Raw genomic sequence first — 143,857 nt, 5'->3', positions numbered from 1 at the left:
AACCAGAAATGTATCCAACTTGATACAAGCAAGAAATGGACAGAGGAAGCTAAATCCCATTCAATCACAGAGGTCATCCAGGCCAACACTTCCAGAGAAGTCACCTGCACAGGGTCACAGAGTAGATTAGAAGCTAAAAAGACCAGAACCCAGGGCTCCTACGACCTAGGTTGGCTCTCCTGCAGCTCTCTGAACCTCAGAAAAATAAGACTTACCTCCTAGTTTCCCTTTTCAGCTTCAGAGCCTTCATAATAATACCTAGGAATTACTTGGGGGAACTAGATGTTGAGTATTGAGTGTTTCTTTTTAAGTACAGATACAGTTTAATAACAAGGAGATACTAAGCCCTGTGAAAAAGTTGTGTACTGTGGGAGAGGAAGGTTGGCTCTGGCTGGCTAGTCAAAAACACAGAACCTAGACACAGAATTCAACCACTCTGAGAACTAGGCAACACCTCCCCCTAGTGCCAAAACAAGGTTATCATCAGCTAACGTCACACCCCAAACACAAACCACAGAACTCCAACTTTCCTTCTGTCAGACAGCGTAAGTCGATAAAGAATTAAAGCTAAAAATGAGAGAAAATGGAAGCCAGAAGGTAAAACTGTATCTAGGACCAAACAGGTATTGGAGGCATTGTAGAGTCATAACACCCTGATTGATCATAACCTGCTTACCCTTCTGAAACCAGTTAAAAGCTGAGAACTTATCTCCAGTACAAGGCTGAGCTGCAGGAAGGAAGCAAGGGAGAGGGGAAAGAAAAAATCGCAAAGGAGCCTTGTTTTCAACTGTTGCTTTTCAAAGCTCCCTATTTTGACCAAAACCAGAGTGAATGCCATATGGTTTCGTCTGAACCTGGAATTATAAAAAGTCAGTGAAAAGATTAGCGCTAAACACTTGAACAGTGAATTCACCTGCCACTCAAATAATAGACATCATATTCTATTCCTGATAATAGATTAAACTAATTATAAGTGCTTAGTGTATTTGGAAAATGTATAGGAATAACTTAAAAACTCATATGAGCTTTCTTGTATCATAAAAGTAACTTGATGATATAAAATCTATAAGAATATAGTTAAATCACTTTTTAAAAAATATTTTATTTATGTATTTGAGAGAGAGACAGAGCATGAAGGAGGGAAGGTTAGAAGAAGAAGCAGACTCCCTGTTGAGCAGGGAGCCCAATGTGGGACTTGATCCCGGGACTCCAGGATCATGACCTGAGCCAAAGGCGGTTGCTTAGCCAACTGAGCCACCCAGGCGTCCCCATAAATCACTTTTTTAATGTGAGACAATTTAAAGTGCAGCACAGAAGTTCAGAAGAAGTTTTCAAGAAACGCGTATCTAATATCAAATTGAACTATATATATACCATTAGAAGAACAGAAAATGGCATCAGAAAAAAGAAACATGCTCAAAAAAAAAAAAAAGAAAAGAAAAAAGAAACATGCTCAAAGTCTGCCTTTTCTTTTTCAAAGTAAACCTGTAATATTGTAACCAAATGAATTTAATCTTGCTTTCAAAGTTTTGCTGATTATTTAGCTATGAAATCGGGTACATGTAAAATTTCCAAGCACTGGGAGCTATTTTTCTTATATGCCTACCCCAGCAATATTCTATCATGTTTACAAACCATAAAACATCACAATAACATGAGAAGGAGTCCATCCATCTTGCTATAAAACAACTGCTACGCTGCCCCTGGTGGCTCAGTGGGTTAAGCCTCTGCCTTCGGCCTAGGTCATGATCTCAGGTTCTTGGGATCAAGCCCCGAATCGGGCTCTCTGCTCAGCAGGGCGCCTGCTTCTCTCTCTTTCTCTCTCTCTGCCTGCCTCTCTGCCTACTTTTGATCTCTCTGTCAAATAAATAAATAAAATCTTAAAGAAAAAACTGCTTCCCAATCATTTTATGCTGTATGTAGAAAAGCTATTATTTGTAAGATCCATAAGTAGAGAAGGCTGCTGGTGACTAGTGAGTCAAGATCCCAGTCATCACAGGCCTGCTTGATACTCCAAGGGCTGAGGGAGCAACTTCTTGATATAGGTAAATCCACAGCACACCAACAGGGAAACAAGGATATACGTGGCTCATGCCCATTCCATCCTGAGCCTTTTGAATTTTTTTTTTTTTTTTTTAAGATTTTACTTATTTTTTGACAGAGAGAGAGCGCGAGAGAGAAAACAAGCAGGGGGGGGGGTGGGTGGGAGAGAGCGCAGCAGCTGGGCAGGGAGCCTGATGTGGTTCTTGATGTGGAGTTTGATGTGGAACTTGATCTCAGGACCCTGGGATCATGACCTGAGCTGAAGGCAGGCGCTTAATGATTGAGCCACCCAGGTGCCCCTCCTTTTTTTGACACTTTTAAACAGTCTCCTATATTTGACAATATATCATTAAAACCTACAAGTTGTGCAAAGTATAACCCAGATAAAGGAGGCTTGCTTACCTTCCACAGAAAAGCAAGAGAGACTAAAATTTAAGAGGGCACAGGAAGGTAGCTATGGCCAGTGTAGGTGCTACGAACTCAGCTCTGTCCATTATAAAACCCTCCCTACTTGGGGCTTAGTGTTTTGGCTATATTCCTTTATGTTTATGTCACACACTCAGTGCCTTACTCTCACTTTTTCAAATAGAAGTGGAATTTGACATACTTAAAAAGAAATACAGATGACCCTTGAAAAACAGGCTGAAATGCATGGGTCCACTTGTATGCAAATTTTTCCAGTAGATACAGTACAGTACTGCAGATGTATTTTCTCTTCCCTATGATTGTCTTAGTAACATTTAATCCAGTTTACTTTATTGTAAGAGTATAGTATATAATGCATATAACATGTACAATGTGTGTGAATCAACTGCTTGTTTTATTGGTAAGGCTTCTGGTCAACAGTTGGCTATTAGCAGCTAAGTTTTGGGGGGGTCAAAAGTTACTTGCAGATTTTTGACTGTGTCAGGTTCAGCACACCTGAGCCCTATGTTGTTCAAGGGTCAATTGTATTTAAAAAGGAAACAATACATTGGATGAACATTCTGGGCTAACAATGACAACCACAAAAAGAAATCTGACAGGCAATTCAGTAATCTAGAATACTTACCAATCTTTTTGGGATATGTTCTTATTATAAATATGCCCAGAATTATCTTTATAGGGCGGACAGATACATTTACATCGGACATCCTCGAAATTCTGCAACAAAAATGGAAACTTAGTATAGCTTGTTAACAGGTTAGCAACAATATTTTAAAAAACTGCACCATATATATTTTGCTAAGCATCCCCTGTCAAATATTCTAAAACAATTCATTTTGACAGACAGAAGTTTATAAAAGCCACAGTTTCTTCTTGGTAATGCTAATGAATCTGCATATACATTACATAAAATTATTTTGAAATAATACCTGTATGTGATCTGTGATTTATTAATGACATTTGTAGGTCACGTGACAGTCCAACTGTGCTAATGTTATCACCAGCTACCTGCCAGTAAAAAGACACAGTAGACAAATAACTGTGCCTGCATAAGAATCCGATTACAAAAGGATGAGGAATAATCAAACTACAAATTACTCTCAAAACAAGTCACAATTCTAATCACAATCCTTTCACCCTTCAGTAGAATGGCACTAATATGGACAAAGGGGGTCCTACCAGAACTCTACAGAAGGGTGAAATTGTAGAGGCATTCAGCTATATTTAGAAAGGAAGTACACAAGGGAAGTAGCTGGAGTCTAACTGAGATCAGTTTGGTGTACTCTTCCCAGGAAACTTTGCTTCTAATCCCTGGTGGACAGAGAGGATAAGTACTGATAAAGCAAGTTTCAAGACGTGGAGAAAGAGGTGACTAAATATATGAGTACAGGGACTAGGAGAAGTTTCATCGGCAAAGGGGAATTTATCTGAGAAGGCAAATGGCTCATTAGTCCCCAGAGGACAAGGCCTACTGTTCCTATATATGGTGCTATGTCTGGCAGAGCTGTTGACAACGCGTTCATTCAGCCACCACTTAGTGAGCATTTGTTCAGTGCTGGACCCTGTGCTCAATGAAGTGGATTCAGATAAGTGTAAGGCATGGTCTCTGCCAGTAATGAGGACACACCCTAGTAATGGAGACTGTCAGATAAATACATCATTACGATACACTATTAAAGTGATGACAGGAGATGTGCAGAGGACGCCAGTAATGTTTTGAAAGACAGGATACTTGCTGTTGTCCCTATTGCTGGTGGGAGGCAGGAAAGATTTCTAAAAGAAATCCTGATCAAACCACCCCCCCCATCTGTCCCCATTTAACCTGTCTTTCCCAGCCCCTGTATTTAAAGATATTCTCGATTAAAGCTCCTATTTTTAAAAGATGCAAATTTCATCATTTTCCCACCATATTAATGTGAATTCCTTCTGTTTTCCCCTGTAAAGAACTAAGTTATCAAGAAGGAAGCACAAGTGTGTACAGGGCAGAGCAGGTCTGGAGGGTAGGAGCATGAAGCGGACTAAAAGAGTAGCATGAAGAGGCATGAGAAGGGCCCAGAAGTGGAGCAGGGGGAAAGGCTACAACCTTACCTGCCTTGCAGTTTGGACCCTTCCTTCTCCACTAAAATACCAGAAGAAAGAAGGCAAAAAGGGGGCCAAGAGATCCTGGAGGGAGTTAGGTCAGAATATCAGGCTGGTGAGACTTTGGGTAGGTCCTACTGGCAAGGAAGGCTGCCAGGAGAGGCAAGTTCCTACATTGGGAAGGGAACTGGTTCAGGGATGAGTTGAAATGAGTTAGTTCCTAACCGGGAAGATCTCCGTGAGTTGGGGGTTTCTTGTAATTTTGATTTAGGGAACAGGGGGCGGGGCAGGAAGAGGGCTGTCTCTGAGGCAGGTGGAGGACGGTGGTAGACTTAAGGAGCTTAAGGGTGGAAAGTTAAAGGCTCTCAGAGTTGGAAAGGTAAAGTTTGAGGTGGGTGCTGTCGGGGCTGGGAAGGGAAATGGCTAGGAGGTGGAGGACTTGGGTCCCAGCCGTGGGCACGGTGAAGACTGGGTGGAGCTGGAAACGGGGGCGGGGTATCCGGCGGGAAAGAGGGGGAGTAGTGTCAGGGCTACGGGTGGCAGTGGGGGCAGTGACTGTCACAACGTCAGGCTGGAGGGCTAGAGCGCTAGCAGGCAGTTTGGTGCTATCAGGCAGTATGGGGGTGTTGCAAGGGCTGTGAAGCCAGGGGTCGGGCCATCAGGGTTGGGAGAGGAATGGGTAGGGAGCAGGTTGACAGACTCAGTTTCCGCAGGGCCGGAGGAGGGGAGGAGCTCCGGTCTGGAGCGAAGGCTGGGCGGACTCACCTTGGCGGCGTCTGACAGCTGCACCAGCAGCAGCACTGAGAGCGCCAGGCAGGACAGGCTGAGCAAGGAGCCAAGCCGAAGGAAGCCTCCCCACAGGGTCGCCATCGCTGCCAGGCCCAGCGGTTCCCACAGCCCGGAGCCCCCGAGACCTGCTCCCGGCTGGGGCTCCGGCTCGGGCTCCGGCTCGGGCTCGGGCTTCTCCGCCCGCACTTCCGTCTGGGCCTTGGCGTCACCGACCGCGCCGGGTCAGCTACAAAAAGCATCCGCCCCGGAAACGGTTCCGGGTGCGCAGGGCCCGGAGGCTGCGCTGTGCCCGCGCCTCTCCGGCGTGCTGCGGCGAGGAAATCGAAGGGGGCGCTTCTAGCCGGGCAGCCTCGGCCCAACAGAGCTTTGGGGCGCGAGGCTGTCTTTCTTGGGCGCAGAAGCAGCGGGGGCTGTGGCCCGCCAGTGCCCTGGGAAGTCCTCTCGCCCAGGGAGACCCCCAGCAAACACGAGATCTCAGACGCGAGCCTCCCAACGACCCCTGGGAGGCCGGAGCGGTTCGTCGCCAGACCCCCTGAGGCCGGAGGGAGCCCAAGCCCCAGGGATCGCTGGAGAGTGCGGCATATCCTACAGGCGCAGCGGGGGCGGGTGGTAGGCGTGGAGACGCTCCTATGAGACCGACTGGCCGAGCCATCTCTTCCAGCAAGCCAACCCCAACCGGAGGGTCGGGTCCTTTCGGGCACTTTGGGTTCTAACCCGCCGCCCGCATGCACGCGCTTCCCGGACGCAGGTTTCTAACAATCTCTGCTTTCGCGGCCCTAGCATCTGTCTAGGTCTCCGCGCTTGCGTCGCGGTGAGTGCTGACGGTTTAAGCCCAGCCTTCTGCAGGAACTGGGCTGCAGCGTCGCGACTGGGCTGGGCCGGGCCGGGTCTGGCCAGGCTCCGGAAGGTGTGGAGTTGGCAAACAGCCCTGCCCCCCCCCCCCCCCCGCCCCAGTAGCCTCATCCGCCCGGGAATCCAGAAGGTGGGGAATTGCGGCGCTACCATCCTATTCTGGGCGGCTGACCTCTAAGTCAGAGTTGGGGGGAGCGCTGACCGGTCTTCCTAGTGTGGGTCATCCTCTGCAGGTAATTGAAGAGAACCCTGGAGATGGCACAGTGTCTCCAAATAAAATATTTTTCAGTGAGTGGAGATAGTGTGGAGCGGGATAGTGGAAAGGATACAGAGCTCATCACCACCGCTACAGATTTGCTGGATGACCTTGGGCAAAACACTTAACTTTTCTGGGCCTCTGGTTCTTGGTTCACTATGAGGAGATTGAACTCATCTATGGATTTCAAATTCTCGCATGGAATATCCGTGTTTCTTTATTTAAACAATAGCAGTTAAAGGTAGTTCTTTTCCTAGTTTGTGGAAATGGTTTTTTTTTTTTTTTTTTAAAGATTTTATTTATTTATTTGACAGAGAGAGATTACAAGTAGTCAGAGAGGCAGGCAGAGAGAGAGAGAGGAGGAAGCAGGCTCCCTGCGGAGCAGAGAGCCCGATGTGGGACTCGATCCCAGGACCCTGAGATCATGACCTGAGCCGAAGGCAGCGGCTTAACCCACTGAGCCACCCAGGCGCCCCAAGGAAATGTTTTAATTAGAAAAATTTTTGATATTTTTATCCCGTATGACTCTTTCTCCTTTACTTAAAAAAAAAAATTATTTTACGTAGGCTCCATATCTAGCATACGGAACTCAAGGGCTGGAACTCAGGATCCCGAGATCTAGAGTCATGTGCTCTAGGACAGAGCCAGTCAGGTGCTCCTCCCATGTGATTATTGTTGATACCAGAATCTAACACAGTATGTTTGATACTGTGCCAAATTTATTTAGCCCCTTTGAATCCCTAGTCCCTGTTGGAACAGACAGGTAGGACTGGATGCCCTTGCATCATAGCCCCTCCAAGCTGCTCTGTGAAGGTACTGTCCCATTAGTGAAATGTTAAGTCTTTGTTGTGGGTGTTCTGCTGGCCAAGGAACAACCTTGGAGACACTTGGGGTTAAATATGTCTATGAGGCACTGTGGATCTGTGATTGCTAATCCCAATCTGTGATTGGGATCAATTTAGGGCTGTCTACGTCTGACAGTTAAATGGAATGCTCACTCTAGCTAAAACCTTACAGGCCTTTTCTTCAAAATTGTTCTCTCAGGGACTTGATTGGTGTACAGAGGCTTAAAGTAAATACATGGTAATGCCTCTGTCTGATGGGCCTTAACTGTTTAGTGAAGAATTACCAAGAACACTCGTGGAAGCAGAATTTTAGTTGAACTGTTCAGTACAATAGCCACTAGCCACATGTGGTAATTGAGCACTTGAGATGTGGCTTGTAAGTGTAAAATGGCTGAGTAAGTGTAAAATATACACTGGATTTCAAAAACTTAGTAAAAAACAAACAAAAAATATCTCAGTATTTTGAAGGTGGAAATATTTCAAATATATTGGATTAAAAATTTTATTAAAATAGTTTCATTTGTGGGTGCCTGGGTGGCTCAGTGGGTTAAAGCCTCTGCCTTCCACTCAGATCATGGTCTCAGGGTCCTGGGATTGAGCCCCGCATCAGGCTCTCTGCTGAGAGAGATTCCCTTCCTCTTTCTCTGCCTACTTGTGATGTCTCTCTGTCAAATAAATAAATAAAATATTTTTTAAAAAGTTTGTTTCTTTTCACTTCTTAAATGTGGCTACTAGAGAATGTAATATTTATGTTAGCCATCACTGTCCTAGAATATAGACTATGGCTACCATGAGTGGAGTGTGCCTGTCTGGAGACTGAAAGAAAACTCAGGCTTTGGTAAAGAGAAGGGTGACTGGGAGAAACTGGCACAGCCAGAGCCAAGGGTTTGGGGGAGGTATATATACACCAAGAAAATGAAAGTAATTTTAGGTGATGGAATAGAAATAAAGAGGGTCCAAAAAAAGAAAAAAAAAAAAAAGGAAGAGGTTAGTTCCTCTTGTTCTGCCCTGCTCACACCTAAACAACTTTCCCCTAAGGTCAGTGGTCTTTTAAGCTAGAAAGACTAACCTGACTTAAGTGCAATATAAACTATGTCTTTATATCTGCCTCTATATTCCCAGCCTCCACCCAAATATGGTGAGCTTTTTCAGGGCAGGAGCCTTGCCTTTTACCTTTGTACCTGGAAACTGGGATATTGTAAAAACTGATCAATATTTGTAGGGACCCAGAAAAGAGAAAAGGTGAATGGGAGGGGCTTACAGGGTCTTGTCAAAGAACCAGGTTCCTACATGGTTCATTTTCTGGCCATGAGAAGGTAATGCTGAGCCCAAAGAACTATGGATGGGCTCTGACATACCAGAGTAGGCAGGAGAGGAGAGAGTTCTGACCTAGAGTCTTCCTAGATCTTTAGGCCACATCAGAGTTCTTTTTACAGGCAAGGTGGACTTAGCACCCAATCTTCCCTTAGTACCCACTCTTCCCCTCCCTTTTCCTTGCTTCCCTGTGTCTAAGTTTTTCTATTTCATTCTTTTTTAAGGAGTGACACAGGTCCAGGGGCACCCTCCCACCCGGACTGGGCCCTCTCACTTCTTTGTGAGGCTTGAAAAATTCCCTGGTGAGGGATTTAAGTGTGGAAGTCAGAAGGTTAGGAAGCAGAAGGGACCAGTTTTATGTAAGCGGGACCATGGTTTTGCCAGGTCTGTCTGCACCTCCTCACCCTCTTTCCCCTCCAGTGATCAAACAGCTTTCTGGATGTTCCCTTCTTATTTTTCCACCTTACCTGATCTGCTCAACACTTTCCCAGGCCATGCCAGTCCAGAACAAACGGAGTCATGCACAGCATCAGTGATGATGGTTTCCTTAGATTGTGCCTCTAGTGGTTATGGCAGGACACGAGACACACACACACGCACAACCAGTTTCTATCAGTTATTTCTGAACATACCCAGGACACCACACACACACACACACACACACACACACACACACACACACACACGCAACCAGTTTCTATCAGTTATTTCTGAACATACCCAGAATGTCTTCTATGAGCCATCTCCATTACCATGTGCCTGGCCAGGATGCTTCCTCCTACCTGACCTCCTTCCAGGAGATTTTCTGTCCTTCACTTCCTGTAAAGCCATGTATATGTGCTATGCCACATCACACATCACTTGCTGGTCCCCACCTTGATAACAATAATGTATAGGGCCAGAATACTGTCTGTTCCTAGGGATGGTCCCCCTATTGCTGATAAGTTACTGAAATCCCTAGAATACCAAAGTAACACAAGGTTTAGTCCCAAAGCAGGGAGAATTTTAAAACCTTCTTTCAGAGGAATGCTAAATGAGTATTGTTGGTTTCCCAGTGTCCTAACGTAACACTTGAGGAAAACAGTCCCTCCTCTCTAAACACTAAGATTTTCAAACATGAAATACATTATATTTATTTTTACCAATATTGTATATTTAAAAAAATTGAACCACCTTTTTCTTACCTTTTAGCTATCTCTTCTGGGATATATCTCCATAATAATACGCTTATAACTAGTTCTTGATTTTTCAGTTTGGTCTATTATTCTACTTCTTCTTACAAGAAACAGACTATGCAGGGGCGCCTGGGTGGCTCAGTGGGTTAAGCCTCTGCCTTCGGCTCAGGTCATGATCTCAGGGTCCTGGGATCAAGCCCCACATCAGGCTCTCTGCTCAGTGGGGAGCCTGCTTCCTCCTCTCTCTCTGCCTGCCTCTCTGCCTACTTGTGATCTCTGTCAAATAAATAAAATCTTAAAAAAAAAAAGAAAGAAATAGACCATGCATATATACTCTAATGCCCTCTTGTAAACATATATATTATTTCTCGATCCTTCAGTGTATCTCTATCACCTTAGGTAAATAACCTCAATATATTATTATGACTTTATGTATTATTCATAGTTGGTTCCATTAGCATAATATTACATTTTGGTTTTTTGACTGAAATTAGCCAGTGCCTCTTTTTCCATGCTTTAAGTGGCTAGCACTTAAGTATCTATAATTCATTTACCTAAAACTCTCAATACATTCAAACACATCAGGTAGCCTATCAGTTTATTTTTCAAACTGGAGACAACCCTCTAGGAGTCTATCATTATCCTTCATTCTGGATTAGTTGTTCTCTAAGCCTGCTGTACAGTTTTTGTCCTAGGATAATTTATCATTTCTTCTCTTTTCTACTTCTTTTATTCTGAAAGATTTCCATATTCCAAGTCTTCTTTTAAATTTTTACATTTAAATTATCCTGTCTTACATTTACTAGAGTACCTTCTTGCCCACTCTTCCGTCACCCTTTATTATTATTTTTTTCCCCTCACCCTTTAAATAGCATTCTGTTCCATCGGGGTATGCAATATTTTATTTCTCTGAGAATATTTCTAATGTTGTATTTCTTGAATTGTCCGTGTTGAGTTTTTCAGTCCTTGTTTCTGTCTTTTGTGTTAGAAACTTTTCTTAAATGTCTGGAGATCCTTGACTATCCATTCATATGTAAGAGTGTGTTTAAGAACGAGAGCTGATTGGAAGCCCTACTTACATGACAAGGTTTGTTCTTAGGACACCCTGAAGTATTTTTTGAAATTCTGGTTGCAAACCTATTAGTGAACTGTGAAATTAGTCACTTACAACCAACCTTCTTCCCACCTGTCCCAAATGACAGAATAGAATGGAAAATATTATATAACATATAAAAATTATTTTGTGAGGGGTCCCTGAGTGGCTCAGTGGGTTAAGGCCTCTGCCTTTGGCTTGGGTCATGATCCCAGAGTCCTGGGATTGAGCCCCGCGTCGGGATCTCTGCTCGGTGGGGAGCCTGCTTCCTCCTCTCTCTCTGCCTGCCTCTCTGCCTACTTGTGATCTCTGTCAAATGAATAAATAAAATCTTTAAAAAATTATTTTGTGAAACTTTGGTTTTATGCATGTACACATCATATATGCATATTAAATACTGAGTCAATCCCATAAAATGGGGATTTGTTATTGTGGGTGTTTTTTCAAAGAGTTTGTAAAATTACCATTTAATGTGCTCAAGGAGATCTCCAAGTACCAAAATAGGTGAGTTTTTCTCTTGGAAGGAGAGGTATGTTTCTCTGGAGAAAAATTCCTCCAAACTTCTGCTTGCTAGTCTGGTAGCCAGTGTTCATTCATTCAAGCATTTGCTGAATGTTTAGCATGCTAAACACTGCTCTCAGTACTGGGTATACATCAGTATATAAAAAGACAAAACTCCCTACCTTCTTGGAGCTAAGATTCTAGAGGGGAAGACAGACAATAAACAAACATGTTAGGTTACACAATGGTAAGGTACTGTACTACAGTAACACAAGGGAAAGCTGCATATATACATACAGATTCCAATAAAGGGGTAGATATAGTGGGGGTGGTGATTGTTACAATTATTTCATGAATGAAATTGAAAGCAAAGTAATCATCTAAGAGTGAGAATGGGGAAAGGAGTGTTAGAAATTTGAGAAGTAAAGAAGGTATGAAATAACCTAGGACATAGCCCAGCAAACTTACAGCTGGGGGCCAAATCCTGTTTTTATATCACCTGCAAGCTAAGGATAATTTTTATACTTTTAAATGGTTGGGGGAAAAATAAAGATGATACTATATTATGACAACACAAAGATTACATAAAATTCAAATTCAACTCATTTACATTTTGCCTATGTACTTCCTGCTACAAAGGCAGAGTAGATTAGTTGTGAAAAAGACTGCATGAAATGCAAAGCCTAAAATACTTATTATCTGGCTCTTTACAGAAAAAGTTAGTGGAGCTCTGATCTTGGATAATGGGAAGAATGACTAGGAAGATACAATGTTGGGCAGCAATAAGAGCCTAAGAGATACGGACATGAATTTAAGGTAAGACCAATCACATTAATTTTCAACAAAGGAGGCAGGAATATGCAATGGGAAAAAGACAATTTCTTCAACAAATAGTGCTGGCAAGCAAAAGAATGAAACTAGACCATTTTCTTATACCATACACAAAAATAAAATCGATTAAGGATATAAATGTGAGACTTAAACCATAAAAATCTTAGAAGAGAGTAGAGGCAGTGATTTCTCTGACGTCAGCAATATCATCATTTTTCTAGACATGTCTCCTGAAGCAAGGGAAACAAAAGCAAAACTGAACTATTGGGACTACATCAAAATTAAAAGCTTCTGCACAGCAAAGGAAACAATTGACAAAACTATAAGACAACCTACCAAATGGGAGAAGATAATTGCAAATAACATATCCAATAAAGGGTTACTATCCAAAATATATAAAGGATTTATGCAAATCAGCACCAGTAAAACAATCCCATTAAAAATGGGCAGAAGACATGAATAGACATCTCTCCAAAGAAGACATACAGATGGTCAACAGACACATAAAAAGCTGCTCAACATCACCCATCATCAATGAAATGCAAATCAAAACCACAATGAGATATTGCTCCGTATCTGTCAGAATTGCTAAAAGAACTCAAGAAACAAGTGTCGGCAAGGATGTGGAGAAAAAAACTCCTGTGCTCTGTTGGTGGGAATGCAAACTGGCACAGCTAATGTGGAAAACAGTATGCAGGTTCCTCAAAAAATTCAAAATAGAACTATCCTATGATCCAGTAATTGTACTACTGGGTATTTACTCAAAGAATTAAAAAACAAATTTGAAGGATATATGCATTCTTCTGTTTACTGCAGGATTATTTACCATATCCAAAGTATGGAAGCAGTCCCAGTGTCCCATTGACTGATGAATGGGTAAAGATGGAGTATGTACACACACACACACACACACACACACACAGGAATATTATTCAGTCATAAAAAAAAAGAACAACACCTTGCCATTTGTGACAACATGGATGGATCTAGAGAGTATAAATGCTAAGCAAAATAAGACACTCAGAAAAAACAAAAACCATGTGATTTCACTCATGAGGAATTTAATAAACAAAACAAATGAACAAAGGGGAAAAAAAGATAGACAAACCAAAAACACACTTTTAACTGTAGAGAACAGATGGTTACCAGAAGGGTGATAGGAGGGGGCTTGGGTGAAATAGGTGAAGAGGATTTAAGAACACACTTATCTTGATGAGCATTGAGTAATATATGGAACTGTTAAATCACTATATTGTACACCTGAAACTAATATAACACTGTATGTTAGTTATACTTAAAATAAAAAAGGATAAAATAGGGACGCCTGGGTGGCTCAGTTGGTTGAGCAGCTGCCTTCAGCTCAGGTCATGATCCCAGCGTCCTGGGATCGAGTCCCACATCGGGCTCCTTGCTCCGCAGGGAGCCTGCTTCTCCCTCTGACTCTGCCTTCCACTCTGTCTGCCTGTGCTCGCTCTCACTCTCTCTCTCTTACAAATAAATAAATAAAATCTTAAAAAAAAAAAGGATAAAATACATTTAAAAAAATAAAGTGAGACCAATCAGCATGGTTACTGTACAGGTTTAGGCAAAAAGCTGGCTTTAACCAATATTGTGGTTTTGCAAAATGACAAAAAGAGAGGGTAAATGGAGTTAAAAGTATATGCAAGTGAATCATTATACTGACTGATCCTGGGATCTAAACTGGTTATGAAGTGAGGAGAGGACCTCAGGAAGGGTATGGACAATGAAAGGTGGTAGTCAAAAGAGTGCTGAAATCAAGTTACTAGGAGATGGCTGGAAGATAAAAGGTGGTGGTGGGGGGGGTGGTGAGACAGTGAGCTACATCAGCCTGACATTATGGAGGGGTTAGTTTTGGGAACTAAGAAAATCAAAGGTATGACCATGGGAATGAATGCAGGAAATGGGAGAGGATAATATCAGCGGAACACTGTTATTCAAGGAATATGTCAGGGTGTTGAAAGGATTATCCACGTACGTAATTTAATCACCGAGAATTAAATCAGGAGTAGTGTTGTAGGGAGTGAAATGAGCCAAGAGCTAAACTTTTTGAGAAATGAGAGTGAATGACCCAGAGATTTTTATGGATGACAGCAATAACGAAGGGAAATAAGTGATACAATTTGATGGCATGAGACTCAAAGCTGGGGAATTTAAAAGGAATACAAAGGGAGAAATGTCTGGAAACAGTGATAAGGTACAAGAAGAACATCTACTTCCAACTCTTGAGGAGTAATAGGACTGTGGGAGGAAAAAAACCACCTGAGAGGGCTGCAGTGAAAGCACTGACCTAAGAAAAGAGCCAGGGACAGAAGTGCCTGATGCTTCAGAATGCTCAACTTTAAATTCCCATTTTCAGTGAGATGCCTCCTCCCAGCTCCCAGCTGTTCTTGGTGACTGGGAAGCATCCTGGAAAGAGTGAGCCAGTCAGACATGTCTGACCCCTTAACAAAAGTCTTACTGGCAACACCTTAGTAAAAATGTGGACTGAAACTACAGTTTCCTCCTGAAACACCACTAAAATGACAGCAAAGCAATATTAAATGATATAAATCAAGGAGGACAAAGAACATGGGAGAAAAGATAATAGCACTCAAACACTGTCAACAAAATCTTTGAATCTGGAAGGTAAAAGACAAGCAACAACTGTTGGAGCAGTTCAAAGAAAGCAGAAACCTAATGGGGGTGGGGGCTGAGGGCAAGGGGACAATAATAATAATAAGCAAGCAAATGTATACCACAGAACCCCAGAAAAGACTGAGTGAGGAGTCTAATTCAGTTTCTCCAGAGGACAAAAGAATGAACAAATGAAAGAGTAAGAGGAGAGGATTTCAGGTCTAATTTACTTTACAGTCTTTCAGGTAATCTTTGTGTTTTTAGCCCTCTACACTTACCCCTTGCTATTCAGATAACTGATGTCTCCAACTCCTCACTCAGTCTTTTCTGGTTCAGACAGATCAGAATCACAGTGGTGGAATCAACTTAGGCGGAAGCTGGGATTCCCGCTTTGTTTTTGTTTCCCTTTAATCATCACTCTTTTCATTGCTGCCCTTCCCCTTACTCCTAACTCCTTACTATTTCTGAAATTCTACTCTCCATGGAGCATGCCCAGCTGTTCATCCTCTCTAGCTATCCTTCCTCAGAGCTTAGCACTGGCCCCCTTCAGACACCCCTGTGGTCTAATTGGTCTTCATGAGACCTGTTCACTTTAATATACTCCCCACTGGTTTGAATCCGTCAAAGAGAAACTATTATGAACTCAGACATGTGGGGGAACAGTTTCTGTAGAACTTTCAAAATAGAGTAATTGCTTCTTCATATGATCAGACCCAGCGCACTGGTCAAATTCTCATGTCCTTACCCATTTTCAAAATAAGTAAGATGGGAAATCACGATAGCAGCTCCCCAAGTACAAGGTCATCCAGTATATCCATGGAGCCCAGCAGTTCATAACAGAATCCCAAGACATTCCACCTTAGTTTGTCACATGATGAAAGCAAAGTTAAATTCCTATTACTTAAGCTCATAATACAAAGATTTCATTTCCCCCGTCCTTTACCCTCCAAGTCTCTCCTCTGGCACAAACACAAGTATCTCCACTAGGTCAGCCATACTCTGTTTTCCCAACCTGTTTCTCCTGTTTCAGGAAACTGGCATGGTTTGAGTAAGTCAACATCAAAGTACGTGATTTCCCTAGAGAGTTAACTTTTCTGTATTAATACAAATTTGGAGGCTACCCTGGCTCTAGTAAAAGCAATGCTAAGGGAGTACCTGGATGGCTCAGTCATTAATTGTCTGCCTTTGGCTCAGGTCATAATCCCAGGGTCCTGGGATCAAGCTCCACATCAGGCTCCCTGCTCAACTAGAGAGACTGCTTCTCCCTCTCCCACTCCCCTGCTTGTTTTCCCTCTCTCACTGTACCTTTCTCTGTCAAATAAATAAATAAAATCTTAAAAAAGGAAGCTAAAAAAAAAAAAGCAACACTAAGATTAAATTACCCTTTCTGATTTTGGTGGCAGTGATTTGCTGGTTAGAGTCACAGGTCTAGGAAAGAGCGTGAAAGAATGGGCTGAAAAGAAAGAACAAAGTTTGTAGTCATCAGGCTACTTGAACGTTTGGACTGATCACTACTAAAAAAAATCAGATAAAGACTCATTTTTCTCCATTTTGGCCAGATATCTGGCAGCCCCAGTCTTCCAGAACATACCACGACCCATGAATAAAAGTGCCTTTAAGAAAACAGTTATCACAGTGTCCATATGCTTGACACAATGTGAGAAACAGCTGCCAGTAGGTCACTGGCCAGACAAATAAGACAGTAGCATAGTATAACTCAGGATAAACTAATAATGGAAGGAAGAGGTGGCAGCCGACAGAGGAGTGCAAGCTATAATAAAAACAAGTTTGTCTCTGCTTTCTGATTCCATGAGAACAGTAACCTTCAACCCTTCCAATCTGGGTAAAGAAGATCATAACTCAAAGCCAAATTAATGAGTTTTGTTTGTAGTGATGGCAGTGAGTCAACAAGAGACTACATTTGGTTTACAATGCCATTTAATAAGATGTCCTAGAGAATCAAAGAATTTTGACATTAGAAATTACTTTGGAGGGACACCTGGGTGGCTCAGTTGGTTAAGCCACTGCCTTTGGCTCAGGTCATGATCCTGGAGTCCCACCAAGCTCCTTGCTTGGTGGGGAGCCTGCTTCTATCTCTGCCTCTGCCTGCCATTCTGCCTGCTTGTGCTCTCTCTATTTTGGATGTTGTGAAATGTGTAAGCCTGATGATTCACAGACCTGTACCCTGGGGGCAAATAATATATGTTAATAAAAATTTTAAAAAATAAAATTATGTATTATTGAAAATCCTTTAAAAAAAAAAGAAATTACTTTGGGGCTCTCTTTATTCCACCTTCTATCCAATGCCAAAATCTTTTACAATATTGTTAGGAAATGATCATCCCACCTTTCACTTCCAGTGAAAGAAAATATAGAGATAATTCATTTAATTCATTTTGCTAAATAGTTGTACCTTGATACCACTCTGAGCCTTAGCTTTTCCTTCTGAAAAACTATGAACAATACTACCTTCTTTGCAGGTATTCTCATAGGCCTTGGTTTACAATAGATGCTTCCCTCCAATTGAGCCAGGATATGTATGCCTCTCTGCAACCTCCACCTACTGGAAATGCTTGCCTTCTGGTGCCAGAAAGAACATTTTCCATGACAGCTCTGAAGACAAGAATCATGTTATCATTGTCCTTTTCTAGATGCTCCACAAATTGTATACATGTCTCTATCTTACAATGACAACTACATACAGAGTCCTTAATACTTTTTTTTAACACCACACAAGCTTTATTTGTACAATCTGTAAGATTTCTAAATCTCTCAGACCGTAATACTTTTAACTAAAGTGTTTTAACTAAACACCATCATCTTCACATAAACTTTTGTTAATCCAAGCTCTCCCCCACTGTACAAGAGCAATAGATTTTTAAAAAATAAAAGTCAAGATGTATTTTTTAACTCTTTTAAAACTTAATTTTCTTCATTTTATTTTATGAAGATGATCATGAATCTTGATTCAGTCCCTCATTATTTAAGGTTGGGTAAGTCTTTTTAATTTTTTATGTATTTTTAAATTTTAAATATTTTTAAAAAGAGTTTATTTGAGAGAAAGAGATCATACGTGCATACAAGTTGGGGAGGGGCAGAGGGAGAAGAAGACTCCTCACTGAGCATGGAGCTTGATGCAGGGCTGGATCCCAGAACCCTGAGATCATGACCTGAGCCAAAGTCAGATGCTTACTGAGCCACCCAGGCACCCCTAATTTTTTAGATTTAGAATAAATGGACAAAACAAGACAAAATCTTTTGAGGTGGAATGGTAGTACCATCTAAGTAGTAGTGGAATTATAATTCTAAATTGTGATAAACATTGTCATAGCTAAAGAATGTTTCCTGTTGGCTCTTTAATCTTACTATTTCAATATTAAAATATTAATACTTAAAAGTTTCTATCATCTGTAAAATTTATTTATTTGAAATGTCATTTAGGCAATGGCTTTAACTACATATTAAGGCTCATTCAATAATTCTTCCCCTTCTGAAACCTGTCTTATTTGTTTGAACTAAATAAATATGTCCCTTTCTAGAAAAATATTCTCTTAGGCACTGCTGACCTACCATAAAAGATTGTTCTCATGTACTGTTAAATCTTTAAATAACTACCACATGCCAACCACTTCACACAATTGATACTGTGTAGCAAGTACTATCATCACATGTTTTTTGAAAAACCAAGCTCAGAGAGGTTCACTAATATGACCAAAGACATATACCCAATAAGAGACAGCTGAAGAGGGGCACCTGGGTGGCTCAGTGGGTTAAAGCCTCTGCCTTCGGCTCAGGTCATGATCCCAGGGTCCTGGGAACGAGTCCTGCATTGGGCTCTCTGCTGAGCAGGGAGCCTGCTTTCCCTTCTTGCTCTCTATGCCTACTTGTGATCTCTGTCTGTCAAATAAATAAATAAAATCTTTTCTTTTCTTTTCTTTTTTTTTTTTTAAAGAGAGATTGCTGAAGGACTAGTAGCAATGGAAGAAATGAGGACTTCAAAGCCTTGTGTTCAGAGGACTCTATGAGAGAAACATTGATGCAATTAGGCTGTGCCTTGGCTCCCTAACCTTCCAGGGGCCCTGACACAGAGACTTTGTCAGACAAGCACACAGAGGGGAAGATTTCACTTTATTGTTACATCAATCTCACAAATAAACCCAACACAGCCAGAAACACTGAGCAGGTAGAAGTGCCAATGTAGAGGACTGGCAACAGAAGGAGGAAAGAATCCAGTTCATCTCCTCCATGTTTTCAGCCTGGAAAGATATTTCTATTACACAAAAGTCAGGGCAGCTGACACAATAAGTGATCCGTTCTACAGACACTTTAGCTAAGGAATAGAAAATCTTACCAGGTGGGGTCTGTGCAAGGCAAGGAAATAGAAAAGTCAGAAAACATTTTTTCCTCATATAACTCTGGCACAGATATACCAAATAACAAAAACAATATTTTTCAAACTTCCTGTATTTGTGATGGATATCTAATAAGGAATGAGAGGGGTACTAGTTCTATAGGCTTACTTCCTGCTACTGGCCGTCTTCAGAACACAGTGTGGCTAGACACTTTCTTCCCCAATCCTGAGTCAGAGATGCCAGAGATAATTTTCTAGGATTCTGGGAAGAACTAACCTTACCTTTTCACCTTGCCAGCCCCTGAAAGGTAGATCAGGTACTCCCTCATGAATATCAAGGAGATATGGACTATCAGAACAATCAACTTGGCAGCATTTAAAGATTAATGAAGCTCAAGATTTCCCATAGCTGTCTTTAGACATTTTTAGGTACCTCTGTCAAGCCTGGGGTTTAAAGTACAATTATTTGTCTAGTGAATTCAAATGATCTGACTTCTGAGAGTGAGATTATGATACCATAAGCTCAGATCACCCCAACTGTTTCTATTCCAAAATTGGAAATTCAGTGACGGATTCTCAGAAGCCAAAAAGATCACTAAAGTTCATCTAATCATTCCTATGATGCCACAGAATCCTGAATTCAAAGGGCAGAATTAGTCACATCTTTCCAACACCTAAGAATTCCTGGCTGTACCTCATCTACATGGAATCCAAATAAGGATAAGCCAGACCCAGGAACTTCCAACATGCCTTACTTGTGGCCAAGAGTCAAGGCTTGGAGTAGAATTTTCAACCTCAGGAGGAAGGGGTGAAGTATTTCAACTCAGCCTTAGGATAAGGAGCCAAATTGGTGCCATGATAGGTAAAGTAGGAGAGTGGAGAGGCCTCAGTGGAAAGGCATAGACCCCCCCCCCCACTGCCCTGCTCAGGGTGAATTTGGAGGGGGCATTGAAGACTGATAAGGTGCGATCACCCCTGCTAAAGTTTAGATATGACCTTCCCTGCTGTGGCTGTGCTTAGTTTTCCATCTTGCTTCCTCTATAAAGACTGATAAGAGGGTTTGGGGGTGACACAGGCTGCAGTATGGCTGCCTAGTTGTTCAAATGGGAGTCATTAAGTTTCTAGCCTTTAGGGAGCTTCTATAAGTCTAAAAACATTCAGAGTTCCAAAGAGTTGTTTGATAGAGGTGGGAGCTGAACACTTGACAAGATTGTTGGTGGGATCTGGCAATTCAAAATTCAAAGTGGGATCCATTAAATGCTCGGAAACTACTGCTATGAACCAAGCGCAGGCTTGGAAATCTCATAAGAAGATATTCACAGCTGATTATTTTTCTGACTTCTCCATGTACTTCTATTACCAAATTGAAGGGGAGATTTCATTACAGGTATCTGTGTGCCTAAACTGACACCCCCCCCAAAAAGCTTTGAGACACTCCTGTGATCTCCAACATTTTGAGAAGGGTCGAAAGACATTGCACAGCAGGAAAAAGTTGTCCTTAACACTGTCAGCTCTTGCCCTGCCTCTTTTCTTGAAGCAGAACAAGGCAGAAGAGTTTCCAACCTTCAGCTCCCTGTCTGGAAATTTCATTCCTGACCTCCAGCCCGGAAAGCTTTCCATAGGTAGGACTTCCCACCAACTGATTCTACTCAGTACTTCCTTCTATTCTGGATCTGCTTGGATTTTTTTCATCTCCTTTCCCTATTCCTGATCTTAGCTACTTGAGTCTGTGGCAGACAAATAACAGACTGGGCAGAAATACTGACCAGATCTTGGGGGTAAAAATGTTTAATAATGATCCCCAGATTATTTACCAAAGCCTTCAATTCCATCTCATAAAGTGATTAATGTTCTTCTGGCTGTGGTTCCTTCTCCTCCCGTCCAAGAAGTTCAGGTAAGAGGTCATCCCACTCATTTTTGCACCCTCAGGTTTTAGGCACCAAAATAAGGTCCTAAATGCGACAATTTGGGGCAGAGAATTTTAGCAGACTTAGCACATGGGAGGAAGGGCTACCCAAAACCTCCTGGCATCCATCTCCAAAGCAGATCCTTCCCCTACCTTGCCTTTTTAAAATCTTACCTCTTCATCCTCCTTCAAGGCCTGAACACAAAAGAAGCAGCATGGGAGAATGAACATAGCCTTGGCTTGTCAAGTCTGAGTTCTATGTTCCTCTGCCATTGACTTAGTATAACAGTTTACTTAATTCATTTGCCTCTCTGGACCTATAAATGAAAAATTGGACTAGATGATCTCTCTGGGCTCTTTCAGATAAACTTATTCTTGAGAAATCACGAATGAATTAGAAGAAATTCTAATTCTGAGACATAGGTATCCTGCACCTCTTTGAAACAGCTGGAGATAAAGGTCAGGTTCCTGTTTATTATACATTTTAACTATAGGAAAAGAAGCAAGTGTATCTATGGAGAAAGAGAACCTGGCAGCTCCTATACTAATAAAAGCAAATTCCTGAAAGAAGCAGAGATGTAGGCCACAAGTGAGACCTGGCAGTGTCAAAAGGTCTATAAATTAAGTGACCAGAGGAGTAAAAAACAATGGCTATAACCAGATAAGATCTCTAAGCACGGACTACAATCTAAAGAAGTCTGGGTGGGAAGGAGCCCCTGGAGCTTCTATTAGAGGAAAGGACTTGGTCCACAGCAAGTTGCTACTGCATTTGGTTCAAACCCAATTTTCTCAATCTGTCAACCTGGTATGTGTGCACACGTGCAGACATGCTGCAGTCTGTAGTTATGCTTCTGAAGTGCTGAAATGAGAAAGAAATAGAAGAAATGATACCAAATTCAAAGAAGTTAGGTTGAAGGCAAGTACACTTTTAGTTTAAAAGCTACTTATTTTCCCCACCACTCTGTGCAGTACCATCACTACTTATTCTGGAATGTGGGCTAGAGAGTTATTTAGGATGGTGAACTCTAGGGGTTGGGGATGGGTGTACTTGTGATAATATTGAAGGACAAAGGCAAGACACAATCCAATATCCTGTGTGAGAGCCCCTCCACTTAATGATAAATGGATTTTACTTGACCTGACCCATTTGGGCACTTACTTGTCTTCATTCAAGGAAACGGTCTCCACAAAAGGGATTTCTTCCTTGTCTGTCTTCCCCATGATCAGCCGGTGCTTATCCAAATTTATGATGCACTAAAAACAAGGGAGAATCACTGGTAACTGTCAGTGATCCCAAGGCCAATGGTCCATGTAAGAGGACCCCTGCTTCAGAAAGTAAGATTCAAAGGGAAAGTAGAATCAATCCTACCTTAAGGGATCGGAGAGTCTGAAGACCAAGGGACAAGTTTTTCTCACTGTCCTCTAAAAAAAAAATTAAGATCCAACTATTGCTATGCTGGGTTAGAAGTCAGCCTTATCACCGTTGGATTCCATCTCATCTTCCTTCCTTCTTTCCACTCATCCATCCATCCATCCATCCATCCATCCAATAAACACCTGTTAAGCATCTATTATATTAAGTAATTTTCCTAGATCATTATAGTTAAAAGGTAATAGAGCCAAGATTCAAACCTAGGTCTTTTAAACTCTAAAGGACAAAGGCCTTTAGATAAAATTCAGGAATCTTAAGTAGTCTGAAGTAGAGTACATAAGGGTAGTCAACAAGTTAAGGCGAAGGAGTAAGGGGATCTAGCCCTCTACCTCCAACTAGGTCAGAGAAAGCTCTCAGGAGCCACTTTCACTGGCACACAAAAACATTTCTTGCTCCTTACATTTTTTTTTTATCCTGAATTACACACTCTTTTTTCTTAGTGATTCCAAACATTTTTAGAAGAAGTTAATATTTACAAGCATGAGATTTTAATGAGGATTTGGTGGAAGTAGGAAGGGCGTTTACAATAGGAGTCCATAGGTCCAGTTCTCAATTCTACTCACCAACCACAGCTGCTGCACAGTCCAGACGGAGGGAGCCCAGTGTGATCACCAGGTGCTCAATCTGGCCCACTACTTTCAGATGTCGGGGTAGAGAAAGCTTCTCTCCTTCATGCTTGTGAGATCTGACATGCTCCTTGAGTCTGCACCAGAGAGGGAGATATCGGAATCCCCTTGGCAGAGGTTTCTGATGGAATTGGACAATGTATACAATACCACCCCACCCACACTGTTGGACTTTTCCAGGGATTTCCTGGGATTAATTTACCAAAAAGTGTGCTAGGCAGCCTATACTTCTTGCTTCAGAACTTTGTCCTACATATGCCAGGGGATACAAAAAACAAAAGATTCAGCTCCTATTCTCAAAAAGCTATGTCACTATCTGTACTGGTGAAAAACGACAGTTGATACACTCAGAAAATCCTATTCTGAATCTTAACATCCCCACCTATATGCAAGGCAATTTAGTTAACATGTCCTGTTACCCACTGCGGGTAAAAGATGTCAGAAAGGGCAGGAGTTTGTCCTAATTTTAGAAGATGCTTTTTGTTCAGCATCTAATTTTCTCTTTGCCTTCTCTATTTCAGTTTATCCTCCTCAGTTAGTCCTCAGATATAAAATTAGTGGAAGCTGGTACTTATCTGGTAAGTGCACTGATATTGATATTGATACCAGCAAGGAGTATCATGGGGAAGGTCTTGATTAACTTAACTTGTCTCTGCAGGGGAGGAAGGAAAGGAACAGCACCCAGGTTTCACACAGTTATATAAGCAGATTGGAACAGCAAGCACCCAAGATATCATGGGTTGGTGGATAAAAACTTAATTATGGACTTTCTGTGCCAATACTTCTGCTTTACTCCATTTCCTCTCTTTTGGTGTTATAGCTCATCCAAAAGAAAAATAATTGCAGTTTTACAGATGGTTATTAATTCCTCTGGAACCATGGCAGACTGCTGCCTAATTATGCACCAGGACATTATTAGTCTTCCTGGAACCATCATGTTGCACTATATCTCATCTCTTCACCACATAAAAAAGCTCAGGATTCTTCCCACAAGAGCACTTGTGTCCTGGACTTCTCCTGCAAGCCTAAATAGCAATGTACAAAACCCACAGAGCCAGCCTCAAAGAGTCACAGTGGTGGTGAGGGGTGAGGACAGGGTAGAAACAAAAGGGAACAGATCAGGTAACAGAGGTCACTAATTATAAAAATCCAGCTTTGTTCAAGTCCTACCTAAGAGTAGTATGAGCATCTTGAAAGCAGCTTAGAATGAACCATTATATCTATTATAGAGATTGTTTCAATACAGAGATTAAGCTAGGGAATGATCTGTTGTTCTTAGGGCTAGAAAAGTGGAAAAGGACATTGGGTTGATCTTTACAATTCTGGGCTAGACCTTAGGGTCCAGCTAGTACTTAGGAGGGAAGAGAAGGAAGAAGACATAAAAGAACCAATTGACTGAAAGGGAGGAAAGATATAAAATGGCTTTCTCTGACTAAAAGAGGAAGAACCCAATTCTAGCTGTTACAGAACCAAAGACATTCAATATATGAGGTATCTGCCTCAAAGGCAATCCCCAGCAGGGACAGCAGTAAGACTTGCTTTTACATGTTCTTTACAGAGAGGAAAGGTTCTAAGAAACTATTAATCACACCTACGATGGTTTAGGCCCAGCAGCAATAGCAGTCCTATTCTAAGATCTGAATGACGCTTCCTCTGACAGGCAGTGTGACCTCCAGAAGAACCCTGAGTAAGCTAAGACCAACCACATCCCTGCTTTTACTCATCTGGGTTATACCAACAGGACTGCTCCTTCTAATCTGTAGTCTTTGCAGGGCATATATCAGGACCAAGGCATGGCTAACAATGAGCCAAGGATCTCACAGAGCCCAAAGGTCTTTGCTCAGAAATTAATAGGTGGGAGTTAATGGAAAATCTGATGCTTTCCTGGCTTGCTGATTTCTCCCAGGTGCCTGAGAATCCAGCTTATATCTGAACTCTGCATAGTTTTCTTGGAACCTTGGTAGAGATCCTCACTATCTCTAACTTCAAAATAGATTCAGGCAAAGAGTGCATTAGCACCTGACTCCCACCCAGCACAAGTGGTTACTTACCCCAGTCTATCTACACAGGCTGAAGAGATGAGATTATATTGACAACCTGTGTCAACCAAGGCTTTCACATCTTTTCCAGCACACTGTGAAAAAGGAACATACTGCTCAGCAGGAGCCAGAGAAGCAAAAGGGAAGGGTGTAAGCTGCAGATGTCACATGAAAGCAGGGCTGGAGGGCATCTCACAATTACCCGTTGGTAATGTCTCAGCTTTAACCACTGCTGAGTCTCCTTTTAGGAGCCTTTTCCCACTGAACCTAGAGCTGACAGAGGATCCCAAAGGACTTTCTGTATTTAATTCTATATACCAAGCAGCTCTTAATCGTGTGTGTACACGTGCATGTGTGTGTCACACATCCTTTGCAAATCTAAAGAAAGTTTGGTCCTTTTTCCCATAAAGATGCACACACATAAAAATATTCCATACACTTCCTGTAAAACTCACTCATGAATTCTGTATACTTTGGAGGAGGGGGTACCACTATGGGAATCACAATGGGCCCACAACCTACTCTCCAGAAAACACTGGAAAAACTATTCTCAGAACATTACCTGGCAAGAAACCAAAATCATGTCATCATCGTCAGACTTCTTTAGTCCCTCAGACTTCGTCTGATTCAGTTTGTTGGTCTTGGAGGCCCAAGGGACACGACTACTTCGAAGTTTAGACAGGTTGGTTTCCATGAGGCGCCTCTGCAGAATGTTATGAGGTTGCTTGAGGAATAGAAAGCAGAATATTCTTAGTGACAAGTCATTTCCCCATTTTCCCATTGTCCTCCAGGTGCCACAGAAATAATAAAGAAGCCTCACATAACTGAGCTCTACCTTTGCTTCTTATTTATTTTTCCTTCAAGCAGAGACTTCATTGGTAGTTTCAGTGCAGGTACTATAAATCAGTTTGTAATAGGCCACCTTGAATGAATCAAAGAGTAAGGTGGAACACTGGAAAATGTGGCTAGAGCCAATGAATATTCTATGGTTAAAGAGAATTGAGGGACCCCTGGGATTTGGATTACCGAAGCCTGCTGTATTTCCTCCTCTTGCAAGGGCATTTCAGGAGAAAACTGAATATGTGGAATAAATGTATCCTCCCAGGTAACTTATAGAAGAGGCAGTTCACTCTCACAGGCCAAAGAAACCTACCCAGTACTGGCTGTCAGAAGCTCTGCCTACTTCCATCTCAAGACTTACTTGAAGACTTGCAGTCTCTTCTTTTGGACCTAGTCTTCATATTACTTGGTGGCCTGACTCTCCTGTGGGCTGAGTAACCCATGAGGTGGTTGGGGTGGGAAGATAGGAATTCATATCCGCTGAGCAATCCTCCCAGGAGACACACTTTGGAACTTGGCAGAACCCACAGGAATAATCCTTACTAACATCTTCTGGACCTCAAGAAGTATAATGAAACTGTTGCCATATTCTTGATATCCATTCTCTCTCTGTACAATGGGTCAAAAAGTGGGAGTCTAAAAGGGGCAGATACCAAGAAACAGGAGACTTAATTAGACTTTATATCTATGTCAAGATACATAATAAGATGCAGAATGAGGAATGTGAATTCAAGTCTGCTCTCTGACAGAACTAAGAGAATTCACAGAGCAGCTATATGCATGTTCTGCTCTTTCTACCCAAAGTGGCCTCTAGAAAATATAAGTTACTTCATGATAAGGACTTATTTGACCTGAGGAATATCTATACACAAGCATCTGATTCTCAGTTTGCAATAATATTTAAAATCTCTCAAAGGAAAGATTCCAAATTTCTATGTAACACATACCAGATGCCTCTCAATTTTAGGGGGAAGAAAATCACTCTTAGAAGCTCAGAGCCTAGAATTTTCCCAGGAAAGGGGGCAGAACTGGATAAGGTCTCCATTATCTACCACCTTACAATTTCTGAGGAAGAATGGAGTCAGAGCCATGACTCACTGTAACCCTGGTGAGGCGAAGAAATGGATTCCCAAAATACACAGATTCTTGGCAAAGCAGATTCTAAATTAGTATCCTTGGGAAAAGGAGAGAGAGAGGCACTTAAGAGAAAATGAGAGCTTCTTAACTTGATAAGGAGCTAGAAGAAGTGCTAACTCTGTCAGATTTCTTTGGAGAATGATTTGCTCCTCAAAAGAAACAAATTCTTCATTCTTATCTCTCTCACTAATAAGGCTGGATTCCTAGCTCAAGTCATATTAAAGCAGGGTGTTTGCTTCTGTCAAGTCCACGCTCAGCAGAAACAACTGAATTTGTACAACCGTAAGCTGAACTTGTAGAACTGAAGATTAGAAAGGACTTCAAAGGCCAATAAATGAAAGCCCTCACTGAAAATTTGGGGCTTCCCTTCCACATCAGTCTTGCTGAACACAGCTTTACTTCTCTACTCCTAATCTTCCAAAGGAGTCTAATCATCATTGGACAGATGAGGCAAATGAGGAAAAATCTGAAATTATTTTCCTTGAAGTCATCTGTCTTCTAAATTTTCCTCCTTCCTCCTCAGGTTATAAAAGATACTCAAAGTTCTCATATACTGGGGAGAAAACACATAACCTCAGACTCTGCCTCCTCAGCTCCTCTAATTACACCCTTGTCTTAAATGGTCATCTTTTAAAGAAGCCAAACATTTCCTGATATCCTTCACTGAAATTACTTCTGATCCTACAACATCAATAAAAATCTCCTAATTTCCAGATCTGGTAGATATTTTTCAGTCTTCATTTTCCTTAACTTCTCTAAGGCATTTGACCCTGATGACAACTCCTGCATTTGTTCTTTTCTTTAGTAATAAAAAAAAGTATCAAAAATAATATGTTCAGCGAAAAAAATTCAAGATTCACTGAAGTATATAAAATCAAAAGGGAAGGCCTCCCAACCTCTCAACCTTTTCTCGGTCCCACTCCCTACAAATAACCACCCTTAAATTTAGAAGTATGGGGCACCTGTCTGCCTTCAGCACAGATCATGATCTCTGGGTACTGGGATTGAGGCCTGTGGGTTCACTGCTCAGTTGGGACCCTGTTTCTCCCTCTCACATTCCTCCTGCTTGTGTTCCCTCTCTCCCTGTCTGTCTCTCTCTCTCTGTCAAATAAATACATTAAGTAAATAAATGAATAAATAAATAAAAATTTAGAAGTATATCCTTCCAAAACTTTTTGTACATTTACAAATATATACAAAATAGGATTATACTATAACACTGTTCTAAAATTTTCTATTTTAGTTTAATATATGAAAGACATTTTTTCTATGTCAGTACATATAATTCTCCTTGTTCATTTTCATAACTAAAAGTATTGATAGTTCAGGAGTTGAAAATTCACAGCTGATAAACCCATATGAAAATCAGGAATATTTTTCTGTGGTCATTTTATTATGCTGACATGTGTAACTGCACATTTACCTCTGCCCCCAACCAAAATTTCACTAAAATCAAAATCAAGGAGTAAGAAAGGCCTAAACATACAAGAGCAAAAAGAAAAAAAAGAAAGAAAACAAAAACAAAAAGGAGAAACAAAAACAGACAAAATTTTGGAATCTGAGAAGCAAAAAGGAAAGTGAAAACTGATCTAAGAGTAAAGAAAGGTAAGCGCTTCACACCATTCTACTTCACACAATGCTAGAGTGGCGAAGATTGCCAATTGTTTGCCAAAATCTGTGTTCTCCTATTCTTACTGTATAAATACCTAAATTTTGTTTTCCAGCCTTCTTTGCAGTTAGGCATGGCCAGAAGACTGAGTTCTAGCAAAGAGAATGTGAGGCGAAGTGACATATACCACTTCTAGACTTGACCCATAAAAGTGTTCTGTGAACACTCCTCCATTCTTTTCCTCTTCTGACTGGTTAGAATGAGATGACCCTAGGGGTAACCTCCTTGGAGGTCACATGTTGGAGACAGAAGAGCCACTGTCAGCCTAGGTTCCTAAGTGACTACATGGAAAAGGGCTCTCTTGCTGACCTATTAGTACTGTTACTTAAGAAAAATGAACTATCATGTTTGAGCTATTATATATTTTGGGGTTTAGCTGTAAAAGCGGTTTTCCTATTCAAACTAAAACTCTGAAAAGGCTGAGGAGTTAGGGTTATTAGAACTTCTACTGTTAGAGGGTGGGAAATAGATCAGTATAAAGTCTGCATAAAATTCCTACTTGACCCAGACAACCAGGAAGTATGCCAAAAGTTTATTCTTTTTGAAATAGTAACTCAGAAAACTCTAGTTGGTTAATAGTTTGTCTAAGCTTAGCAATTATGTACTGTCAGATTTCTAGAACGCTAAGGGTGAGGATAGAGTGCTATACTAAGCTAGAGCTGAAGGATATGGGTTTAAGGATTGAAAAAATCCTTCATATAATCCTTTCATATAATGAAAGAAAAAAGATCCACAATAATATCTCACATCACTATGAATTTTTGAAATATTATGAGTGACACAGATTCCAAAAGATTCTAAGGAAAAAAAGATGATCCAAATACAAAATATTAGGAAACAGAGTGGCATAGGACAATTCAACGGTATTAATGAAATCTAGAAGACAATGGAATACTACTTTTTAAAAAATCTGACAGAACATAATTTCTTAACCTAGCCAAACTATAGATCAAGACTCAGGAAAATTAATTCCCAATCATTCTCAAGAAGCTACTGAAAGAAATGAGGGGAACCAATGAACAAAGAAAAAATCATAGGGTTCAAGAATAAAGGACCCAACAGAAAAGAGAAGCACAGGACATTCTGAGAATGGCCCTGAAGGAAAAATCTAGGATATAGGATGTGTAGCAGGCCTTGAGAGCAACCAATACGAAATGAAAATTGGAGGATGGAGGGCTCAAGGAAGGATGTCTCCAAGAAAAAAGAGACGGATCTGCTACATCATCTACAGTTTTAAGGTTCCTGGAGATTTAAATTTTACATAGAAAATAACTAGGCAATTATTAATTTTTAGAAAAAGAAATACTTGCATGGGAAAGGAAATATATAGTACATCATTTGAGCCAGCTGTGAATAATATGAATATAGTCATAATAACATAAGCAGTAAATGCTGATTGGACCCCAAACAGCTATTTAACAGAATATCGGTATAATAGAAGAGAGGACATGATAAAGAGGTTAAGAGAATTAAACCCTTACCTATTATAATAGAAAATCAATAGATAATGGTAAAATGAATAGGTCAAGAAATAGTAGTACCACCATTTACCTAGATGTATGGAGATACCTAGCACAAGGAACAGTCAAAATTTTTTTAAAGTTTTAAATTATAGACATACTTTTTAAAAAAAAAAGATTTTATTTATTTATTTGACAGACAGAGATCACAAGTAGGCAGAGAGGCAGGCAGAGAGAGAGAGAGAGGAGGAAGCAGCCTCCCCACCGAGCAAAGAGCCCCATGCGGGGCTCAATTCCAAGACCCTGGGACCATGACCTGAGCTGAAGGCAGAGGCCTTAACCCACTGAGCCACCCACACACCCCTAGACATACATTTTTTATAAAAATAACTATTAAGTGAAAAAATACATCCCACATCTTAGGAAAGTGTTCAGTCACAAGAAAAACGAACTTACAATGACTTAAATGGAGGTGTATTTTTTCTCACATAACAAGAAGTCTGGAGGTAGGCAAATGTTAGCAATAATTCAGCAGTTTAACAGTTTCAGGGCTACTGTCTCTGTACTCTTGGATATCCCCTCATGATCATATGACGGGTGCCCCAGCTCCAGGTATTACATCCACATGTAGGAGGAAGGAGGAAGGGACTACATGCCATCTATCCCTTTTATCAAGAGAGCAAAAGCTTTCTCAGAAATCCCCTCAATATTTTCCCTAAATCTTTCTTGGTCAGAATTCTCATGGCCAGTCTTAACTAAAAGGGGGTTGGGAGAGAATCCAGCTTTTCTAATCTCTATAGAGGAATCAGGCAGATAGAAAAGGTCTGAGAATGGGCTATGATTTAGCTATCCCAGTTATCAGCCAAATCATGCAAAGACCAAAGTGTGTGTGTGTGTGTGTGTGTGTGTGTGTGTGTGTACATACAATGTAACTTAGGCAGATATAATGCCAGCTCACCCTTATAACCACCTTGGCACATATTTTCTTTCATCTGCCTTACTTTGTGCATTTTATTTTATTTTCAAGTATTTATCTTCTAGTTACTTAACACATACAGTAAAATTGGTTTCAGGTGTAGAATTTCATGATTCATCACTCACATATAAAACACCCAGTGTTCATTGCAATATGTATCTTCCTTAATACCCATCACCAATTCAGCCCACTACTTTCTGCATTTTAAGACAGCACATTATTGGGCCATCTGGGTGGCTCAGTGGGTTAAGCCTCTGCCTTCGGTTCAGGTCATGATCTCAGGGTGCTGGGATTGAGCCCCGCATCAGGCTCTCTGCTCAGCAGGGAGCCTGCTTCCACCTCTCTCTCTGCCTACTTGTGATCTCTGTCTGTCAAATAAATAAATAAAATCTTTTAAAAAATACAGCACATTCTTTGCAGACATTTGAGTTTGTGGTACAAATACACCTCAATTTAATTACTTAAATATTTTTTTTAAGATTTATTTATTTGACAGACAGAGATCACAAGCAGGCAGAGAGGCAGGAAGAGAGAGAGAGGAGGAAACAGGCTCCCTGCTAAGCAGAAAGCCCGATGCGGGGCTCGATCCCAGGACCCTGGGATAATGACCTGGCCCGAAGGGAGAGGCTTTAACCCACTGAGCCACCCAGACGCCCCTAATTACTCAACTATTAATGGACATTTAGATTGTTTCCACATGTCTATCACTAGAAACAATACTATAGTAAAACTCAACATTCCATTTTATTGACACTCTCCTCACTGGCTTCTAAAAATCACCTTTCTGTCTATTCTCCATCTCTTTTACCAGTTCCTCTGCCTCTGCTCATTTCTTAAATCATCACTCTGTCTCTGGTCCTTTTCTCATTGTACATATCCTTTCAAGGCAACCTTACCTACTTTCATTGCATATGAAATGATGATTTTATGATGATGATTATCTCATGCCCAGACCTCACTTTTGAGTTTCAGATGCACAGATCGAACTGCCACTTTGAATTTTCCACTTAGACATTCCATGTACTTTCAAACTTAACTTGTCCCACTGATCTTTGCCACAAAACCTGCACTTTCTCCCTTATTCCCAATCTTGGTGAATGAAACTCTGCCTCTTTAACACCTTTTATTTCTCTATCCATTTCTACCATTACTGCTAATTCAAGCAATCTTCTAAAAAATTACTTTTATGGTCTCCTTACCCTACAGTTGTTCTCTTGTCAGCTATATTGAACACAAAATCTTCAATTTAACATTTAAGATCTTCCACTAACTTGCCACTCATCTTCCTTCCCAACTTACCTCTATTTCTCCATGAAATCTTTCTACTTTTTTTTTTTTTTTTTTTTTTTTTAGGATTTTATTTATTTGACAGGGAGAGGGCGAGCACAAGCAGGGTGAAAGGCAGAGGCAGAACCAGGCTCCCTGGTGAGCAGGGAGCCTGAAGACTTTCTACTTTCAGAAAAATGACCAGTTGTCACATACTACCCTGGGCAAATCGCTAATCTTGCTAGGCATTACTTTTCTCAGGCCTTGCTTTCTTCATCAGTAATAAAATAAGTTTGAACTCCAAAGTCCTGTTCACTTCTAACACTCTGGATTATTCCCTTTCCACCAACTTGTAAAATGGCACCACCATACACCCAACCATTCTTTTCTTTTCTTTTTTTAAAATTAAGATCCTATTTGTCAGAGAGAGAGAGCAAGCACAAGCAGGGGGAGCAGCATCCCAGGGAGAGGATTGGCATCTCAACACCCATCCATTCTTGATTCTTTTCTTTCCCTAACACTCCCTCCCAAAGTACTATTGTTGCTTCCTCTAAAACATATCTAGAATTGATCTACTTCTCCCCATCTTTACCTCAAGTCTGATAAAAGCCACCATCATCTTTTTTCTTGCATACTTACAGAAAAGTTTCAAAGTTTGTTAGATCTTAAAAATGCAATGTATGGATACCTGGGCGGCACAGTTGGTTAAGTGTCTGTCTTCTGCTCAGGTCATGAACCCAGGGTCCCAGGATTGTGCCCCGCAGGTCAAGGAGCTTGTTTCTCCCTTTCCTGCCCCCTACTTGTGCTCTCTCTCAAATAAATGAGTAAAATCTTTTAAAAAAATGCAATGTAACTTTAGTTGTCCTCATCCTCTAAGTTTTATTTTAAATAATGCAATTTAAAAAAAAAATTTGAGGTACTGGGGCGCCTGGGTGGTTCAGTGTCTAAAAGCCTCTGCCTTCGGCTCAGGTCATGATCCCAGGGTCCTGGGATTGAGCTTCGCATCAGGCTCTCTGCTCTACAGGGAGCCTGCTTCCCCCCCCTCTCTCTGCCTGCCTCTCTGCCTACTTGTGATCTCTGTCTGTCAAATAAATAAACAAAATCTTAAAAAATTGTTTGAGGTGTAATTACATTATACATATATTATATTAGTTACAGGTATATGACATAATGATTTCATGTTTATATATACTGTAAAATGTTTACCACAATAAGTCTAGTTAATATCCATAACCACATATAGTTACAATCTTTTTCTTTTCTTATAATGAGGACTTTTAGATCTACCCTCCTACCAAATTTCAAATATGCTGTACACTATAACTACAGTCATCATGCTGTGCATGATAGCCCCATGGCTTATCTTTTTTATAACTAGAAGTTTTTACAATTTGACCACCTTCATCCATTTCACCCACATGCCCTCCAGCAACCACCAATCTATTCTCTGTATCTATGAGCTTGGTTGTTGTTTTGTTTTTCAGATTCCACATATAAATGAGATCATACAGTATTTGTCTTTCTCTGTCTGACCTATTTCACTTAGCATAATGTCCTCATGGGCATCCATGTTGTCAAAAGTGGCAAGATTTGATTTTTTTTTTTAAAGATTTTATTTATTTGACAGAGAGAGAGAGGGCAGTAGGCTCCCTGCTGAGCAGAGAGCCTGATGCGGGGCTCGATTCCAGGATCCTGAGATCACGACCCAAGCCGAAGGCATCAGCTTAACCCACTGAGCCACCCAGACACCCCAAGATTTGATTCATGGCTAAATATTTTATACAACACACACAGACACAGACACACACACACACACACCCCACATTTTCTTTGTCCATTCATCCACAGATGGATACCTAGGTTGCCTCCATATATATATATTTCTTGACTCATCATTTCTTATCTGAACTGCAAAAAACTCCTAACTCGTTTTCTTCTTCTTTTCACTCTTCTTCCAACTCATTCTCTACATAGCAACCAGGGTGAGTTTTTAAAAATATAAGTTAGAGGGGCGCCTGGGTGGCTCAGTGGGTTAAGCCGCTGCCTTTGGCTCAGGTCATGATCTCAGGGTCCTGGAATCGAGTCCCGCATCGGGCTCTGTGCTCAGCAGGGAGCCTGCTTCCTCCTCTCTCTCTCTCTGCCTGCTTCTCTGCCTACTTGTGATCTCTCTCTGTCGAATAAATAAATAAAATCTTTAAAAATATATATATATATATGTTAGATAATACATTCCCTTACTCAAAACTCCTCAATGGCCACTTACTGTTCTTTGAACAAAATTCAAACTTCTTACCATGGTCCATATGGTTCTGCATCATCTGATCCCTGTCCATTTCTCCAGCCTCTATCTATATACCATATACTTGCCACACTCCCTTTGTTCATCCACACCTCCTTGCTCAAAAACTTTCTCATTCCAGTGCTTTTGCACTTGCTATTCCCTCTGAAATGTTCTCCCACTAACACTTCAAATAGTTAGCTTGCTCTCATCAGCTCAAATGTCACTTCATCAAAGATATCCTTCTTGCCTATACTATTTAAAGTGGGTACCCCACCACTTTAGTTATTAACATATCCCACTGTTTCTTTTGTAACGATTATAAATTATTTTGCTTATTTACCTGTTTACTATTTTACTCCCCCACTAGATTGTTAATTCCACAAGGGCAGGGACCTTAACTGTCTTGATCACATCTGTATCCTTAGCTCTTGATACAGTACCGAACAAACAAATCTCTACTCTTTACTTCTTCAAAAATCCTTTATTGATTAACATCATCTAGTTCTTTCTTTCAGAATCCCTATACTTACTCATTATACAATTTGTACTACCTACTTTCCCACACCTTGACTATTGCTTTGTAAATTTACTTAAGTAGTTTATGTTTATTGAAATATCAGCTTTCTAAGAACTGTCTTCTATTTTCCTCATGTCCTTCAAAATACACATTAGTAATTAGCTAGAAGGGTACTATAGGTATTCTGGTAACCTTTTGGACATAATTCGCAAGTCATCCTCCTGACATGGATCTTGCTTTATGCTTTACCTCAACAAGGTAACTACTAACCCAAGCAGTTCCTGGTTCTCTACTGTTCCTGAAATGTGGCTGCTAAACTTTAACCAGGGCTTAGGCATCTAAACTTTAGCAGTAAGCACAAATGTGCCGCCTTCATTATCATCAGGAGTTTCTGAAGGAAATGGGCTCTGTGGGCAGTACTGTATTCTGGGTAGAAAGAGCTGAGGTTCCTCAATCTGGCACCCAATATGCTTAAATATCTCTACTAATCAGGCTGTAGCGTGGGAAGAAAAGTGAGGTGAGAGGAAGTAGATTATACTGCAAGAATGCCACAAAATCATGATTTGAGCAAGAACTTCTAAGGCCGCTTTCTCAATCCCTTTACCTATTTGCACTGAACCCAGACAGAATCAAACAAATGGAGTTTTGTGATCCACAGAATAGACCAGACTGGAAAACAGGGGAAATGACACAAGTCTACCTTCTTTGTAGCATTTACTCCCAGAGGAGAAACCCAACCTTTCTACCCACCAATAGAACCACAGCTAGAACTACTTAGAACTAGGGGTTAGCAAATATGGTCCACAAGCCAAAGCCAGCTTGATGCCCATTTTTATAAATAAAGGTTTACTGAAGAAAAACCAACCCCACTCATTTACTGTCTATGGCTGCTATTGCACTATGATAGCAGAGCTGAGTAGTTGAAACAGAGACAGTTTGCACTGAAAAGCTGAAAATAGTCACTCTCTGGTCCTTTACAGAAAAAGTTTGCCAACCCTTGCTTAGAGTAGTGTTTAAAATATGTGCTTTACAGAATTAGACCTATAAATACAGAGAACAAATTGATGGTTGCCAGAGGGGATGGGGTGGGAGGGGTGAGCAAAATGGGTGAAGAAGTGAGAGATATGGCCTTCCAGTTGTGGAATGAATTATGTCATGGGAAGAAAAGGCAAAAAAAAAATGATATTGTAATAGCGTTGTATAGTGAGAGATGGTAGCTACACTTGTGGTGAGCAAAGCATAACCTATAGAGAAGCTGAATCACTATGTTGTACATCTGATACCAATGTAAAAATAGTGTCATCTATTTTCAAATAAAAAATTAAAATTAAATCAAAAAAAATAAAAAATAAACTGTTGAGAGAAAACTCCACCAACCTCAAAATCTATACCTGCTAAATTATCCTTCAAAAGTGAAGAAATAAAGGCTGTCTCAGAAAAACAAAAATTGAAGAAATTTGTTGCTAGTGATTTGCCTTCCAAGAAATATTAGAGAAGAAAATGATATAAGTCAGAAAACTGAATCTCAATAAAGACAGCAAGACCACTGTAAAATCAATAAGTGAAGCTAAAATAAAACCTTCCTTCTTATTATTCTTTTTTTTTTTAAGATTTTATTTATTTATTTTACAGAGAGAAATCACAGTAGGAGAGAGGAAGGGAAGAGATCACAGAGAGAGGAAGGGAAGCAGGCCCCCTGCTGAGCAGAGAGCCCGATGTGGGACTCGATCCCAGGACCCTGAGATCATGACCTGAGCCGAAGGCAGCGGCTTAACCCACTGAGCCACCCAGGCGCCCCCCTTCTTATTATTCTTAATTAATGTAACAGATAACAGTGTTTTCAAAATATTAACAGCAATAATATATTTGATTACATATGGATCTACTCATCTTAGTGATGCTCAAGACAAGCTTCATATGTAAGTTCCCTTTGCTTATTAAACTTGTCAACTATCAATAAATTGAAATAAATTAAGAAAAGTAACAAAATAAAATACATGCTTTAGAGTCAGACAAAGTTGAGTTCAAGTCAGTAAAAACTTTGTAGGGTATCTATAAGGATTAAATGAGATATCCATATGGAGTACTTAACACTGTGTCAGGTACACAGTAAGCACTCAAATGTTGCTAAGTATATGTCTCTGTGTGTGTGTGTGTATTTAAAACTCTCACAGTCACCCTAAAATTGAAACTGATTACCATTCACCTTTTTTTTTTCTTAAAAGGACATGAAATCATCCTATTCCATTTTAGTCCTTATTTAAAGTTTGTAGATAAACATGTATTCCTAGCTGACTCTCATTTCAAGTCTAATATATATGTCTATCAGGTCTTAGAAATCTAAAAGAGGCACAGTATCTGTGCCTTCTCTTCTTCTCTCATACAACATGTGACCCATTCTACCCCCTGGAAACACAGACAGGTTTTCTCTGGGTTTACAGTTGCTCAAAAACACGTGAGGCTGTATCTAAAGCAGGCTGTCATACTGCGCTAGACCTTCTGTGTGACCCACAGATATGTTATTTCAAAGAGAAGGGCCTTATTCCTGATTGTTTTCTGCTTTGTGGATTGGTCTGAGACAGTGGTTTCTCAGGTGCCCATGGTGGACTGCATTTTTGTTAGGAAGTGTTCACACATAGGCAGGGATTGAACCAGATAAACTGTTAAGTTCTTACTCTGAGGTTCTACAGGGCACACTCTTGCAATAGCCTCCTCTCTGTAACATCTCATAGTTGGCTGACTCACCATGAAATGATGAACCTGTAATCAAATGCTGATCTCCATCACTATTGTACCATTGGGTTAGAGTAATCACTTATTTCTCTGAGCTCCTCTAATGCTTATTGACTGTAAGACCTGGCAACTAGCATAAACTTCCTGGTGGTATTATCTATTTTCTTGTGGACCAGTCTACTCAACAGCTACACTGGCTTAAGAGATACTCCAAACTCAACTCATTCAAAAATCAAATTCCTGATTCTTATTCCTTATCCCTAATCTGCTCTTCCTGTAGTCTTACCCATTTCAGTAAATGGCAACTTTATTGTTCCAATTGTTAGATCAAAAACCTTAAGGTCATTTCTGATTACTCTTTCTTTTTTTTTTTTTTTTAAGATTTTATTTGACAGACAGAGACAAGTAGACAGAGAGGCAGGCAGAGAGAGAGGGAAGCAGGCTCCCTGCTGAGCAGAGAGCCCGATGCAGGGCTCGATCCCAGGACCCTGGGATCATGACCCGAGTCGAAGGCAGAGACTCAACCCACTGAGCCACCCAGGTACCCCCTGATTACTCTTTCTTTCAGATCCTTAATCTAATCTGTCAACTAAACTTATCAGCCTACCTTCAAAATATATCCAGGGCTTTTCCCATCCCTTTCACCACCGTCATACTGCTCTGAGCCACCTTCACCTGTCAACTGGATTACCATATAACAGCCTCCTAACCAGTCTCCTTGCTTCTACTCTTGCCCCTCTTCAGCCTAATCCACACAGTAGTCTGAATAATCTTTTTATAAAATAGGTCATGTCATGTTACCCCTCTGCACAAAGTCTTCTATTGGTTTCCCAAAATGGATTAAAAGCCAATATCTATATAATGACCTATAAAGCCCTGAGTGGTCTGGCCTCCCACTACTCCTCTGATATTATCTCTTATCACCCTCCATTTGCTCACTCTGCCCTGGCCACAGTGACCTTACAGTTTTTCAATCACATCAGTTCACTGACACTTCAGGCCCCTGCGCTTTCTGTTCCTTCTGTCTAAAACATTCTTTCCCAAGATATTTTGCTCTCTGACTTCCTTCAGTATCTCCTAAAATGTAATCTTATCAGAGAAGCCTTCCCTGACTACATTTATGAAGTAAGTTTGCACTCCACCTTACTCTGGCATTGTACTCTCTATTCTCCTTATCCTGGTTCATCTTCTCCACAGCACTTATTGCTACTTGTTATATTACATATTTACTTGTTTTTATTTTCTGCCTTCTCCTCTCACAACAATACAAGTTCCATTAGGACAGAAACTCCACTTTGGTTCGCTATTGTATCTTTTTTCTTTTTTAGGATTTTATTTATTTATTTGACAGAGAGAGAGAGAACACAAGTAGGCAGAGTGGCAGGGAGAGGGAGAAGCAGCCTCTCCGTCGAGCAGTGAGTCCGACAGAGGGCTCGATCCCAGGACCCCAGGATCATGACCTGAGCAGAAGACAGATGCTTAACTGACTGAACCATCCAGGTGCCCCATGTTCACGATCATATCTTTAATGCTTAGAGTACTGACCAACATGTAATAAGCATTCAATAAATATTTGTGAAATAAATGAATGAATCTATCCTGTCCTTCCCCCTAATCTATATAAACTTCTCATAGAAAGAAACTTTACTATCTTCTTTGTGGTCTGAGCACCTAGCACTGTATCCTGAACACAGTTAAGTGTTCAAATAATGTTTCCTATAATTAGGACACAATCATGGCTCTGGAAATCTTCAGTTTGCACCAGATCCTGGTATTATATTGGTATTTCATGCTTCTCTTCTAAAGCTCCAAAGTTCTCTGATTCAAAACCTGTGGTATTATAGATGACTTGTGGCATTCTGATCAGGTAGATCAGATACTCAGAGTACAGAGCTAGTTATTTCATGGTCAGTTTGCTTTGCTGTGTTCCATAATCCTTGCTCTAGCATCCATTCCTAATTCTAGTGAGTATTCTAAAGCATTTGGCGATAAGCACAATCAATCATAGATAGGAAAGAAAAATGCTCTCTCTATTCCTGGACAACTAAGGATGTGGCCTGATGGTCAGTAATATTATCATACAGGGAAAACATCATGAGAGGACTGGTTTGTTTTTTGTTTTGCTTTTTGTTTTTGGGGGGACAGGACTATTTTTTTTGCATTTTTTTTACACATACAAATATTTATTATTATGAGCTTATTTTAAAAGTATCGTCTGCTACTATTGAGAGATACAACTACAATAAAAAAACAAAACAAAAAACCCCACTATATTTTTCAGCAAAAATATTCTGGACTTGGTTCATTCTCAAAAAGTCTAAAATAACTTAGTCTCATAGTGAAGTAATGTTATGTTATTTGTGTATAAGTACTATTTACTTTTTTTTTAATTTTTAAAAATTTTTTATAAACATACAATGTATTATTATCTCCAGGGGTATAGGTCTATGAATCACCAGGTTTACACACTTCACAGCACTCACCATAGCACATGCCCTCCCCAATGTCCATAACCCCACCCCCCTCTCCGGAGTCCCCTCCCAGCAGCAACCCTCAGTTTGTTTTGTGAGATTAAGAGTCACTTATGTTTTGTCTTCCTCCGATTCCATCTTGTTTCATTAATTCTTTTCCTACCCCCCAAACCCCCCATGTTGCATCTCCACTTCCTCATATCAGGGAGATCATAGGATAGTTGTCTTTCTCGATTAACTTATTTCACTAAGCATAATACCCTCTAGTACCACAGGACTATTTTTTTTAATATCAAAAATACCATTTTTCATTTTCGTAAAACTTTTTCAGTAATACTGTTTGATATTTATTAGGTAGAGCTGAAACCAAGAAGTGAGGCTCTCATGTTGCTGGTGGAATATAAATTGACCAATTCTATAGGAAAGCAGTTTGGCAATGTTTCCAAAGTGATGAGACTGTTTTTAAAAATCAAAATCCCGGGTGCCTGGGTGGCTCAGTGGGTTAAGCCGCTGCCTTCGGCTCAGGTCATGATCTCAGGGTCCTGGGATGGAGTCCCGCATCGGGCTTTCTGCTCAGCGGGGAGCCTGCTTCCTCCTCTCTCTCTCTGCCTACTTGTAATCTCTCTCTGTCAAATAAATAAATAAATAAAATCTAAAAAAAAAAAAAAATCAAAATCCCTACCTCAATAAAAAGAACATTTATGAAACTGATAGCTAAGACAAAAGAAATTACAAGAACCAAAACTCCAAGAGGGGAGATTTTTTCCCCCAGCTTCATCAACTTTTAAAAACAATAATAAATCACATAAAATATTACTCATATCTCTGAATTTGGTTCTTAATCTAATACAGAAAAAAAGCCATCACAAAATGGAAGGATAAGCAAAGTAAGATCAGACATAAGAAATCAGACATAAGAAATAGGATTAATATCCACACTAGACTTTGTAGTAGCCAACTACACACAAACAGGAATAGGACAAATGTACTCCCCTGGGGCCAACAGAAGACCACATCTGATTGCCTATGGGTGCTTTCTGCTAATCCAAACAAAAAGTTGGAGGCTGGTATCAAATAGTGAATGTTACAGAAACAGCATGGTAAAGGTAGATAATTCATAAAACCCAGGAGTATAATTCTAATATAGGTCACTAGTGTGAGGAAAACAACCCAGTCTTCTCCACTGGCACAAACCCCAGAGTCAATTAAAACTAATTTGTCCTCTATTTCTGTACCATCAGCAACAATGAATACCTAATTTGTCCTTTCACCCTATCTCCCTCTGGTGCCATCCGTTCCTTTTTCCCTCTTCTGTTAGTTTGCACTACAGACGTATTCGATCAGTTTTGGCACCCTCAGAATTTCACTTCGGTAAGAGGAAATTGAGTCAACATTGGTCTGTATTACCAGATGTATCCATGAAGTAAAGCGACCTGGTCCTTATAAGGTTATTTCTTAGATTGTACTGAGGCAGCAACATCAGTTCTAAGAGAGCTTAATCATGTCACCACACCTCAGTACTCACACCTTTCCTTTCCCTACCTCAATCTGCCTTGGTTTCTGTGACCTGTTCTAGCTCTTCTGTGCAATAATTTGCACATTAAGGGTGTGAGAACAGTGAGAAAGGGATATCAAGTCCATGGCAATGGTGGGGATGGAGGTGGGGAGGGAAAGTGTGAACCCCAATTCAGCGTCTCACAGTAAACCGCTGTGCGTCAGACCTATGGCAATAACTTGCTTAAGGATGCTTCCTCATTCCAGCCTACTGCCTGTTTTATATTATCAGCTCCTGTGTGGCTCAACTGACACAGACTGGAGTCAGAAGAGCAGATGGAACTCTTCCTACACAGGATGAAGTAATATAAGGAATGCTAAGCAGAAGGATAGAGTGGTAATTCCTCAGGGCCAGGGAACTCTGAAAGCCCAAGACAACCAAACGTCAACCATTTCTTAAATCCAGTCTATGGGGAAGAAAAACGTTCCACACTTTACTTCTTTTCCTAAATACTCCCTCTTTATTCATTCCCAAGGCTTCTAGGAACTAGATTATTTTGGTCTGAAGATAGGAAGACTTAGATCTGGTTTGCTAAATGAAACGAGACTACTTTAAATTGAAAGAAGGGAAAAAAGAGAGTTCTCTTTTCTAGGAATGTATTTCAGTCACTCACCACTCTGAGTTAGCATAAATTAGATTGACTATCCTGTGGCTTTAGCAGGAAAACTACCTCTGGGGGGAGCGGGGGAAGTGGGAACAGAGCAAAATAACTGGGTAGCCAACCCCTGCCCAAAAATAACTAAAATTGGGTGCCTGGGTGGCTCAATAGATTAAGTAGCTGCTTTGGGCTCGGGTCAGGATCCCAGGGTCCTCAGATTGAGTCCTGCATCTGTCTCCTTGCTCAGTAGGGAGCCTGCTTCTCTCTCTCCCTCTGCCTGCTGCTCCCCCTGCTTGTGCTCTCTCTCTCTTTCTTAAATAAATAAATAAAATCTTATAAAAACTAAACAAAACAAAAATAACTAAAATTATTTTTTTATCAAAATGGGGGAGGGCAAATCTAATATTAGTATCTGTCATTAGAGATATTTTTTAAAAAAGGAAGTAGATTCAGAAGTTCTTCATCGTCATCTGGGGTTTTAAATGGCAATTTCAGTGAACCAGGTGACACCATTCCTCCTTCCCTGCCAAATTAAATATTCCAAAATCTCAAAAAATACTGAAAAAATTGTACAGAGCACCTACCTCATTTGAACGACATTTAACTAATGCTTCACAAGTTATTGCCCAGATGCAAAAAGTGACTGTGAAATTCAAGAAAACTACAAGACTCCAGATAGGGGCACCTGGGTGGCTCAGGTGGTTAATCAGCTGTCTCTTAATTTCAGCTCAGGTCATGATCTCGGGGTCCTGGAATGGAGCCTGTGTTGGGCTCCATAATTAGCAGGGAATCCTCTCTTTCTGTCTCTCTCTGTCCTTCCTCCCTGCTCTTGTGAGCTCTCTTTCTCTCATATAAATAAATCTTTAAAAAAGGAAAAGAGGGGTGCCTGGGTGGCTCAGTGGGTTAAAGCCTCTGCCATCAGCTCAGGTCATGATCCCAGGTCCTAGGATCAAGCCCAGCTCAGGTCATGATCCCAGGTCATAGGATCAAGCCCCGAGTCAGGCTCTCTGCTCAGCGGGGAGCCTGCCTCTCTGCCTACTTGTGATCTCTGTCAGTTAATAAATAAAATCTTAAAAAAAAAAAAAAGGAAAAGAAAAGAAAACTTCTGATAAAACCACAAAACTAAACATATATTTGCCCCAGTACCACTACGGTGACTAAAGGATGAGTCAAATATGGTTCTTCAGTGACCCTGGACCACCCACCCTCCCCTGTAGAGGACAACATGGTCTTTGAACCCAGACCTCCAGTCCTAGAGTTCCTCCTTCTTAGGGCAAAGAAAGACCCTGCCAGAAAAAAAGCTTGCACCAGCTCCAGCTCCAGACGTTAACTGGTCAGTGAGATGGAGCAGCTGGTTTCCTTTATTCACTCTTTGTGGGTAGGGGAAGAGATGAGATTGCCGAAGAGATGTTTGGGGTTCAAGAAACCTCCTTCACATTCGACCCCTTTTCCCCCCACTCCCACCCCAGGATGGAAGTTTAAGGCAGATAAGCCCAAAATCAAACGGAAAAATTGATTTTGCATAGGGAGAAAAGGATTTAACAAAATCATCTGGGTATGGTGACTGCCAAGAGACCACCCCCTCTCCCCATTCCCACTTCTATCTCTCCTTCCCAAACCCATTAGGAATCACCTCTGTCTGGGTCACTGGACCAAGCAGCCCGGCCAAGCGAGGCTCAATCAGGAAATCAGATTCGGTACTACAAGTAAAAATAACGGGAAAGAAAGGCGACTACAGGGCCAGACGGCAGGGCAGGGTCTCCTACTCGAGAGGAGAGAAGCACGAAGGGAAGAGGCAGAGCGGAAGGCAGCGCAAGCTGGTAAAGCTACGACGGAATCCCGAGGGAAAGCGAAGCAGGGAGATGCTGGATGGAGAGGAATTCGGAACAGCAATAGCAACAGAGAGGACAGCGCCAGGAGGGGGCGGGAGCGGGGGCCTGGCCGGTGACTCAGTGAAAGCGGCCAAGGGCGGGCCCCGGGAGAGGCACAGCGCGAAGGTGACCGGCCGCCGCGCGCGGGCATCCCGAGGCGGGCACGGCCGCGGGGGCTCACCGTGTCCTTGGACGAGCCCAGCTTCTTGAGACCGTCCAAGGGCAGCAGGTCGGCGGAGTCCTTATGAATGAACTGCACGGCCTGTTTCATCCGGCGCTGCTGCCGCAGCGACGCCGCCTCCCGCTTGTCCGTCTCCTTGCGGCCGCCCTCGCTGAGGAGCCCTGAGTAAAACATCGCTGAGGCGCCCGCGGCCCAGCGTCCCCGGTTGCTCCGCGCTCACCCGCTACCCTCAGCCTTGAGCTCCTCCAGCGCCGCGAGAGCCGCGCGCCGAGCATTTTATAGCCGAGCGTGACGTCACGGGGAGCAGCCAGTGCGCGCGCGGAGGGGCGGAGCCAGCACGGTGCCCCACCTAGCGCGCAGCTCCCGGGCCTCCCCACCCGCGCTGTGGGTCTCCGCGCCGCCTCGGTGAAGGGAAGGACCCGCGGGGAAGGGTGACGCGGGCTGGACTGGCTCAGAGCGCCGAGGGTCTACCAGGACCGCTTTACCCAACCTCCTCTCCCGTTGTGGGTGCCCTGCATCCCCTGCACCGGGATAGGGTGTGGTGGCCCCACGGAGGAGCAGCCTCTCCCACCCCAGTCGCCGCCGCTGCCCGCGACTCAAGCTCACCTGGCCACGACGTGGCCGACCCCGGGATCACCGCCAGCTGCGCCATGCTCTAAATCTCTCCCCTCGCGCAGTTGCCCCGCGGTGCAAATTCCCACCTCCGCGCCCCTCCGGGAGCCCCAGCGTCCACAACGCACTTCAGAGTTGGGAAGGCTCAGGATTTCTGCAACTTCAGGTCGGTCCCCACCCACCAGGCCACGTGACTGGGGAGGGGGCAGCCCCTGCGGGCGGACGGGAGCCGGCTTTCCGGGGACCCCACTCCAGTGCCCTGGCTCTTGGCACCCTCTTTCCGCACTTGCGAACCAGTGGCGGCTGGAAACCTGCGGGGTCAGCCTAGGGCTGAGGAGTGGCGATGGTCCCCGCCTCCGTGCAACTACAGAGGAGTGCGTGGCCCACACCTGCTCTTAGGAACACCGGCTAGAAGAGCACTTTTATCTCAGCCAGGGATTCAGGGTTACCGTTAGGGAGGGTCTTTCAATCTACTCTCCAGCATGTTTCCAGGAGAATTAAGAACCCAGTATTCTTTTGAGTCCTTCCTACTCACTCTCAACCCATTCTTAAAAAACAACCACCCCCCACAAAACTAATAGACTTTAAAATTTTTTAATTTAAATTCAATTAAAAATTTTTTTAAAGGTTTTATTTATTTATTTATTTATTTATTTATTTGAGAAAGAGAGGGAGACCATAGAGGGAAAGTGAGAGGGAGAAGCACACTCCAAACTGAGCAGGGAGCCAGATGTGGGGTTTGAGGCCAGAACCCTGAGATCCTGACCTGAGCACAAGACAGCCGCTTAACTGACTGAGCCATCCAGCCACCCTATTTAAATTCCATTTAGTTAACATATAGTGTAGTATTTAGTTTCAGGGGTAGAATTTAGTGATTCATCAGTTGTATATAATACCCAATGCTCAGTACCTCAAGTGCTCTCCTTAATGCCCATCACACAGTTACCCCCATCCCCCCCACCCAGTTCCCCTCTAGCAACCCCATTTGTTTCCTGTAGTTAAGAGTATCTAACGGTTTGCCTCCTCTGTTTTCATCTTATTTTATTTTTCCTCCCCTTCCTCTATGTTCATCTGTTTTGATTCTTAAATTCTACGTGAGTAAAATCATATGGTATTAGTCTTTCTCTAACTTATTTCATTTGGCATAATACTCTCTAGTTCCAGCCATGTGGTTGCAAATGGTGAGATTTCATTCTTTCCAATGGCTGAATGATATTTCATTATACACCATAGCTTCTTCATTCATCGTCTGTGGATGGACATCTGGGTTCTTTCCATGTTTTGACTATTATGGACATTGCTGCTATAAACATTGGGGTACATGTGCCCCTTCAAATTGTTATTTTTGTATTCTTTGGATAAATACCTAGTAGTGCAGCTGCTGGGTCTAGGTAATTCCATTTTTAACTTTTTGGGGAACCTCTGTACTGTTTTCCAGAGTGACTGTACCTGTTTGCATTTAAGCCATTCTAGTAGGTTCTTCAGGCTTCCTGGCTGTTGGCTTCTGTGTTGTGACTTAATACAAATCACATTTCCATGACCCCTTCCCCTCTCCCACCCTGTCTCACAGGAGGAAACAGAAAGCAGAAAGATCTGCGCTCTGAAGAGAACCAACAAAACTAACAATAACGACATTTATTGAGCCTTTACTGTGCATCACATACTGGCATAAGCACTTAAAATGCCATATTTCATTGAGTCCTGGCAATAGCTTATGAGATAGTATTATCCAATATCCCCATTTTACCCGCAAATAACTGAGACCTCCTAACTGGTCTCCTGAATGTTCCTTGGTTCCCTTCCAATCCATTGTTCTTTGCTGCCAGAGTAACCTTTTCAAACTACAAGCATGATCATCTCACCTCTCAGTTTAGAGCATCACAAAAAATTTCATATTTCTCTTAAGATTCACATTCCCTTTTAAAAAGAATTATTTACTTACTTTAAAGAGAGAGACACAATAAGAGAGGGAACACAAGCAGAAGGAGTGGGAAAGGGAGAAGCAGGCTTCCCACTGAGCAGGGAGCCAGATCCAGGGCTTGACCCCAGAACCCCAGGATCATGACCTGAGCCAAAGGCAGACACTTAATGGCTGAGCCACCTTAGTGCCCCAAAGATTCACATTCTTGTGTGGTCTCTCCCCATGTGTCTCTCCAGTCTGTACTTCAGCCACATGAGTCTTCTTCCAGTTCCTTGGAGGAACCATTCTTGCCGTATGGCATACCTTGAATATCCTGTTCTCTGTGCATGGAATGTCCCTTCTACCCTATTCAGTAAACAGACCTCAGCTCCATTATCATTTATTTAGGAAAGCCTTCTCTAACCTCCCAGAGTGGGTGAATTTTCCTTAAATATAAGCTCTGCAACTCTCCTGGACGTTTTACTTTTCTCGGTGGTAATGGTGGGGGTGTTATGGGTTGTTTGATTCATATTTATCTCCTTCCCTAACTATAAGCTCTAACAAGGCAACTGAATCTTGTTTTTTTTTTTGTTTGTTTGTTTTTTTTTTTTGCTTACCATTAAATCCTTAGCACAGCACATAGAAGGTGGTCAATAAATACTAGTGTAAGCATAGCAAGAAGTTAAGATCTGGCCCAGGGAAGGCTTGTGGTACAGGTGGAATTTTAAACCCAGACTGTCTTCCCCCAGAACCTGTGCTGGACTTCCCAGACCTGGAAGGACTGGGTTGCACTTCATGAACCTGCTCCTTGTCCTCCATTCCTATCTTCAATGCCTGCCCTAGATTCACAGCTCACAGACTGCTTGTGGGAAAATAAATCCAGAAGGCTGCTCACCTGGCTTCAAGAAAGCCCGCACCCCCCAGCCCCATTCATGGAGGGCAGGATCTCTTGGGAGAGACAGGCAAGAAGGAGGTGGGATTGTAGTTACCCTCCAGTCCCTTGGCATGCTTCCAGCCGTGAACAACAGTGGCTGCCCTGGCCCCTTCTGTCCTGTGCCTGGCTTTCTGCCTGGTCACTCCTCCAGGCAAGACTCGCCCAGGGAACAGTGAAAACCAGCCTTGCCTTGTCTCTCTAGGACAGGTACCTCTGAGCTCAGTGGCAACGCATCAAGGCGGGCCCAACAGCTCCAGCCCCTGGGACTTACCCTGGGACAGCTACTTTCCTCTGGGAGGAAGCCAGGCAGGCAGATTCCAGCTCCCCTCTCTTCAGGCAATTCAACTCAGTCTTACAGCTTTTTTCCTGAGGATGACCCAATGGAAGAAAGGGGCTCTTTTTATAGCAAAATTCCCCCCTCCCTCTGGGAACACCAGAAAGCTGAATGTCTCTGAATGAACTGAATTTGTCCATATCAAGTGTTGCTGAAAAGTAAACAGGGCTTTGACTGGAGGTAGGGATCTTTGTGAATGCAGAGCCCTTTGCTGTAGTGGGATTTGTGTTCTGCAATTGGATCTGTGGCCAAATCACAATTGGTCCTCTTATCTCTTGGAGATCTTTGTTAGCTAGACTGATATCATCAGCACGGGTCCATGTGGTACATACAAGTTTCTGCAGACTCCAGCCTGGCCGCTCCATTTGAGGATCCTCACCTCTGCTCAGTTTATCCCGTTTGCGCAAAGAATATGAGAGAGTCACTTCCTGCCTCTACGTCTCAGCTTCCATATCTATAAAATGGATGCCATGAGATTGCATATAAAATTGGGCTTTGTGAACTCTGGAGGGCTTTGCCATCAGAAAAGATCATTATTATGATCTATTATTAATTCTCCATAAAGCCAACCTTCCCTGCCTTATTGACCTATCTTGGAAGAAGTATCATATAATTGTTAAAAGCACAAGTTTTGTTGGAGTTTGACACACTAGGCTTGAGTCCCTGCTCTGCCACTTACCAGCTATGTGACTAGTAAGTTTACATCACCGCTGTGTTTTCGTTCCTCATCTAGAAAATAATGCCAGTAACATATTTACTTCTTAGGGCTGCTGTGAGGATTAAATAAAATAATACACATAACATACGGTGGTGCATAGTAAGGGCTCAGCAGAAGGTAGCTACCATTGTCAATGCTTGAGACAGACTCAGGAGAACCTGTAGGCTGCTGAGTCTTGGAGTAGGCCCTCTCCTATGCCTGCTACAATGCTTTCTACGAAACGCCAGGCAATGCGAGTGAGACCTGAATGCCTTATCCCATCTCTGGAGCCAAGGCCTCCCAAGGCAGGGGCTGGCCAGCCTCTGGATTCTGGATTTTCCATGTCATGTGGTTTCTATACTAAAGTTCTCTCCATCCTGCCTTGGCCGTGGTAGATGATCAGTCCTTGAAATTGTTCTAGTCAAGCCAATTCTGTTTCAATCAGGATTTTATTTGTGATGTTCATATGATAAGTGACAGAAGCTCTGTTGAAATTTTCTTAAGCAGAAGTGTAAACTTTTTGGTTCCATGATCTAAAAGTGCAGGGATTTCAGGCATGGCTGGACCCAAGGTCTCAAATGACATATCCAGTATAGGCACCGAGGTGATGCCACCGTAGGCAAGCTCTTCCTGTCTCTTGACTGTCAGCAGCTCCCAGATTATAATCTATTCTCCCAACACCCCTCCTTTGGGTCTTCAGCTAACAAGGAGACCTCTGAGAATGGATACACAGTGAGTGCTAGGGCCAGGAGGCCAGAATAGAAGAGAAGAACAGAGGGGAAGAGAGATTGTCAAGGAGTTCTTATCCCTCTCCTCTCCTTCCCACCCACACAAATTTTGCTCTGACTTTGCCCTTGGGCACCCTTGGAAGTAATGATCCTGCCCAGATCCCCCTTTGCTCCCCACCCCCATCCTTATAGCTACAGAGTCTGCTTTCTTCTCTGGTGCCCTCCCCCCCACCCCATCTCCCTCTGTCAGGAAGATTGTTCAAACAGCTGTGCACTGCAGGTACCATATGTGTGCCAGGATCTCTGGCTACACAGAGCCCATGACTTGGCACCCAGCTCCGAAGATTGTGTCTTCTTTGGCAGGTTAAAGCAAAGACGAGATATTTCTGTCTTCTTCCTTCGGAGTGATTCCCAGCATCACCAAAGCCTCATAAAACAGGGCTGATGGCAGCCCTGCTGGTGTTTTCCAAAGTTGGCTGAGTCTTTTGGATTCATTCCTGTTAGCAATGATTTTGTTTCATTTCTTGGGATAAGGACAGGCTGTGACCTCAAATCAGACAGCAAAGAGGAGAGAAAGAAGGGGGGAAAATCCTGTATCTGAAGCAAGAGAACCTGGGGGAAAGAGGGGAGACTAGGCTTGGCTTTGAATCTGGCTCTGCCTCTTGCTCAGTGTGGGACCTTGGCCAGATTACTGCAGTTCTTGGAGCCTCAGTTTACCCATCTGGCAGGGCTCTGTGTGGTTTCATAAAATAACATGTAAAGCACAGGGCTGGGCACAAATTGAGCTCTCAATAAATATGATTCCTCTCCTTATTTAATTCTCCTCTCCAAGATGGTAGAGAACTTGGAGAAAGACCAGCCCTCCAGAGGCCAATGGAGAGCTCTTCAGTCTGGAAACAGACCTCTGAAGACGGCAAGCCTCTCAGAAGGCACTAGGCCTGACCTTCCTGCTCCCAGGCAAAGGCGAGAAAGCCTGCAGGCAGCTCACACTGGTTACCTTCGTCTGCCTCAAGCACATGGAGGGCTCTACAGCCTTCCTCCAAGCTAACTTGGGGTGTGACATGCTGCTGGGGTATGACAGTGGGAGGTCAGTGGCCTGTGCTGGGCAAGCCTTAGGCCAGATGGAGCAAATAGCAGCCGAGAGGCGAAGCACCCTGTGGAACCATGGGTAGGCACTTGGGTGTGCGGACATCTACACACCACAAACACTCACACATCATTCTCTCTGACCTGTTTTCATACAGCTCTGCATGGCCCAGAGAGAAAAGTCTTTTGTGATTATTTGCAAACTTATTTGGAAACGATTTCAAACTTACAAAAAGTTGCAAAGATAAAGACAATCCAGACCCTTTAACAGATTATTAACAATTTACTCCATCTGCTGTATCATTTGCTTTTCCCCAACACAAACACGTATGCTCACATTTTTTTCTGAACCATCTGAGGATGAGTTACTTGTATTATAACCCTTCACCGCTAATACTTCATTGTGTATTTTCTAAGAATAGGGAGCTTTTTCTTACACAACCAGTGTATAGATAGAAATTTCATAAATTTACATTGATACAAAGCTTTTATCTAAACTACTGTTCACGTTTCAGTTTTGTCAGTTGGCCCAATAGTGTCCTTTATGACATATTCCTCCAATACAGGACCCAGGCTAGAGTCCAGTATTATATTTGGTGGTTGTGTTTCTTTAGCCCCCTTCCATCTGGAACATTTCCCCAGCTTTGTCTTTTATGACATTGACTTTTTTTCTAGTTCTTGGTTTATTTTATTTTTTTTAATTTAAATTTAATTAATTAACATACAGTATATTATTAGTTTCAGAGGTAGAGGTCAGCGATTCATCAGTCTTATATATTACCCAGTGTTCATTACATCATGTGCCCTCCTTAATGCCCATCACCCAGGTACCCCCTCCTCCCACCCACCTCTCTTCCAGCAACCCTCAGTTAGTTTCCTATGATTAGGAGTCTCTTATGGTTTGTCTTCCTCTCTGGTTTCATCTTGTATTATTTTTCCCTCCCTTCCCTTATGATCCTCTGCTTTTTTCTTAAATTCCACATATGAGTGAGAACATATAATTGTCATATGATTATCATACGATAATTATCAAATTATCATATGATAATTTCTCTGATTGACTTATTTCGCTCTGCATAATACCCTCTAGTTCCATCCATGTTGTTACAAATGGCAAGGTTTCATTTTTTTGATAGCTGAGTAGTCTTCCAGTGTGTATATATACCACATCATTATTCAGTCCTCTGTCAGTGGACATCGGGACTCTTTCCATAGTTTGGCTATTGTGGACATTGCTGCTATAAACATTAGGGTACAGAAGTCCCTTCAGATCGCTATGCTTGTATCTTTGGGGTAAATACCCAGTAGCACAAATGCTGGGTCATAGGCTATCTCTATTTTTTTATTAACATATAATGTATTATTTGTTTCAGGGGTACAGGTCTGTGATTCAACAGTCTTACACAATTCACAGCTATCACCATAGCACATACCCTTCCCAATGTCCATCATCTAGTCACCCCATCTGTGCCACCCCCCACCAGCAACCCTCAGTTTGTTTCCTGAGATTGAGTCTCTTATAGTTTGTCTCCCTCTCTGGTTTCATCTTATTTCATTTTTCCCTTCCTTCCCCTATGATCCTCGGTCTTATTTCTTAAATGCCTTATATCAGATCATATAATTGTCTTTCTCTGATTGACATTTCACTCAGCATAATACCCTCTGATTCCATCCATATCATCGCAAATGGCAAGATTTCATTTTTGATGGCTGCCTAATATTCCATTACACACACACACACACACACACACACACACACACACACACACCCATATCTTCTTTATCCATTCATCTTTTGATAGACATCTAGACTCTTCCCATAGTTTGGCTATTGTGGACATTGATGCTATGAACATTGGGGTGCATATGGTCCTTCTTTCCACTACATTTGTATCTTTGGGGTAAATACCCAGTAGTGCAATTGCTGGGTTGTAGGGTGGCTCTATCTTCAACTTTTTGAGGAACCTCCATACTGTCTTCCAGAGTGGCTGCACCAGCCTGCATTCCCATCAACTGCGTTCCCACACAACAGGTCTTGTGTGTAGAAGATTCCCCTTTCTCCACATCCTCACCAACACCTGTTATTTCCTGACTTGTTAATTTTAGCCATTCTGACTGGTGTGAGGTGGTATCCCACTGTGGATTTGATTTGTATTTCCCTGATGCCGAGCAATGTTGAGCATTTTTTCTTGTGTCTGTTGGTCATTTGGATGTCGTCTTTGCCAAAATGTCTGTTCATGTCTTCTGCCCATTTCTTGATTGGATTATTTGTTCTTTGGGTGTTGAGTTTGAGAAGTTATTTATAGATTTTGGATACTAGCCCTTTATCTGGTATGATATTGACATTTTGAAGAACATAGTCTTTCGTATTTTAGGGGAAAACTGTTTCATTACGATATAATTCACATACCATACAATTCACCCACTTAAAACTTCACAATTCAATGATTTTAATATATTCACAGAACTGTGAAAATATCACTATGTCAAATTTTAGAACATTTTTGTCCCCCCAAAAGATACTATGTACCCTTTAGCAGTCATTGCCCATTTCCTCCCAAACTCTCCAACCCTAGGCAGCTTGTAATGTCTAGGTTCTATCTTTATGGATTGGCCTTTTTTGTCTATTTCAATTAAACAGAATCATACACGACTGGCTTCTTTCACTTAGCGTAATGTTTTCAAGGTTCATCTGTGTTATAGAACTTCATTTCTTTTCATGGCCAAATCATATTCCATTATTTGGAATAATAATATTTCCAGTATTATCATATTTTGTTTACCCATTCATCAGTTGATAGACTTTCGAGTCATTCTAACTTTTGGCTGTCGTGATTACTGCTGCTGTGAGCTTTCGTGTAATAAGTTCTTATGAAGACGTATGTTTTTATTTCTCTCAGAGTGGAACTGCTGGGTCATATGGTAACTCTATGTTTAACCTTTTGAGGAATGAACAGACTTTTCCAACGTGGTTGCATTTTACAATCCCTACCAGCAATGTGTGAGGGTACCAGTGTCTCCTCATCCTTGGCAACACTGGTTATTATCTGACTCTTTAACTAGAGCTCTCTTAGTGGGTGTGAAATAGTGTTTCATTGTGGTTTGATTTGAATTTCCCTGATGACTGACGATGCTGAGCATATTTTCCTGTGCTTCTTGGCCATTTGTTTATCTTCTTCAGGAAAATATCTTTTATGTCCTTTCCTCATTTCTAAGTTACTTATCTTTTTATTATGAGCTGTAAGAGTTCTTTAAATATTCTAGCTACAAGTCTCTTGTAAATTTTTACGTGATTTGTAAAAATTTTTCCCATTCATGGGTTGCCTTTTCACTTTCCTGATGGTGTTCTTTGGAATACAAAAGTTTTGAATTTCATTAGTGTACCAGTTATTTTTCAGCTTCATTTCCTTTTTTAAAAAGTGAAATATTCCTCACTTTGTTTGTATCTGAAGTTTCCTTATATTGAGGATGAGGTTTCGCATTCTTGGCCTGAGTACTGTATAGAAGATATTATGCTGGGACGCCTGGGTGACTCAGTAGGTTAAGCAGCTGCCTTTGGCTCGGGTAATGATCCTGGGGTCCTGGGAGTGAGTCCCACATCGGGGGGGGGGGTCCTTGCTCAGCAGGGAGCCTGCTTCTCTGTCTGCCACTCCCCCTGCTTGTGTTCTCTTCCTAGCAAATAAATAAATGAAATCTTAAAAAAAAAAAAAAAAAGGTGTTATGTTTTCTCCATCACATGGAGCCATGTGATGTCCTTGTGTCCTTTACTGGAGATGATAATTCTGATAATCTGATCAAGGTACTGCCTGATTTCTCTTCTGTATAATTATTAGATTTTTTTCTTCCCCATTCATGATTTTTCAAAGGATGAAATTCTTTCTTTTCTAAGCTATCTACACTCTGTCAGCCCATTAGAGTTCAGTGCTCTCCAAGGCATGTGCTACATGGTGGACAGACCCTATGACCTCATGTCTCATCCGGGACTTTGTCCCACTGATCGTGAGGGCTCATGCAGATTCCTCACTGTTTCCTTAAACCCCTCTAGCTAAGTGAATCTCTTTGTAGGCTTTATTAGTCTACAACCCTGAGCACTACCTCTCGGGAGTCAGAAGTGGACTTTGCCATGTTGGAACATCAAACTTGAGGTAAATATTTCTGGAGAATGTGTTATTCCAGCCTCAGTAAGATGTGCTGATGTCCTTACACATCAGGGCCTGAAGGTTGAAAATAAGAAAAGATAAAGGATTGACAGGCCTGTGTGTGTGTGTGTGTGTGTGTGTGTGTGTGTGTGTGTGTCTGTGCGCACACGTGCTATTCCTGACCTGAAACAGTTTTACGGGGTTGGAAAAGTGTATTTCACTTTCTCTGCTCAGGAAGATAAGGATTTTCAGAGGTCCTGTGTGAGAACCCAGATCAGGCATTGTGGCCTTTCTTTCCTGCTTCACGCTCTAATTCTTCTGTTCCTAGAACACATCCCACCAGAAAGCCTATGACTAAAGGACTTTTGGTGTCACTGAAATAGGAGAGACCAGCAGAGTGTGAACCCATTAACAAATAGATCTTGGATTTAGGCTGACCCTTGGGGTGGCTGTAAGGCCCAGGACAACCTCATCGAGGAGACTGACAGCAGACATCCCTACCCATCATGTCTCCTGAGGTGGGTGCGGCCCTTAGCCAGAGAGTTGCTTGTGGACTCGACCTAAATCCTTTCTCCTGGCACTGACGTGGCTGGAGCTCTAGGGCCCCGGGTCCCTCTGTCCACCCACTAAGTGTCTCCTGGCTCAGGGAGGCACTCTGAGCTCTGACTGTCCCATCCCATCCTCTTTCCTGTCCGTGTTTCTTGCCTAATCTTCTGAATATTAAAATAAACCCAGGAGACGTCAAAAAAATGTATCTTGGATTTAACTTCTCAAGTCTGAAGAAGTGGAAGAGAATAACGGTGATGATAATAGTTAACATTTATTGAGCCCTTACTACATTCCAGGAAGTGTTCCAAGAGTTCTCCATGAGGAACTCATTTAATCCTCACAACAACCCTATCCAGTCAGTTTATGTACCATATGAGGAAACTGAGGTACAGAAAGGTTAAAACGACTTGTGCAGGGTCACACAACTATGATGTGGCAGAGCTGGGATACAAATCCAGGTATCACAGAGGACATAAGGGGAATCTTGGAGAAGATGAGCATCATGAAACATACTCGTAGAGAAATCTTTCACAAGACAAACAGAGAGAATGCATTCTTAGCAAAGTACATTAGGAATTCTGGGAGGCAGATACTGGATCACTGATGCTGCTTGAGTCGCCTCAGCTCCTCGTTGGAAGCCCTGAGTGAGGGTTTAACAAACCTCTGATACTTGCTCCTGGATCACCTCAAACTCCAGCTTTGGTACCTCTGTGGCTGCCAAAGCCTGCCTTCCTCAAGCCAAGTCACCTGGATCTAACGTCAGGGTTCTGGGCACATGTTCTTGCTTGGCCACCATTACCATCTTGTTGTATCATCCACAGCTGTGTATGGTGGACAGGTGCCATGCACACACATTGGTAGTGTGTCCCAAGACCAGTTTGTGGTCACACAGCAAGATGGCCACAAGGCTACAGAGGGCTGAGCACAATACGCCTGGCCAGGGTTCACCACAAACTCCTACTCCAATTGCCACACTGTCTTGCTGGATGTGGTCACATCAGTAACACACTGTCCTGCCTGCAGCTTCAGTTCCATTTCCTGCTCAGCAGCTATTAATTTTTCTTGAATCATAAAGTGTGCATAATAAGGCAAAGCCAGCACCAAAGCTCAGATTTTTTTTTTAAGATTTTATTTATTGACAGAGAGAGAGCACATAAGCAGGGGTAACGGCAGAGGCAGAGGGAGAAGCAGACTCCCTACTGAGCAAGCAGCCCATTGCAGGGCTTGAGCCCAGGACCCTGAGATCATGACCTGACCCAAAGGCAGATGTTTAACTGAGCCACCCAGATGCCCCCCAAAGCTCAGATCTGGGGTAGGTTCGTGTTTCTGCTTTTTGCACTGTGGAGGGAGAAGACAGAAAACGCCAAACTGTGTCTCAAAGTTATCCCTCAATTGCTGGATAAACTATAGGATCAGAGGGTGGTCCAAGTCAGGGGGTGTGGTAGCTCATGGAACTATATGTGCTGAAATACTTCACAACATTACAGTTTGGGGACTCTCCCCCCTCATTCTTTCAACTCCTTTTCCCTCCTGTCTCAGCAATATAGAGCCAACCTAGCATGGTGCCTAGACCATTACAATGAATGAATGAATGTACAGGCTGGGGGTGTGAGTATGGGTGGGTGTGTTTGGACAGATTCAGAGCACTGTTGATGGTTTGAAAAGACCCAATCAAGGCCATCCCACTTGGTCATTAGTCATTAGACCAGGAAGAGAGAAGTAAAAGATCTAAACAGATACGTTCTGAGGGCTGTACTGAACAACATGCAATCAATCAGTTGTCAAACCACAGCCCTGGTCCACAAATCTCACTGGTAACACTCCCCCTTAAACTGCAGTCATTTAAGCTCCAAAGCAGGGAGAGGAGAGACACACGTCTACTCCACCTTAGAGCCACTAGGTGGCGCCTGTCCCAGAAATTGCAAAACCACTTGTTGACAGCTTGGAGCTCTGGTCAGCCTAGGGTGAGAGGAAATGTCAAGGGCTTGCTGGGTGGGTCGAGGAGCTTACCAGGGCCTGTGCTGCCAGCGTAGGTTTGAGGAGCCGGTGAGTACCCAGGAGAGGCCTGGATTGACGACTCTAACGATGAGCTCACTCCACCTAAAATAGCAACTCCTTCTCACCACCTACTCATCATGTATCATTTTGCCCTTTACCTTCTTTAAGCAGTTATCACACTTGACTTTACAATTTGTTTATTTTCTGTCTCCTTCCTAAGAACCTAAACTCTACAAGAGCAAAGACTTTATTTTGTTCATTATAGCACCACCTGTCCCTGTGGTACCTAGCACTTGGTAAGCCCTCAAGAAATATGTTGGATAAATGACCAAGTGAGTGAACACATAACAAAGAACTATTAGTAACCAAGGTCTGTGGTTGCATTCCCCTGAGATATTCTGAAAACCAAATAATGCTAAGTTATTGTCATGGTTTGCAGCAGGTGAATTTTTGTCCCTTTTATTCAGCTAAGGCAACCTGGATGAGAATTAGATTGGTTTCATTTTTCTAAATTTATTTTGATTCTACTGTGTTTCCTGGAAAGTGATCCCTGCTGAGTAGTTAGGTTTTTTGGCTGTCTGTCACAGGAGCAGACTTGCTGGGCCATCAGACCCCTGAGGATGGTCTCCTGCAGGCTGATCAGGATTGCCTGAAGGGAGAAGGAAGCAGGGAACCACAAATACTCAGGAAACTCAAGCTGGGTTCACAGTCCCCTAGAGTAGAAGATGCCACAGAAAGGAAGCCTCACCAAGGCTTCTAATTTCCTGTGGATGGGGCTCTCATGGCTATATCTAGGACCTGGATTTGGAGGATGGCTTGCCTACCAAGAAGGCCATAGCTAGGCCAAGCCTCCCTGAACTTGGTGAAGAACTGCTTTACTCTTCATCTAATCCATTTGCCTCCCAAATACTGGCTAAGAGTGACAAAGACTGGAGTAAGGCTGTCAGGACCCATCCTGCCATGAAAAAGGAAGCAAAGATGCTGACAGCCCTGGTAAGAAGCATCCCTTCCGGACTGAGGAGAGGACTGAGGCTGGGCTTGGTGTGGGGGCCCGGATTTCCCGGTGCCCAGGCCCACCAGCTGTCATAGCCTGCAGCAGGCAAGAGCCCTCGAGCTTTCCCCATAAAGATCTGCCCGAGGGCAAGTGAGTCCGTGCCTTGTGCTGGGCAGCCACGATCTTTCCCAAATTACCACAGGACAATTTTAAGATCACCTGCGAACCTAATTCCAGTGAATTCCTCAAGAAAACACACTTAACAGCTCAGAGAATGATTCAGAGGAAGCAATTTTCCACAGTGAAGATAATGATCTGGTAGTGTAAAAAGGCAAACACTCTTTTATTAGCATTGGAAACTCAAGGGAAACGTTGCTAAATCCATAAATGCAGCACTTGAGTAAACGGCTCAGGAACAATATCCACAGCTGGAGAGGAGGACTTGTGCAGATTCCAGTTCCACTCAGACTCTTCCCACAGAACGAGCTCCCTTGGAGGGCAGGGGAAACAGCTCTAACCTCTTCCTTTTGACTGAACAATCAGCTCCTCCAGTCCCGGTCATGTGCCCACACAGGGAAACCCAGAATGGAGAGTGCCCTGGTCTTCTTTATGTCCGTACTTTGCCCAGGTGTCCTCAACCTCATGTCTCATGTCTTTATTCTGTGACATATTCCAGCGCTGACCTCTTCTGGGACTTCATAAAATCAGTTGCCTATCTGAACTCTTGAGTTTGGATTCCTAAACAGGTACCTCATACTTGATATGGCCCATCTCCTCCAGCTACCAGTTGCTCAGGCAACTAGGAGGTCTCCTCGGTGGCTGCTTCTCCCTTCCCCTCCATCCAGTTCTCATGCAAGTTCTTGACTCTGCCCTAAAACAGGTCCAGAAACTTTCTCTGGTCTCCACTCCACACCCTTAACCCAGACCACCTCATCTCCCACCGGGATGACGGCTTGGTTGGTTGCAATAGTTGGCTGATGGCTCTCTGCCTCCCCACCTTTTTCTGAAATCTATTCACACAGTAACCAGAACTATCTTTTTAAAACATAAATCAGCTCGTCCCACTCCTTTGCCCCAACCCCTCTGAAAGCTTTACAACATACCAAGAATGAAACCCAAACCTCTTGTTCTAGATTCCAAAGCCTGATGTGCTCTGGCCCCTGTCCACTTCCCTTGCCTCATCTCGTCCCACTGCCTTCTCACTGGACAGTGACCACACACACACACACACACAGGCTCCTGCCTGTCAGCCTTTGCACTTGGCCTTCCTCTACCTGGAGCCCCCCCCCCCCCCCCCTTGTCCCAAGCCTGGTTCCCTCTGGCCATTTTCAGGTTGAAATGTCATTTCCCCAGAGCAGCCCTCCACAACCCGTAATTCTAAAGTAGCAACGCAGTCATCTGTCTTGTTAACCTACCACATAACACAATGCTAGCTGATACTTTCTGTGGTGACTTATTTGTTCACTGGCCACCTAAAATGTAAGTTCCACAAGAGCAAGGACCCTGTCTGTCTTGTCACTGTGCAACCCTAGGGCCTAGAACAGGGCCTGGCACAAAACAGACATTTAATAAATCTTTATTGACTTATAGGTAGCAACTGTAGCCACAAGCAGCCAGTCTTCCATAGCATCTCTTAGGGTGGTTAGTGGAGATAGAGAGGGTGCTTAGGAAGGGCCTCAGCTGCTCACACTTACACCAGGAGCAGAGCTCTGGTGGGCAGGCCTGCTCCTGGAGGGGGCCTCCTTCCAACCCCCAATACATTTCCATCCCTGGCCTTCCTGTGACACCCGCAATACAGAACCACACAGTCAAGAACACAAAGTTACCAACGTGCTTGGACAGGATGGCACGGTTCCGCTCACCCCACCCCACACTGGGCAGGTCACTGAACCTGGTCGTATTACATTTCAACTTTCATTTTATGATTAGACTCAGAAATGTAGGCAAAGTTCTGCAATGACAAACTCCAAGTGCTTATTTTGAGAATTATTTTTTAAAATGAAGATGTTTCAATTTTTGAAAAGAAATTTGGAAATGGGTACTTAGGACCCATCCAAATAAAGAAGAAAATTTTAATTAGAGGTGGGTTTTTTTTTTTTAAATCAATGTTATGGATAGGTTAAAAAAACAACAACAGGTGAAACGTGAGCTCAACAATAATGAAATAGTCTTTGTTTGCTTTAGAAATATTTGTTAACTATTCTTGAGTACTTTGGTGTTGAGAGTTGTGTTTCCAGAGTTAGTCTGTTACTGAAGTAACAACATCATAGTTGTTTGTTTTCAGTCCCCTCGGGAATGGCAACTTGTTTGATAGGGTTTTTTTTTTTTTTTAATTCACTGTAATAAGATATTTACTTATGGATTTAAATTTGTAAAAATTAACTGGTATTTAAAATTCTAGATTCTGCGGGAGAAAATGACTGTGAAGCCCCACTGTGCTGACCCAGTGTTGACCGCAGTACCTAGACAGCGGGATTTGTGTAGCTGCCTCTGGTGGTGGTGTGATGGTTAAGAGAAACTTGGGGTCTGTGAGGCAGTACTTCTCCTAACTATAGGTGATTCTCATCCACCAAAGAGATCAAGTCCGCCCTGAACTCTCCAGGCCCTAACACCGTGCCAAGCAGGGTACCAGAAAGACAGCTGAAGGTGCTAAAACCAGCACTGTGCATTTGCCGCCGAGCAGAAGCTGGACACAAGGAAGGCCGTCCCCAGAACTATCGGATTATGTCTCTGGAAGTGCTTAATTTTTATCTTTTTATCTCTAATTCTGTTTTAAGTACTTTTTTTAATGATCACTGCTTAGAACCCAAGTTCCTGGCATCCAACGAAGGTCACACAGGCTGGAGAAGGCCACAGGGAAACGGAATCCTCCCAGGTCTTAGGTGAGGCCTGGTGCCCGGAGCACTCTCACTTCTTCCCTCTCTCCCTTCCTCCCTTCCTGCTCTGCCTGGTCACAGCAGAGGGCTCCCTTAGGGAGAGCCGGGCAGGAGGAAGCTGAAGTTTCAGCCAAAGCAGCCCCTTTTGTGGCCCCCTTTCCACCACAGCCTCTGAGGAGGCCTTGAGGAGGAGTGAGAAGCAGGAGGGACTGGTGAGTCTTGCCTGAGCTGACTAGAGTCCCGCTCAGCCAGCTCTTGATGCTCTAAGACCTCTGCCCACAGCAGTGAGAGGTGGTGGGACTCACTGCCATTCTCGGTCCACATCCACAATGCTGGCAAAGAAAAACCAAGTTCAATTTACCAAAATATCTGTATTATCTATAAAAATTGAACTCTAATGAGTCACTGCTACGGGAGGCAGCAATATCCAACTATGTTGGCCGCAGAGGCAGACAGCTGTGTCCCACCAGCCCACAGGCAGAACGTGTCACCGGGGGTCCCGTGGGTGGGCTCACTTGTAAGGCCTCAAGAACCTGGACACTTTGGAACGCAGCAATCGGATGAAGGATCTTGGAAACATCTCCCGGGATTCCTGGGCTGTGTACTTGAAATAGTTCTGGGGGTGGGCCAGGACGTCAAACAGAGCCTTGATCAGTTTCTTATCCTAAAAAGAACAGAAGTTCTGTTGCTGGGCCAAAATACTTAAACATTCCAGCATTTTGCCAATGGAACTATAATGGGCCCAGTGTTGGACAGTAGGTTGATTAGCTGAGGAACACTTTGGGAAAATTGTTTCTTCTGATTTTTATCTTTTCTCCAGTTTTTATCTTCCCCAATTTTCTACAAAAAAGGTATTATTTTTATAAAGGAAAAGTGAATATATATATTTAAAAAAAAAAGGTTTTCTTTTTCTAAACCAGATGAGCCACAACACTGGGATTTGAAGAGTACTTACAGGGTTAGTGATGTGGCAAGTGTCTGATGATTACTTATAAGTATCTAAAATTTGGTGAACCTTAGGCTTGAAGGATAAACAAGGAGCCAAACATCTTCAACCATCTGGAGAGTGAACATGGAAACATGATCTGCTGCTGGCTTATGATCAGCAAGTTTCCCACTCTTTCTCCACATTTTTCCAAATGTAAACAAATACAGCTTCACTTGGCAACACTGAGGACAGCCACCTGATTTTTTTTTTTAATTAAGTCTAGTGAAGATATAAAACTGACCTCAGCCCAGAGCAGGCTTCGTGTCTGACAGGTGGCCAAATGCAGCAAGAGTAAAAGCTTCCTCCAGCGGTGCTGGGAGCTCCGTGGGTGCCGGGTGACTGCAGTGTCCACCATGGCTATGTACTCACCTTCAGTATTTCCTGATGGTTCTCAGAGGCATAGAGCCTGCCATCTCGAACTATGTCTTCAATGAGCTCCTGGTAGTCCTCTGTTGGAACATAGGACATAACTGACATTCAGAGGGTTTTGTTATTTCCAAACTCATTCTTTCCTTCATTTTAAAATAAGGTTCTGAGGAATGCCCCTTCTGTAGCTGTTATCTGAACAATGACCACTGTGATACTGAGAAGGTGAGCAGAAGAGAACTTCCGCAGATACCTACCATCATAGCCTCACACCGACCGGCCTCTGCACCCATCTCTTCTGCTCCATCTTCCCTCAGAAGAACCGTCTATGCAACCCGGTCAAGGCCCTTCCTCTACTTTATCCACCGACTCCATCTTCTCTCACCAAGGCAAGGACATTGGTTCAGTAATTCTGCCCTTTCTTCCCTACATGATGACATTCTCTCACCCGACCAGGCATTCCCATCAGCACATAAATATGCTATTATGTCTCTAATCCAGAAAAAGTCCTTCCCCCCTTGACCCCATTTCTCCCTCTAGCTTCTATCCTACATTTCTGCCCCCTTTGTCACAAAGTTCCTCAAAGGAATTGTCAACAGTCCCTCTCTCCAGTCATTCCTCCTCCCGGATCCACTTCCTCATTCAGTTCCAGGATAAGACACTCTGATTTTCCTCCTCCCCCACTGGTCACTTTGTCTGACGCTTCTTTGCTTTTCTTCCTCTTCTCCCTGACCTCTTACTGTAGGAGGGACCCAGGGCTCAGTGCTTGAGTCTCATCTCTTCTGTCTATTCTCACTCCCTGCTGGCCTCCTCCAGGCTCGTGGCTTTTCTCTGCTCTGCTTCTCTGCCTTCTGTCCTCCCCCCTTTCTTCTCTCTGCCCTCATATTGTGCAAAACAATTGAGTTTCTTACCCACCAAGGAAGACTCTTTTTCACTTTTGGGGGGAGATGGGGGGGGGAGAATTTGGCTGGCTGTAGAGGGAAGAAAGCCACGTTCATTTTCTTATTAATAAGTTTTGGTCCTGACGTATACGTTAAATGCAGTGTACATCACATAAGCTGTCTCTGAATCTAAACCCCCACCTTTCAAAGTCTAGCCTATTTCCTACAGTCATAATTCAAGCCAGGCATATGCAAAACACAATCTTTTCCAAATCCCAGGCTGAAAAGAATGCCTCTTTATATGCATATCATATACAGCAAAAACCAAACAAATCATAAGAACATCACTGGAATTGTGTGGGAAGAGTTCTTGAAAAAGTTTCTCCTAGTCAAGTGATGGTAAATGGAAACTCGTTAGCTCTTCTTAAGAGCTAGTTCTCATAATGGCTAATTGAATACATGTACAACCCCACTGGGTACCCTATGCGTGTGGTGTCTTCCTTCTTAGTCTTTTATTTTAATGAGTATAAAATATGAGGAAGGGGACTTGTTTTTCTCAAATTCTTCGGCTGCAGAGTGTCTTCCTGGGTGAACCAGCTCCTTTGGGTGATGGGTGTTCACCCAAAGGAACACCAGCTGCTGTGCTGTGTTCGGGTGTAAGAGAGAGCGGAAGAGCTGTTGGCCGCTATGCCAAAGCTTCCAGACTGCTGTCAAAAAAATCTTCAAACGGTTCTCTCCACTCTTAAGAACTACTGTGTTTCGTCACTTGCTACAACTGTCATGAGAAAAGCAGTCGGGTGTTGTAGGTAAGAACTCGGGCCCTGGAGTCCCGAAGACCTAAGCAGTGTTGTCCTCCTGCAACCTCAGGCCGGCTGTCTACATTAATCTCTAAGCCTGAGTGGCCTTGTCTATAGACCCAGCTATGAATCGTGTCTACTTCATGGGTGATCGTGAGGAATGTGCTTGTCAGAGGCACTTAGCACATGCCTGGCACTCAGTACACGTACTCAGTGCATGTCAGCCACGACTACAACTCTCCCTGTCCTCCAGGGGTCAGTGAGCCAGTCTGTAGCAGTCTCCCTTGCCCCTCCCCCTTTAAAGATTGATTTATTCGAGAGAAAGAGAGAATAAACAGGACCGGGAGAGGGAGCCAAAACCCTCAAGCCGACTCCCCACTCAGCAAGGAGGCCAACGTGGGGCACAGCCCCAGGACCCCAAGATCATGACCTGAGCCAAAATCATGAGTCAGCCGCTTGCTGACTGAGCTACCCAGGTGCCCCAGCACCTGCCCCTTCTAAATGTGATTTCTATTCTTCTGGGCTTGGAAATCAGGTATCAAACTTGTCTGAAATATGTGTTTAAAAAAAAAAAAAAAGATTAAATAAGCTCTGTGTGAAGACCTGCAACAGTTTTCAAACATTTTCTTCTGTGATGTGTAAGACACGTTCTCCTGGGCCTAACCGGGGTGATGTGTGATCTCCCTGGCTCAAGCTACAAATCTTTATTTCAGAAAATAAGAAAAACATTACCATGTTTTCGTGTGTCAGAAAGGTAGAGCTGAAAACAGACAGACTAAAATATGTGAGCTTTATTGATATTTATTCTGGAGTCTCTGTGTCTTTTTTGGTTCCCTCACTGATTCCAGGGAGAGGAGGTTGTTGGCTGGCTGCTCTTGGGCAGATGAGGTGCTCTGTCTCTCTCAGCAGAGCCACGTGGGAGGAACTGCTGTCCACCCAAGAGTCTGACCCCAAGAGCCCCTGTCTTGAGGGTTTGACATGGTTTCAGGCACAGAGATGATAATCCTGGCTTTTGTAACATGTTAGAAACAAACTATGTGAAATGCTTTTATAAAATCCATAGAACAGTATCTTTCCAAAACACCTACTTTTGACACTTCCTGCCTAAAAGCCTTCCACACTGCACTCCAGGCTCATCAGCAAACTCCATACCCTTCTCATCTTGTCTCTCCCTTCTAAGCCCCATGCACCTGACCAACTGACCCAGTCAGGCTATTAATCAGTCCCCACACATATCAGGTACTCTGTCCTGCATCCTGTAGCATTCTCTCTTCCTAATGTTCTTCCTCCCATTATAAAAACAAAAACAAAAACAAAAAAACTCATTTTCTTTGAAGATGCAAATCTCTTGAGATTTTGCTGTATTCTTTCCAAATACCCATGCAAAATTAATTGTTGCCCATTCTTCTCTCCTCACACAGAGCTCTGTATCTGCCATATTATAACATCTATGAGCTGTGTTTCACCACTAACCCTGTGGTTCCTAGCAGCTTGCCCAATGCCTGGCATAGGAGCTGCTTGTTAAGTATTCATTGAGCTAGACGGATGAATGAATAAGTTCATGAATGAACAGATGACTTGTTCCTCACTGAATTATGACATCTTCTAGGACAAGGTCCAGTTCATTTTGTATTCCAAGCAAATGTTTGTCAACCAAGGTCCAGACTTGGGTAGGGCCCTAGTGGTCAGGTGGACCACCCCTTTATTTATCAAGAGGAAAAGAAAACCAGAGAAGTCATCTGAGTGGCCCCAATTCACACAGCAAATTAGTAGTGGAAACTGGGCCAGAACTTGAGTCTTTTCCTCCCCTCCTCAAGATGCCGTATAATAAAAGCCACAGTCATAATAGGCTAGTATTTACTAAGCATTTACTATGTGCCAGGCCCTGCACCAAGTCCTTTATGGACTATCTCACTGAACTCTCACTTTGGTCTAATGATTATCCTCATTTACACATTAAGAAAATGAGGCTTAGATGGGGCAGCCACTCTGGAAAACAGTATAAAGTTTCCTCAAAAAGTTAAAAATAGAGCTACTCTATTACACTACTGGGTATTTATCCCAAAGATAAAAATGTAGTGACCTGAATGGGCACATGCGCCCCAAAGTTTATAGGCCCAATGTCCACAAGAGCCAAACTATGGAAAGAGCCCAGATGTCCGTTGACAGATGAATGGATAAAGAAGATGTGTCATGGATATACAATAGAATACTATGCAGCCATCAAAAAAGAAATCTTGCCATTTGCAACAACATGGATGGTGCTAGAGGGTATTATGTGGAGCGAAAAAAGTCAGTCAGAGAAAAACAATTATCATGTGATCTCACCATACGTGGAATTTAAGAAACAAAACAGAGGATCATAAGGGAAGAGAGGAAAAAAATTAAATAAGACAAAACCAGAGAGGGAGACAAACCATAAGAGACTCTTAAGCATAGGAACCAAACTGAGGGTTTCTGGAGGGGAAGGGTGTGGGGGGCTGGGGTCACTGGGTGATGGGCATTAAGGAGGGCACCTGATGTCATGAGCCCCGGGTGTTATATGCAACTGATGAATCACAATCTCTACCTCTAAAACTAAGAATACACTATATGTTAATTAATTGAATTTTAATTTTAAAAAGGTCAAAAAGAAGGAAAGGAAGGAAGGGAGGGAGGGAGGAAGGGAGAACAAGAGGCTTAAAGTTGGTAAGTAACTCACACAGAGTCACCCAAGAGATTAGGCCAGGGCTGGTCCATGTTCTTACCCATGAAGCTATGCTCACTTGTATTTATTTTCTGAAAGATCTTTCCATCCCTATAGACAGGGTACCCAAATGCCTGTTTAAAATCTGGCATTTGTGAGTCAGCAACATCCTTTCTCCGTATCCTACCTGCCTTTCTGAGCATGTGCGCTTGTCAGCAATCCACCAGGGGTTGGTTTGACTGAACACAGAGAAGCTCCTTGCATGGGATGGAGCATGAGCCTCACAGTGCTTACCATCGTACGTCACGTAAGGGACCTGGAAGCCCCTGGCACTGTTCCCTTCGTTGGACTTGAACTGAATCCACAGCTTTTTTGATCTGGAGGTGAAGGCGATGGGCCGTTCGTAGGTCTGGCAGGTCTCATATGTTGTCACAGAATTGGATGAAGCTGCCAAGGAAATTTGGAGGGGGCAGGCTTCAGGACTCATCCTGAGCAGACAGACAGCAGCACTCATCTTTGCAAACACGCCATACAACAAGCGATGCTCAAGAGCTCTGCAGCCCCTGCTTTGCCGTCACAGGGGCCAAAGCCCTGGAAATGGAGAGGACCCAGCTGGCGACCGTAGGCCCCCAGGGAAGGCTCACTGAAATGCCCAGGGCTGAACAAACAGCAGCAGCCCAGGCCCCAGTGCTCCCTGAGGGAGTTGCGGAGGGGCCCTCTGATTCCGGAGCTACCTGCTGCCATCCAGAAAGAATCTCCACCTAAGACTGGGCAGGCAGGGCGGGGCCCACTTCACAGAGTTTATCTCACGTAACCCTCAGAAAACCATAGCAAGTTGTGTGGTTGTTAACTCATTTACAGAGGGTTTAAGCACTTGCCCAGGGTCACTGAGTCAGTATGTGGCTAAGTCAGCATTCAAACCTACACCTGACTTCAGACACTGTAACCACTAAGAAAGAGGGGCCAACACACAGTGTCATTATTTCTCTCAGTGCTTTATGAATATGAACTCTTTTATTCCTCACGATGACTCTATAAGGTAGCAATTATTGTTATCCCCATTTTAACAGACAAGGAAACTGAGTCACAGAAAGATCCAGAATATATCTCCAAGATCACAGAACTAACAAGAGGTGAGGCTAGGTTCCGATCCAGACAGTCTGGCTGCTGGGCCCGCTCACTACACTGCCTCGAAGTTGTGTTGATGGTGGCGTCTCTCAGTGGACACTGGGTCATGAGCCAAGATGGGAGTACAGCCCCTCCTGGCTGGACTCTGACCTTAGCTTTTGTCAGTCCCCAAGCCCGAGTGGCTTCCCATGGTAAAGCAAGTGGTGGGGTTAGCCTTTGTGAGCTTCACTGGCTCTCTGTGACCTTGTGGAATAGAGTCCATGGTAAGGCCAGTGGAGAAGACTGGCCTACAGAATCACTACCTCTGGGGTTCAGCAAGAAGCCTCAAGAGGCAAGGGGCCCAGCAAAATTGCACAAATTTTTTTTCTTGACAAATGCCATAAACTTGTGTCCCATTTCTGTTCTGATATGGAGGTGACGCCCTAGACTTGCTGCTCACATTTAAGGCTGGGGAGCAGGCCAGCAGGTTTCCCCACCAGCCTTAGAAGGGGAAGGGGGCCGAGGGAGGGGACGCACAGGTTTTCCGCATCACCAGGTAGTCTCCACAGTCGTCTTCTATGGGCAGGAAGATCTCAGGGACCACAATTAAGATTCGGCGTTTGGGCGGTGGGTTGATGGTCCATGTACACTCGGTGTTGGCTGGGTAATTGCCTGGGTAGTTTGGGGATTCAATGTATCCGGTGAAATCTCCCAGCTCCCCTCCACATCTTCTGTCTGGAAGGGGAAATGCCATGAGTCATGAGGGCACAACACTGTCATGGCCACCAGCAGCTCAGCTGATGAAAGCTGCTACATCCTATTGTTATCGAGGCATGGGGCCTGCAGATGGTGCCATTGTGGAATTAGTGTGTCCTGTAATGCCTAGGGCCCCCCAGGGGAGCCCAGCTACACTAACCCCTCTCACAGAGCTCACTCTACTGAGTCCCACTATGAATTACCATTTTCTCATTAACTTGAAGGTGATCTTGAACAGGCCCTAGTGAAACAAAGGACAACTTCAGTTTTCAATATTTTGTTTACAAATTCTAAGTGCCAGGGGAACCCATGACACAGAACTTCTAGGTCTGTCAAAACAGGAAGAGCAGAGCTTACTGCTAAATAGAGGACATTTGACCCCTTCCTAGAGACCTTGGATGAATTCATGATCGCTGTTTTCTTTCTCTTGTCTTTCTGGTCAAGACCATATTTTATTTTTGGTGTGGAAGAGAATTCCAGTAAAGTATCAGCCAATATGGGGCATGTTGGATACTCACCTCTGGGAGAAACACACACATTTGCACATGCGCACATACACACACACACACATATACACACACAACCAGCTCGCCCATGTCTTCATTCACTGAATCTTCACTCATCCAACGTATGTTAGCAAAAGTTCTGGGGGGTTCAGAAATGAGAAAGACACAGTCCTTGCCCTCAAGGAGTTTACTGTTTAAAACTGTCAGTGAATGTGTACAAGAGAGGATGTCGAAGGGACTATCTTTCTCCTCTCTCACTGTAACTGGGAATTATTATTCCCTTTAGGAAAAAAATAGTCTTTTCTTCTTGGAAGAGGGTCAAGTGGGGAGAGCCATGGAGCTCAGAAATCTGCCTTCAAGTGTGATGGACCCTCTGAGGATCTGCGCCATGTGGCTCCTAAGGGTCAACCAAGGGTGGGGATGGGAGGGCAAGGAAACTGATTCCATCTGAGTATAGGGAAAAAATCTTCTTCTTTTTAAGATTTTATTTATTTGTTTGAGAGACAAAGAGAGCATGAGAGGGGAGAGGGTCAAAGGGAGAAGCAGACTCCTTGCTGAGCAGGGAGCCCAACCCAGGACTCAGTCCCAGGCCAGGACTCCGGGATCATGACCTGAGCCAAAGGCATTCATTCAACTAACTGAGCCACCTAGGCACCCAGGGAAGAATTTTCCAACACTGTGAACCTCAATCCCAAATTCCTCCAGTGTGGGGAGACCTCCTTGCTCCCCTATACCACTGTCTGACTGACACTAGATTAACTGTGATTTACTTCTGACCTCTCCTGGAGAATTTTCCATAATGATTAAAAACCAGTCAACCAGCCAACCATGTGGCAAGTCCTTGAATGATCTGCTTCCCCACTCCTATAGGATATAAATCCAACTCCTTTGTGTGGCGTTCAAGGCTTCCCTTTTTAATCTGCCTCAGATTCCCCTCAGACACTCCATGGTCCAGGTTCAAAATGCCTTTCACTTTTCTGTGTCTGCTCTTCCTCACAGCTGTGGTCTTAGGTATAAAACTCTTTGTCCTGCCCTCTCCCGTGCTTTCCATCAAAACCTTCTCATGCCTTCCAGAAGCCTTTCCTTATCTCTCCAGACAGAACGAAGTGCTCTTTCCTCTGCAACCCCACAGCCTGTCTACAGGGCCAGGGACTTATTCTGCTTGTGGTGTCTAGCACATAACAGGTCCTCAAACAATGTTTGCTGAACTGAAATTCTGCCCCTGAGAGGGAATGTTAGCAAGGGAGGGAATGTTAGCCTGTCAAGGTGCCTGGAGGAGCAGCCAGGATCCACACGGGTGAGTACCTGGGGGCCAAGCCTGCCTCTCCTTTAGTGCCAACATGCGGTGCTGGGAGCTGGGATAGCAGTGTCCTCATGGCTCTTGGTGGACGTGAGACCCTGGCCCCAACACCCTCCCCACCAGCGTCAGGTAGACCCAGGCACTTTCCTCTGGGCCAAGACTTTGAAAGACTTAGAGAGACCTACCTTTACACTGCGTTATGTTTGTGGAGCCATCGAAGTCAGTGGTAGTATTTCCTGGGCAAGAAACACAGTTATCTTTTCCAAATTCAGGTTGGTATGTCCCTGCTGGGCAGCGAATGCATCGGTGAGTGGTGGTGTTGTAGAAATGTCCAGGTGAACACTGAACTGTGCGGTGGGGGGAGAGTGGAAGGAATGAAAAAAATAAATAACAAAACTGTCTTTTCATCATCGGTGACATAAATTGTATGCCCAAACGAAGTACTGCTTTCCTACTAATCTGGGGCTAATCAACACTTAATTCCCTAAATAGCCAGCTTGGGTGGGACTTGTGACTCATGACGCTGAGAAAAACACAAAGGGAACAAAGTACGAGTGTATCTTCAAAGCGTTTACAGTGCAAGCGGTCAGGCCTAAATGAGCACAGCCCAGGCTTTCATACACAGCTTGCTTGTGGGTCGTGAGCTTGCCAAACTGATGCCGGGCCTAGGGCCAGGCCGGGGCCCCAGGAAGAGGCGGAGTTGGGGCTCTGGGGCCAGGTAGGACCTATATGAGAGGGGAGCTCCAGGGAAAGGGACTGGGATGGAGAAAGGCTGGAAAGAAGGAGCCAAGAACCTATTACACAAAACCTGCTCACCTCTCCCCAGACCAGCTGCCCCCCGCCCCGTCTGCAGGGGCCCAGGTGGCTGGGGGAGAGCACATCTAGGGAGTTCCCATGCTCTCTGTACTTCCTGCAGGGGCAGATGGAGCTGGGCCCTGACCTCCCTGCTGTTGGGATACCACACAGGGCACTCCAGGCCGCCGGGCTTGGCTGGAGCTTTACCGGACTCCTGTGGTTCTCAAGAGGGAAATTCCATTCTGGAAAAAGGCAAGCTGCCAAGTCCTCACCTCTGGTTTCACAGTCCTGGAAGGAAGTGGCTCCCAGGTGTTTGGTGGGGAGGCCTCCCCCACAGGGGAAGCAGGAAGTGCGGCCGGCCTCAGGCTGGAATGTGCCCAGGGCACAGAGCTGGCAGGGTGCAAAGCCATCTGCAGAATATTCCCCAGGTTGGCACAGACCTGGGGAAACGAATGACCCTAAGTGAGCAAGGCCCCTGGGCAGACCCCTTCCCGTCTCTCTGTCGATGAGCTCAGAAGTGGGTCAGCCCCATGGCCCAGTGCTGACCTGAGGTCCCACCTCAGGGAGAGAAGCCCTGTCCTGCCCCGCCACTGCCCCTGAGCCTGTGAGTGCCGATGTTTACATGCAAGGCTACAAAGCACAGTGCAGAAATGGAGACCAAGGAGCCCAGTGTTAATTGCTTCCACAGCGTGCCCCAGGCCTGGGTTTGCTTAAGATTGAGGACTTTGCAGTGCCCAGCCAGTGCCTGTAGTGCAGGAACCTCAGGGAGGGCCCTGGGCTCTGGAATCATCTGGTAGTTCAGCCCGGGAGTGCACCTTCACACAGCAACCATAGGAATAATTCACATACTACATGTTGCTTAATGCTGGGCATAGGTAAGGATTCCATAAATGTCAACAATTGTTATTATTACTAGTATTATTGTTACTACAAATATATCTTAACAAGGCCACATACAAGTGTAAATAGATGCCCCAAAGCGCTTCCTCATCAACCCTGCAGATGGACTGGGGGGAGGGGAGGGGAAGATCGAGAGGGGGAGAACCTCCTGCACACTCCCCGCTGAGGGTGGAGCCGGCAGCCTGGCTCTGTTTCATGACCTGAGCCAAAACCAAGAGTTGGACACAATTGACCGAGCCACCCAGGTGCCCCATGACTTTTAAAACATTTGAAAGGTCCTGCAGTTGAGTCTGGCGTGGTGTAGGTGGGGACTAAAGCTGGACACTAAAGCTCTGGGAGTCACTGGGAGGAGAAGCAGGGGCCACAGGGCACCCCATGGTCTGTGCCATGGACATCACCTACAAACCACAGTGTTAGGTCACACCTTCTATTTGAGCTCACAGAGCCTCAATATAGCTGGACCTTCTTCCATTTAATAAAAGGAAGACATTTGTTAATAAAATTAGTGGGAACCAAGCCCACAAAACCTAAGTAAGCTTGGCTCCAGAGTTAACATTTTATAAGGGACATTAAAAACTCTTCACAGAATTCTAGCAAAATAACCAGATGGGTACTCTTTAAAAATCAATAAGGTATGAATTCAAGACCCAAGTTGGAAAAATACTCAGAACTACCTTCTCCATGTTCGCACCTACAGATAGCCCGCCGTACACGGGAAGGTCACTCCAGGAGATCACTCAGGTCTCAAGTTGTATTTATTTACAGTGAGTACAGATTGCAACAGCAACACCTGCACCTTTTCTTCTGCCAATGTATTCTATCAGCTTTTCATTTATGTGTTCAAGTGAGCATCAGTCCAGCATGTGTTGGGCACTGAGGTAGGCACTGGAGAGCTAAAGGTGAAGCCAATATGGTCCCCACCCGTAGGAAGCCCACGGTGCAGTATGCACTGTTTGCACTGAAATGCCACTTATACCTTCTAAGTAATACTGGAGACCAGGAGAATAAAAAGGGGCAGATGGAACCCTTACCTCCACATTTGGATACATTCCAAGCTTCTGGAGTCTTCAGGGCTCCAGGATTTTCTGGTCGTGGGCAAGGTTCGCATGTGATTTGTCCTTCCTCATTTTGGAAGGTTCCATTTGGACACAAAATGCAGCGTTCTTGTTCTCCATCATAATATGTCCCAGCCCTGCACCTGACTAGCCAAAGGGGGAAATGATCTGGTCAGTGAAGGCACAGAAGCCGAGGAAGGATGATATGAGTGCTTGAGATGAAGGTAAATAGATGACATTGAGCCCACGCTCCTCCACACAAATGCCCTAAATGCGGAGTGTACCACCTTTGCGTTTTCTGTGCACACCTCTTGCCCTCTTGTCACCCACTCTTTGAGGTGTCCACATGGTCCCTAGACCATGAGCTCCTTAGAAGCAGGGATCACACTAGTCCTAATTATTTTTGAGAACAAGTACTTCACTTTTCCTATTTCACACGGCTGTCAGAACGATTATAAGGTAAAAATACTCACTGAACATAGGCCTAGTGCTTAAAGAGGGTGCTATTAATTCTGGCTGATGGCATTCCTGAAGCCTTCCTAGAGGAGACCACATCTGCGGGGCAACTTAAAGGTGAATAGGATCTCCCCAAGAAGGAAAAGGGGCAGATCACAGAAAGTCATGCATGACTGGGAGGAGAGGGAAGAAAAAAAGGTTGGGATAGATTTTAAAAATTCTTGAATGCCAGGCATTTGGGTTTTCTTCTTCAGGGGGAGGAGCCATTGAAAGAAGAGGAATATGACCAGAGCTGGATTTGAAAAGTTCACTTTCTGGTGGCTATGGGGAGAGTGATCTCGAGAGACTTACCAATAAGCTCCCCAACACAATGTGCTTCATGTTTATAATAAGTTAATATGTTATGAAGAGTAAACCATGGTTAATGTCTCCCAAAAGAATAAACTATAAGGAAATTAATAAACTGTGTTTCTGGCTATATTTCTGGTACTATTATATTAGTTAAATGTAGATTCATACCTTGTTTTAGAATATGAATATAAAGGAATATGTTTAAGTGGGTTCTCTAATATCATATTCAGACATCAACATAACCATCAAAAGAGCCTTTTTAATGGCTAACATTTACTGAGCACTTCCAATCTCCTGTTCACCACACCAAAAGCTTTACATATGTGATCTCAATCATCCCTAAAAACAACCCTAAGGACCTAACAACCCTGAGGAGTTAGGTGCTGTTATTAATTCCATTTTACAGAAACAGATATTTAAGGATGTTAAATAATTTGGCCAAGGTCCCACAGCTAGTCTATGAAATACACCTACAGTGAGATGAAGAGCTTTGAATTTAAGGGGGAGAGAGGTCTTCAGCGAAAGTGTGGACTGAATCATAATTCAGGACTTTGCCAAGGATTCTCTCTGTGGCCTTAGGGGAGTCTGACTGGAATAAACACAGTCTCTTTTTAACTGAAACTGCTGAGAAACAGAAAACAAAATATCACATGATAAAATCAGCTATTACATCTCTTCAGTCTCTGTGAGGGGGATACATGTGTTCACACTATCTGACAAAGGCAATCTGCATACACACTTCTAGGGATAAACATGGCCAAGTTCTCTATTACCATTCTTACAAATGTCTTTACTTCTTCTTCTTCTTTTTTTTTTTTTTTTTTTTTAAGATTTTACTTATTTATTTGACAGACAGAGATCACAAGTATGCAGAGAGGCAAGCAGGGAGAAAGAGGAGGAAGCAGGCTTCCTGCGGAGCAGAGAGCCCGATGCAGGGCTCGATCCCAGGACCCTGGGGTCATGACCCAAGCCGAAGGCAGAGGCCTTAACCCACTGAGCCACCCAGGCGCCCCTACAAATGTCTTTTCAGTATTCTCTTCATAATCTTAAAAAAAAAAAAAAAAAAAAGCCCAAAGCAAGACTTTTCAAAATCATAAGCTAAAATATGTCACATTTCAAATATTAGGTCTACAACTAAATGCAATCAATCAATAAAGTCTACTCTAAAATCTAACATTTTAATGCTTTTTTATGTTGTTTGGATTTCTGTCATAATATTCATGCATCATTTTTATTTATCATATTAAAAAAATTAGAAGTGAACGAAGCTCTTGCTATGTCAGCAAACAACACTATAACAAGTCTGATGCACAGACCTGTGGCGGACAGAGCTTATAATTTCAGACCTGGTCTCTAAATACAGTCTCCCTGGATAGTGGTTTCCCTGATGACTCTGTTTCAGCTCATCTCCCATGAAAAGTTGGGCTGAATTATATACTAGGAATTCATGACTTCTTATCCTGTGTCCCACTTGACTCTCCGAGGGCCCACAGTCCAGGAGGAAGAGGATAGCTCCCCCATGGCTCTATGGGGTCAAGTGTCCTGAAGGCTGGCACAAAGTAAATAAAACCGAGGCTATCCAGATCTCCTCTAGCCAAGCCAATGCCATTTCTGTAACATTCTATTGGCTAACAGGAAAACGCCAGATGATGGCGATGATGTCAAGCCTCACTAACCCTAACCTGGAGTCAGATCGCATGATCGTAGTTCCTCTGGCGGAACATGGGTCCTCTCCACGGGTGCGCCAGCATGGCTCTGGTTCTCCCTGGAAAGCGTAACTGGATGGGCTCCCACTGCTCTGGGCATCTGCTAGCTTCGTTAGAAGTATTTATACCCCCCAAAGACATTTCGAGGTTACATTTTGAGAAGCCTCACAATGTCCCATATCTGTTGCAATTTTCCAGCTGAGCAAAGAGCTGAGAAATGCCCCTCGGGCCAGCCTGCCGAAGGGAGGGCACCTGCTCTTTTTTCTCCCCGTGAAAGTCTCGCTTCACAGAAACAAACTCACATTGCTGCTCACGGCTTCCATTTTCATTCCAGAAAGACCTACAGAAATCATTCCTGCCAAGCACCTTCCAACTTAATTTCTTTCGCAAGGTAAAGATGAGCTAAACAGCAAAGAGGAACTCTGAGAGATGCCTGAAAGCTGCTTTTTGCAAATGTGCTGAAGATCTGGCCTGAAGAGACCTCAATCACGCGTTCCAGTTGGTTCTCTTTTCTCCTTGAGCAGCCGCTTGTTTTGCTGCCCTAAACAAAGGAGTCAATTGCCCCAAAACACTTCAGGATCACAGCAAAGCTTTTGTGTGTCTTCAGCGACCATTAAAATCCCATTCTCGAATCCCACACAGCTGTTTTCTCCCTCTCTTTAAAAAAAAAAAAAAAAAAAAAAAATACAAGAAAACTTTTCTGATGCAAAAGGGAGAGACTGGCAGGGACCAGGATTAATGTTGACAAAGAGACCTGAAGGCTCACCCTCTTTTCAACACCATGGCCTTTGAGTATTTCAGGCTATGGACAAACACTATGGTCTCTCTGTGGCGAAGATGGTGAACCTAATAAAAGAGGTCACTCTCTAGCATCTGACTGTTTTCTTAAGAGTCACGCCTTGACTTCTGAAGGAAAGCCACAAGCAGCCCACGTGGATTCCCAGGGCGCTCTGGAACCGCTGCTTTGTCAGAGCTCAGAGGCTAAGACCATAGGGTAGCCTTGGGATCCTGGTTCAAAACCCTCTTAAATGAGTGTTTCAGGGTAACAGGGGAGAGCAGCCCCTTGCCTCAGAGGCTGAGCCATCCTATCTGTCCAGGTTTTGGGTGTGTGTTCAGGTTTGCTAGAGTTGGGGCAGAGAGCTGAGTCCAGCTTGCCGCCTTCGTGGCTGGGTTCCCCAGGGCCTGCCATGTTCTTGTCATATCTAGTTAATGGGGGCCGAGATGTCACTTCCTTGCGAGTAACCCTTCTGCCCTCAATTTGAGTATTTCTCCAGACATGTGCCCTTGCCCTCTTTTCTCTTAATGTGGGTGGTTATCCTTGAGATTTCACCTGTTGTCCCTAGGAAAATCCATTAATTCCGTTTAATACTTAGCACTGATTATGTGCAGAGTACTGTTCTGAATGGAGCTGGAGCTATCACACAGAAGTCAGACACGGCCCTGCCCTAAAGGGATTCTCATTCTAGTGGAGGATATGGACACAAATACAGAGTAGAATGCTACTGAGAGGTAAGTATGATGAAGAAAAGCAAAACAAGGTAAAGAAGGGACGGCAGGGTGGTGGGGGTGAAGTCCGTGTGTTTGTGGTCTCAGAAGAGGGGCCAGGCTTTCCTCTCTGAGCAGAGATCAGACTGAAAGGAGCGAAATGATCCTGCAATGGTATTTGCTTAATAGCAAAAAATGCCAGTGTAGGAGGAACAGAGTGGAAGGGCCAGGATGATAGGAGAGGAATACTAAAAAGCAAGCAAGGGCCAGACGATGTAGGTTCTTGAAGGTCCTGGTAAGGAACGTAGACCTTACTCAAAGCGTGTTGGAGGTTTTACGTAGAGGAATGGCCTGGTCTGACTTAAGTTTCCAACAGAACTTCTGGCTGCTATGCAGAGAACACAGGGAGTCAGGCAAGGGTAGGAAACAACTCAGAGCCTGTCACCACAGACTGGGCCCAGGATGTTGGTGGTTTGGAATAAGAGTGGTCATGATGGAGGAAGACGAAACTACTTAGAGTCAGAATATAATCTGAAGGCAGATATGACAATTTGCTAATGGACTGGGTGAGGAGGGTGACAGAATGAAAGAGATCGAGAAGAATGTGAAGATTTTTCATTTGAGCAACGAGATAAAGAGAGGTGCTGTTTACTGAGATGAGGGAGAAGCAGGTCTTACTTGAAAGGGAGGGAAGAGGATAAAATGTTTTGTTTAGAACACGCTGAGTTGAAGATGCCTGTTGGCCAGGCGAGTGCTGATACTGAGAAGGCGTTGGTTTTACCAGGGGTCCGCAAGGTCGAACACTACACCTCAGGGGTTTACGAAATGATCCCTTGGGTGTGGGCAAAGCCTTTTCATGCTATGCCTAGTTATTTTTACCTAAAAATAAGAAAAAAGGAAAGGTTCACTGGTTCAGTGTATGGTGTCAGACAGGTCCCTCCGTCAGTCCACATCTCGTGAGGCATAGATACACATGAAGATACAAGATCTCCAAGGAAAGAAGGATGGGCATTCCCCAGCTCTGGACGTGGGAAGGTCCTGACTGCGTGGCTTCTTTTCAATGTATGGAGAATTGTAATTTGCCTGGTTGAACAGGTCTCCGGATTGTATTATCCACCTTCAACCAAACTAACTGGTACAAAATAGCCAGCAACTTGAGAAAATCCTGCAAAAACCCTGGCCCGAAGGTACAACCAACAATGCAAGCCCAGGTGAGGGGCAGGGAAGTGCCGGGCAAATGCAACTTTTACTCCAGGATGAGTTCTTTGTCAAATATCACAACACGGAAACAGAAATCAGATCTGACAAGAGCTGAGCCAAAACACCAGCAATGAACAAAGAGGTTATTTGAAAGATGGATTGAGGGGCGCCTGGGTGGCTCAGTGGGTTAAAGCCTCTGCCTTCGGCTCAGATCATGGTCCCAGGGTCCTGGAATTGAGCCCCGCATTGGGTTCTCTGCTCAGCAGGGAGCCTGCTTCCTCCTCTCTCTCTCTGTCTGCCTCTCCAGCTACTTGTGATCTCTGTCTGTTAAATAAATAAAATCTTAAAAAAAAAAATTATTAAAAAAAAAAAAAAAAAGAAAGATGGATTTACAACCTCTACTGCTAGCAATGGACCTTGCCAGACTATAAATGTGGTACCTAAAGATGCGAACCAGTTATTTTAAATTTTTTGTTTAATCTGTACCTCCTTTTAAAATCATGTACATAATACATTAGCCAATAGAGCAGTATGTAGTTTTTAAATAAGTAAACGCTCATAAATTCAAAAATATTTTACTTTGGGGTGCCCGGGTGGCTCAGTGGGTTAAAGCCTCTGCCTTCGGCTCAGGTCATGATCCTGGGGTCCTGGGATGGAGCCTGGCATCTGACTCTCTGCTCAGCAGGGAGCCTGCTTCCCCCCCTCCCCACCGCCTGCCTCTGCCTACTTGTGATCTCCGTCAAATAATAAAATCTTTAAAAAAAAAAATTATTTTCAGTGTGTGTGTACCAGCGCATGGTGGTGGCAGTGAATGAGGTCAGGTAGGACAGCGTGAAGGACTGAGCCCAGGGATACCCAGTGTTGAGAGATCAAAAATGAGGGGAGAACCAACATAGGAAGTAAAAAGGGAGCAGCCCAGGAGGCAAAAGGAGAACCAGAAGAGTGTGCTGTCTGAACCCCGGGAGAAGAGGGTGTTTCTGGGAGAAGGAGAGGGTATCCCCAATATTTGAATGAGAGTCAGCAATTGAGTTTGGTAACATAAAGGCAGTTAGAAACCTCGGGAAAAACAGTTTCAGTAGAGACGCTGGGAACACAAACGCCAGACTGGCTAGAGCGGAGGAGAAAATGGGAGGGGAGGAAGCAAATACAGCGGGTGTAGACAACTCTTTTAAGGAATTTTGCTCTACAGGGGGTCAGAGAAATGAGGCAGTATCTGGAGAGAAGCATGAAGTCAAAGGAGGGTCTGTTTGGTTTTTAAGACAGGAGATAGGTTGGTGTGCTGTTGGCAATGACCCAGGAGGGAGGAAGAATGCTGAGCTGAGGGGTCAGTGGGGACAACAACGGGAGCGATGTTCTTGAGAAGAGGAAAGCAGATGGGCTCCAGAGACCAAGTAGAAGAGCTGGCCTTCGTCGGAACATGGGCTGTTCATCCATTTTAAGAGGAAGCAGGGTGGAGTATGTGTGGACAGATGCAGGACCGGAGGTTTGGTCTGCACGTGATAAAGTCATTTCCCTAGATTCCCAGAAGCCCGTGGACATCACTGTCTGGAAGTCTTGTTGCAACTTAAACTCAACGTGCTCAAGGGGGCTGCTTCCCTTCCCTTCCTTGCCCAGTTATTTCTACCCCTCTGGCAAACAGCATCTCTGCTCCCCCGGTCTCCAAGCCTCCAACCTTTGCAATCCAGCCCGTAGTTATTATTCCAGACCTTTCCTCCCTGCTCCATCAGTCAGTCAGCTGCAGCATGCTGCAGCTGTGTTCCCTTGGTCCATCGGCTAATCTCTATCCCTGCGGCACCAGAGTGCTTTGATCCTTGCCATCTCTAGATTCCTCCCATAACCTTCCAACGACTTCCCTTGACTGTGTTCCTTCCTCCTTGTCTCAGCCCTGTCCCAGCCTACCGTCAGGCTCCCCTTCCTGAAGTGCTTCTCTGACTGCTTCCCTCCCTGACTCCAGAGTCTCCTTGACTTGGCTCCCGGCACTCCTTTTGGTGTCTTTGATTCCGACCTCAGTCTTCAGTCTCCTTTTCTGCATCTGAATTTTTTTCTTCCTTGGGCTTTCTCTCAAGGGCCTATTTTTTCCTGCTTTTCCTATAAATCTTTTCTGATTATTTCTTCTCCAGTGATCACATTCATCCAACCATTCAACCAACCCACAGGCTTTCTCTCCATGCCTCCTGCATATGAAACAGGGCCGGGTGAGATGAGGGACACATGGGAACTAAGGGATGGATCAGAGGCAAAATCAGAAAACTCTGAGCTCATCCCAGATCTTTCCTCTTCTAAGTCCCCAATCTAATTTATTACCAAATGCTACTCGCATTTCCTCCTAAATATTTCTAGAATCTATTGCTTCTTTTCTAGTCCATCCAGTCCATCTCTATTCTAGACCACGTCTCGTGTCATCATGTTCTCAACATCTCTCATGCAAAGCATTCAGAACCTTCCAAGCTAGGTTTTCTGCCTCTGGTCCTAACTCTCAATCCAGCAAATGAAATTTTGCTAGAATTCAAATACAACCTGACCCATTCCCTGATTCAACCCTCTCATGGCACCTTGTCACCTAGATATTAAAGCCAAGACTCCTTAGCAGCATACACAAGGTCTCTCATGACCTACTGTGCTTCTCCTAGAAACCAAGCCGCCTATCACATCCCGCCTTGGGCTCGAGGTTTAGTGGTACTGAGGTATCAATCACCTCCTGGGTCCATCTTGCTTAGTCACATTCCCCAAGGCTACTCCTCTGCCTGAATACTTCTCTCCATGGACGCGCCACCTATGTATCCCTCAAAACTCAGTTTAGCCTCCTTCTCTCTAGGGAAGGCTTCTCTAACCCTTCCCTGGGAAGACCAAGTGTGACTTGAGAGGGATGTTGTCTTTTTTTTTTTTTTTAATATTTTATTTATTTATTTGACAGATGGAGATCACAAGTAGGCAGAGAAATAGGCAGAGAGAGGAGGAAGCAGGCTCCCTGCTGTGCAGAGAGCCTGATGCGGGGCTTGACCCCTGGACCTGGGATCATGACCTGAGCCAAAGGCAGAGGCTTTAACCCACTGAGCCACCCAGGCACCCCGAGAGGGATGTTGTCTTATTTATAAAGGTCTCCTCAGCACCCACCACGAATCTGGCCCATGGAGGGTTCTCCATACAAGTGCTATTGGAGTTGTACCCAGAAGAGAAAGCATTCCCATTGAGAGAGTTAGGAACACAGGCTCTTGAGACAGATCTGGAGTGGAAACCCCGGCACTGCCTCTTACTTGCTGGGTGACCCTGGGAAAACGCCTTACCTTCTTATGCCTTAGTTTCCTTATCTATTAAAAAAAGGCATGATGCAAAATAGACTTGCAATGAGGATCAAATGAGATAATATATGTAAAGTGCTTAGCACAGTGCTAAACACACTGTAAGTGCTCAATAAATGTCAACATTTTACTAAATTATATTTTGTTTTGTTGTGGGTTTTGGGGAGGGGTTAGAAAGAGAGAAAGGTAGTGAGTGCTATGAAATAGGTAAGCCTGATGATTCACAAACCTGTACCTCTGGGGCAAATAACACATTATATGTTAATAAAAATAATTAATTTTAAAAAAAGAAAGAGAGAGAGAAAGGAAGAGAGTGAATGGGGTGGGGAGGGGCAGAGGGAGAGGTTAGAGAGAATCTTAACACAGGCTCCATAACCACAGCGTCCCACAGAGGGCTCGATCTCACAACCTTGAGATCATGACCTGTGCTGAAATCACGAGTCGGACACTTAACTGACTGAACCACCCAGGTATTCCCTAAATTATGTTTTTTAAACTCTTTTAATCAAAAGAATTTCCTACCCCATTTGTATGGTAAGTATTGGTCTAATATTGGTTTATATTGCTAATACAGACTTTATATCTTCCATGATTTAAACAGAAAAGAAAATTTCTGCCTGTTCGATTGCAAATAATTTCTCAATTCTGAAAAAATTAAATAGAAAATGCCTGCCTCATTCCTGCCTCAGGTCATTTGCACCTGCTGATCCCTCCTCAGCCAGAATACCCTCTGCCCCCATCAGAGCTTTACAAGGCTAGTTCCTTCTCAGTTAGATCAAATGTCACCTGCTCTGAAAGCCTTGCTGAACACCTGTGGGAAGTAATCCCTCCTCCACTCTGTCCTTTTCTGTACTTTTATCTTCATAATACTTACAACTTCTGAAACTACCTTTTTCTTTACTTTTTAATTGTCCATGTCCTGTAAGAATGTGAATGTCATACAGGCCGGCTCCCCACCCTTTATGTTCTCACTGTTTCATCCCAAGATCAGAGTGGCCCAGAGTGGTATCTGAATATATACTGGTGGAATTAATTTTTCTCAACTGCTTCACATGGAAGCTACTGCTCTTGAGAGTTGAATTAAACCCTCCCAGTCTCTCTCAAGAGCCTAGGCACAAAATGCTTTCCTGGTTTGCCAGCTGCCTGGCTGTGTCTTCTAAAAATTTTAGAAAGTTTTAAGAATAATAAAATATGAAAATACATATTTAGGCAAGTACAGACCTTAAATAATTCACCCTTTATGAAGGGATATAGCTATGAAAGAAAAATAGAAATCCATGTCATCATTAATTTTTCTTTAGATATAAAGGACTTTAGGAATTACTATGGAGATTAAGGAATTTGTTCCTCAGAGAATATAATCACTAATTTTTTTCCATCTTGCTAGAATTGAACACAGATAATATAAAGGTCACCTGCAGCAGGCTATCCCCAAAGTCCTTAAATGCTAAATGAATGAGACCTTCCTATGCAAAATGATTATAAAAAGAGTTTAATTGGTCAGAAGTGATTATGTTCTTTGACAAGACTTGGGACTTCAAAATTAATTTTTAAGTGATATTGGAAAACAATTCAGTGGAAAAATAGGCAGAGAATGTGGATACTCTCAGAATGAGAAAACCAAATGTCCACAGACATATGACAGCATACTCAGTTTTACTAAATAATCTAAGAAAAACAAGTTAACATTTGACTATCATTTTTGCTTATTAGATTTGCAAAAATTAAAAATATCAATGACAGGGCACCTGGGTGGCTCAGTGGGTTAAAGCCTCTGCCTTCAGCTCGGGTCATGGTCCCAGGGTCCTGGGATAGTACCCCACATCGGGCTCTCTGCTCTGCATGGAGCCTGCTTCCTCCTCTTTCTCTCTCTCTCTCTACCTGCCTCTCTGCCTACATGTGATCTCTCTCTGTCTGTCAAATAAATAAATAAAATCTAAAAAAAAAAATCCATGGCAAGCCACCCATGTTAGCAATGATGTGGGACAATGAGCTCTCAGCTACAAGGTTGGAGGGAGTCTACAGAGGAATGGTCTTTTTGCAGGATAATTTGGCAGCATCTATTAAAGTTTTAAGTCTACATGTCTTTGACCCAATAAGTGGACTTCTATGACATTTCAGATATGTTGGCCACATGCACACACACACAAAATCTTCACTGAAGCATTGTTTGTAGTTTAAAAATTAGGAATAATTTAATTAAAAGTTCACCACGGGGGTGTCATTAATAAATACCAGCATCTTAGAACAAATACAGACTAGGAAGCTTCAAAAGGAATAAAGTAATTCCTCTATTAGAAGAATGCTCATGATCCACTCTATCATTAGACAAAACCCAGCACTATTCAAATTGTATTGATATATATTTTTAAGGTGGGGGGAGGGGCAGAGAAAGAGGGAGAGAGAGAAAGAGATAGAGAGAGAGACAGAGGATGAATCCAGAGCAGCTCCAGGCCCAGTGTGGAGCCCAATGCGGGGCTCGATCTCACAACCCTGAAATCATGAGCTTAGCTGAAATCAAGGGTCAGATGCTTAACTGTCTGGGCCACCCAGGTGCCCCACATATTGAGACATATTTTTAAAATATGGTTTCTTCATAGGTAAGCTGATAGCTGCCAAAGTTATTCTTTGAAGACGTAAGTCAGAAACCCTGTTACTGTTCTGCTCAAAACTCTTCACTGGCTTTGTTTCTCACTCAGATTCAGAGTCAGAGGCCTCACCCGGCTTCCCATTCCCTCACGATCTGGCCCCTGGCGACTGCTCTGACCTTCTCCCTTCCCCTCTCTCCCTCAGCTACCTTTCTCGCCTTCTTTCCCTTGCCTCAGAGCTTTTGGTACTTGCTGTGTCCTTCACCTGGACTCTTCCCCCCAGATACCCCCATAGCTTGCTTCCTTCCATCTCTCACATCTGGTTCCGAGTGACTCTGCAACAACCACAGTCCCCGACCATAGTCTACGTTTGGGGGGGATATATCCCTCCTCAGCCCTCTCCCTGCCCTGCTACTTTCTAGTCCCCTTCCCCGCTTACCCCTCATATGCCCTTACTGCCATCTGCTCCACAATATAGTTCCTTCTTTATTGGTTTGTAACCTGGCTCCCTCTTCCTAAGACTTTTACCTTTTTGTTTAATTACTGCATTCCCAGCACCTAGAATAGTACCTGGCACACAGTAGGTGCTCAATAAATATTTACTGAATAAATAAATAAAATCTCGTTTTTACATGTGCATGAAAACAGATGGAAAAAAAAAATACATCGAACCCACTGACAGTGATTCTTACCAAAGAATAGGATTAGGAGAAATTTTACCCTCACTGTATACGTTTCTGTATCACTTGGAACATACACTATTTTGGTAATTGGAAATGAAGTAAAAAATACATTAAAGGAAAAATGTAACCATTCCATCTGCCCTTCCAGTGACTTCAAATGCTTTGGGGGGATCCTTTTGGCCGACACTGAAAATAATTTTCTTTTTTTTTTTTTAAGATTTTATTTATTTATTTGACACAGAGAGAGAGAGATCACAAGTAGGCGGAGAGGCAGGCAGAGAGAGGGGGAAGCAGGCTCACGGCTGAGCAGAGAGCCAGACGTAAGGCTTGATCCCAGGACCCTGAGATCATGACCCAAGCTGAAGGCAGAGGCTTAACCCACTGAGCCACCCAGGCGCCCCGAAAATAGTTTTCAAAAAGAACTACCCTAGGCATAGCTTCATTGTATGTACCATCCAGAGTTCAGAAAATACCAGTAAACTTGGTCTTTATGAGGTTCTAAGACCAGTCAATACTCCAGGAATATAAAGAATGTTAGATACACTCCCTGCCCCTGCACACTTACTCACTCCCTAGCCCTTGTCTTTCTTTTATCCTGTGTAGAATGCAACTTTCTTCTTTTTTTTTAATTGAAATTCAATTATCCAACAAATAGTACATCATTAGTTTTTGATGTAGTGTTCAGTGGTTAGTTGGGTATAACACCCAGTGTTCATCACCACACATGCCCCCCTTAATACCCATCACCCAGTGACCGCATCTTTTTATTTTTTTTTATTTTTTTTTTAAAGATTTATTTATTTGACAGAGAGAAATCACAAGTAGAGAGGCAGCCAGAGAGAGAGGTAAGCAGGCTCCCCGCTGAGCAGAGAGCCCGATGCAGGACTCGATCCCAGGATCCTGAGATCATGACCTGAGCCGAAGGCAGCGGCTTAATCCACTGAGCCACCCAGGCGCCCCCCGCATCTTTTTAATTAACATATGCAACCCCTCCTTATACATGCCTCCTCCCTTCAGCAGGAGGAAGAAATTTCACTGGTAATTCTTTGTGCTGTTTTCCCTACATGGTAGAATCTTCAACACTGCAATCAGACAGGGTGAACGCCATCTGGTTCCATGGGGCTACAAAAGTCATCCATTGCTAGAGGGAGCTCTTGAGACAAGACGCATTGCCTCTCAGCAACAATCCACATTAACTTAGCATGACAAGCATCTCAGGACACATTTACACACACAACAGCCACAGCATCTTTTCACAAGCTGTCATGGTCATGAGGCCTCTGTGAAGTAACTCCTGATCCTCATTCCTGGGACTTTTTCCCAGGAGCACAGTCATGGTAGTATTGGCAATACTCTAGTTTTGCCTGATTTCTTAACTGGCCACAGAGGCTCCCTGGCAAGGCTGCAAGGCCTCTCCCTAACAGGACTGCAAATGCGGAAGGGGCTCCAGGTTAGCTCCGAGGGGCCAGTGGGAAGACTGACCTGCCTGTTCCAGACAGCTTTCTGCAACTCACCCTGAAAAGTAGGTTAGCAACAGCCAACTCTCATCACCGTTTTGGTATGGAAACTGGAACTCTTAGAATTTTAAATGAGAACAAACCAACCAGCTGGGTTGTTTCTTTCTTTCTTTCTTTTTTTTTTTTTCTTTTAAAGAGAGTCAGCTAGAATAAAAGTCAAGACTATTTGAGAACCAGCCCCTGGTGGACAATTACACTTGATTTTACACTTGATTTTTACTACAGTTTGGCAAAGCAACAGATTTGGGATAGGGGATTATTGCTGACAAGTCTCCTGAATGAGTGCCTTGGGCTCAGCTTTGCTTCTTCAGAAACACAGGCTTGTTACTCCTTAGCTCAAGCCTCACTTCTAGGGCCTTCTAATGACGCTTGAGAAAGGACATCAATTTATTCTGGAGGGGGCTGGTTACCCAAACGCACCTTACTTGGGTCCAGAGCCCAGGCTTTGGAGTCAGATCGTCAGTGTGATCTAGAGCAAAAGAACCTGTAGCCCTCTGAGCTCCGCTTCGTCTGTTAAGTGGAGTTAATAACACGAGCCTAGAAAGATGACCATTTGGGTTGAATGGGACAATGCAGGTACCATCTTAATGTTGTACTTGTGTCAGATGAAAACTCAAGAAATCATTACCAGGATTATTAAAAAGTGAGACTATAAAGGGATTGCCTACAAAGGTAGAACCTCCCATAAATGCCCAGAACAAACAAGTCTCAAGACTGACCATCCTAGAATGTCTTGCCCAGGTTCCCCTTGCCTAGAACTTCATGAGCTGGTATTGTTCAAATGCCGCGTCTCAAACTTAATTCTAAAACACACACACACACACGCGTACACACACATGCATGCACACACACACACACACACACACCCATATATGGTACTGTTACTACCAGTAGTCTTGGGCTGAAGCTCAGAGATCGCATAAGGCTGCCAAGTGGCCTCCAAGACTTGCCTCTGCACAAAAATATGGACAGGAGACTGTTCAAGTCTGCCAGCAGCTGTTCCAGAGGGAAGTGATGGGAACTGACAGTGGGGCATGCAGAAGGCTCATGGGTGCCTCACACCTATAGTCCTGCCCCTGCCCAGGACCACAGTGCTCTAAAGACCACTGTCCCTCAGATCCCTTAAGGTCAGCACTCCCTCTTCTCATCACCCTACCTCTTCCTTTCCATTCTTCAATCTGGAAAATGTTTATTAAGGGCCCACCACAAGCCAGACACTGTGCCAGGCAGTAGGGAGCTCCTGGTCCAGCAGACACAATAGGCCCCAACATGGTGTTCCTGAATGACAGTGGGTGTCCACAGCATTCTCCAGAGTGAGCCCAGACAGGGAGAATGGGCCACACTTTTGGTGACCCCGAGTCTTTACAGAGCTCAAGACAGTTCCATTGGCAAGAATATCCCAGCCAGCCGGTCACTCACCACATTGGTTTCCTGTGCGGCCCTGACCCACTCCACAGGACTGCACTCGGTGTTCAGGTGTCCTGGGAGACTTTTTTGCCTCTTCCAGGTCCATGCCTGAGAGCTGGAGGTGAAACTGCTCCCTGTTGGCAGCCTTCCGGAGTGCACGGATGGCTTTCCGGAGCCGCTTCTCTGTTCGTTTGACGATACAGCTCAGGTCACAAGAAGCTATGGAAATAAGAGGGATGGCTGTGGGCGAGGAGATCAGGCTAAAGCAGTGAGGACATCCAGACCTACTGCAGGACCCACCAGCAACACCCGCAGCTCCCTGAGGACAGAATGGGGGAGACCCGGGGCTGGGCACCTTGCAGGCTGGGCAGCATTTGATTCAAACAGAAATTGGTTGACCAAAATGGAATCTTTGAGTTTTTAGGAAACAGATGATACCATGAGGTTCCAAACTAATTCAGTTTAGTTTGGGAGTGAAAAAGAAAAAACAAAACAAAAAAACAGGAGATACTTCAATGGTTGCATTACTTCCCCCGCCCCCCCCCCAAGAATGATGAAAAGTGAAAGGCAAAGGAATAAGGAGCAAGCTGGGAGAAGCCTGGCACCAAAGACTGTTTTCAAACCAACCTGTCACCTCCTTTTGGTTAGTTTCAAGTTCAAACTCAACAGTGATAAACATTTCCTTAGTGGTGCTTGGGCGGCCAGGGGCTCCCGGGACGTGCTTGCTGGAGCTGCATGTAAGGTTTGCATAGCGGAAGCTCTCTTTTACTGAGCTGTGCTTCTCTGTATGAAGAAACAAAATGATCGGAAGCCAGATCCTGGCAAAGCACTCGGTTGAACATTCGCTAGAGCTCAGTAAACATTTCATTAAAACGACTCTCAAGGGACAAAGTGATTAACTCCAGATGCCAAGACGCTGTAAGCCTCAGCTTGGAGCACAGTGACATTTTAATTTTGAAGAGCCTCCTATATAACTTAACAATTTAGCTCTCAAGAATGATTTTCATGGATGAATGCTGGATGTGTGCAACTGACCAGCCCCCTATGTGGAAAACAGGATGTGGGGTTGCCTTGCAGTCCTAACTGATGGTCTGCTAAGGTGTGCTTGTGTTCTCACGGTTGGTTTCCTTAGAGCCAGACTGTGAAGTACCAAGCAGGAGCTGAGGCTTTGAACAGGGAATGAGCACAAAAGTGGAAAGGAAACCAACTCCTGCTTTCAGGCAAACTGAGCTTGGAGTAATTCCAACCCAAAGGGAAGCAGGAAAGCACATTAACAGTGATGTCTCATTTTGGAATAACCAGGAGCATATACGACAGAAGGCATCTAGGAAATCAAAGAGTATCATGAAGGCATCTAGAATGGGAGGAAGTGTTGCATAAGGCAGGGCTCTGCACAACCCCATTCCAGACTCTGGCTGTCTCTCCCCCTATCTCCGCTTCCAGTGGATCTTTTAACTAATGACTGTGAATCCAAACCAAAGAGCACTTCTATGTATCATCCACACAACTGACCTGTCTCTAGTTTAAACTCTTTATTCAACTGAGGTGTCATCTGTATCACATTCCTCTTCAACATGACAAGGCTGTTCAAAGCAATAAGTCATCAGGAGCCAAAGGAAGGAGGGGGCAAATTAATCCTACCCCACCCTACTCTCGGAAAAGTCCCCTTACCTTTTCAAAAGGCTAACTTCAAACCTCAAACAGATACTTTGAAACTTCCTCTCTTTGAATTTTCCCAAATCTATATTTTCAAACTTTTTATTTTGAAATAAGTTTAGATTTTCAGCAAAGTCACTTAGATAGAACTGAGAGTTCCCATATACTCTTTAAGTCCCCCCCATGCTAACATCTTACATTATCGTGTCCATTTATCAACACTGAGAAATTAACATAGTACGATACCATTAAGGAGATGAAAGACCAAGACTATTTTTAAATAATGCTTTTTTCCTGTGATCTAAAAGCATCAATTCTGGGGCACCTGGGTGATTCAGTTCATTGAGCAGCTGACTCTTGATTTCGGTCATAATCTCAGGGTCATGGGATCAAGGCCCACACTGGGCTCCATGTTCAGTGGGGTGTCTGCTTGAGAGTCTCTCTCCCTCTCCCTTTGCCTCTCCCCCCTCAAATAAATAAATATTTTAAAATTAATTAATAATATATAAATATATTTATGTTATATAAAATATATAATGATAAATATACATAATATCAAATAAACATAAATATATAAGTATATTTATAGAATAAATAAATAAAATAAGATAATTAAAATAAATAAATAAAGTAAATGCTCACTGTGGAGAATTTGGAAAATCCTTAAGAAAAAAATGAAAATTTACTGTCATCTCCCCACTGAGCTATAACTACTATAATGATATGGTCAGCTTCCTTTCTTTTTCTTTTACTCACACTTTTTCTAACACAGTCTGGGTGTATTAAACATACAAAATCTCACTCTCATTATATTGTAAGAACATTTTCCTATGTCAATAAATATTCTTTAAAAACACACAATTAGGGCGCCTGGGTGGCTCAGTGGGTTAAGCCGCTGCCTTCAGCTCAGGTCATGATCTCAGGGTCCTGGGATCAAGTCCCGCATCGGGCTCTCTGCTCAGCAGGGAGCCTGTTTCCTCCTCTCTCTCTCTCTCTCTCTGCCTGCCTCTCTGCCTACTTGTGATCTCTGTCTGTCAAATAAATAAATAAAAGCTTAAAAAAAAAACCCACACAATTAATAGCTGTATAATATTCCATCAAATGGAGGTACCAAAATTCATCTCAGTTTCTTAAAATATGCAGTCATAAGTGACTACAGTGAGCCTCATATTTATTTGTATGATTTATGTGATGGCACACTGGGGAAAGAAGCAGCCCTAAGACATGAGTCATGATTTTTTTAATCTCTAAAATTATTTTACAAAATAATACTGGAAATGTGAGCTGGGGGGAGAGGAGTGTTGGGTTCTGCTCTCCTCTACAAGGCCAGTTCTACTTGGATGGTGTTCGTTCTGCTGAAGCCAATGGAGCCACTGCCTCCAAAGCCTGGATCCAGCAGGAAAGCTGGATATCACATCCATGTTCATCAGAGATTATCTGAACCAAATCTTTCTCATTTCTTTGGCTTATATTCCAAGCAAACTCTGAGATCTAAAAAATTTAACCCAATACAGTCACAAACTGCCAATCATCTTAAAGTCCTTACTGATTGCTGTGACCTTGGGTTTCTCCAGGGCTCACCATGTGTGTGCCTGGTAAAGGAAGCCCTAAAGTATAAGTCCAGAGCTCTACAGGGGTGCTAGGCTAGGCTCCTCTTCCTCCTGTGGGGATAGTCCCTGGAGATGCTGAACTGTTCGTTCCCATCTGAAGGGCTCGGCATGTTACAGGCCCCTTTCCCAACATGCAAGCAAGCTCCCTACACCAGCTATCTGATTCCATACCTGGTAGTGCTGGTCGCAGACCCTCGGGAAACAGCTCAGCCTTTTTCAAACTACACTTGCCTTCATTTAGTTTAAAGGTTACACTTGTCCTGATGGTGGCGACATCTTCAGAAAGAAACAAGTGAGAGATGTTACCTGAAATTCAGAGGCAAAGGAATGGAAAGACCCAGATGGGGTGGATAATGGTGAGCTATCCCAAGGCTGGGTCCCACCACACTCTGCATATCCTGAGCCGCTCTCTTCTCCTGAGACCACAAAAGATTTGGCTCATGACCCTGAGGCTGGGAATGCCAGGAGCCTCCTAAGAGTTAACCTTGTTCGTCCACCTGAGATGAATCCAGTGCTCAAATATAATAAAGAGAGGGCCCCAAACAACCTCAACACTGAAATGAACTATGAGGTCAATTTTGTGCCTTCCTGAGAAAGAAGACCAGAATCCCCTAGTTTGAATTTGGACACGATTGCTGAGGGAAATGGTGGAGGGCAGATTCTCCTGGAGAAGGCTTTCCTGGGGAGGAGAAGTTTGAGGGAGTAGACAAGGATGGCACTCAACAAATGCGGCTAAGATGTCTGGGCTCTGGGGGGCAGCAAAGGTCCCCCTTTGAGGGCCTTGTGTGCAAAATTCTGCTCTCCCCCCACAATCAGTCTTAACTATATGTCAAGTTCTGGAGCCAAAGCTCAGGACTCACACACTAGCTTATTGACTTGTGATGAGAACTTAAGCAAGTTAATAAGTCTCAGTTTCCTCCTCTGTAAAACAGACAAAATTGAGTTATTTACATTAAGGTACCTACATTACTATGAGGATTAGATAAGATGATGCAAAAAAAGAATAGCTTAGCCTACTGTCTGGCACACAGTAAGAACTGAATAACTAGTAACTATCAGTTTGCCCAACTCCACTGTGTCCTATCTGAGTCACTCTGGGTACATTATTCTACCTCTCTGAACCTCAGGCTCTTCATCTGATTAATGAGAAGAATAGTAACATTTCCCTGAGCACTGCAGTGTGGATTAAATCAGCTCAGTCCTGTAATACAGTGGCTGGTATATTTTAACTGCTCGATCAATATATTTGAGTATTATTATCATGGTTCGGGTCTCTAGCTCTGCTCATATATGTAATATGGACATCAAACAAGAATCAGGGGCACCTGGGTGGCTCCGTCAGTTAAGTGTCTGCCTTAGGTTCAGGTCATGATCCTGGAGTCCTGGGATTGAGTCCCACATCGGGCTTCCTGCTCAGCTGCTTCTCCCCCTGACCCTCACTCTGCTTGGGCTCTCTCTCTCAAATAAATAAATAAAATCTTGAAAAAAAAAAGAATAATTTCCTCATTGATGTCCTCATGATGTAATCACAGAGATCTCTAAATCTGGGAGGATAAGGCTACTTTAAGTCTTTACATTTCATTCTATGTCTTCTGACAAACAGAAAGGGTTTGGGACTGTTTCTCTGGACAGAATGTCTGCCCCGTCATGCCTATGTCTACCTCCACCAATGCCATGTGCTCCAGGCACACCCTGCCTGCTCGGCCTTTGAGGTACAGGGAGTTTGGGAGACCTGAGTCTCCTGATCCCAGAGCTCTGTGGGCCTCTGCCCAACAGGATGACCCACCAGGGCTGAACACAGAGCCTCCGAGCACACAGTGGACACTTGGTAAATATCTGTTACGTGGTGAGTCAGTTTTCAGGCTCCAAGGCTGTGGACAAGAACAGCCTGTAATGTGCTCGCAGCACAGAGGAGATTAAGAGAAAAGAAAATAAAGCCAATGCCCAAGAACAGCACCCTAAGAACGAAGCCCTTTTAACACAGTGAACCCCAGAGAGAACACGCAGATTTGGTAATTACCCCCGAAAGCTGAGTCATTTGATTTTTGCTGTTTGCTCCTGAGAGAAGAGGAAGAGCCACAGGCGACAGAGTAGGCCTCTTGCAGTCCTGACAGACAGAATGTGGGTTGTCAACATGTAAGCAAGGTTACAGTCTCTCCTGGTAGCAGATATATTCGCTTCCCGCCCCCCATGCCACAGAAACCACAGACAAATGCCCAACATATGGGGTCTCAAAGCATGAGCCTCCCCGGTGGTCAAGCGGCAGCTGGCCAAAGACCTGGAAACTCTTTGAGGGCATCAAACACCTAACGGCCAGGAAGGCCTGGCCCTGGCACAAGGACTTGCCCGGGGGACTGGGACCCACTCACCTGAAGAGAGGTGAATGCCCGAGTGACATCTGAGGAAGCACCTGTCTCCTCCGCCACTCTTACCGCAATGCAGGGACACATAGGGTGATACGCTAGTGGGCAGGACCCCCTTCACCTCTGGACAGGACAAAAAGCAGACACTTACAGAAAGAGCAGGACACTTCCAGGTGAGTCCCAGATACCCAAGGCCCCAAGGAAAGAAGGGAGGGCTGATATCCAGCACAGAACTCAAGACACAGGGCACTATTTCCCTCCAAGGTAAAGAAGCTACTTGCATGCTCTTTTTTTTTCCCATGCAGGAAAACAGAAGGGATTCCAACCTACACAGAAGCACAGACGGAAACACTGAAGAGCCTGTAAAGTATCTCCTGTTTTTGAACTATTTCAAGAACGGCTGCTGCCACTGAGGGAAGAAGCATCAGGGGCAGATGAGGGCGGGTGCACTCCGGGCCCCGGGGGGACAGAGCTGCCTGCGGACTGAGAGACGGGGGACCCCTTACCCACACAGTCTTTTTTATTCCAGTGGAGCTTGTACCCGGAGTGGCATCGGCATTCATAGCTGCCCACTGTGTTCACACACACCTGCTGACAGCCCCCGTTGTTGACGCTGCACTCATCAGTGTCTGCAGAACAAAGCACTCTCCTGTCACAGCAGCCTGCGGGGGACCAGGCTGGTGCCATTCCTCCCCTGAGGAAGGAGCAGCAGGGAAGTCACAGGGTTGAAATCCATTAACCCAAGGGAAGGTGCTAGCTGCCTTCAGGATGTGCACTGGGCCCCAGCTGACCCCACTCCCCACTCTGTGGGTCTCCTGGCACGCGCTTCACCAGGATGGTCTCAAGTTCTATTCTGGACCAAACCTTTCCCCCATTAAGGATGCTCAGAAGGGGACACACTCCACTTCCACGCGTCCAAACTCAAACACTGCACAGGCCTCCAATGTGAAGTTCTACCATCCTCCTGGGCTACATGCTAAGGGAGACAGAGTTAGGACTCCTCATTGGACATTTCATATTCAGTAGTTGAATTATAGAGAAGGGAAATTACTTGCTTTAATCCGCATCTACCCAAGACCAAGTCCAGGTTGGAAGGCAGCTCCACCCAAAACCCAGACACACATCCGTATTCAGGCCATACATCCTTGGGGTTTCCTGATGGACTAGAAGAGGATGTGTGTAGCCATGCCAAGGATATATTAGAAAGAAGGAGAGACGATGTTTTCTACACCAAATTCCTGCTATCCAATTCTTCTTAAGCACAGGGTACAAGAATTGGGCAGGAAGTATTTAAGCCCCGGGTTAAACATTTGGATACTCAGGATCACCATGGAAGCCATAGCCATTCTGAATCAGAATCTGAAACTGTATTCTCAAAGATCGTTGAATGAACCTGATGATCATGGGGGGCAGGGTGGGAGTCATTTGAGGTCAAATCCGATTTTTGCCATAGTCTACATGAGCATCAGGACAGATGACATCAGAACACAGGGCTACATGGGCACAGCACAGACAGATGGAGTTGATGGTCCACTTCCAGCTCCAAGACCAGCTCAGATCTTGAAACAGGCTACTCAGCTGGTTCCTGGGCACAGCAAGGCTGTGGAAATGGTCAATGCCCTGCCAAGTCTCTCTGAGGACTGTGACTTTATGATTCATGGGGAAGTTCCAACAGACAGGGTATCAGCTCCTGAGAGATCCTCCCACGGTCTGAATATACTACATCAATAAAGTCAATAAAGAGTTCGCAGTTGATTAGCTCAGTTCTTCTCTCTGCTCTGTAATGGAACATGTTAAAGGGATCAATGTTTTTAAGCCCTTAGCAGATGCTTCCCTTGAATCGATGAATTCACTACTGCTATACTAAAATGTCCCACTCATTCCCCAATACGGGAAACTTGACCGGGACCTGGGGAAACTGTGGGAGGTAGGCCTGGCTCCCGGGCAGGACCAACCTCCCCTGCCTCTAGACCCTCTGCTCACCTCCGCAGTGGGTGAAGCCATAGAGGGTGTACCCTTTGTTGCAAGCACATGTGAATGTTCCAGGGTGGTTGAGGCAGCTGTGGTCACAGGTCCTATCCAAAGAGCATTCATCCACATCTGTAATTGTCAAAGGGAGAGGGGAGCTGAAACCAACGCTGAGGGGTGAGTACAAAGAACAGGTCTATAACTCCACTTACTGACCAACAAGAAAAACAACATAAACAGAATTTTTAAAGTGTCCATCAGTTCTCCTGCTCACTTGTGTTACAGAAAATGTTGAGCAGTCTAGAGTAAGTATACTCACAATCAGAATCCTTATTTCTAAATTCTGTTGTAAATTGCAGTTGCCTTTAAGCTCAGTTGGCCTCTCTCTATCCCATGCTTATCGGCAGGGATGAGTAATTTAAAATATTTAAATGAATCTAAATGAGATAACATTCCTTAAAAGGGTTTGCAAATGATAAGCTAACCCATGCATTACTGTTGTTACATCACTATTGGTAAAGCAACAGTACTGATGATATGAGCTATAGCAAATGGAAAGGAGAAAACAGTTGGGGGTTGGAAATAAATCCTATTCTTATCTTTCCAGAATTAGTCTTTGGGCCCCAAGAGGCCAACTGGGTTTTAATGTCCTCTGCACTAAAAGAATGCATGAATGCTAACATCCTCAGTGATTTTCTATCACAGACAATAAGATTTGGTGATTAAGCTCCAAACTGGATCCTGTTGGCCAATCCCTTGGCTTTGTTCTTCTGCCATGGTTCAGTCCCACAGAGCCCCTCCTGTCCTGGTCCAAGGTGGAGGCATCGCTTGCTCTGGCTGGGGTCCTGGAAACTAGCTTAGGAGGCTGCCTTTGTCAGTCTAATCATCTCTTCTTCCCTGGTCTGGTCCTCACATCTTTCCCGTAGACTAGAATTTCAGTGTTTCACTTCCTCAACTCTTTGGAGGGTTTTAACAGAGTTACGACTTGCATCTCCAAATGGATAACCCAGGACCAGTGCAGAGCTCCGTGGAAGCCAACTATCCCAGAGCTAGATCTCTTTTTCAACATCAAATGTGCCATAAGAAACTATGTTAATAAAAAACAAACATTTGGAAGAAACTGGAGGGATGAAGAAATGAAATTAAAAAGGGCAAATTCTTACAAAACCTCTTCATCACTAGCTTTTCCCAGAAATCCTGGCAGTTTCTTCAGTAAATCTGTTTTGTGAAAATATTCTTTCTACCAAGACCAATCAGTGAAAAATAAGAAAAAGTCCATTTCTTTCCTAGTAATTGATGTTACTCTATGAATTCTGTTATTAACATCAGCCAGTTGTTGAGAAAGTGGACTTGTTCAGTAGCTGGCTTTGGCTGCAAATGACGGGCTGTTGCTTTGCCAAAAATAATGAGATCACTTTTCTAATTTCTTTTTAATATGTTTACTCAGCTTAAACAGTATTTCTGGCTCTATACATTCTGAAACATTATGTGGAACATCAAATTTGCTTTCCAAGTACAATGAAAGAAAGCCATGCAATAGTCATCTAGAATGAACTTGTTGAATTTAAATGGGGCTATACTTGAACTGCCTGAAAATTATGTATTAAAAGAAAGAGAAAAAAGAACAGAGAAACCTAAGTCACACACTGTAAGATTTAAAAAAAGGGTAATGTTACATTTTTATTACTTGAAGTGAGAGTAAATATTATTTTCTGATTTTAATTCTGGGATTTCTAACAAAATAATTTAGGTTGTTCTTATTCCCAGAAATGAAACAAGACTACATGACAGCACATCTTTCCTGAGAGCAGCTTCCTGTATATCCATGAGGCATAAAAGGTGTTCATCTGAAAATATCAATCACGCCTTGCATCCAACACACCAAAGAGTTACCACCACCCCCAAAGAGTTATCAATAACAACAACTGCTCCCTAAAGATGGTTCCTTGACACCCCTTGTGTGGGAGCAATGCATCTAAGAGGAGGTCTGTAACACTGCCCGAAGACCAACCAGCACTGCCTCCACTCAGTCCCCTCCCTCCCTCTCCCAGGCCTCAAAGGCTGGTTGGTCATTAAAACAAGGGCTATAAGGAAGAGACCAACCAGTACATGACCTTGATTATGGGTTGACCCCAACTTTTCGCTAGGAAAAAGTAAGGTATGTTAACAGAACCTACATATTTTTGCCACCAAGTTTTGTCATAAAATCCACAAAACTAAAGGAAAATTTAGAAGAGAAAAATTATTCATAATCTCAACACCCTAATGCAAACCTGTTTACGCTCTGTGATCCATGCCATTTCTGGCAGCGAGCTCTGCTGTAATCACACCAGATGGATGCTTTGAGGTGTTCTCTAATCATTAACAGCTTAATGTCCAAAATACACTTGTGAGCTACATCAGTGTTTTTATTCTACCAACAGATGAAATAAGTGAAGCATGGGCTGGAGGTTAGATTAATGACTCCGTCCAGAAGCCCAAAAAGCCAGTCTCTGCCAGTGTGGGGTTTCGTCTTCTCAGCTCTGACCAGCGGGCATTGCACAGCCCGGCTACGTTTCATCACATACCTTGGCAAGACTTCTCATCTGTTAATAATTTAAATCCCTTTTTGCAGCTGCAGTCAAAACTGCCCACGGTGTTTTTGCAGAAATGATCGCAACCTCCATTGCGGCTCTGGCACTCATCGATATCTGTAACAGGCAAGCACGGGCAAATCAGAGAGCGAAATGGGTCTGCCTTTCCCCAAATCCCTGACGTGCTACTGTGTGCGTGCTTCATTCCTCTCTGCTACAGAAACAGACCCGTGAAAGCATGGAAGGGTATTTGCTCATGTTTTCAATCTTACACATGTTTTCTTGTTTGGCTGAACCAACTGGGAAAAGCAAGTGCCTCAGCCCCTCAAGAATTCTGACTTGTGTTACCCTTGGCTAGCATTAAGGAAACAAGTTATGGGAAAAGAATGGTAATGTCCTGTTAAGTTCTCATCCTTGCACAGCTCTCTTGAGATAAGGGGGCTCCCTTCGGTATACTTTCCATTCCAGATTAATGATTAAAGTTATAAGGAATTAGGACATTTGTTTGGGCAAATTATATGATGATCAAGTAGCCTCAAAGCTTTTAAATGATTCCTGATACTCAAATTAATCCTATCTTCTCTCAGTTTCATCTGGTAACTGGTTATCTGCTTTGTATCATGTTAAAGAACTAAGCCTTTGTACTCTTGCCCATGAAATACTAGCAGGTCACTGAGGTCTCTATTCATCAGTAAAAGTTAATTGTACAGCTATTCATTAAGTTCTCTGGATAAAAATCTTGGCTGTTATTTCTATAATAATCTCTAGGCTGTTATTTATGAGATGTGATATTATCACTTGCAAATGAATGTTTTCTTAAACTTCTGCCTTTTTTCTAATAAGGCCGCTGCCTGTGTTATCTGATGTTTGCAGAAGCTGACCTTCTCAACAGTTAGTGTAATTAAGTTGGCTCTAATTAAGCTTACTCAATTATAATCTTCCACTAGCCCAGGGAAGAAAAGCTTCCACCGAAATGAATCATAAGCTTTCTGGAGTCTCTCTGGAGGTATGGAGGGGATGAGCTGCCTTTATCCCCACACATTAGCAGCTTGGAGAAGCACAGGCTACCTTTACAGGTCTTCCCATCCAACTGGAGTGTGAATCCCACAGGACAACTGCAATGAACACCTGTCGAAGTATCCTTACAGGTGCGATCACAGCCTCCATTGTTGACAGCACACGTTTCTGACAAGGGGGTAAGAAAGACAGTTAGCTTGCTAAAGGAGCCCTGATGCAGCTGGGAGAGAGGATAAGACTGCAGAATTAATGCTTGACAAAGTTCACGGAAGCCAAGAAGCACTGTGGTGCACTCACAGTTGTAGCCCAAATCTCTACCACCTGCAGGTGAGATAAATGGAGAGCCGGTGCAGCTCCTTTCACCCACCTAAATGAGTGACATCTCCCAGAGAAGCTTGATAGAGGGTTAAAAATGTGTCTCCAGCCTGCCGAGCCTCCCCCCCCACCAATGGCAGATCGGAAGCTACTACGTGTTCCTACTGATCCGTAGCCACCGACCCGCGCAGTGTGGCCATATCTGGAAAGCTAGATGCGAATGCAGAACAGGGCAAAGGAATATGGTCCCTCCTTAATCCGGAACCCTCTCCCTTCAAAATAAGTAATGGGGAAAGCAAGAGAGGGCAAGCTTTGCCTACTCCAACCATTCCCTTGCTGTAGAACAATGACTTCATCCTCGCAGCAGTCAGTCAACTCAGATTAGGGGTTTACCTTTCCCTGAAAGGAGAAAGAATGGTCAGAAGTACATGAAAAATCAGCCACAGTTCGTAAGTCACAGCTATAGAGAAGAGAAACAATGAGCAAATGTCCTTCTAGTTTTACTTACAGACTTTACTTCCATAGCGACATCAATGTAGAGCCTTGGAGGGAAAGCTTAGTTCTAATTAAATATGCCAGAGAGTATAAGTTTATCTCTGTTTCCTCTCAAAACCTAACATGAGAGTGAACAGATTTTTAAAAGTATAAATCCTTTTTTAAAAAAGATTTTATTTATTTATTGGACAGAGAGAAATCATAAGTAGGCAGAGAGGCAGGCAGAGAAGGGGAGAAGCTGGGCCCCTGCCGAGCAGAGAGCCTGATTCGGGGCTCGATCCCAGGACCCTGGGACCATGACCTGAGCCGAAGGCAGAGGCTTAACCCACTGAGCCACCCAGGTGCCCCTAAAGTATAAATCCTTAAGAACTGGTATAGCCACTGTAGAAAACAGTATGGAGGTCCCTCAAATTGTTAAAAATAGAACTACCCTATGATCCAGCAATCGCAGTACTGGGTATTTACCCCCAAAATATGAAAACACTAATTCAAAGGAATACATGCACTGCCCCCAATGTATATAGCAGCACGATATACAATAGCCAAAATATGGAAACAGCCCAAGTGTCCAAGTGATTGATGAATGGATGAAGAAGAGGTAGTGTGTACACACACACACACACACACAATGGAATATTACTAAGCCATAAAAAAGAACAAACTCTTGCCGTTTGCAATGACACGGATGAAGCTAGAGAGTATTATGCTAAGTGAAATAAGTCAGAGAAAGAAAAATACCATATGCTTTCACTCATTGTGTGGAATTTAAGAAACAAAACAAATGAGCAAAGGAAAAAAAGAGGGAGAAGCCAAGAAACAGACTCTTGACTACAGAGAACAAAGTGATGGTCACCAGAGGGGAGGTTGGGAGGGAGGATGGGTAAAATAGGTGGTGGGGATTAAGGTAGGCTCTTGTGTTGAGTACTGGGTCATATATAGAAGTGCTGAACCACTATATTATACACCTGAAACTAATATAACACTATATATTAACTATACTAAAATTAAAGTGTTTAAAATTAAAAGTACAAATCCGGGATGCCTGGGTGGTTCAGTCAGTTAAGCCTCTGCTTTTGGCCTGGGTCATGATCTCAGGGTCCTGGGATCGAGTCCCCCATGGTAGGAAGGGGGGGGTCCTTGTTCAGCAGGGAGCCTGCTTCTCTCTCTGCCTCTGCCTGCCTGTCTGCCTACTTGTGCTCTATATCTCTGTCAAATAAATAAATAAATAAAATCTTAGAAAAAATTAAATAAAAGTACAAATCCCTAATGACGAAGGAAATGGAAGCAAAGACAATAGATGAAAAACATCAAATATCCCGTAAGTGACATATCAAGGAGGGGCAGTAATGGACAAAGCAGACAGCTAAACCCTAGCAATCTGCAGAGGGGGTACCAACAAATGGTAAGCTCAGGTGAGCCACAGAACCCCAGAAAGGCCCAGGAACTGGAGTTGCTAACTTACCCTAGAGGCAGAGGTGAGGAAGAAGTTAAAAATAGGAAGATTATTATATGTCTATATAACAAATGGATAAACCCTCAGATCCCCTCCTAAATTCCACAGCCAAGTGACTACCCCTTCCCTATTTGGGCCACAGCAGAGAAATTCATCTTCTGAAGAAGTGGGACCAGAAAAGCACTAGACTCAAGGATACCAGGAAGAGCAGGAGGGAGGAGGAACACTGTCAGGTGAAAGTCTGTACCCTGAAAAGAGAGATCTCAAAGCCCCACCTCCACTACCCCCACCTCCCCAGCTCCAGAATCACTGGTGGTCAAGTCTATGTTCCCTCGGCAGGAGACGGAAGGATTCCTCTCCACCTAAACTGGCCTGGCCAAGTGAAAAGACATTTAGACACTGGCATTTCAGGGTCTCGAAATGAAACGGCCAAGTCACTGCCTAGTCATCCAAGTTTAAAGCCTATTGGCTGGCAGAACACTCAGTTAACTTTTTAGTATTTCACTATTAAATATGAAGAGTCAGCCTCGAATCACCAGACATTTCAGGAAGGCCTTTTTTTAAAAAATTAAAGATTTTATTTATTTATTTGACAGACGGAGATCACAAGTAGGCAGAGAGGCAGGCAGAGAGAGAGGACGAAGCAGGCTCCCTGCTGAGCAAAGAGCCCGAGGAGGGGCTCGATCCCAGGACCCTGGGACGACGACCGGAGCCGAAGGCAGAGGCCTCAACCCACTGAGCCACCCAGGTGCCTCCAGGAAAGCCTTTAATATTAAATAAACACACCCAATCAAATGAATAGGGAAAAGGGAACTTGGAAGAAACAAAGACAATACAAGAAACAAGAGAAAAGTTTTAAAAATCTCATGACTAATTTCCCCAGAGAGCTAAGGAAAGCATTCATGAAATATGAATAGGCGCCTCCAACAGAAGACATAAGTAACATTTTTAAAAAATTAAAATACGAAAGCAGAAATTTAAAAAGGATCCTGTAGAGGGTTAGAAGAAAGAAGATGAAAAATCTCCTAGGAAGCAGAACAAAAATTAAAGTTAAGAGAAGAAAAATTAGCGGAGTTAAAACAGCCAACTGACAGAAGTTTCAGAGAGAAAGAATAGGGAATATGTAGTGAAGAAAATTTATCAAAGAGGGGCATCTGGGTGGCTCAGTCTTTAAGCGTCTGCCTTTGGCTTGGGTCATGATCTCAGGTTCCTGGGATCGAGGCCCATGTCGGGCTCCCAGTTCCACAGGAAGACTGGTTCTCTCTCTCTCCCTCCTCTTGCTTGTGTTCCTGCTTTCACTCCCTCTTTCTCTCTGTCAAATTTAATTAATTAATTAATTAATTATTTTTTTAAAAAGAAAATTATGAAAGAAAAAACTGTAAGGAACTTTCTCAGAACCAGGGTGCTTCACTGTCCATATTGGAAAGACATTCAGCACAACAGGTGGTAAAAGTCCCATTATGAGGGTCGTTATTGTGAAATTTCAGACCACCAGAGACAAGGAGAAAACCCTAAAAACAACCAGAGAGAAACTTTCATGGGTTCCATTCAAAGGATCTAGAATAAAAAGGACTTTAGACTTCTTGAAACAACACTGAAGCCTTGAAAACAGTAGAGCACTCACTATTCACAACTCTGAATTCTATACTGAGCCAAATGCTCAATAAAAATAGAGTAAAAGGCATTTCCAGGCATGGGAGGTTTTTAACAATCTATACTTGGGGTCCACAGACATGGGAGCAAGGTGAAGGGGATTCCCAAGCTGGAGCTAGCTGGAAGGCTGAAATGAGAGGTGTGCAGCCAGCCCCGGGGTCAGGCCCCTCTAGAACAGAGGAACACTCAGAAAAAAAAAAAAAAAAAAGATTTTATTTATTTATTTGAGAATGCACAAAACACAGTGAGAGAGAGCATGAGCAGGGGGTAGGGGCAAGGGGAGAAGCAGGCTCCCTGCTGAGGAGGGAGCCCAGTGAGGGGCTTGATCCCAGGACCCTGAGATCATGGCCTGAGCCAAAGGCAGACCCTTAACTGACTGAGTCACCCAGGTGCCCCCAGAAAACTCTTTTTAAGAAATGGAATTAATAAGTTGATTGCTGTATTTGAACACATTGAAAGGGTTTTAGAACTCTGCTCAAGATGTGAAAAAGAACTGGTAAGAGGTACTTGGAAACCTAGGCAAACAAAGACAATAATAATCACAGCACACTACATGGTGGGGGTGACTCACATTTAGATACTCATAGTCACAATGATGTAAATATGCAATGTTGATTTCAATAGTGATAGAACTGCAGTAAAGGTGTGGGAGAGGGAGAGCGCGTGCATTGGGGGAGGGGGCAGAAGAGAGCTAAAGCTCTGTGTGCTCTGTGGTAAGAAGTCCCAACTAACACCCAAAACTGTCATATCAGGAAATAAGTGCATAATATAATAAAACAAGAAAAAGAGAAATAATTGTAATCACTCTTCAGAAATATGGGGGAAGGGGAGTGAGAAGAAGAAACAACTGGGAAAAATGGAAATTGCAACCTCTGGCAAATGGGATGAGGGAAACAGAAGTTCTGAAGCAAGGAAATGATATTTCATTACAAGCTTAATAGCACTAATTAGGTCCTTAAGGGTTTTTTTTAATATTATTCGTATGTAGTATTTTGAATTAACACAACTAAAAATAACTTTAAGAGGGCAGAAAAGAGCTCAGAAATGTCATGTGCCCCGTAACCCGTGGCTGCTCAATATATTACCTGTTAAATCTAGAAGCTATCAAAAAGTCGGCTTTGTCCCGGTCAAGCCAAGCTTTCTCCAGAATAATAACGCACCCAGGGATCTGACAGCCGCCCCACAGCCACGGCCTCTACTTCTGCTCCCGTCTCCAGCTCTGCCGGCAGACCTTCCCACACCCCACTGCCAAGTGCTGCTCTTCTGCATTCATCTCTTTTGCCAGCAGCACGGGCTGAAGTCAGAGAGACAAGGACTTCGCTGACAAAAACCCCAGACACAAGGCCATGCTGAGCCAGGGATGGCCCAAAGTGCCTCCCTGCTCACAGCCGCTCCGAAGAATTGGAACTGACATTCACTGACCACCTATGAAGTCCCAGGCATTGGACTCTGGGCACTTCCACACATTATCATCCTCACTGAGCTTGCTGAGAACCCTAAGAGGTAGGTTTTATGATCCCCAGTTGAAAGACCCAAGACACAGGCTCAGGGCCATTCGCCAGGTGGGGGCAGCCCTGGGACCCTAACCAGGCCATTCTCGGGGCTGGTGCCCTTCCCACAACTGCCAGGTCCTTGGATGGGGACTGAGTGACAGCTGTGGGGGAAGAGCAGACACACCTGGCTTGACAGGAGCTGCTGACCCTGGTCCAGCTGGTCGAGGGGGTATGGGCCCCAAGTGCAGGCCTGAGGTAGTAAAGGGAGAGGGTCGACGACAGTGGCCAGGGAAGGGTGGGGGAGGCGCCTACCCATAAGCAGCCGCCGCTTCACCCGCTTGTCGCCGTCCACCACCAACGTGGCATTGCTCTCTGTCCCCTCCGGAGCAGAGTCTTCTCGCTCTGTAAGAGACACCAAAGAGCACAGTTTGCAGAGTGAATGAGTCCGATGACTCACCCTTGCACAACCCCTTCTGCTGAAACCCCAGACGTGAGAACAATGGAGGATACACGATTCTGTTCGCTCAGTAATAATGTGTTGTAATGAGGCTCTGTGGGGAACAAGGCCGGTGACATGGCCACAGAGCCTTAGTTAATGTTGGAAAAGATTTTTGAAGCATATGGCAGTGACCAGAGACACCAGGGAATGCAAGCTTCAGATTCCCTCCAATGCCCTTAGTCCAGGACAAAAAAGAATCTTGGGCCTGGGAACCTCTAAATGGAGCTAGCGAAAGACATGCCACGAAGTACAGGATTGGCATCCTGACAGAAATACGTAACCCTGTCTTCTGCTCACCATAATGGCCACTAAGTCATCACAAATGGCTAGCTTTAACTTCACATGGCCCTGGCCCTTTAGGATGCAATGTCCCAGTCCTCAGAATACCATCTTCAGGAGCCCCCTCATCTAGGAGAGAAAGGGCTTTCCGAGGTGGCACAGGAAGAGAGAGAGAGAGAGACCCCCTCTGAGGACTAGACCACTTACTCCCACTGTCACGTGTAAGATAGCACGGGACCTGTTTGGAGGCAAATGGACCAGGAGCACCCTGAACCTGGTGCTAAACACCATTCACAGTCAGGGACAGGGTTAGGGGTTTGGGGGTTAGAGGGCCAGAAGCTAGAGGATTAGGGGTTAGGGTTAAGTTTAGGGGTTAGGGTTAGGGGTCAGAGGTTATTGTTAGGGTTATGGTTAGGGTTATGGATGGGCAGACCCTTACCAAGTATCGGGGTCACTCACCGAGGCAGCTCCTCCCATCTGCATGCATCTTGTACTGTGGATGGCAGCTACACTCGGGGCCTTCAGCAGTGTCCTCGCATGAGTGCTGGCACCCACCGTTTCCATGGTTACAGGTCACTGAGATGAAAAGGAATCAACATGTTGGGCCATGCATTTTCCACAAATGGGGCTTCTTTTGTTTCAGAAGGTCTCTGATAATCATTCAGTAAGCATCTGAGCACATTGTATATGCTAGACATGGTGCATAAAACAAGTAACTCTGACTCAGAGCCTGCCGCTATCCATGTAGATACAGTACGAATCCAGGAAATCCCAAAAGACAGTTTTGAGCAATTACATAGGAAGATGGGGATAGGAAGGCATTCCCCTTTCATTTTTTAAGGGGAATTATGTCAAAGGATTCTAGACTACTGCGTTGGTCTATCAGGAGATTTTGCATATTAATTCAGCTGTACTGGGCCTATAGAAAATGTTATAGCACTTTATGGCTCTAAGAAACAGATAATGTTCATTTGTACATATATGTTAAGATTTCTCTCATGTGATTCTATCTAGATTAGTTAGAAGGGAGGATATTCAGAGAAAATGATGACTCCGCACACAATGGAACATTACCCAAGAATTATGAAGACTGTATGAATTTATTGATGATCAGCCAAAAAAAAAAAAAAGCCAACTCAAAACTATGTATTCGTCAAAGTGAACAGTGGTTACCTCTAGTAGGAAAAATGGGAGAAGGAAGAATATGTTTTCTTTACATCCTTAGAACTGTTTGAATACTTACACAGGCATATGTAATTTTTCCAGTTAAAAAAAAAAAACTAAATACATATTTGTGATGTTAGAAAGAAACTCTTCTGAGATCACAGTGAGGTAAACACTGTGTACAAATGAGATCAACTAAACAGGAATATGAAAACAGTGAAGGGGCAGGAAGGAAGAGCAAAACAAAATGAAACAGGGGCGCCTGGGTGGCTTGGTGGTTTAAGCCTCTGTCTTCGGCTCAGGTCATGATCTCAGAGTCTTGGGATCGAGCCCCACATTGGGCTCTCCGCTCAACAGAAGCCTGCTTCCCCCTTTCTCTCCACCTGCCTCTCTGCCTACTTCTGATTTCTCTCTGTCAAAAAAATAAATAAAGTCTTAAAAAAAAAAAAAAAAAAACCAAAGTGAAACAGCTGGTTATGTGGTATAATTCTGTAACTTTTTTTTTCTTTTTGTTCTTTCCCCAAATGTGATTATAATATTATGTGAGAAGTGACCTCTTAAAATATTTTAATATTTTAAATTTTAAATTCCAGGTATTGGGACATCTGGGTGGCTCAGACGGTTAAGCATCTGCCTTCGGCTCAGGTCGTGATCCCAGGGTCCTGGGATTGAGTCCCATGTTGGGCTTCCTGCTTAGCAAGGAGCCTGCTTCTCCCTCTGCCTGCCATTACCCCTGCCTGTGTTCTTGTGCATTCTCTGACAAATAAAATCTTTAATAAATAAATAAACAAATGAATTAATTAATTAATTCCAGGTATTCTACTGGTCCCTGAAAGACTGAAATGCCCAGAGAGAACCTCATCTGGAGACCTAGGTCCTCCTTGTGAAGAGACCAGGAGCGAGGAAGGCAGTTTCCACTTTGCTCAGCCCACTGGAAGCCCTCAGGGACAGCCTTACTTTTAGGAGCCCCAGGTGGTGGTTGTGGTGGTGGTACCAGCCCTGGCTTGACAGGTTTCAGGGCCGCCCACTCTGCTTTGTGATGGAAACTGAAGAGAAGGCCTTCACCAGAGAAACAACCTCCTCCTGTCTTAACCACTAAGGTTGACACGCTGTAAACAACCATCCCTGGCAAACTGCAGGGGAATTATAGAAGGTCCATGGCTTTGGGAAGACTTGCTAAAGGAAAACCGTCCATGTTTCGTCTGGCACAAATAGTGGTTTAGGAACACCTTTAATGGCTGGTTGTTTCCTATGACCAGTTGGAGTTTCATTCTTGTGTTTCATCATCATGGGGCAGCTGTGTCCAGACTGTGGACACCATTCATTCATTTAGTAAACAAGTGTGTGGCACATCCTGTGCTGGGCACTGGGGAACAACTGAGGGGCAAAAATAAGAGGAGGTCCCTGACTTGGGGGTGTTCGCAGTTGGGGGGACAGACACATAAATGCACAATTCAGCACATGTGTCATGTGTTATCATTGAGGAACCAACAGTGTTGTGAGAGCCAAAATATAAAGTGGCTGCCTGGCTGGTCAGGGCAGGCTTCCGGGGACAGTTAGCGAGGTGCGCCAGGCTGTGGAGCTAGGAGGACCTACATCTGAACGCTAACTGGGTACATGCTTCCTATGCAACCTTGTTGCTTTACCTTCTCCACAATTTTCTCTACTAAAAATGAGGATAATAATACTTAGCTCAATAGGGTGGTGATATTAAGAAGTCAGTGGAATTGGTACATCTTTGGACAAGCCTTTACATGTAGTAAATGTGCTCTCAATAGTAGTTAATCTCTGGGCGCCTGAATGGCTCAATTGGTTAAGCATCTGTCTTCGGCTCAGGTCATGATTCCAGGGTTCTGGGATCAAGCCCTACTTGGGACTCTCTGCTCAGTGGGAAGCCTGTTCTCCCTCTCCTTGCCACACCCCCTGCTGTGTTCTGTCTCTCCCCCCTCTCTCTCTGTGTCAAATAAATTAATAAAGTCTTTTTTTAAAAGTCACTATTCTGCTTGTCATTATTAGAAGTTAAGAAGAATATTGAAAGTTGAGTGAGAATTCACCAAGCCAGGTCTGGAGGAGTGCTTAGAGAAGGCTTGGAGGTACGAAGGGACACGGGGCTGTTCTCTGACAGGCAGAGGCTGGGTTTTGGGAAAAGGAGGCAGATGTGGCTTATACAAGAAGCAGGACCAGGAGGCACCTAGGTAGCTCAGTGGGTTAAAGCCTCTGCCTTCGGCTCAGGTCATGATCCCGGGATCCTGGGATCGAGCCCTGAATCAGGCTCTCTGTTCAGTGGGGAGCCTGCTTCCTCCTCTCTCTTTGCCTGCCTCTCTGCCTACTTGTGATCTCTGTCAAATAAATAAATAAAACCTTAACAGAAAAAGAAGAAGCAGGACCAGGTAGCAAAGAGCTGGGGTTGCCAGATGACCACATCTGATTTTATTCTGTGGGAACAGAGAGACCGGCCCCAGCATTCACGGTCCTTCTGGATTTTATTTCCTTCTGATTGGTTTCCTTAAAAAGCATCATCTTCCTTCCTCCCTTCCCTCGGGGAGACCACCCCCGGTGCAGCGAACTTAGTCCTCAGTGGAGGTGAGTGTCCCGTGACACCCACCTTCCCTGATGTGACCACTGTGTCATGAGGTGGCGTTTCTGATGCTGGGCTGCACAAGACAACATCTGGGGCAGGCTGGATCCAGCACAGGCATGTGCTAGGCTGTACTTACAGACACAGTCTCTCTGGTTCTTAGCCAGCTCAAAGCCTGGCCGGCACTCACAGGCAACGCTGCCCCTTGGGGCCTCCTTGCAGATGTGACTACAGCCGTGATTCTGATTCATGCAGCTCAGACCCTCTGCAAAAGAGCAGCATGCAGCCAGTGACCAGACTGTGCATACAGTCTGCAGCCCCAGGGGCATTGCCAAGGGCTGGACAGCGGGACCTGACAGCCTGGGTCTCCGTCAGCCCCACATTTTAAGAGAACATGTCATTAAAATCCAATCAGGTCAATTAACAGAGACATGACAAATTTCCTCTGTCACCCAAGAGATACGATGTCTCAAGTCTCCTAAAGCGGAAAGAGACCTCTCCTAATACACAGGAAAGAAAGCTCCCACCAGGGGCTCTCTGGTGGTTGTAGAGCCATGCCTGCAGACCCCAGGAACCAGCTTAGACTCTCTGCCAGGTTGTTACCCATGCTGACCAAGAAGACAAAGAAAGAAGGAGGATCTCTCTAAGAAAATCTGCAGATAGTGGTGCCTGGGTGGCTCAGTCCTTGAGCATCTGCCTTCCATTCAGGTAATGATCCCAGGGTCCTGGGATCAAGCCCTGCAGGAAACCTGCTTCTCCCTCTCCCACTCCCCCTGCTGTGTTTCCTCTCTCACTATCTCTCTGTCAAATATATAAAATCTTAAAAAAAAAAAAAAAAGAAAGAAAGAAAGAAAGAAAAAAGAAAATCTGCAGATAGATGAAGATGGCCAAAGTTTTCACATACTCTTGAAAATGATTTTCTGAAAACATCAAACCTCATCTCTCCCCTAACCAAATGCACATTTTGGAGGTGACTGTGACTACTGGCATCAGCACATGAACACTGGCCCAGGGGCCTCTCTTCTGTGAGCACTCTCATTTAATCTCTGCACCCCACCCCCCATGGCGGGCTTGAAGCACACCAGCAAGGGAGCAGAGAGAGCCTGCAAGCAGGTGGTTTCTGCAGCCACTGTAAAATTCTCTCCAGGTAGACTCTCATTTTCATTGCAGTCCAATCTTGTGTTAACAGTGCAGGGAAGGGGGGTAACTTCCCGAGCTGGTTTAACATGCACTTAAATGAAGGGAGTTCATAACATAGTGTACATCTGTGTAGTTTGCCAGAATCCTGCCTCTTCTCAAAACCTATTCTTTGAGACCCTGCCACCTGCCAGCACTCTGGAGGAACTATTATCACGCCCAACAGTATTTTCAAGACCTCCGCTCCATTCGAACTGTGTTATTGACTACACGCCCATCTGATACTTCTTTGTATCTGTGCAAAGAACATCTTTCAGAGTAGGTTTAATGGTTCTCAGCTAACAAGACACTCTCTAATGTAGGAAGTAGTAATGCTGTTTTAAACATGAGTACAAGGGGTGCATGGGTGGTTCAATGGGTTAAGCCTTTGCCTTTGGCTCAGATCATGATCTCAGGGTCCTGGGATCAAGCCCCACATCGGGCTCTCTACTCAACGGGGAGCCTGCTTCCTCCTCTCTCTCTGCCTCTCTGCCTACTTGCAATCCCTCTCTCTGTCTCTCTCTCTCTCTCTCTGTCAAATAAATAAATACAATCTTTTAAAAAAATAAAATAAACATGAGTACAAGAAGTTTTCATTCAACTTCTCCAGGATCCTGTTCTGTATCGTGTCCTTGAAACCTTAGCCAAGTGGTTCTAATTAAGTCAAAAGTCACTTCTCTCCAATTCTCACCACAGAGCTGTTGATCTGTGCTTAACTGGAATAGCCGTTTTAATACAAACCGATGTCATTCCTCTTCCAGAAGACAGTGTAACGGTTAATACATCCCACACTCTCTTAAAACCATTTTGTTTTTTATCTGACAGTTACAGGCTGTTTGGACTCCCGCACTCCATCTGCGGGAAGTCGCTGAGATCCATTCACCCGTGCCAAGGCTGCTGCCCATTAACACAGAATGGGGCTCATACCAGAGCAGAGCTCTCTCATAGCTCTGGCTGGTGATTTGTGGAAATGTTATTTGCTTCTAATACTGAGACGGCACAGGAGGTGAGAGCTGCCCCCAGAGGCAACGTTCTATCCTCCTAGGAAGGCCCAGCAAGAATTACATTTATCCTTGGGTCAGCAGGACTTTTGGGGTCACAGGTGCCAGAAAGCACCCAGAGCTGAACATAACAGCACCCCAGAAAGGCAGCAGTAACACCTGCCATGCACACTCCTCGAAGAGGTCAGCTGCTGCCGCTTCTTCTCACTCTGTCTACAAGTCTGGGAAGACATCTGCAAAATGACCTTTCCTGCCTCAGAGCAGCAATTCATTCACACAAGAAATATTTCATAAGAATTGAGTATTTAAAAAACAAACAATCGAACAAACAAAAACCTGACTATGTGCCAGATGCTGTGGGGATACATGAAAATCTGTCCCCTGATGCCCTATCCTATTGAGTTATACCAAAGTTACCAGGAGATAATAGATGTTAAAACAGCTCTGGAAATGCCAGGGGCTTTTCAAAAGGGGGCCCCTGAAGCTGTTCAAAGTTCCCTGATGCAAAAAAAAAAAAAAAAAAAGTCCACTGCTAGGGAGGCAGATGGGTCTGGTCCAAACTGGGAGGTCCCGCCATGGTTCTCACTCCCTTTGCCCAAGAAACTGGGCTGGCAATCATGTTTAGGGCTGTTAGTTCACCAGGAGGGAAATAGCTCAAAAACACTAGAGACACACTATTGCGGTGGTCCCACTGAGGAATATTTCTGGAAACTGGAGAAAGACAGGCCTTGCAAACCCAGTGGAAACATTATATAAAAGACGGAACCAGTCCCTGCTGAGAGACAGCCCCTTCCTCACGATCCTGACACCTTCCTCCTACTCTGAAAAGGCAGTGGTGCAAACATCGAAAAATATTCTCAGAGCAGACAAAACGAAAGAGGAATGCTCATTTTGAGAGCCTGAGCACCCATGAATAGGGACAAAGCCTGGCTGGGGCAGAATGGCTCTCTCCAGCCTACCCCCATTACATGGGTGAAAACACACAGTCTCTTTACCAGAGCTTTGGTGTCTCTAAGAATAAAAAATAGAAGAAAAGAAAAATCAATAGCTTAAGCTTTCCCTCAAAATCATCTACTATGATCCCCCGAAGAACATTTAGTAAATAATTATTAAAAATAACCACAACACCAAAAAACACTAGTTTGCAGGATAACCAATTTTGGAGTATCAACAGGGGTTTTCAAGCCCACTTTAATACAGTTCCTAAGGGCTTAATGTGCACATCAAGGAGGAAATCCTAAAGGAACACTGTTTACACACTGTTCTATTTGAAGAGTTGAAACCTTAGGATGGTCAGGGTCTCAGTTATCAATGCTATAATCTGTTGGCCCAGGTTGCCATGAATTCAACAAGAAATCAGGCTACAACGGCACAGACAACACTCCCAGACCACAGCTCAAATTCTTGGATTTTGGTTTTAGCTCCAGACAAGTGTGTTCGTTTTAAATACTCTTCAGAGACTCCAAGAATGTCTGAATTGTAGAAAATTTAGAAAACACAGATTGCAGAAAGGAACTGCTTTTGTATTTACTTCTGTTAGGAAGAGGCTGTTTCTGTAATCAGTCTGGAGGTTCTGTGGGAGGGGACAGAGGAGCTGAGCCACTGCTTTGGAAGCACAAGGGTAAGAGATGATCTTAATTGCCGTGAACTGCTTTGGGAGTGGGTGGGGATCTCTCCTGTGTTCAAGCAAAGGCCTGACCCACAGGTCCCCACTCCTGTCTGAGGAACCTGTAGGGAGAGCGAGTGACTTGAGGAGGTGCCCTGAGTTAGCTCGTCCTGCAGGCTTCTTAATCCCGCCTCATCCCAGATGTGAGGCTCACAGAAAAGTCCAGAGAACCCACCAGGAATATGAAACCCAACTGCTACTCTATTAAGGGCCACACCTGCGTGAGATAAGAGATCTGTCAGTTAGAGTCAGTGTGTGTCTCTCCTGCCCAAACACTGAGAACCAGCAGGCTCAGGGTGATAAGACTCATCAAACCCACTGGCCTGTGACCATTCCTTTTTGTACCCAAACAGCCTTTTCCAGTCAGGTAGAAGGAAGAACCCATCATTCTTGGAAAATGAGGCAAAAATCATCTTCCACAAAGACACTCTTGAAAAGTCACAGAAGGGGCACCTGGGTGGCTCAGTCAATTAAGCAACTGCCTTCAGCTCAGGTCATGATCCCAGGGCCCTGAGGTGAGGGCCTACTCGGGGTGAGTCTGCTTCTCCCTTTCCCTTGACCCCTTCCCCTGTCTCGTGCTCTTTCACTTTCTCTCTTTCTCAAATAAATAAATATAATAAAATAACTAAAAAGAAAGAAACAAAAGTCATAAGAATGCTGATTCAACAACCTACAAATGTGTGATTAAATAGCAAAAGAATTAAACTCGCCTCATTCTTCAGTGATGAGAATGAACGAGCAGCACATGCCAAAAGGAGATAATAGTCTAGTGTTCAGAGCACTTCCCTCACAAACACACACAGGCAACCCCGGGATGACATAGCCACCAAAACGTAGCCCTTTGGCTTAAGAAAGAGCAGAGAATTAAAAACACATCACAATTAAAAACACAACCAATTAAAAACACAATTAAAAGCACATCACGTTAAAAGTGGCTGATCGGCCACGTGTGCTTAATGCCTTCCCCCCAACTCCAGAGAATCCACTGAACTAACAGAGGAATAATAAAGGTATAGACCCAAAGCAAAGAGAACAAGATGGCGGCCATCAGAAGAGCCATCTACAAATTTCTGGAGGAATGGTAAACAGTGGTGCGGGGAAACCACAGCATCAAAAGCCCATGCCTGGGAGGGGGTCCCTCTGAGCTAGAACCCCAGAGGCTCAGAGTTCAAAAGTGGGAGACCCAGGGAAGGCTGGATCCGGGTCTGCAGCCCCTCTAAGAAGGCTCTGCTCCTCCCCACCCACCCAGGGCCCCGAGCAGGCTTGCACTTGGAGCTGTGGTTTGCAGCACCTTTTTGAAAAACTTGGCAGATTGTCCATTACATTTCTCCTGAGACATCTAGTCATGTTTGAAATGTTCTCTATTTAAAGATTAGAATCAGGAATGTGAGAATTTGAAGAGACTCAGAGCTCACCCCACCCAACCCACTTATTTTGCCAGGTGAGGAAGTGGAAGCTAAAATAGCTTGCCCAGGGTTACCCAGTGGCAGGGACTGGACTCATCCTCATGCTTCCAGATCTTCACATAGTTCATGAAAATCACTGAGTGTGGGGGAGGGTCTCAGAGGTGGCCCTGCCCCCCCAAGCCCCACCCACCTACCCACCCACTCCCACCCACAGCAGAGCCGAGGCACCTTCCAAGCAGTGAATGCACGTGTGCTGATTGTCACTCAGGAAAAATCCCTCCTTGCAGCGGCACTCATAGCTCCCCATGACGTTGACACAGGTGTGCTGGCAGCCGCCATTGTTCTCCAGGCACTCGTCCACATCTGGAGGGAGAGGAGAATTAGCCTTTGCTCTGGGGACGGTTTCAAATGCCACCCCTCCCTGCAGCTCAGGGACACCTGCTAAGCAGAGATGAGGTCTCTCTTCCTTCCCTGCATCACAGCAGTTCTCAAAACTGAAGTCAGCAGGGTCTGGGGCTCCCTTAACTAGGCCTTCCTCATGAACACACGATAATCAATTTAGTAAGTATTCATCGAACATCTTCTGTTTCCCAAGTATGGTGCTAGAGGAGACAGTAAAACACAGATGAGTAGGATCAAATTCTGCTCTAGGAGCCTACCCTTCAGCAGAGGGAAACGCAAATAAAAGAATAAAATGCAAACGTCCCGAGTAATTGTGAGACCTGGTAAAAGTGGGTGCAAAGGAAAAAGAGGCCACTTGGTTGTGGGGTATCAGAATGGGTTTTATGGAAAAGCTGATGAAAGAGGGGCCCTACAGAATGTCTTCAATTCTAAATCAGGAGAAGGGAGTCTAGGCCAAAGAAAGGGCATGAGCATAGTACAGATGCTGGGGAACATGGGTATGTTCCGATAACAGTGGCTATTCAGTTTGGCTGCAGCACAGGTCCATGCAGAGAAGTTTCAGGAGATAAAGCTGGGAATAGATTGGGTCATACCATGGAGGATTTTGAATACCGGACAAAGAAGTTTAGCCTTATTTGGGAGGCAGTCAGGAACCACCATAGCAAAGGTGGCTTGAATTGGGAAGATCCATGAGTTCTGAAGAAGGTAGTAGCCAAGGAAGGGGTAGGATGCAAGGAAGGAGAATCGAAAGCCTGGGAGTCGGGCTTCACACGTGTACCTGAAATAGCCTCAGGTGGCACTAATTGGGGACCAGACCCGGGGCCTGGCCATGGGGATGCCTAGGAAGGAAGAAGTAGAAGAGGACTGTGGGCGGGGTGCCTGCAGGGTAGAAAACCACGTGGGCATCGGGGTGGGGGTGGCCGAGAAACATGAAGACCAGAGCCAGATGGGAAAATGGGGGTGGAGATGGGGTTGGCCCCCACCACGGCAGGGAGGTGACGTGTGTGAGATGCTGACCTGCAGGCCTTGGTCCAGTAGGCAGGGGAAACCTGAGTCTGGTGTTGTGAAGACACCTCTGAAAGCCGTTGACTTGTGGTGGCCTGATAAAACGGTGGATGTAGATGAGGAAGCCGAAGGCAGGAGTGGGAAAGGAGAGAAGGGCTGCAGAGAGCACAGGGCCAGGGGCAGAAGTCAGGAGAAGAGCAGGGGCAGGAGGATGTGGAGGAGAGAGCAGAAGACCCAGAGAAAGAGTCATCAGAAAGAGAGGGAGGGAGCCCTCCGCCGCTGATCTTCCTCCACCTCCCTGGGGGTGGGATAAGGGACTTTCCTTCCACTGTGTCATGTGTTACTCCATGCCTGGTTCCATCAATACACAGACCATATTGCATTCTCAAAATCTTCTTTTTTTAATTTGTATTTTTTGACCCCTCAGACCTTCTACTTATCCATCTCCACGAAACTGCAGGCTTCTTGAGGACAGAGATTTTTGTTTTATTTACAACAGCCCTGGAACTGCAGGTGTACATTGCTCAGTGCATGAACAAAAAAACAGGAGAGCAGAGCATCACCAGAGCCAAAGCAGAGAAAACTTCCAGAAAAGTCTGAGACATGACAACGCTCAAGGAGAAGACTGATAGAAAAATAATTTACTGGGGCACCCGGGTGGCTCAGTGGACTAAAGCCTCTGCCTTCGGCTCAGGTCATGATCTCTGGGATCGAGTCCTGCATTGGGCTCCCTGCTCGGCAGGGAGCCTGCTTCCTTCTCTCTCTCTCTCTGCCTGCCTCTCAGTGTACTTGTAATTTCTCTCTGTCAAATAAATAAATAAAATCTTTAAAAAAAAAAAATATTTACTTTGGGGCACTTGGGTGGCTCAATCAGTTAAGCATCCAACCCTTGATTTCAGCTCAGGTCACGATCTCGGAGTTGTGGGATCAAGTCCTGCATCGGGTCCTAAGCTCAGCAAGGACTCTGCTTGTCCCTCTCCCCTTGCTCCTCCCCCTGCTCACTGGTGCACATGGGCTCTCTCTCTCTCTCAAATTAAGAAATAAAATCTAAAAATTTAAAAATAAAAATAAATAATAAAAGCAATTTACTTGTACAGCCTGATTTCCCATGTGCCTAACACTAGCTTCTGGGCACATCCATAACAAGAAAATTCACATTTAAATATCTGTTATCTGGTTTCAAGCTTCAGATCTTACAGTCATGCATCCTCCCACACTACCAGGCAGATGTCTTTCTAAACAGATGGGACTCAAGCCATCCCCTCAAGCCTAACAAACTTGCCCTTCTCTATGCCAAAGGGTAAAGGGAGCACATTCCAAAGGTTGAGACGCGCCGGAACACACCTGGCTGGGGTGTTCCACGATGAGGACTTGTGGTGAGCAGGAGAGATCTGCTCCCTTAAACGCCAAATACTGGATTGGTTTTGAGTCAAGGTGAGCTCCCCTCTGAGCTGCCACTCACCACCCTACACTTAACCTACCATTCCTTTCTCTAAAGCCATTAGAAATGTTCCACTGAGTTGGGGGATTGTACTCTGAATTAATACAAAAAGTGTGCATGTTCCCAGGCACAAATAGGTATCACTTGCTTGGTCAGTTTCACCAGACTGCAAAACACTGCTTCTCAACCCTGGCTGCGCATTAGGACCCAGATGCCGGGACCCCACCTCCTGAGATAGTAAGGTAACTAGTCTTGGATGAGACCTAGGCAATGGTGTTGTTTTAAACTTCTAAAATGTTCTAACGTGCAGCCAGAGTTAAGAACCACTGCCACAACACTGAATAGCTAGAAAGCACTCCTAGACGCTCAATAAAAGGAAACTGAATTCAGGAAGGAGAGCTACACGGAAGAGCTGTGTTTCTCAGGCTCCCATACATTCAGGACCTTGGAGCATTCTGGGTCTGGTGCCAGAGTTAAGTGGTATGTGCACTGTGTATATTCTGGCGAATATATTTGTGGCTAATCTGTGGTGAGGGGCCGAGGAGAGGATCGCGGTCAGCCCAGGGAATGCAAGAAAGTGCTGCTCCTGAAAAGTGTTGGCCCTGAGCTTCCATGTCACAAAATACTTCAGTCCTTTCAAGTCTATTTATTTGACAGACAGAGATCACAAGTAGACAGAGAGGCAGGCGGAAAGAGAGGAAGGGAAGCAGGCTTCCCACTGAGCAGAGAGCCCGACTCGGAGCTCAATCCCAGGATCCAGGGATCATGACCTGAGCCGAAGGCAGATGCCCCAACCCACTGAGCCACCCAGGTGCCCCAGCCCTTCCAAGTCTAACTGGCACAGAAATCTCTGTGTCTGCTGGTCCTGCTCTTCTTATCACACCACTTCCTTTAAAGAATCCTTAGCCCCTTCAGATACACTCAGCATATCTTCATGATATTTCTGCTAGGCAGATCCTTGCTACCAAGGCCACAAAGACACCCCAAGGAGGGGAAATGAAGATAGTCTGCTGAAATACCTGTTAGCAGCCAGGGCAAGGACAGACTCCCGGCCTCAGGACTTCTGAGCCGGCCTTGACTGAGAACCACCCGACCCAACCTGACCCAGGTCCCACCCTGGGATGGTTTGCTCCTAGGAAGCTCACTCGTTCCCCCAGCCAGATGACTGGATCTGCCCTTAGGCATAAATTCCTGCAAATGGCACTTTTGGCAAATCAAAAGGAAATGTGAGATTCACCCCCAGAAAAATGGTAAAATAAAACATACAGCATGTGTCCCCAAAACTTACACACTGAAAGTGACTTCTTCTTCTTCTTCTTTTTTTTTTTTTTTTTTTAAGTTTTTAATTAATCTCAATTGACTGCTTTTCTCAGAATTGGCTCTCTAGTGTCTTTTTGAGGTCCTGACTGCCCTAGGCAGTCTGCAAAGGGGTTAGTGAGGCCTTGGCCTTCAATCAAATCTTCCTGACAGCTGCCTGCTTGCAAGGCCAAGTGTTCTGGCCCAAAGACTGATCTCTCACACAGGGTGCTAACAGGAAGGGCCAGAATCTATATCAGCGTGGGGTTCCAGGGGACACTGAAGTAGGATAAACAACATACAAGGGTTGATTTCCAGAGAGAAAGTCTTTCCTTGGGGTGCCTGGGTGGCTCAGTGGGTTAACCCTCTGCCTTTGGCTTGGGTCATGATCTCAGGGTCCTGGGATCAAGCTCCACATCAGGCTCTCTGCTCAGCAGGGAGCCTACTTCTCCCTCTCTCTCAAATAAATAAATAAAACCTTTTTTTAAAAAAAGTCTTTCCTTCTCCACCACTTGAAAAACGAGTTCTGTCTGTACTTATCCAGTGGCTTTTATGCTGACCTCTTTTATGTTTAATCGAACAGCCATTCCCCCTGTACTATAACGGAGCATCTCAATAGCTATCCCCTCCATGTCAGGGCCTAGCTCAAGTTACTCCTTGGTCAGCCAAGCAGACATCAGCAGGTTAATCACACAAAGGGTCATCAGTGTCAAAGGACCCTAATGCCATCTGTTTCCCAGGATGTCCTTCTATACAACTGATAGCACCAGCCTTAAAATGCAAACGGACCACAAACACCTGTCTGCCACGTGTGCTGTATCCCTTAAGACTATTCAACACCCAGCCCACTCAGCCCCATCCAGTTGCTGGCTAGTTCTGAATTCTGTTTTATTCCCAGCATAAGCAACCACCATAAGCAACGCTCTTTGCAGTCCCTAACTCCAGGACTAAAACTCCAACAGATGGTTCTGTTTTGTAGAGTCAAAAGAGGTTGTTAATGGAAAGTTTCTATTTGAACTTCTTAGTCTCTTAAGCAAAAGGTGGTGGTGGCGGGGTTACCTAACTGAGATCCAATCACACATTTGAGTTTTCAGAATAAGCAGTTTTACCTAATTCTAGGACAGAGATACTTACAGCGTTAAAGAAATGGTTAAAGTCTTTCAAATCAAGACCAAAGGTCTTAAAGGGGACAAGTCAATGCTAGAAATGAGTAATAACAATGATGTCTGTCTCTTTAGACTAATGGAGAATTTATATCATGAATGATCCCATAAAAACTGAAACACTTTAACTGGTTTTCTGTCAGAGAGTGTGATTTCTAGGGGGCCAGGAAACACAAATCTCTGATCCCCTTTTTGTTTTAATGAGTATGTTTTCATCAAAGGAAGCAAAAGGGCAGAGCACCAGCTGATAAGTGAAGGAGCACCGACATTTCCAACTGTTTTCCTTACCAAGACAATTATGACCATCATGAGCCAACTTGAAGCCATCAAAACAAGTGCAGCGATAATTGCCTGGAATATTCAAACAGTCATGGACACAGCCTCCGTTGAGTTCATTTTCACATTCATCAATGTCTGAGGAATAAAACAGAAGTAAGTAAGAAGTAAAGAAGGGGCCATTGCTTAGGATGGAGATAGAAGTATTTACCCTCTAACCAGTCATCCCACTTCCAGGAATCTACCCTCAAGATACGTCTCCAACAACGGGAAAAATAACATGCATAAGGTTACTCACTATAGTATTCTTTGTAATCACAAAATACTAGAAACAACCTAACTGCCCACACATAGGAAAGTAGTTGAAGAACTATGGTACATTTATTCGATGAAGTACTGTGCAGCTATTAAAAAAAAAAAAGGAATGAGAAAAATCTCTGAACTGATTTGGGGTGATTTCTAGGATATGCTACTAAGTTAAAAAATCAAAATGGAAAAGAGTAGCTGTAGTTTATTATCATGTCAAAAAAAATCGGGGAATATGAAAAACACACACATTCCAGAGCACTTTTTGGCAGAACTTGACAAACTTATCCCAAAATGTATACTGAAATGCAAAAGACTAAGAAGAACCAAAACAATATTGAAAAAGCAGAACTTCCCTTTGATTTGGAGGACTTTGATTTACCAAAAAGCTATAGTTATCAAGACAGTGTGGTACAGGCATAAAGAAAAACATACAGATCAATGGAACAGGATAGAGAATCCAGAAATTAACCATCATATATCTGTGGTCACTTGATTGTAGACAAGAGAGCTAAGGCAATTTTTTTTGAAGAAATGACAGTCATTTCAACAAACGGTGCTGAGACAACTGAATGTCCATATGCAAAAAGAAGAATTTAGACCACTTACTCACACCTACACAAAGATCAACTCAAAATGGATCAGGCTCCTAAATGTAAGAGATAAAACTATAAAACCTTTAAGATAAAACATAAAGCTTTCATGAGGAAAATCCAAGACCTTGGATTAGGTAAAGATTTCTTAGCTACAACATCAAACATACAATTCATAAATTTTAAAATTAATGAATCAGAGTTTATAAAAATTTAAAACTTTAAAGGAATGCCTGGGTGGCTCAGTCAGTTAAGCATCTGCCTTTGGCTCAGGCCATGATCCCAGGGTCCTGGGTTTGAGTCCCACATCGGGCTCCCTGCCAAGCTCAGCAGAGAGCCTGCTTCTCCCTCTGCCCGCTGCCCACCCCACTTGTGTGTGCTCTCTTTCTCGGTTTCTCTGACAAATAAATTAAATCTTAAAACACACACACACACACACACACACACACACACACAAAATAAATAAATAAAATGAAGACAAGCCACAGATTGGTGGAAAATATTTGCAAATCACATACCTCATAAAGGATTTACAAAGAACTTTCATAACAATAAAAAGACAAACAACCTAATTTCACAATGGGCAAAGGATTTGAACAGACATTTCACCAAAGATGATAAAGGAATGGGTAATAAGCATATGAAAAGACAGTCAACATCATTAATTACTATGGGAATTCAAATTAAAACCACAATGAGATACCATTTCACACTCACTAGAACAGTTTTGATAAAAAGACAATAACAAATGTTGAAAAGGATGTGGAGAAATGGGAACCCTCATACATTGCTGATGGTAAAGTAAGATGGCACAGACGCTTTGGAAACAGTGTAGCAGTTTCTTAAAAGGCTAAACATAAATTTCCCATGCAATCTAGAAATTTCTATTTCTAGGTATATATTCACGAGAAATGAAAAATTATGTCCACACAAAGACTTGCAGGTAAATGTTCATAGCAACATTATTTATGACAGCCCCAAAGTGGAAACAACCTACATATCCATCAACTGGTGAATGGATAAACAAAATATGGTATACCCATTCAATAGACTATTAGGCAACAATAAAAAGGAATAAAATGCCAGTACAGGCTACAACATGGATGTGCCTCGAAAACATGGTAGGTGAAGGAAGTCAAAAGCAAAAGATCACATATTGTATGATTCTATTTATATGAAATATCCAGAAAGGCAAATCTGTAGAGGGAGAAAGTAGACTAGAGGTTGTTCGGAACAGGGCTGGGAATAAGGGATCTTACTAAGAAGAGGAAAATGTTTGAAAATTGAATTATGTGATAGTTGCACAACTCAGCTAATTTACTCAAAATCAATTATTTGTATACTTACTTTGAATTGGTGGATTTCATGGTATGTAAATTAGAATTCACTAAAGTAGTTCAAAAGAAAATACACATTTATCAGGGCACCTGAGTGGCTCAGTCAGTTAAGCATCTGTCTCTCTTTTTTTAATTTAATTTAATTTAATTTTTTCAGTGTTCCAAGATTCATTGAAGCATCTGACTCTTGATTTCACGATCTCAGGGTGGTGAGATGAAGTCCCACGTCAGGCTCCACACAGATTATAGAGCCTACTTAAGATTCTCTCTCCCTCTCCCTGTGCCCTCCCCCACTCACTCATACTTATTCTCTCTCTCTCTCATTCTCTCTCTAAAAAAAAAGAAAGAAAGAAAAGAAAATACACATTTATTTGCAAAATTAGGAACCAGGGAAGATAAACCTGGTTTATCTTCTAGAAACTAGAGAGACTGGTGATCCATGGTGTGTAGGAAGAGGTTGAAAAGGAAGAATGAGATACAGGGCAACAGGAATGGGGAGAGGGAGTAATACTTCTCTGTGTATGCCATTTTGTATAGTTCTGAATCTCAGAACCATACTGATATACTCATGAATACATACATACATACATAAGGACATACTTATGTACTTATGTACATACATACAATCAACCAGTATACAGAGGTGGGGGGAGGGGAACAGATAAAAACAGGGTACAAAGAGAAACAAAGGAACTTAGCTATACAACAAATGAGTAACAATCACACTGAAGGATATGTAGAAGAAAAGTACTAGCCAAGTAACTTTGAAAAACATCTTGACTGAATGTTGTAAGGCTACAAATAAAAAGAGCTATATACAGATACTGTACTCCAACTAATAAATCTGTTTTACTTGACTTTCAAGGCTATGGAATAGTAGTTTTGTAGATTATTTATGTGTATACTTGGACTCAACAAACAGGTAATTAACTGTATTGCAGATAATGAAAGTCATCTTTTTCACTGTTGGAGAAAGAAGTTATGAAAAAACAAACAGGGAGCTCAGATTTTGTGGCATTGCTTTGGAATCCAAAGCATCAGTGTAAGCCATTGTTTTTAATATAGATGCAAATAGATATATACAAGGAATAACTATAAATAAATGTATATATATATATATATGGGTTAGGATACATACTTAGATTTCTTTTTTTTTTTAAGTATTTTTAAAAATATTTTATTTATTTATTTGACAGAGAGAGATCACAAGTAGACAGAGAGGCAGGCAGAGAGAGAGAGAGAAGCAGGCTTCCTGCCAAGCAGAGAGCCTGATGCGGAACTCGATCCCAGGACCCTGAGATCATGACCTGAGCCGAAAGCAGTGGCTTAACCCACTGAGCCACCCAGGCGCCCCATACTTAGATTTCTTAGATCTGTGTACTGAGAGAGCCTAGGAGCAATGACATCCCAGTAACAATGAGAATACCAATCTTGGCTTCTGTGCACCATTTTCCAATCAAAGGAACCGGGGCTCATTGGAGAAGTGCTTAGTTCCAGGGTCGGGGAAGGGAAAATACAAGAGGAGTCTATGGTATCTTATGGTACCAGAAAACCAGGAATTTCTCAAAAAAGGATAAGAGCATGTCAAAAGGACATAGGAAACAATGTGAAGGAGTGCCCAATGGGTAAAGCTGGAATAATTTGGGCCCCAAATAAATTATTATACATATAATTAAATACCCATGAGTCCATCTGGGCATAAATGCATAAATCAATGTATAAACAGGGGAGAAGCAAAAGACCTTCCTTACAGAAGAATCTCAATTAACAGATGTATAAGGGATGAGGGAAATATAAAATTACCAATTATTACATCACAGTAATAATTGTTATAGGCAAGATCCACAGTTGGATGCTAAAATCAGTGGGCAAAGATTTGAAACAGGATATTAACACAGACTAAAAGTATCTGCCCTAAGATGTATGTTCACTGCAAAATGAAAAAAATTTTAACATTGCAATGGAGAAACCCAGGATAAACCATCTTAATCATGGGATCAAGGTTAAATATCACCAGTAATGGGACATGTCATGTCAGGGTTGGAGGAGACAAAGGAGACACAACAACTAAATGTAATGTGGGACTCTGAACTGGAATGGTCTGGGGGTGGAACATTAAGAAATAACTGGTGAAATCTGACTGCGGTCTATAGCTTAGCTTGAAGTATTGAGCCAATGTTAATTTCCTGGTTTTGATATTGTACTATGGTTATATAAGCTGTTAACACCAGGGTAAGATAAGCTTAAGTCATGTGTGAATTCTGCACTATTTTTGCAACTTTCATGAAATTTAAAACCATCCCAAAATTAAAAAAAAAATTTTTTTTAAACAGCTCCTCAATACAAAGGCCAAGTTTAGATCCATCCTTGTTAAATTTGATTCAGTTCCCTAGATTGAGAAGTAAGAACAACACAATGAACACTGACCGCTGAAATATCCCATCTCCAAAGTCTGGGATATAAACAAAGACCATTTAGAATAAAACTTCATTTCTTCAAAGCCACTTTGGAATTATAGTATTTTTAAAATACTTATTCAGGGTCCATATTTTCATTCCTCCAACATTTTGGCAGAAAAAAACTATGGAGGATAAAATTCTGGCCACTCTGGGCAAACCCACTTCCTAGCCTTATACTTAAACAGCAGCAGTGAAGCTGACAATAAACACAACAGAAATGATACCAGGGTTGGACCCAAAAGGTTTAAACGAGTGAGCCATGGAACGCACATAAAAGAGTTACATCTTTAAAAACCTACATCTTCGAACTCTTGCAATCTTTATTTTCTCACCTTTTCTTTCTTGGAAGAAAGTTTCTGCTTCCCAATGTTTGTGCCAAGAAATCTGAACCAAACAGGGACATCCTTACTCACTAGCTTTGTAGGTATTCAAAAGTATTACAAGTGTGTAAAAGATCATATCCCTCTGGTGTTTTCGTTTTAAATAACATTACAAAGAATATATACCCCTGTTAACAGTGATTACCTGTGGATAAAGGAATAAGAGGGTCTTTAATTTACTATTTCATATATTTTCTGTATTGTTTGACTTTTTATAATAACAATATATATATTATTATTATTATTTTAAAGCCAATTTAAATACATAAAAGCAACAACTCCAGTCATCATTATTTTAAACTAAATAGTAGACTTTTCAATGATAAACTATCAGTGACTCAATTTCATGTGTTATATGTTGAGCTCAACAGCTAAGAATAAGGAAATTCTTTCTACGTGTCATTCCACATCATTTGCTAAATATGTACTCTATCTCAAAGAACCCATGGCAGTTTCTGCACCCACCCCCACTCCCAGAGACTATACAGTGACTAGAACACCAGTGAAAAAGTAAACATTTCCCCCCCAAACAGGGTAAGAACATGTGCGAATTCCAGTACTGTAAGTTTAGTATTTAATACAGTGAGGATGTGGTAGAGAGGAACTGGCGGAGAGAAGTTTCAGAGAGAGGTAGCCTTTTGGCTTCCCATGATGAAAGACAGAAAGAGAGAGATGGTTGCCTGTCTCTGGGAGGACATGATCTTAGAGAAACACAAGGGCTCTAAGGATAGGCTACCAACCTCATTCACTGTAAATGTGACTGCGAGCACGCCTCCTCTGATAGGAGAAGCAAGTTTTGCTTCTCATGCACAAAGAAAAATATAAATATTGGGATTTCTTACCCACCAATGAAGGACATCAGGATGCTGAGTGAATATAAGAGATATGGGTCTAGGCCGCCTGGGTGGCTCAGTGGGTTAAGCCACTGCCTTCGGCTCAGGTTATGATCTCAGGGTCCTGGGATAGAGTCCTGCATCAGGCTCTCTGCTCAGCAGGGAGCCTGCTTCCCTCTCTCTCTCTGCCTGCCTGTCTGCCTACTTGTGATCTCTGTCAAATAAATAAATAAAATCTTAAAAAAAAAAAAAAAAAAAAAAGAGAGAGATGGGTCCAGGGACAGAGCTAGGGTAAACATCTGACTTTCTTCAACCTGCAGGTTAGCTCTGCGGTTATGGCCACAAGTCCCTTTCCCAATTCCTCAGGGGCCTCAGTGTCTCACATCTGAGAAATGGTAATGGCTCAGAGCTCCCTGAAAGAGAAGAGCCCTGCCAGCTCCAACATGCCATGATTCCATTCCCAAGAATAGCCTCTTCCAATGAGTGCCCAGTGTCTGGATAGTTCTGAATTTCAGAGTTCCTGACACTGGTCCAGAACACAAGATGGCAGAGTCCAGACTTTTGGCTCAAAGATCTAGAACTCTAAGGGTTTAAAATACCCCTTTGCACACCTTTCAGGTACGAGCACGCAGCTCCAAATGAGGCAGGCCCTTGGTATAACTCTAAAGCTTGGGAGGTCACAACACCAAACAGCCCAAAGCCATGAGCAAAATGGAGCCTCCAGAACCAGCAGGGGAAGGCAGAACTCCCACCCTCAGACTCAGGGCAAGGGTGTAAACTGCCCCAGGATGGGGCAGAAGTGGCTGTCCTGATCCATAGGGCTGCTGACTTTCTGACCCCAAACTGAGTAGGACCAAAAACGCCAAAGCACCTCTTTTCCCTTTCACAAGCTAGACAAAAGGGCATTTTGGAACCACATAAAACTATATGATCTATTGGGGAGGGTATGTGCTATGGTGATGCTGTGAAATGTATAAGCCTGACGATTCACATACCTGTACCCCTGGGGCAAATAATATATTATATGTTAATATAAAGAAATTTACTACTTCCTGGGGGGTAAGGGGAACTATATGATCAGCTCTAGGGAAGACCCGATATTCCTAGTGCTCTAAAGGTCTGAAATGTACTTCAGAAGATGGGGATATGACCTGAGGGGCAGGGGAGGAGCACTTTTACCACAATGAGTGGCCACCACATGAACTGAGGGGGTGGGGGCCTTCACCTGCTGGTCGACTTACCACGGGTCCCCAAGTTGCTTACCCTCACACTGCCTGCCCTCTCCCTGGTAGCCAGGCTTGCAGGAGCACTTGTAGGAGGTGAGTGTGTTCTGACAGAGGGCGTTGGTGTGGCAGTCATCCAGCCCTTGGGCACACTCGTCCACATCTGCAAAAGAGCACAGCAAGCTCCTGGTACGGTACTCCAAGCCCTTCCTGATTTGGTCTAGGCTGTTCTCTAGCTTCACCTCCTGCCAGCCCAACCCACTTCACTCCTCACCCGCTAAACTCCTCAGGAGACCCTGGGATGAACCATTCCACTTCCAGCCTCCTGTTCCCAGGCACAGCCTGTTCCCTCTCACCAGACTACTCCCCCACACACCCTTTCTATTCATCTGCAAGACTCAGCTCCAATCTACCTTCTCCAGGAAGCCCATCATGATCTCCCAGTGTAGGTGGTATCCCCCACAACCTGCTGTCATATTTATCTCCTTTCATAGCACATATCTCACAGGATTGTCACTGCTTTCCTGCCAGTCCTCCCCTCTAGATGGTGTCCTGATTACAGACTGCATCCTTGATGCCAAGCACAGTGCCTGGCACATGATTAGGCATTAATAAATGCCCGTTGAAGGAAAAGACCAGGTTGGCAAAAACAAAACAAACTGTAACAAAAAAACCAAAACCTGAGAACAAGCAGTGTCAGCTTTCTCAGGGGTGGAGGTACGTGGGGAAAGCTCGCCCTGGGCTCTGAGCTCACCGTCCTGAGCTCTCAGATGGCGCAAAGTGGGAATGGTTTCCACACCCCATCAACCGCTGCCCACCCTCTCAACCTGGAAACCGGCCTTGGCTGAAGTATTTCCTGGGTTGACACCATTCCAGGATGTTAACTAAAAAACAAAAGTTTTGAAAATACTGCAAGTTCAGTTAGTGCAGCACGTCCAGAGGACTTATCTCCCACCGCAGGGGGAAATCCGGGTTTGTTCGGGCTTAAGGCTCAGGATAAAACAGGATCCTCAACCCGTGCCCGTTTCTCAGAGAAAAAACCAGAGCCCACCCTGAAGCCTACAGAACTTCCTGGCTCCAGAAGAAAGAAGGAGCAAAGCTGCCAGGACCTCACGGAGGTACCGCGGCCGGGACCCTCAGTTTCCCCATCTACACAAATGAGGAGCTGGACCCCGAGAGTTGGGTGCCCTCCGTCCTTCTCAGTGGGCGGGAGTCGGCCCAGCAGGCGACTCTCCGGGAACACCCGGCAGCGGGACTGGGGCGAGAACTGTCATGGGCCCCGGGTCCGAGGCCGGGCGGCGACCCTCAGGCCCTGGGCCTCTAGCCCAAGCAGTCGTGGTGCCGTGGCCGGGCCACCGGGTGAGGCCCCAAGAGAGCGGGGGCCACGCGGAGCTCCCGCGGCGAAGCCCACCTCGGCCCGCCCGGCGCGATCCCACCGGGGGACCCAGGACCGCGTCCCGGCGCCGGCCCCGCCCGCCCCTGCCAGGTGCGTGCCGAGGCCCGGGAGGTGCTGGCCTCACCTTCTGCCGGTCCCGGGGAGAGGCCCCGGCCGGGCGGGATGGCGGTGGTCAGCAGCAGCGGCAGCAGCAGCGGCAGCAGCAGCGCCCGGGCGGTCCCGGGACAGCCGCGGCCCAAGCCCCCCATGAATGGCGCGGCGGCTGCGGGCAGAGGCGGCGAGCGTGGCGGCGGCTCCGGGAGGTGTGTGCGGGCGCCCTGCCCGCTGTGCTCTGACACCCCCGGCCCGGCCCCGCCCGGCCCCCGAGCCCCGGGCCTCATTTTCACACGGTCCTCCCCGGGCCGGGCCGGGGCGGGCGGCGCGGGGGCAGTGCCGCCCCTCCCGGCCCCCTCCCTTCCCCCTCCGGGCGCTGGGCGGAGGGGGCGCGGCCGCGGTGGCCCGAGGGCGGCTGCCAGCCTGGCCGGGAGGGCCCGTGGCCCCAGCGCAGGCCCCAAGCCCCGTCACCAAACCGCCGGCTCCCTCACCCCCGCCCCACTCCAGCCCTCAGAGCCTTGTGCTTTGCCTGTTTGCAGTGTCCTACAACTTGACCCAGTCCCTCTTGTGGGACAGATAGCACTCTGTCTATTCCCACAGGAGGCTCGCAGAAATTGTCCTGTGTAGCTCAGAATCTTACAGTCCCCCAAACCCTAAAGCCACCTGTCGGGCTTTCCCACTCTCCATTTGAGAGGGGTAATGTGGTTGGAGTGAGCAATTCCACATACTTCTGACCCTCAGGAACCTGAGGAGAGGACCACCTCAGCTTGCTGCTCACCTTATCATGCACCCTGCACCCTTCTCCATGCTGCCCAAGCCAGGCCTTTTGTGATCCCCAGCCCCAAGAAGGGGCCCACTGGTCCCACGGCCCTGCAGCGAGCTTAGACTTGTTCCTCTCTGGTACACCGCTGGGCCACAGTAGAAATTGTTCATCTCACTTAACACTGGTTAAATGTATCTATAGGGCAGCCTAAAAGGTGAAGAGAAAGGGGGCTAGCAGTCAAAGGTGAGTCAGCAGGGACAGGAGACTGCACCAGTTTTGCCTGGGTCACACGTGGTGTCTATGACCACCTGAACTCATAAACATCAGGTCTGGCCAGCTGCAAATACAGGCAGCTCCTGGCAGCCAGCCCTCCAAGCAAGACAGTCCTTACAAGGGAACACATGCATACAGGAATGTCCCACACGGCCTCTTGCCATGAGTCCACTACACTCAGCATCACTCCAGGAACAAATGTAGCAACGATTCTGAGATGCTGTTGTTGAACACCATACTCAGGGGTTTTATTTATTTATTTTTTTAAAGATTTTATTTATTTATTTGACAGAGAGAGATCACAAGTAGGCAGAGAAGCAGGCAGAGAGAGACAGAGGAAGCAGGCTCCCCACTGAGCAGAGAGCCCGATGCAGGACTCGATCCCAGGACCCTGAGATCATGACCTGAGCTGAAGGCAGAGGCTTTAACCCACTGAGCCACCCAGGCGCCCCATACTGAGGGGTTTTATTACATTTTCTCCTATGCATACATATACATACATGCATGCATATACATGTATGTTTGTATGTACGCGTGTATATATTTACAGGAGAAAATTTAATAATGAATGTATATGAATAGTGGATACATACACACACACACACTCCTTTGGTAATCAGAAAAAAATAAATGTCACAAAAAACACCCACATAGCTCATGCACAAGAACATGTGTTCCTTGTCCATCCCCTTTCCAGGGCACCCCGCTTTGTAGCACACCCCCACCTCTCCCACCCCCAACCCCCATCTGCTGCCCCGGTCTTTCCCATGCCTATGGGTCTATGCGAAGAATGCCTCTTTGCGCCTTCATTGCTAGTGCGGCTGCCTGATGGAGAATCTGAGAAAATAACTTTTCTGTGGTTGTTTTTCTTTTGACCTTTTCATCCCTCAGTGAAGGCAGGCAGGTTGCATCCCTTTTTCTGTCTTTTGCCCCTCCCTCCTATCCCCTTTTGTTTGGTTCCGAGAGAGACACTCAGCTATTTCTGGTCATAAGGATGGTTTTTACACATTTGTAAATCTTCACTTAGTGAAACGTTCCCTCCGCCTTTGTCTTTGTGTCCTTAATGGTAGCCATAAATTACCGCTTTCTTTTCTCTGCGCTGCATCAGGCTTCATTGCTTTTGAAATGATCAAAGTTATTTTCTTTTAAAATCCAACTAGAAACTGCCCATTGTGTGGCACAGACCTCTTTAGCTCCAGTCAAAGCATATAAATACATAAAGCTGCCCATTAAGCTCTACGGGAGCCTCCTCCAGCCCTTGTTTTGCCTGGTAAAGAAATAAGACATGTGCTGTTCTTCCCCTTCACTATTTCCCCAAGTTTATGTTTCAGTAAGAATACAAATTAATTATGATAAGACCCAGTGCTTTTTTGCCTAAGAGGGTCAGTTTTTGTCACGTTTCCCGGAAAAGTTCACCACTGGCATAAATCTCAAAAAATGTTCTGAATTCTATTTTGTTCGCCCCGACTTCCATACAAATGTGCTTTCAGCTGGTTGGCTCCCAGACTCCTGGGCAACCTTTCTGACACTTCAGATTAAAGTCAGTATGGTTTACAACTGGAAATTTCCAAAGGGAAAAGGCTCCAGAAGAAGTTTGTGTTCTAATGTCAGTGTTTTTGGTGTTCCAATGTCAGGAGGGACACGGTGGGCCCTGCACTAGCTGCCGTCTGCCCTCTATTGTCCAGCTGAGGTCCCCACAAACTTCTCTGAGAGGCCACAGCCCCTGTACCTGGACTGAGGCTGAATCTGCTTCTCCTTCTGTCTCTCCTTTCCCTCAGGCTGAGAGGCCAGTGAACAAGACCTGAGAGGGAAGAGAGGCCCATCAGCCCCACCACACTGTTGTGGGCTTCTGGCACCAGAGAAACTATGGAGGCAGAAGACCAGGGTGCCTCTGCACTATGGACAGCTAGGCTAAACTCTGCATTCACTAGACACCTTTCAAGGGCCATCTCTTCTGACTCCTCAGCAGCCTTTAGAAACTCTTTTTGGAAACTTTCCCTCCCCTGGATTTTCATCACAGCAGGCAAGCTTCTGGTTTTCTTCCTACCTCTCAGGAAATGCCTTCTCAATCACCTTCTTGGGAGCCTCCTTCTACATCCTATCCCTGATGTTTCACTCATTCCCTTGCTTCCATAACAGAAATCTCCAGCTTGGATCTCTCTCCATAGCTTCAGTTCTATGTATCCAACTGCCTACTAGATACCTCCACCTTGATCTTGCACAGGTCCCTCAGATTCAAGATATTCAAAATAGAGCTCATCTTCTCCTTCAAACCTGCTCCTTCGCAAGTGCTCCGTCTCTCCGGAAAGGGCACCACCATTCTGCCAACACCAAGTCAGAGACCTGGCAGTCATCCTGGACTCCAATGTCTCCACTACATCCAAACAATCATGTCAACTCTACCTTCTTATCATCTCTCAAAGCCATCCTCTCCCTCCATGCAAGCTTCCAGAGCTCAGGGCCTCATCATCCCTCACCTGGTCTATTTCTCCTAGTCTGCGGTTCTTTACTGGTATCCCTGTCTCGAACCTCACCTGCCTTCAGTGCATCTTTCACAAGTGGCTGCCGGACTAAAATGTAAATTTCAACATACCTCTCCCAGTCTTCCTCAGGCCAAAGTCAAAACTCCTTCATATAACCACTCAGGAGAACTGTTGAGAAGTACCTACTAAAACAAAAATGTGCCTGCCCACTTCTAGGTATATACCCAAGAGAAATGAGTACATATGTTCACTAAAAGACATGTACAAGAATGTTCATAATAGCTTTAGTCACACTAGCACAAAACTGGAAATAACCCAAATGGCTGCCAACAAGAAAATACATTAAAAAGTTGTTGCGTTTTTATTCAATGGAATACTATAGGGCAAGAAAACGAACAAAGTCTTATAAGTTCAACAACATAGAGACATCTCATGATCATTACAATGAATAAAAGAAGCCAGATACAAAAGGGTACAAATTGTGTAAGTCCACTTCTGTGTAGGCTAAGAACAGACAGGACTAATTAATAGCAATTGAGGCCAGAACAGTATTCCCCTGGGTGTGAGGACTGACTAGGAACGGTGTTAAGGAACCTTCTGGAATGCTACACATGTTTGACGTCTTGAGCTGAGTGGTGATTATATGGATGTGTATACATATGTAAAAATTCACTGAGATGTTGGCTTAAGCTTAATGTACTTTATTGTCTGTGTGTCACTTCAATACTAAGCTGAAACAAGAACTGCCCAGCGAAAGACCTTTATGATCTGACCCCATTCTACTTTTCCAGCTTCTCTCCTATCACTCCCTCACAGGCTATGCTCCAGAGACATCAAACTGCTTATACCGGAAGTTCATCATTTTTCCCTCATACACGCTTTACCCACACTCTTCTCTTTGCCTAAAAGACACAAAGTGGGTCTCCATAAATATTTAAATGAATGAAATGGTATATCTTGATTCTAAATATACTATACCTCAAAGAAAAAGTTGTTTGCTGTGATGTTCCCACAAAAGCAATGAGGTATGGATGAAAGTTCTGGAGTCAGCAGGTTAGCAGGTCCTGAGAACTAATGCTAGAAGGAAAACTTCCACACATTAATTTCTCCTTCATGGATAGTTTTCACAACTCCTGAAAAACTTTTTCAATATGTCTGAGCTGGATATGAGGCAGTAAATTTTTCTACTTGCTTACTCATCCTCATCTGCTCCTTTTCTCTTCCTAACATATATTCATCCCTTCCTAAGGCACACCATGTTCCTAGGAGGGAAGCTGCCCCAACCTCAACTTCAGGCTCTGGAGTTGGCTTAAGATAGTATCCTTCATTCTAGGGCACCTAGGTGGCTTAGTCGGTTGAGTGTCCAACTCTTGGTTTTAGCCCAGGTCATGATCTTGTGGTCTTGGGATTGAGCCCCATGTCCAGCTCTGTGCTCGGCGTGGAGTTTGCCTCAGATTCTCTCTCCCTCTCCCTCCTACTCACTCTCTCTCAAATAAATAAATAAAATCTTAAAAAATACATATCTTTTATTTTATTCCCCTTAGAATAGTCATGGGTTCAGGGATAACCATATGTTTGAATCAGAGTGAATCTCAGTCCCTTTGCTTGAAAGGCTGGTGTGCAAGTGTTCTTTTTTCTTCCTGTGAGGTGGCTGTAGTGAGAAACTGTGGCAGCCATCTTGGTACCAACCTGAGGAGGGTAAACTAAGAGAAACACTGAAACCAGTGCTGAGGCACTCCCTTCCTCAGGATCTCTGGTTATATGTGCCAGTGCACTTTCTTATTGTTTGCACTGGGTTTGTTTTTATTTTTGTTAAGATTTTATTTACCCATTTTGAGAGAGAGAAAAGAGAGAAAGCATGAGAGAGCACAAGCAGTGGGGGAGGTGGGGGGCAGAGGGAGACACACTCTCCCCAATGAGCAGGGAGCGCAATGTGGCTCAATCCCAAGACCCCAAGATCACAACTTGAGTGGAAGACAGATGCTTAACCAACCAAGCCAGCCAGGCACCACTGTTTGTTTTTAAATTGTGGCAAAATATACACAACATAAAATTTACCACTTCAACAATTTTTAAGTGCACAATTTAGCGACCTTGAGTACAATTACATCATTTTGTACTGGTGATGTGCATTGGTACATCACCACCATCTACATCCAGATCTTTTTTCATTCTGCAAAACTGAAACTTTATACCATTAAACAGAAAGTGCCCATTCCCCTACCCCACCCACCCCTGCTCCTGGCAACTACAATCCCACTTTCTGTTTCTAGGATTCTGACTACTCCAAGCACCTCATATGAACGGAACCATGCAGTATTGTGGCTGCCTGGTTTCGCCCAGTGTAAAGTCTTCAAGGCTTGTCTATACCGTAGCATGTGTCAGAATTTCTTCTCTTTTTAAAGTCTGAAGAATATTCCACTGTGTGTGTAGACCACATTTTGTTTATTCACCCATCAGTGGACACTTGGGTTGCTTCCACCTTTTAGCTATTGTGAATAATATGATTGTGAATATGGGTGTACAAACCGCTGTTATATCTCTGTTTTCAATTCTTCTGAGTATACATCCATAAGTGGAATTGCTGGACCATCCAGTAATTCCATTTTTAATTTTTTTTAAGATTTTATTTATTATTTGACAGAGAGACACAGTGACAGAGGGAACACAAGCAGGGATAGTGGGAGAGGGAGAAGCAGCCTTCCTGCTGAGCACGGAGTCCAATGCAGGACTCAATCCCAGGACTCTGGGACCATGACCTGAGCTGAAGGCAGATGCTTAATGACTGAGCCACCCAGGTGCCCCCCATTTTTCATTTTTTGAATAACTTTAATACTGTTTGCCATATCAACTACACCATTTTTCATTCCTACAATCAATGTGCAGGAGTTCCAACTTCTCCACATCCTTGTCAAAATTTACATTGTTTTGTTTTGTTTAAATGATAGCCATCATCAGGGATGTGAAGTGGTGGCTCACTGAGGTTTTTTGACTGGGTTTTTTACTTACAACCCCAAAATAGTCCTAGTCAGTTCCATATAAGCATCCATAAGGAAATTTTGTCTGGGTAGCAGGTGATCCTCTCAGTGAGATGGGAAAATGATAGTTGGGTAGAACTGAATCCTCTCAGAAGCCTAAGAAATAAATAATTGTTTTATTCACAAAGCTGATACTATCTTGGTATAAATGCCAGGACTCCATTTAATTTTTTAATGGTTCTAAAAACTGTATCAATGTTCTCTTCTGCTTTAGGAGGGTTAAAAATCCTTCAACAAGGGGCGCCTGGGTGGCTCAGTGGGTTAGGCCTCTGCTTTCGGCTCGGGTCATGATCCCAGGGTTCTGGGATCGAGCCCCGCATCGGGCTCTTTGTTCAGCAGGAGCCTGCTTTCCTTCCTCTCTCTCTGCCTGCCTCTCTGCCTACTTGTGATCTCTGTCTGTCAAGTAAATTAAAAAAAAATTTAAAAAAAATCCTTCAACAAATATTTACTTTAAAATGATAATACTTAACATCTGAGTGAATACTAAATGTCAGACACAGTTGTAAGTACTTCATGTGCATTAGCTCATTTAATTCTCATAGACACTCTATGAAGTGGATATTACCATTATCTTTATTTTACAGATGTAGAATCTGAAGTGAAGTTTAAGTAACACTAAAAGTGGTGACCAGGACACATTGCCAAGATGTCTGGCATCAGATCTGCCTTCTTAACCACTGCTCTGTACAGCCCACATGTGCCAGGCAGTATTAGGCATTATGGAAGATATAAGCTGAATTTAGAGGCAAATCCTGCCCTCAAAGACCTAAAATTTCATCCTTAAGACCTCTTCCAAAATATAAATATGACGATTCCTGTTTAAAAACTTTCGGTGGGACGACTGGGTGGCTCAGTTTGTTAAGCGCCTGCCTTTTGCTCAGATCATGATGTCAGTGTCCCCTTGAGCTCCACTTTGGGCTCTCTGCTCAGCATGGAGTCTGCTTCTCCCTCTTCCTCTCTCTCTGCCCGCCCCCCCCGGCTCATGGTGTGCGTGTGGTCATATGCATGAGTGTGCTCATGCTTGCTCGCTCTCAAAAAATACAATCTTTTTAAAATAAACCTTTGGGGGCACCTGGGTGGCTCAGTGGGTTAAGCTGCTGCCTTCAGCTCAGGTCATGATCTCAGGGTCCTGGGATCGAGTCCCGCATCGGGCTCTCTGCTCAGCGGGGAGCCTGCTTTCTTCTCTCTCTCTCTCTCTCTCTGCCTGCCTCTCTGCCTACTTGTGATCTCTCTGTCAAATAAATAAATAAAATCTTTAAAAAAAAATAAAATAAAATAAAAAAAAAAATAAACCTTTGGTGCTTCCCTGTCTGCTTTTCCTCCGTAGGGAACCTCATGAGCAGGACCAGTTCCATAATTTACAGGGCTTAGCACAAAATTAAAATGCAAGGTCCCTTATTTAAAAAACAAGGGGAAAGTTCCATTAAAGGTGCTAAAAATGGTTTTTTCTTTCGAAAATGTATTTTTTTTAAGATTTCCTCTTTTTAAGTAATCTCTACACCCAAGGTGGGACTCAAACTGACAACCCAGAGGTGCTCCCTTTCAAAAATATTTTATACTTGTAAAACATAGTAGGGGTAATATCAATACTTAAATAACAAGAGCTTACAAACTGCAAAAAAAGAACTTTTTAGGGACCTAATTTTATACAGTGCAATAAATAAAAATACTTTTTTTTTAAAGATTTCATTTATTTATTTAACAGACAGATATCACAAGTAGGCAGAGGCAAGCAGAGAGAGAGAGAGGAGGAAGCAGGCTCCCTGCTAAGCAGAGAGCATGATGCGGAGCTCGATCCCAGGACCCTGGGATCATGACCTGAGCTGAAGGCAGAGGCTTTAACCCACTGAGCCACCCAGGCGCCCCAATAAAAATACTTTATTAATGTGCTATCTTGATCATAATATTTTTTTCTGCCTCATTTTCTAGAAATTCATGTATGAGGTCATCAAATTTATACTTTTAGGATCTTCATTTTCAGTCAATATAATTAAGAGGACATCATCATTCTCGGCAAATGAAAGGTCACAAATGAATTTCAATAATCTGTAATTTTGAGAAGGATCCTTCTGCTTGATCCAACTGTTATTGGGTCTACCGAGAATATGTACAGGCTATAACATACTGGGATACAGTTTTGATCAATGATTTTAAAATATAAATTTTGGAGCTTACGATTTTTGTGGAACAATTTTTCTTAAAAAGATTTAATTCTGGGGCACTGGGTGGCTCAGTGGGTTAAATCCTCTGCCTTCGGCTCAGATCATGATCCCAGAGTCCTGGGATCGAGTCCCGCATCAGGCTCTCTGCTTGGCAAGGGGCCTGCTTCTCTCTCTCTCTGCCTGCCTCTCTGCCTACTTGTGATCTCTGTCTGTCAAATAAATAAATAAAATCTTACCAAAAAAATTTAAAAAAAAATTTAACTCTTCATACAAATCACTTTGGGGTAAGTCTGACTTTAATTTAAATGTAAATTTATACAATGGTATGTCAATGTTTCCTTTGACATTTCCTGTAATTTGTGGAGGTCATATAAGAAACTAAAAGAGGCTTCATGATTTGTATGTAATTCAAAACACCTATTTATGTATTCATCATATCTTTAATAAGGAAAAATTAATTTTAAAACTGTCTTCCTTGTTAATAATTGGTTAATCTGAAGCTTCATATGAAAATAGTATTCTTGGGGTCCCTGAGTGGCTCAGTTGGTTAAGCATCTGCCTTTGGCTCAGGTCAGGATCCTGGTCCTGGGTCCTGGGATTGAGCCCCTCATCAGTCTCCCTGATCAGTGGGGAGTCTGCTTCTCCCTCTCCCTCACCCCTCTGCTTGTGCTCTCTCTCAAAGAAAGAACGAAAGAAAAGGGAAGAAAGAAAGAATTATTCCTTTCCACCGCATGGAACAATTTTTGTATTTGGTTTCTATTTCTTAGCCTGTGGATACTTGTTTCCCAGTGTTGTAGCAGTTTTAAAAACCAGAGATTCTAAACTCTTCAAAAAATTCTAATAACTCCCTACTATGCTTGACTGGAGGACGTATACACTTGCTTTGATTTTGTAATAATTTACTGACAAAGTTTGCTGCCTGAGGGCGGGCAATTTCTGTTCTGGTGCTTCAGAGTTAGTATTTGTGCTGACACCACAGGAACAGGTTCTGGGGGTGGGTCAGTCACCGTGGGTCTCAATGCTGCCCCCCATATAGACACCTTCCTTTCTTCTTGCTGCTGCCACTATCTCAGCTGCTTGTCTGAGTTTTGTATCAGGATATGAGCTAGTTTTATTACTCTCACAAAGGCAAGTCACAGATACTATCTAAAGAAATGGAGGGTGAAGGACATCATAGAAAATTATAATTAGGGGTGTCCAGGGGGTGGCTCAGTCAGTTAAGCTTCTGCCTTTGGCTCAGGTCATGATCCCAGTGTCCTGATCGAGCCCCACATAGAGCTCTCTGCTCAATGGAGAGTCTGCTTGTCCTTCTCCCTCTGCTCCTCCCCCTGCTTGCGCACTCTCTCTCTGTCTCAAATAAATGAATAAATATTTTAAAAAAGAAAAAGAAAACTGTAATTATAAAGGTAACTTCAAGAAGAAAAATCCAAGACTTCTAAATAGCAGAAGAGCCATGCACATGAAACTGGCCTTAGAAGAGGCAGAAATGATAGAGATCAATTTGTAATGAAAAATAAAGAAGGTTGTCAGAGTTACTCTACCTCTTAAAAATGAGGCAGGCCCAGATGATTTCACAAGCAAAATTCTAACAAACTTTTTTAAAAAGTAGATTATTCCAGGGCAACCCCCTCAGGTCCCCTCCCTTCTCAGGAGCCTCGTACTATCACTTTACTATCACTCAACAAAACATGTTTTGCTGCCCTTTATAAAAGAAGAAGAAGAAAGTGGAGTATTCCAATGGTTTGTTGTTGTTGTTTTTAAGATTTTATTTATTTATTTGACAGAGATCACAAGTAGGCAGAGCAGCAGGCAGAGAGGGGTGGGGAAGGGAAGCAGGCTCCCCGCTGAGCAGAGAGCCTGATGCAGGGCTCGATCCCAGGACCCTGAGATCATGACCCAAGCCGAATGCAGAGGCTTTAACCCACTGAGCCACCCAGGCACCACTTCCAGTGGTTTTTAATTGTTGTAGAATCATGGGAAAAAGTTCAAGTTTTTTCTATGAAGCAAGTATACTATTAATATCAAAACTTGAAGGGAACCTACCTGATACAGTCAGTGGATCATGGGACTCCTGATCTCAGGGTTGTAAGTTTGAGTACCACACTGGGTACAGAGATTATTTAAAAATAAAACCTTTTAAAAAAGAATCAAATTTTGATAATACTATACACCCACATAAAAAAAACAAACTAGAAATCAGTATCACTTATGACCATCAATAAAAAGTCCTAAACAAAAGTTAGCAATTAGAATTAAGCATCATTATTAAGTAGTATACATTTCAGAATGCAAATATGGTTTAATATTACACCATTTAGGGGCACCTGGGTGACTTAGTGGATTAAAGCATCTGCCTTTGGTTCAGGTCATGATCCCAGAGTCCTAGAAAGATTTCTATTAGATTCTGAAACAAGACAAAGATGATCACTTGACTACTATTTAACACTCCACAAGACATACTAGTCAAATCAACTAGACAAAATTAATCAAAGGGTGAAATTTGGAAGAGAGGCATGTTGCAGGTGATATAATTGTATACCTAGAAAATCTAAGAAAATCAACTGCAAAACTACTATAAGTAATTTTTTAAAAAGCACAGTAAAAACATAGGGAACAAAATCAACATACAGAAATCAAGTTTTCGCAATATAAATGATACGATAGAAAAAATACCCTGTTTCTAGTAGCAACAACAAAAAGTTAAATACCTTGGAATGAACATAACAAGAAATATTCAAGTCCTATGTGAAGAAAAATTTTAAACATTACTAAACACTCTCCAAAAGAAAACTTGAACAAGTAGAAATATAACATGCTCTTGGATAGGAATACTCAACATCACAAAAATGTCAGTTCTCCAGAACTTAATTACAATTTGTAATGTGAGTGACCCAACAGGCTTTTTTTTTTTTAACTAGATAAATTGATTCTAAAGCTTACCTAGAAAAAGAAAGGGGCAAGAATAATGACCAAAAAGTGTGGAAAAGAAGAGCAATGATGGGGGAGGTGGATCTGTACTACCAGATATTAAAAGATGTTATGAAGCCTCAGTGATCAGAACAGTGTAGTGTTGGTATAAACACAGACAGACAGCTAATGGAGTAGAATATAATTTCCAAAAACAGTTGCAAAATCATACACAGACACAATATAATAAAGCTGAAAATATGGATCACTATATAAGTGGTACTAGGACAAATGAGGAGCCACTTAGACAAAAATGAAGTTAAATCCATTCCTCATGTCTCACTGGGTTAATTTCAAATGCATAAAAGACTTAACTTTTCTAAAAATTTGAAAAATGGGAAAATACCTTTCATCTTGTACTGAGGAAAAATCTATCACCCAAAATCCAGAAGCCATAAAGGATTGCTAAATTCAACCATCCAAAAATATACTCTGATGTTTTAAAAACATAAGTCAAACATAATAATACTAATAAACTTGGAGAAATGTTTTCATATCAAATCACAAAGGAATAATCTCCCTCATATACAAAAAGTCATTAGATTTAAATAAGTAGTGACCAGTAACCCAAAAGAAAATAGGCAAAGGATATGAATTTAAAGAAACATATATTAATCTTTAACTTAACATATGAAACAAAAATTCAAAGGTTGATAACACACTCTCCTTGCAAGACTAGGGAAATAGGCATTCAAATATTAGTGGTAGGAGTGTACAAGGACATAGGTTCTACAAAAAGCAATCTTAAAATGTCTATTTAAATTAAATATATAAAGTTTTTAATATGGATTGACTTTCATGTCTGGAAAATGACATCTGGACAAAGCCATTCAGCAGTCTGTTTGTAGCAGCAAAAGATTAGAAGCAACTCAAATGTTCATCAGTAAGTGTCTAGAAATAGAAATTTTATGACATCCATAAAATAGAACATTATGCATCTACAAAAAAGGAATGAGGGAGCTCTACATGTTTTACATGGAAAGATCTCCAAGATACCATTTTTTGAGAGAGAAAAAAGAGAGCAAGCAGCAGGCAGAAGGGGCTAGGTGGGGGCAGAGGAAGAGGGAGAGAGAGAATCTTCAGCAGGCTCCACACTCAATATAGAGCCCAGTACAAGGCTTGTTCTCAAAGCCCTGAGATCATGACTTGAACTGAAATCAAGAGTTGGATGCTTAACTGATTGAGCCACCCAGGTGCCTCTCCAAGATATACTTTGAAATGAGAAAAAGCACAGAACAGTGGATGTTCTGTTACCTTCTGTGTAAAGAAGGAAGAAAAACAATCTGTATTCTTATTTGTTTATATACACACAAAGAATCCAGAAAGAAATAAAAGAAATTAAGGTGGTGACTGGGTAGATGGAGGTAGAAGATGGGAGGGAGGTTTTCAGTGATTATCTCTTTATACATTTTAATTGTTGACTATATGGCCATAGAAGAAGAAGGAAGAGAAGAAGAACTAGAGGTGGTCTTTATTATCATGACCACCAAAGTAACTGAAAATTGAATGAAGTCTAGATCCCAACCATTTTTGAAAATCATGGAAATTTTCAGTATTTGTTCATAGTTCAACTTCAGCATAAAGTATAAGTGAATTTCTCTTAGTGCCACAGAATTGTTAACACCTGATTATGGTGAATTATTGTCCTGGGCCAATTTAGGCAAAAGAGGCAACAGATAACAAGTTTTTAATTCTTGTGGCAACATTACTAACTATTGCCTAAAGTCTGTGGGAAGAGAATGGGACAATCAACACACACACACACACACACACACACACACGTCAGTCTTTAAAATCATCATATAAGATTATATATTAGAGATGCTATTATCCTTTTAAATTAGCTCATAGAGCCTATTAATAAGATAACAAGTTAAGGTGTGACCTGTGATTCCTTGCAATTATCTGTTTAACCATTCTGCAATTTTCTTGCAGATAACTAACAATGCCCTTTCATTAATTATTGGTCAACACAAGCCAGTTTGTCAATTACTTCTTACTTCTGAAATATTGTTCATGTCAATGTTCAAGAAAAAAGGAAAATAAAGAGAAAAAGAAAAGGAAAAAATAGAGTTCATATATCTTACATCAAAAACTGGGCAGTGGGGCGCCTGGGTGACTTAGTCAGTTAAGTGTCTGCCTTCTGCTCAGGTCATGATCTCAGGATTCTGGGATGGAGTCCTGCATCTGTGGGGAGTCTGCTTCTCCCTCGCCCTCTGCTCATGCTCTCTCTCAAATAAATAAATAAAATCTTAAAAAAAAAAAAAAACTGGGCAACACACGCGACAGAAGAAGCAGGGACTTTACAGTTATGTAAATATATTTGTAGAAAACGTAGCCCTTGCTTCCTTCTCGCTACCATGGCACCAGAAGGATGATGACAAAGTTTCTACAATGAACATGTATTACTTACATTTTTTTTGAAGATTATCTATTTAGTTATTTATTGGAGAGAGAAAGAGTCAAGGGCAGGGCCAGACAGAGGGAGTGAGACTCTCAAGCAGACCCCCCTGCTGAGTGTGGCACCCCAGGTAGGGCTTGATCTCACAACCCTGAGATCATAAGCTGAGCTGAAAGCAAAAGTTGGAACCAACTGAGCCACCCAGGATCCCTGAAAAGGTATTACTTTTATAATTAAGAAGGGAGAAGATTTTTTTTTTAAGATTTTATTTATTTATTTGACAGACATAAGCAGGCAGAGAGGCAGGCAGAGAGAGGAGGAAGCAGGCTCCCTGCTGAGCAGAGAGCCCGACTCGGGGCTCGATCCCAGGACCCTGAGATCATGACCTGAGCCAAAGGCAGAGGCTTAACCCACTGAGCCACCCAGGTGCCCCAAGAAGGGAGAAGAATTTTAAAAATGTAAATGTGTATAAGCCAAGTGTGGAGATAGCCCTGAATGTTAACTCTGATCCTGTCCTGTGTTATCTGTGGGATCTTGGTCAGAGTCTCAGTTTTCCCATCTCTAAACTGAGGGCAAGCATACTTGCTTTGCAAGGTTAAAGTTAATTGCAGATCAGACTGTTTGTGATGGGCCGAGTACAGGCTCTGGCACAGAGGGGCACACAGTGAGAGAGATCCTCTTCCCACACCTGGTAGAGGCAGGACCCACCGAAGCCAAGCCTGGCTGGTGCCTATTTCCTAAGTCCCTCCTCTATTTGAGCTGTTCTATGGCTGTGCCAA

At 43.7% G+C, this 143,857-nt stretch overlaps 3 protein-coding genes and 2 long non-coding RNA genes across 10 annotated transcripts in view; 2 read left to right on the top strand and 3 right to left on the bottom strand.

The window, feature by feature from the left end:
• TMEM9B (TMEM9 domain family member B) overlaps positions 1-5,526 on the bottom strand; it is a 14,440-nt gene extending 8,914 nt beyond the window's left edge. The window contains exons 1-2 of the mRNA XM_059408698.1: positions 5,314-5,526; positions 3,095-3,186 (exon numbers count right to left, since the gene is read on the bottom strand). Coding sequence (XP_059264681.1) covers positions 3,095-3,186; positions 5,314-5,418 — 197 coding nt within the window. The 5' untranslated portion in view covers positions 5,419-5,526. The remainder of the gene's footprint in view (positions 1-3,094; positions 3,187-5,313) is intronic.
• A 127-nt stretch (positions 5,527-5,653) lies between these two features.
• Positions 5,654-12,983, top strand: LOC132023286 (uncharacterized). Of its 3 annotated transcripts, XR_009405916.1 has the most exons (4): positions 5,654-6,148; positions 10,768-10,866; positions 12,087-12,189; positions 12,426-12,983. It is a non-coding gene; the product is annotated as an uncharacterized LOC132023286 (long non-coding RNA). The 3 variants fall into 3 exon arrangements; XR_009405915.1 differs by lacking the exon at positions 10,768-10,866; XR_009405914.1 differs by lacking the exon at positions 10,768-10,866 and having other exon boundaries at positions 5,654-6,422.
• Positions 12,984-18,947: 5,964 nt separating this feature from the next.
• Positions 18,948-44,996, bottom strand: NRIP3 (nuclear receptor interacting protein 3). Its single transcript, XM_059408684.1, has 7 exons — positions 44,748-44,996; positions 25,755-25,916; positions 25,205-25,287; positions 23,091-23,230; positions 22,465-22,517; positions 22,255-22,349; positions 18,948-21,954 (listed from the first exon to the last, which is right to left on the bottom strand). Exons 1-7 carry the CDS (start codon positions 44,919-44,921, stop codon positions 21,939-21,941), a joined length of 723 nt encoding a protein of 240 aa, XP_059264667.1. The 5' UTR covers positions 44,922-44,996; the 3' UTR covers positions 18,948-21,938.
• A 14,041-nt stretch (positions 44,997-59,037) lies between these two features.
• On the bottom strand, positions 59,038-129,322 carry SCUBE2 (signal peptide, CUB domain and EGF like domain containing 2). Of its 4 annotated transcripts, none has more exons than XM_059408632.1 (23): positions 129,023-129,321; positions 127,543-127,665; positions 120,384-120,509; positions 115,017-115,151; positions 109,679-109,804; positions 106,257-106,373; positions 105,332-105,421; positions 99,662-99,778; positions 98,588-98,710; positions 96,036-96,152; positions 94,559-94,681; positions 94,059-94,175; positions 93,710-93,796; positions 91,861-91,995; positions 89,051-89,206; positions 88,436-88,642; positions 73,708-73,878; positions 72,049-72,216; positions 71,167-71,328; positions 68,957-69,154; positions 67,607-67,759; positions 62,952-63,031; positions 59,038-62,258 (listed from the first exon to the last, which is right to left on the bottom strand). In XM_059408632.1, exons 1-23 carry the CDS (start codon positions 129,276-129,278, stop codon positions 62,106-62,108), a joined length of 3,240 nt encoding a protein of 1,079 aa, XP_059264615.1. In that variant the 5' UTR covers positions 129,279-129,321; the 3' UTR covers positions 59,038-62,105. The 4 variants fall into 4 exon arrangements, with proteins under 4 accessions (XP_059264615.1, XP_059264625.1, XP_059264634.1 ...); XM_059408642.1 differs by having other exon boundaries at positions 91,861-91,965; XM_059408651.1 differs by lacking the exon at positions 109,679-109,804 and having other exon boundaries at positions 129,023-129,322.
• Positions 70,928-74,544, top strand: LOC132023271 (uncharacterized). Its single transcript, XR_009405910.1, has 3 exons — positions 70,928-70,978; positions 73,374-73,440; positions 74,442-74,544. It is a non-coding gene; the product is annotated as an uncharacterized LOC132023271 (long non-coding RNA).
• Positions 129,323-143,857: the final 14,535 nt, after the last annotated feature.

This window comes from Mustela nigripes, chromosome 1 (genome assembly GCF_022355385.1).
Source record: "Mustela nigripes isolate SB6536 chromosome 1, MUSNIG.SB6536, whole genome shotgun sequence".
Taxonomy (NCBI): domain Eukaryota; kingdom Metazoa; phylum Chordata; class Mammalia; order Carnivora; family Mustelidae; genus Mustela; species Mustela nigripes.
This window is presented reverse-complemented; position numbering and strand designations above follow the sequence as displayed.

What these genes read in the sequence shown, in the direction of transcription:
- NRIP3 (XM_059408684.1), bottom strand. Translation starts at nt 44,921, where the DNA reads ATGTTTTACTCAGGGCTCCTCAGCGAGGGCGGCCGCAAGGAGACGGAC. An exon ending in TGATTTTGGTTTCTTGCCAG is followed by an intron (nt 25,288 to 25,754) that starts GTAATGTTCTGA and finishes CCTTTTTCACAG; the next exon opens with TGTGCTGGAAAAGATGTGAA. An exon ending in CTGTGCAGCAGCTGTGGTTG is followed by an intron (nt 22,518 to 23,090) that starts GTGAGTAGAATT and finishes TTTTTTTTTTAG; the next exon opens with AGGACAGTGAGAAAAACTTG.
- SCUBE2 (XM_059408632.1), bottom strand. Translation starts at nt 129,278, where the DNA reads ATGAGGCCCGGGGCTCGGGGGCCGGGCGGGGCCGGGCCGGGGGTGTCA. An exon ending in GAAGCGGCGGCTGCTTATGG is followed by an intron (nt 99,779 to 105,331) that starts GTAGGCGCCTCC and finishes CCCCCTTGTCAG; the next exon opens with AAACGTGTGCTGTCAACAAT. An exon ending in AAATGACTCAGCTTTCGGGG is followed by an intron (nt 91,996 to 93,709) that starts GTAATTACCAAA and finishes TCTGAATTTCAG; the next exon opens with GTAACATCTCTCACTTGTTT.